At 44.5% G+C, this 144,179-nt stretch overlaps 1 protein-coding gene across 1 annotated transcript; it reads left to right on the top strand.

Annotated features, from left to right (window-relative positions):
- The first annotated feature begins 16,364 nt into the window (after nt 1-16,364).
- trabd2b (TraB domain containing 2B) lies at nt 16,365-75,568 on the top strand. The gene is made up of 7 exons (XM_068707229.1): nt 16,365-16,762; nt 19,371-19,940; nt 50,045-50,191; nt 54,831-55,005; nt 71,958-72,054; nt 74,426-74,704; nt 74,793-75,568. Exons 1-7 carry the CDS (start codon nt 16,649-16,651, stop codon nt 75,016-75,018), a joined length of 1,608 nt encoding a protein of 535 aa, XP_068563330.1. The 5' UTR covers nt 16,365-16,648; the 3' UTR covers nt 75,019-75,568.
- The last annotated feature ends 68,611 nt before the right edge of the window (nt 75,569-144,179 follow it).

Genomic DNA, 144,179 nt, shown 5'->3' on the forward strand with positions numbered 1-144,179 from the left:
GTATCTGCAAGCACTATAACAGTGACTTTTCACGATATATCCCATTTAACCTCTTCATGATGTACATGTTTCTGTTTTTTCTCGTCTTACATGTGATTTTACGTGAATGTTAATGCTTTTCTGCTGCCAGCTTTCAAACATCTTACATCTGCATGATCTTGAACACAACATCAAGAACAATGCAGATTTTCACACAGTGCTGAAACAAACAAACAATGGAAGCTAGGAAATCAATAATTAAAGCTATAGGGAATCAAAGGAACAGTGTGTAGGATTTAGGGGGATTTCTAGGCAGAAATGGAATATAATATTCATAACATGTTTCCATTTGTGTATAATCACCTGAAAATAAAAATGGTAGTGTGTTCATTACCTTAGAATGAGCCTTTTATTACTTGTGGGTACTCAATGTTGCCATGTTGCATTTCTATGTTTCTACAGAAGCCCAAAATGGACAAACCAAACTCTGGCTCTAGAATGGGCCTTTTGCATTTTTATGTTACCTGAAGGCCAATGTCATGGAGGGGTGTTCAGTTGGATGCAATCTGCAATCTCACCACTAGATGCCACTAAATCCTCAACACTGCTTTTCAAAGTAAAAAATTAATTAAGCTGATTGAGGGATAGCGGGTACATTAGATGAGTAAATTAACCCACTTTATTAGTGTTTTAAGTATTGGATGTCACAGAAATAACCTTTGAAATATTAAGATAGTCAAACCTCTGTCAAATATTAAGTCCAGACTTCTTGCCCATGTCAAACCGTAGCTCATCAAACGGTGTCTTATCCTCAGATGAACACTGGCTACATTCTGTCGGCCCCGCGGGCAGTTTTCTTCAGCTTTTCTTCAAGACACTTTGACTTGCTGTGTGACGCTAGTGTGCGAGTGGGAACGGAGGCGGGCATTAATCATGCTGTCATCACTGTCAGACCAGGCCTCTCATAGTCTCTACAGAGTACTGCCCTTGCATCATGGAAGAAGTATCATGTTCAGTCAAAATCCACGATCGTAAGTGTTTAATGATCTAACAGCCTTGTTCCCAGAGTCCTGAACTCAAAGACATGTTGTAATGTAAAAAGTTTAATATGTTTAAACACGCCAGAGAGATTTGCATTTTGTGTTGCAAGATACACAAGGAGGTATTTTTATTCCAGCATGAACCGTACATAGAACATCAACTTGGATCTGATCTGAGACCTTGGTGACGTGTTTGTGTAATTTCCCATCGTCACATGACTTGAAGGGGATTATGTTCATCCTGATATTAAAAATGGTTCTTTCGGCACCATTCACTGTCACAACTGGATGCAATTATGAGTGGACTTGCCAACACTGTCTTATAAGTGGCAAGACATGTTTATAGCTCCGACATATAAAAGCTGTAAACTAGCGGTTAGCTTAAATTTAGATTAGCGGACAACCTCAGCTGTCGAGTGTATTTACTTAAATACAGTCAACACCGAGGCTTTGCAAAGTCCAGAGTAGAAATGTAGAAAACAAAAATATGATGCGGGGAAAGAAATTCTGGCATTCACAGAAAAAATATGCATGTTATCATATGGCTGGGTGAGTAGGGAGGTAAAGGGTTCTCTGACATGTAGTAAAAATGAGAAAACATGAAATGTGAGTGGGGGTCTTTTTTTAAAAGGGTGGCGAATAAAGGGCCGTCTGTGGAAAGCAGAGAGAGTGTAACTCAGGTGACATTTACAGCAGTGAAACAGAGTACGAACGGTCTGGGAGCGCAGTGGGCCATGAGATGGCAGCTAGATCTCAATGGGGGAGGGAAAGGGAGTGAGGCACATATTGGGACATAATGGATACCGGTGATGAGGGAGGCAGGGTGAGGAGAGCAGGGGTTGAAGAGTGTAGTTGCAACAGTTACCCCTGCGTGACACTGAAACCCAACACTTACCTCCTGTCCTGTAAAATGTCTGCGTCCCCTCGGCCACCCCTGGTGGGGACGGAGGAGCTCCACTGTGGGTCACGCCCGGCTGCTGGCGCTGCCCTACCCTGTAAACCCAGCAGTTCACGTCAGCTTTGAACCCATAACTGTCACATACATCTTATAGGTACAGACTCACTCATTAATCAGTACATTTGCTTGTAGATACACATCTATGGAAACGCCAGCTGGAGATTACTCCAGTTGCAAATCAGTCCCGACAATGAGAAAGCACAGCTCCATTAGGCGCAGTAAAACATGGACGGATCAGATTACGGTAACGTCAATACTAATCATGTCCATGTATGTACCGGTGAACTAAACAGGTCACTGCATCTATAAGGACTATACGTAACTACGGATATATTACTCTGAAATGCACACAGTGCTCTAAAGGGAAACAAATGGCATCTGATTTGGAACATCAATATTTAATGCAATGAGTGAATTTGTCACAATTGAAAAAATGTAATATGTACTTATAATTTTTTTACTTTGTGCACATGGAAAAGTAATATCAAGTTATTATTGAAGAGATGCCCATTATTTTCAAAGAATACTATTCTTGCTGCAAGTACAAAAATATTCCCAAAGTGCACAAGGACCGAGTGTTTCGTCATCTAAATCACAAGAACCGTCAACGTTTCTTGACCCAAACAAAGATGGCAGCCGGAGGAGTAATGTCATTCATGCATTGTCAATAAAACAAGAAAAGGAGTGTTCATGCACTTTCACAAGATTACCCACACTGCCAGCCTTGGAGTCACATCACAAGATACTGGAAGCAATGGTGGCTTTGAGACTTCTCTAGTTTTTTCCCCAAGAGGGAAATATTGTTGCTGTCAGTAATTGATATCTCCAAGTCTGACGTAGACAGTTTTTCCAACTCGGTTGCCCGTAATAGAAGTATAAACAATATGACGTGAACCCGGCATTAGCACCTGTCATTTACGGTATTCATCTTTGTTTGTGATGGGATTCTTTGAGGATGATGCACAAAAACTGCTTCAAAAACAAAGTGAGTGCAATGTCGTGACTGCATTAGACAGCGCTCCAACGAAGACTGGAAAATATGTTGAACATGCTTCATTTCTATTTGTTTATTTGTTTGTCAGCTGGCAGAAGTGAGACCAGAAGGTTACTGCAAAATCTAAACATTATGCAAAGAAAAAGTCGTCTGAACTGGAAAGAGTTGGCGTGTCCATCGTTACTGGCCAAACAAGCACATGCAAATACACAAAGGTGAGCCGGTAAGCCTACAGAGCCTGGTAAGAGGGCAGTGAAATAGAGTGTGTCTGTGTGAGAGTTCAGATGAATGTGTTTTTAACAGCAAAGGAAAAGTGACAACTTCAACACCTCCGTAATTACTTCCACACAGAGAGAAGTTGAGCTGCAGTGCGGCTCCACTTTTGGGTGTGTTTGTTTTGGCGCTCTGCTGATGCTGGCTGCAGGTATATCACACCTGATTCATGACTAGCTCCTCTGTCCAAGAGGAACTTCTTGTTGTCCTTGGCTCAACACAGAGTGCTCCTTGCTATCTCACACACTCTCTCACACAGCAGTAGGTATATGAATACACACACACACACACACACACACACACACACACACACACACAAACCCAACAAACTCGTAAATACTATTTGTGGATTTGCTATTCATGCTCTCTTGGGTTCAGTCAACACAATCGCAAAAACAGACGTGCACATACACAACAACAACTTAACACAAATAGCTTCAGCTTACCCACCCGTACAACCATACGTGTGCATGTGTATGTTCCACATGCACACAAATCAACCCAAACATATGCATGCCAAGGGTTTAGTATCACACACACACACACACAGATGCAAAACACATGCACACACATAAACATATAAATGCTATTTATGAGTTTGGTTTCTGTCTCTCTTTCCATCTCTCTCTCTCTCTCACAGACACACACACATGCAAAGCCAAGACAACTATGGTCTTCTTGGGTTTGGTTGACACAAAGCATATCTGTGCGAGCATCACTGCCTTCTCTGTGTGCTTGCTGATCCTTAACCAAGTGAACTTGAGGTCTCCGCTTTTATGGGTTAAATGGAGTCAGCTCCCAAGGGGGGACGCTATGGGAGGTTCTCAAGACAACTTCAAAACACTTCATCTCCGATTCCTCCGCTGCACGTCTTTGTCTCATCTCCCTTACATCTCCTGCCAAGTCTCTCAGCTGGACCTCCATGCTCAACACGGAAAAACAGGGAGAAAGAGAGCATGGTGCATATTATCTAGATCCCGATAACAGCACAGAACAAACTAGCTGGGGTTATGAGAGAGATTTATAAGACAGTAAGCTCCTTCTGTATGCTGGCCTTCAGTGTCAAGGAGATAGATGGTTTCATTACGCTGCTTCATTGTGTCCATGTGTGGGTACAGTATGCCAGAGAGGTGCAGTCTGTGATCTGTTCGGGGGGGAAAGCATTCTTGTGATCGATGGAACTCTTTGAGAAAATTAAACCCTTCTTGTGATTGTTAGGTACATTGGTTTGGACCAGCGGAGGATTGGACCAAGTCTTTCACAGGGGTTTAAACTGTGTTATGGATGGGAATTCGACACTAAGGTGGAGGTTGCTCAGAGTCAGACTTGGATCTCAGTTGCTGCCCAGCATTGTTTGTACGGCAGCAGCTCTTGGCTCAGCCTAGGTGGCAAGACTGAGTCTTGGACCAGGGGTCAGACAGTGAGCAGAGTGGCTCTGGGACTGGGCCAATTGGGAACATGGCTGTGATCCAAATCCCCCGCCTCTGTAGCAGCAACAGCATGGATCATTATAAGATTTGTTTTAAAGAGTAATGGTTAACCGCATTATGGCCCTGTTGCCTGAGAGCTGAATGGCCTCCTGGGTTTATACAAGCTCGTGGAGGTTTGTTGAGGGCTGGGAAGCCCTGCGAGGAACAGATCAGGACGGGCCGGTTGATAAATCAAAGGGGCTGCAGGGGGAGCCAGAAAGGCCGGGCTTTTTAGTCCAACCTCCAGCAGGCCTGCTATGGAAAACACTGGAGAACTTTGTATAGAACCACACACCCACGAACAGTAACATACACACACATATGGGGGTCTATACTTGTATTGTAATGAGTTTAATGGCAAAACACACGTATGCACACACACACACACCCCTTTCAGCCCTGCAACTCCAATTGGGTTTTACAGTAATTTCATTAGCAGGTGTCCACTTTCCAGCACCTCAGCTCTGGCGTGTTTGACAGAACATCCATTTAAACTGGACCGAGAGGATTCAGGTTTTCAGCGCTGAAGGACACATTTTAGCAGCTCGCTCCAAGCTTTCGAGTCTGAGGAGACATTTTTCTAATCATTACTTCCCCAGTACTTTCTGTGACACCCTGTTCCCACTGAACCCATTAAGATGCATCATAAGCCCTTGTCTGAGCTCTGGCCTCGTTCACCGCTGTGTGATGATGGAGCTGAAGTTACTTCTTTGCATAAAAAGGATTTAGTGTGTAGTAATTTAAAACCACTGCACTGCTTTCATCAAGACGATGACTTCTTCATCTTTGTAATCTTGCAACTTCTGTCATTCCTGTTCCGTTTATCTATAAAGGCAGCAGAGTCGTTTGCAGAAAGTTCTCTCTGGGGATATACCGCAATCAGAAAAAGTTCTTCAAATTTTATCTTAAAATCTCACTTCCTTTAAAAGTGGGTAACTGCCCGTGGACTAAATCAATAGCATTTGCTCCTAACACGACTTAATTGCTTTTGAAAATGTCCTTTAGTCTAGTGGAATTACTTTAAACGAGGATTAATTATTTGAAATGAAATAGAGCATAAACCTTTTCACATGACATTATTCGCACAAAAAAGCATTATTCTTTCCTATTTGCAAAATTGTAATTTTTGGTGGAAATCAAAATATGTGCTTTTATAGTTATGGTTATCCTTATCAACTGTTCTATTAAAAAAGATAGAATGGTTCACACACATTGTGCTGTATTTTACATTTTACATCAGTTTTTCATCAAAACTCATGTTCTCAGAGACGGAACGCTTGTGATTTTTTTTTAAACACCAATTTTCTTTCCTCCTCACACCAGAAATGTGCTCTCTCTCTCTCTCTCTCTCTCTCTCTCTCTCTCTCGCTCTCGCTCTCGCTCTCGCTCTCGCTCTCTCTCTCTCTCTCTCTCTCACACACACCATTGTCACATAGCAACTAACAAGGCCAAGACAAACAGGAACTCCAGGATTATTCAGTCATTTTAATCAACATCTTCTTCACTTTCCTTCCCCGAATGATGTCTGGCTTCGGAAATGTTTCCACTAAACAGCTGAGTCTCCGTCAGGGCTTACGGCAGGATTAGAGCTCAAATTACTGACTCTGTGGCTCATTTACTCTCTGAATCCACAGACCTCGAAACAAAAGTTGCATGCGGACATGTCCAGTGATATGATAATAGCATGAAATGAGAAACACATTTCAAGAGACTCTTTCCAGTGCCGCAGTGAGGCTTTTATGTGTACCGTTTGATGTTGCAACACATAGAGGATGTGAAGACACGGCCGCAGACAAAAGTAGAGATGTTCTGCACGTTCGACTGAACGATCAGCGAGAGCAAGAGAAGCAGTGGCAACAGTATAAAATACAGAAGGAAGAAACAATTCCTCTGAGAAAACTGGGCAGAATAGTTGGCAGTAGTAACAGCATGACAATTATAGTGAGCCAGCTGGTTGTCAGAAGCTACACCATTAGCATGTTTATGACCAAACAGAACAAAACAATAAAACAAATGTTAAATGAATATCATTTCGGACTGTGACGTGATTAATGATAGTGATTATAAAATGTTTTATTATTAGTGACGTACTTATTGTTAATCCAAATTAGTTTTCCCTAAAACTGAGAATATTTTTCACTGTACAAACAGCCGTCTTTGATCCAGTTCTAATTTAGGATTTTTTTTAAGCAACAAATAAGAAAAATAAGGCAAAGCTGTGGAACTGAATCAAACAATATTGTCACAAAATGGCCAGTGTGATTTTACTGAAGATAAAATATCTGTTCAACACAGTCATGAGGCTCTAACCACCAGCTGCACAATAGGAGGCTGATTTTGGTCACTGCGGTGCTGCAAAATATTAAAATATTTAGTTTGGAATCGCTCTGTTTGCAGTGTGAGCGGTTTGCTGAAGCTGCATCACCCATCTATTGTTATCTCCCTCTTCTGTCTACAAAACCATGTGGTTAACAACGCGCCATGCAAGATACCATCTTCTGAGAGATTATCACTGTATGCTGCCAGATAGCTGCCTGAGACATTTCTGGCTGACTCCAGTTGTGACCTGTTCCCACAACATCCAAACATAATGTTTCACAAGTTCACTCCAGAAATGAGGGTTACCATCAAGATATGTTATGCTGATCAGGAGCAGTGTGATCCAGGAGTTCCACATCGACAGCTGAAGAGCATTGCATTCATGTGGGACTTTGTCAATAAATTAAACTACTACTCTGTACTGAGTACTATGTCGAGCGTACTGTGTGCAGTGGCTACAATACTACCAGTTAAAGCAAGAGACTAAGTGGCCAGTTCACAAAAGCTTTGTTGGTTTTTGCGGTCGCTAAACAAACCGTGTAGTTCTCAAAGCCCTAACTGCACCGCCAGGCAATAGCCAGCTATTAAATAAGTATATATATTTAATACATGCATAAAGCATATAGCAATAGCAATAGCAATAGAGACAGAGCGCAACGCATCATAGTTTAAAAACCACGCCCACCAGAGGGGAAAACAATCGCCGCCACAAGATGCAACCAAGGGCTGAAATAACAAAGTGCCTGTTGCTTGCTAAAAACATTAGATTCCAGACTGTCAAAATATTTTTTAGCACCCTATGTCTATCAGAGGTGCAGTTTGCCATCCCATATCATCTGATTTACTAGCTTGTTGCACTTATTGTATTCGTATTACTTATAGCACTAACTGTTTTTCTTGTTTCTGTACTTTGGCTCTGAGTTATGCTCTGCTTCATGCTCTTAGATGCTTGTTTGGAAAAGGAGATGTACTTATGACTTCTGGTGACTAGTAGTTCTTTTGACTACCAATGTTGAATGCACTTATTGTAAGTCGCTTTGGATAAAAGCATCTGCTAAATGACTGTAATGTAATGTAATGTAATGATTTTGAATGGTAGTACAAAAAGTATGAAATGAAAATATATTTAGTATATCTAGCTGTATGACTGCAACAGAAACTAATGAGGGACAAAAATTGAACGCCACCAAACACTACACTCTGTATCCCGTGTGCTCAAATGACTTTGTAAGTGCTATGCCGTCAACTTCCTTTGAGACCCTACAATATCAAAACAGTACACAGTTATCTCTGGGCATGTGCCGTGTGGTGAGTGAGCGGCCGGTACATTGGCTTGGATGCGACTTTCAATCATGGTGGCGTGCCTCGACCCAGTAGACTTCGCTAGGTTCAGCTCCGGCTCATAAATCAACCGACTGTCTCACTGAGTTGGCTGCAGAGTTCGGAACTCCCCAGTGTGTAATGTATGATTTAACCCTCTGCAGTGAGAGTACGCTGTTCTCATCAGTAGCTCCGTATAGCTACAGTGGTCAGCAGGGTCACTGCTAGAGTCTCCCTTTGCAATACACCAAAGGGACTGTACTGTTTGACTGGTGTTTGTCAGCAGGGCAAGTTCAGAACACAGCAAGAGTGCAGAAGTTCAACACGCTGTGCTACTCTGTTTACATGACTTTCTTTTCACAAATGATGGTTATGAAAAATCGTAATTACGTTTTGCAAAAGATAAAAAAAGTAGAGATCTTTTCTTACAGCTCCATCATCAGTACTGAATTTTAATTCCGACCAATAGGACATACCCCCAAAATACCAACATTCCCTCAGCTGTACTTTGTGTTTTGCACTAATTAGTAAATGTCAGCATGTTAAATACTCTAAACTAAGATCGTGAAACATACTAGGCCAACCTGCTTGTCATTGTGAGCATGTTAGCATGCTGACGATAGCATTTAGCTGAAAGCAGCACTGTGGCTACATACAGAATAGCTGGCAACTTTTAGTCCTGTGGAAAATACAGAAAATGTGATGAAGTGCCCTCTAGGGTGGCCTTACAATTGGAAGATGCTATGCAGTGGCATAACGGCTGCTCTACATGCTGGTGTGCCCCATCGCATGCAGCCCTTTTTAATTGCTCCTCAAACAGTCGCAGACCACCACAATTCTATCACAAATGTTAAGGTACTTTATATACACAATAAGTGAAAAAAGCTTCCAGGTTGCAGTATATATATATATATGTGTGTGTGTGTGTCTACTGATACAGTTTGTATGCCTCTGTATTGCTCCTACTGTATTATTGGCCTGCCTGGTGGGGCATAAGGCTCCCAGAATGCCCTCCGCTGGGAGCTGAGCATCAGAGCTCAGTCAGACTCGGGCTGTAATTCATCTTCTATGAGGCCAGGTGGAGACTGGAGGCTGTCATCGTGATGTTATTGATGGGCTGCACTTGAGCCACAAGGAACTGAGCTGTGCTCTGAGCTTGGTTTGCTAAGAGAGATTAGTCTGGGGGAAATCTTGACTCAATAAGATGATAATATTTTGGGATCCAATCTAAGGCTATGTTTAATGATGCAGTGAAGTAGTTAATACCAAGCTAAGGCATAGTAAGTGGGTAATGATATGATCATCGTACTGTACACACACATGGCAGCACAACACGTATGTCCATTGGCAGCCCAAACAGAGCTCGGGCAAGACCATAAATAAATCTAGAAAGGAAAGAGATGAAAAGTTATTTTCTTTTCTCAGTCTCTAACAGTAGATTACAGTATAAACTTTGGCACATGTTCCGGATCAGCTGAAGCAGCAGAAAATTACCTCTCAAGACCTTTCATGGACTGTTTGTGTATTTGTCTCTGTGTGTGCGTTTGTGTATTCAATCATAAGAGTCATGCTTGTTTGATGTGTTTCTGTTCTTTGTGTGTGTCTGTGTGTGTGTGTGTGTGTGTGTGTGTGTGTGTGTTAAAGTTCAGCCGTGCTGTTAAATGTGCGTCGCTTGACCTACCACACATGTGGGTTTGTGTGTATTTTGTCATAGAAGCCATGCTGTTTGACATGTTTCGACTGTGTGTGCATATATGGATCTGTGTTTATATCAGTGTGTGTGTGTGTGTGTGTGTGTGTGTGTAGCGTGGTAGTTGACAGGCTCTGGGCCTGTTGACAGCTCCTCTGCTCCCTGTCAAGCACGAGAACAGCTCTATGTGTGAGTGAAGAGTAGCTGTAGGAACGATGCCCAGAGAGCAGAAAGAGGTCTGGAGTGTGTGTATGTGCATCTGTATGTATGTATGTATGTATGTATGTATGTGTGTGTGTGTGTGTGTGTGTGTGTGTGTGTGTGTGTGTGTGTGTGTGTGTGTGTGTGTGTGTGTGTGTGTGTGTGTGTGTGTGTGTACTTACATCGCTGCCTATGTGTGTCTGTGTGTGTATCTGACTCCACAGCCAGGTTGTTTTTATGGGGACAGATCTTGAAAGCTACTGCCTCCTCTTTCTACAAACCATTAACTTTCAACACTTGAAATATGCCTTTTAAGGCACTATATTATGTCTGCCTTGTATCAATACAGAGTCATTAATCAGACCTAATCATCTCCCTCTCTGGCATCCCTGCGTCTCTTCACATCGATTGCTTTCTATCACCACCTTTCTTTCCTTTTGTGATTTAACTCTCGTAATTTCCCTCTTCTCGCTGCTCCCTATCTCTCTTTCCTCTCGTCACGTCTCATATTCAGAAGACTGTATATCCACGCTGACACATGAACTTAAGTCTTCGCGTTTGACGGAGCAGACCAGCCAAGTGTTACAGAACCGCGCACTGATGTTGAAAATAAACAGAGCTGAAAAGCCAAGGAGACGGGGGGGGGGGGGGGGGGGGGGGGGGTGGGAGAAGGACAGAAAAAGAGACTCAGAAAAGAGCAGATGATGGAGAGGAAGCATGAAATGTCATATTGTGTTACCAAAACAACATTACATGTATAGTGGGGGGAAAAGGGGGCTTTCACATCATTCTGGCCTCTCTCCAACGGCCTTACACTGGCTCTGACCTCACCGCCGAAGTCCAGTGTATTAATCACAGAGATCAAAAAGCTTGTGAAGGCATCATATGGTTCTCTTTGAGGGGCAGCTGAGTCAAGGTGTGTGCCCTTGTGTGCCAATGCTTCTGTCAGTTTTACCACAGGAGACCACATTGACACAAAGGATGCCAACGCACAGGTCAGACATTTGAAGAGTTTTTACACACATATTTAAGCCACATGTCGCTCATAAACAGTTGAGTTAAATCATGAGACAGTGGCTATTTTTCTGCCGCGTACACACTTTGTGGGGTTTGTTGGACACCTGGCTTCACAGATGTGGGTAAACAAAGCTCAAGTCAGCCTGTGACTAAGACTTCCCCCTCAAACACAATTACATCCAACAGAGGCCACAGCGGCCGAGGTACAATACCGCCACAGACACAAGTGCTAAACATACACCGAAAAACCTGAATAAATGCAGGAAAAACACGGTTAGAGTTTCACTGCCAGCAAACGGAACTCTTTATATCCGAGCAGATGGAGCCTGCACTGACTCAGACGCAGTGCCAGGCTTCCCTTTCTCCAGTCAGCCCTGTAAACTCACATTACAAAAGCAAGGAAGAGCACCATGTATGAAAACAATGTGGGCAGACGGTGGCTAAATCTCTGTTGATCTTTAAGCATGATATCTTTATACAGAGACGAGCTTTGATGCCACGAATTTACTCTACATGTTACATAAAAGCTGTTTGGGCAATAAGTTAATCTTCAAAGAACCTCATTAGAACAAATGGCCATCTTCAAAAGAAGATCACGTCCAAATCCAGATTCTCCTCGACTTAAGGAAGAGCTCATCTGATCCTTCAGGCTGGAATTCATGTGTGGTTCCTTCACATCAGTGCAGACCAGAGGCTTTGATTTAATGGTATCATAACACATGCTGTTTATACTGTGTTCCCCATCACAGCCAAGTGCCTTATTTTTGCACTGGTCGCCTCTGTTGATCCCCTGCTTGGATAAACCGCAAACAGGACATTGACAATGAACACCAAAAGTATTATACGGACCGACATTAGCTATATATATATATATATCATATTTCCATAATATTATGATATGAATACATCTATTGTCCAGTGCTGAGATTTGCCGCAGCATCCCAATGGCTGTTGAAATGACAAGAGGGGAAACATCATTATTTCTCCATATCTTATTCTTTCACCATTCAAGTAGCCAAAAGGTAGATGTGCTTAGCAGCAGGAGGGGTCTTTTCACTCCTCCACCTCTCCTGCTTTGGCTCTCAGGGCTAAATGGGGCAAAATGAGAGAGAAGATAACAGGGGGTTCCCGATATGGATAATACAGTTACTCACAATGCCGATGATCAGTGGGAGAGAACACAGTGCATCATTGGGTGACTTTGATGTGAGAGCATTATAAGCTCTCGAAAATAAATATAAGATATGGCTCTCTGCCAGGAGAGTCAGTAGGAATGTGTGTATTTGTGCAAAAAGAGAAAGCAAGTGAATAATATGATCGAAAGTGTATGTTGGACTAAAATCTGCAGGACAAACAATACCTGTGATCTGTCTGTGTATCTACAGCTCTGCAACACATATAATGTGTTTGCTCCCAACACTGCTGAATTACAGACATACATCCTGTTGATACAAAAAATATATCATTTTTACACTTACGTTTGAGTAAGCTACATGCACGGCTTCGGGAAACACTGGTTTGAGACTCATTATGGCAGTCCCACACACTTCATCATCATCATCATCATCATCACTATAACTGTTATGTCATGCATGCAGTCCACAGTAAGGAGGTGATGGGGAAATAAAGTAAACAACAAGACCTGCTGTTGTTGTAAATGAAAAGTCACGGCGCTGCAAGATGAAGCTGTGCTCATTGGTTTATTGTTTAAGTTGCCATTTCACACTAAAATGATAAAGTGTCCCAACAAACCTGAATTCAAAACCGCCTCTGATCTAAACTACTTTCATCACTCACTGTGAATAATAACCGGTGTAACTCTGATTCATGTTCCACTTTCCTTACATCACCCTAAAACAATGACAGAAAAAAAACATACGAGACATTGCTTCCAGAAAAACAGCCCTGACCATGACCTGTGTCACGTTATCTCCTCCTCTCATCTTTCCCCTCCTGCTTTTGCTCATTCTGGATGATGAAGATCGACAGATAGCCATCCACTGCGTGTGTTGACACGCCACAGGGGGACGTCACTGCAGAGAAAATAACTTAATGCAGACCTGCAGACCTGTTGCCACTAAACACCGTCTAAATCAGTGTGTACTTCTTCCACAAACGCTCGGTGAAAGCCTCACACACAAACCAATCATCGGGGGAAGAGATTCAGACTCTGGGTGATTTAGCTTTTCTCCGACTTATCTCTACCTGTCTCATGTGACCGGGCTTAAACAGACTCATATTAGACCCCCTTCTGACATTCTTTGACATATCCCAACCCCTAACATTACCCTTCTCCCTCTCAACCACCTCCTGTCCCGCCCGTTTCCCCGGGACGTCCGGAAGGGGAAACCATAATAACATTTCACCGGAGACTCAGTCAATATTATTACTAGACATCTTCAAAGCGTGACAGAGGATATTGGACCCCGAGCGAGAGACGGGTGGAGATAGCGAGGGAGTGTGTGTCTGTAGTCCATCTGAGAGCAGAGACAACAGACAGAGACAGAGAGAGCGTTCAGTGTGGACAGCCAGTCTCTGAGGTATGGCTGCCTAAAGCAACGAGCCACTCCTTCATATCCATTAAATCCACATTTTCTTTGAAGCGCTATCTTTCTGCCCTGGGGTTATCCATCTCTCTTGTGTCCTTACCTTTGTCCACACTGTGCATGATGTTCATTCTTCCTCACACCACTAGGGGTCCCTGTGTACATAATAAACAAAAGAGTTTTGCACACACTTCCAGCCTCAGTTACCGCTATCTCTGTAGTCGTTTCACATTTCCTCTTCATGTGGTGTAGTAGTAGTGTAGCAGTGGTAGTAATAGAAGTAGCACCTCTATCATTACATACCAATAGACAAGTAATGATGCTGAGGCAGGGCGTTAATGTTGGGGTTTTGTGGCAGGACTTCTGCACAACATCAGACAGAGAGACGCGGAGCCGCAAGGACAAGTAGACACAGGATCCTGAGTGCTGCAGGGCCACAAACATTAACAAGGTCTCTTCACTCTCTCTTTTCCTACTCCCTATCCTACCTCCCATCTGGGGTCCAATAATGGACACACTCTGGAAAAAATATACCCAAAAATCAATAAAAGTGTTGGAAAGCACAAGTATCGTCAGGGTTCAGTTGCAGAGATACTTTAACATTTTGGAAATACCTTTAGATCGGAATGGGGCTCTCTTTCTCTCAACTTCTCCCTATAACGCCTCCCCAGATGTGCGTTACTGCGGTCCGCTAACAGAACATTAACTTTAAAGTCTTCTTTCGTCCCCGGCTATACGTGCACTATGCTGTAAGCGCTGGCCCCCGGCCAGGAATCTCCTGCAGCCAGCCGCTCATAAGCCCACTTCTAACCGGCCAAGAATGTGGAAAAGCTCCTTCAAAGAGAAGCCCAATGCAAGGTGTGGTTAAAGCAAGTACCTGAGTCCACAGGTGGCCATATTATAGCAGACGAAACCGCTAACTGAAATCCCACACCTGTCTCGGTGCAAGGAGAAGAAACAGAGTAGCGAGGATGAAAAGATGTGATTAGATCCACGTGGCTGTGTCGTGTTATTCCTGTTATGCCGCTTTCACGCATCTAAAAACCTCTGAAGTTGCATTCAAGCAGTCCATTGTGCAGATGTGTAAAACAAAGAAATATTGACTCTTCAGCCTTTCAGATTCGCAGCGCTTGATGAATGGCGCCCAATAAAAGAAGTCCAACGGTCAGAGGGCAGAAGTGTCAAAGTTTTACAACGTGAAACTGTGTTAAAAGACTAGCTGATCAAAGACACTTAGCAGAAACGCCCAATCCCTCATCTGAACGGAAAATACAATGAGCGCGGAGGGACGGTCGGCCACTAACAAAGCTGCCCAGTAACACAAGTGAGCGCGGAGTGGTGAGAAGAGGAGTGGAGAACACGGCCGAGGACAAAGAGCTGCTTGTCCGAGGTCTGTCTGCCATCGGCCTGCAGGGAGGGGCCCGGTGCCACTTGTTTGAGGGGTCTCCATCATAAATCTCCCACTACTTGACTCTGTCACACTGTCTGCCACTTGGACAATAACTGAGGTCACAGTAGAGTAGTGGAGCGTTGACATCGCGGCCTGCACAGAGGGGGGAGGGGTTTATTTCAAATCCAGCTAAACATCATGACTGATACATCTGAAGAAGAGCGCTGGACTGAAAATAAATAAAACACTTCTCACAGTTGTCTTTATTTGGTCCTGTTTATTTGTGACCATTAATCACAACTATAAGGTCCGGATTTCTCTGCCACAGTAAGACCCTCATACACATGTACGGCTGCAGGGTTGTCAAATAGAGAAGGACAGAGATAAATGTAATCCTCCTGGAGAGGAAGCACATGACAACATGTGAAATATTGCTTATTTACCTCTTTGGAATGACTCTGTTGAAAACCAAATAAAACAAAACCATGGGCTACCAGCACTGTGTTTCCCACCTGACCTCCTGGCTCTGCGTTATCGGTGCTTTCTTCAAAGAGCTGCAGAAATCCAGTTCAACTTTGAAAGAGATCAGGCTGAAAATGATCTAATTATAAATATAATTGTAAACTGCAAGAGTTCAATGAATAACACCACAGGAAACTCTGCAGTATAGAAAATACATTTCATAACTAAACAAATTGTTACTAAACAAGTTTAGTAACAATTTGTTTCTTAATTAGTTTAAATAAAACTGAGAAAAATTTAAAAAAAAATACTAAGAAACTATATAAACTCCCCATTGAGTATCAGACGTATAGCCTTATATATGAAATAATATAGTGATACCATAAGACAGGAAAACGACCAAGGTGAATAAGGCAATGTCCACACTCTCAGTGCAGGACGTTAGACGAACATTCATCCACTCTGCGCTCTTTTCGGGTCTGTTTTGTGGATTTTTACACACGCAAACCTGTCATCCCTCTCTGAACCTGCGCTCCCTCCTCTTAAAAGAAGCAGGGGAGTGTGTGTGTGTGTGTGTGTGTGTGTGTGTGTGTGTGTGTGTGTGTGTGTGTGTGTGTGTGTGTGTTGAGATGGAGTAGGGGGGTACTCGAGTCGTCCCACCTCCCTCTCTTCCAGTCAAGACGCTCCTAACTTGCAGAGCGCACTGCGGAAACTCTCCAAAGAGTTTTCAGCAGCTCCTGCTTCAGCTCTGCACCGAGTTTAAAAAAAAAGAGGAGTCAGAAAAGGTTTCAGACAGGAACAACTCAACTCAGCCGCGGAGAGCGTCGGGAATGGTCCTCCAGCGGCGCGGCACATGTGAGCCGAGAGGCCACCGGTAACGTTTTTTTTTTTTTTTATTTCAGAGGAGACGGGGAAACGGGCAGTGAGAAGAGAGCGTAAAGGAGACATCTGAGGGCTGACTTGTCAAGAGTGTCATAAAACCTTGACACGATGGTCTGTCTGCCGGGATTCAGCTTGGTCTTCCTGAGCGCTCTGCTGCACACTGTGGCACCCTGGGGCGCGCACCGACCGGAGAGACCGCGGCAGTGCGACGCACCAAAGTCGGTGAGTCGTGTTGTTGGGGGGACTTTATCGTTTCATTTGATCATCCTACCTCTCTGCTCTCCAGAAAGTTAAGATACTCACTTGTTGTCGACATCCTAAAGTGTTGTTTCTTGAAAACTTGCAGTTGTAGAAATAATAGTTAAACGCACTTTAAGTATGTGTTTATTTTGTTGAGGAACTTTACGACAGGATGGCACAATCTCATATCATTTTTCATAATTATGCTCCACAATGAGGCCAAAGGTTACGACCTTTTACACGTTTGAATATACCTTTTATTATAAGTTAGGATGAAATTAGAACTTTTAGTTGCATTATTAGTGAAAATGGTTGTATAGAATGTATAGCCTATAATAATATTAATAATAATAATAATAATAATAATAATGGATTTTCTGTACTAATATTATTATTATGTGCACTGATCAAACACTGCAGCCTTGTCTTCAGACGTGAAGAAATTCATGTATTTCAGAACTGGCTCATAAAATCACTTCTAAGAAGAGACGCGGGCCTCAGAATTGAAAGCAGTTGCCAAGAGAAATTGTTAAAGCTCGCCAACTTTATGGCTGTTTATGTGACAAACGCAAGAGGGGAACACCCACCGCTGACTTTACTTCATTTGGAAGAGTTTCACTGACCTTACAGGAGTGATCGTGTTTCAGCGCAACGCACGAGGCCTTATTAAAACACGTATCGGCGCGTATTGGTAAAATTCTGGATGTGGCTTGAACTCTTACCGCGAGGAAGTGCAGCAGCGCGGAGCAGCCGGCCTTACTCCAGCTCAGTTCATGTGTCCGCCTGCCTCCCACCGCGAATGCATCCTCTCCATGAAGGGGGAAAAGTTTATTAAAATCATGACATCCAACACGTTTGCCTTCTGTGGTTAAAAAAATATGACCTCAGCAACAGGCACGTTTTTAAATATGACACTTGTGCGCACGGGGTATTTTCAAGATCACAGGCTGTTGATTCATTAGTGCGTTATATCCTACAGGCGGACACTGGATCTGTTGTCAGAGATCACGGAAGACTTCGTGCTCCTTCGCTTCATGTGATTTGCGATGCGTCAGTGCAGTGGTCTCTGTTTTCTGTTAAGAGTAATTACCCCCATAAAAAGGAGCCCTTGCGCGTCAAAGCTCTCCAGAAACGTCCACGCAGCTTTAGCAGAAGTGGGGATCTCGCCTTTCCTCAGGACACGACCACACTTTCCACGTCGAGAGGTCTTATTTTCTGGGGTAGGCCTCTGCGCACACGTGCAAGTTCACGGATGACCAAATGCTGCACACACACACACACACACACACACACACACACACACACACACACACACACACACACACACACACACACACACACACACACACACACACATAAAATAGGCTCTGCTCTTTAAGTTTCCGCGTCTCAGAAATACGACGGAGAATTCACTAATGCGTGTTATGCCATCCAGCAGCGTGGACTGCTCCCTGCCAATGTGGGAATTAAATTAGAAAGAAACTGTTCAAACATTTAAGTGTGTCTGCAAAGAAGAAACGCTGCTCTGAAATTAAATATAGCACTTTTGATTTGTTTTATGTAGAGAGAGATTGCGCCAGAAATTACTGTACGTTCATTGTAGTTAATTATAAAGATAGCAGAACATCCCGCATGAGGACTCCACCGGCTTTTGGCAGCAATTTGAAACGTTGTATTTGACAAAGGCAACGTTGGCGGCGTGCAGTATAATTGGAACCCATGTTGAAGGAAATCTTGATTAAATTTGAGAAGTAAACATTTTCTAAGAATAACTTTATTTTACACTAATGGGTTTCATCCCTCAAATGCCTGATTACACTGTGTCTCAGAAGCCAGGAGTTTGATATTGTTTATAGAAGTTAATTCTTTTTTCATATTTGAATAATGCCAACATCAAAGTCATAACACATGCACAGCACATCTGCAGAGCACTTAACAAGAAACATATTTTAAACGCAAAGCGGCCCTCACGCTCATTTACAATGGCTGTGATTATCTAATTTCCATTGTGACATTGTTCTGTATTAAGATAACCGCACCAGACAAACACTTCCTGTAATATAAAACGTAGAGGACAAAAACAGTGCCATACTTAAGGCTGTCAGCACCAGGTCTCACTGCCCGGTGTAAAACATTTCACAAACAAAAGTAACACAGTGGGGTCAGAACGGAGAGCAGGTTTCTTTCAGCTTTTGGGCTTTTATGAGCTCCAGTGCAGTGTATTTGCACTGCAGCCTTCAAAATGCTTCCCAGCCCGAAAGAAGCTTTGGCAACCGAGGTATGCACCTAAACAATACACAGGGGTCTGTTCACAGCCCAGAAGGCCCCTCTATAAACCCCCGGCCCGCACCACGGCAGCAAACCCCGAGCTGACTCGACTTCATACGTCCCCTGGCTGCCGTCATCTCAAAACTGTATTTCAATCTTTAACTTGTTGACCCGAGCCTGTGAGCCAGTAAACCACAACAGAGGAAAAATGTGTCCGCTTTAGTTGAATTTCTCTAAATGATGGTTCTGGTATTTCTTGTTTCCTTTTGCTCTCAAAAATCGTTACCTCCTTTTATTTTTTCTCTCCTTGCCTCCTCCACAGCAAAGTGACATGAACTCGTTCCTGTGGAGAGTGAACCGTGCGCCTCCTCACCCACCTTCTTACTTATTTGGTACCATCCACGTGCCCTACACACGAGTCTGGGACTTCATCCCCGACAGGTCCAAACAGGCTTTCTACAACAGCCGCAATGTGTTCTTTGAGCTGGACCTGACCGACCCTCTGACCATCTCCAAGCTGACCAGCTGCCAGCTGCTGCCCCACGGGGAGAACCTGCAGACGCTGCTACCTCGAGACCTGTACCGCCGCCTCAAACGCCACCTGGACTACGTCAAACACATGATGCCTTACTGGATGACTGCTGACCAGCGCGGCCGCGGCCTGTATGCTGACTACCTGTTCAACGCCATTGCGGGGAACTGGGAGAGGAAAAGACCGGTTTGGGTGATGCTGATGGTGAACTCGTTGACGGAGTGGGACGTTCGGTCCAGGGGGACGCCTGTGCTGGATCTGTTCTTGGCTCAAGAGGCTGAGAGGATGGGAAAGGCGACGGGGGCGGTGGAGCGGGTGGAGGAGCAGTGTCACCCCCTCAACGGGCTGAACTTCTCTCAGGTAAGAGGAGGAATGAACGCTTGGTGATATTCTCCTTTTTGCGTTTCATTCCCTGAGGAATAGCTGGAGAAATTGCAAGAAAAAGCCCGGCCTAGACGGGGCATATGAGTAGATGTAACATTCATTCTGCTTGTAGGAAAGCAGAGCTCTAGAAAATGTGAGAATGTGGGAGAAAACAATATAAGGACAAAAAAAAGTGATCAAAACCTTTCTGCTGGAGACAGCTTTACGGTTATGGATGTCCATCCACCTCACTAAACAAACACTCAACTGCTGCATGTGCAGAGAGGGTGTCAGGGTGAGCAATGCACATGCAGAACGGATTAGAGAAGGTGAGAAGAGCAGAGAGCTCTCTCTTTCATTAATGCAGACTGTCTGTCTGGCTCTCTGCGGCATTGTGGGGCTCGTGCTGTAATCGGAGACTGGAAGATGAACAAAATAACCGTATTACTTGATGAGCAAAACAGCCAACCTTAATATCTTGTCTGATGATAAATATTACTTGATGAGCAAAACAGCCAACCTTAATATCTTGTCTGATGATAAATACATGAAGGGAACATGCATCTATTTATATAATTAGTCAGTTGGAGGTCACCTAAGTTGGAGACCGTTTTTCCAACTGTGGGAGGTCCCACAAAAATCTGTGATGAGCCTCAACAGCACCCAGAGGATGCTCCGTTCTAATTCATGTCCTGATGCAACATTTGATCTAAATCAAAGAGGAAAAAAACCCATCTTGGTATGTGTATTCATGCAGCACTGCCAATCACACACATGTGCAGTGCATGCGCGGCACACCGCACACGAAGGCCCACTGTACGCATGCAAAGCTCCATACATGCTCATTGGCGGTGGCTTAGCCTCCATGTGACAGGTCTGAGGGCTCCGGGGCTAATTTGAGAGGCAGTGGGCTCCCAGCCTCTCCTCTTTCATCAGCAACTCCTAACTACGCTGTCAAAGTCCCGCTGCATGCTCCGCACATGCCTGGGAGCTTTACTGCCCCTAGAAATAAGCTCAGCAAGGCACACTGTGCCTCACAGTAATAAAGAGGAGACATGCTAGCCGTTAGGAGGGCTTTGCAATCTGTAGTCTGTTATGTCCTGTAGACATGTTTTCCTGTTATCTTAAAGGGATTCATGCCGCCTGTCTTTTTTCCTCTATAGAGAAGTCTCAGTCCCTGACACTGATCTGTATTTAGTGTGGCACGGCACGGCAGTTGCCCCTAAAAACAACACAGTTTTAAATAACATCCTAACAGGGTTGAGTAGCAGAACAGTGTCCAACTTTAGAAAGCTGTGTTTATGTTCCCTGAGAACTTCCATTCAACGATAAGAAGCGTAATCTATTGATCTTCAGGGAAAAGAACAGGCACTGCATTTACAAGGGATGGTAACAGTTTTACAAGACAGGTGTTCAAATTCAGACAAGAGTTTTATTGCCATGGAAATCCAGTCAAAATTGGCTCATGGATAACACCAGAGCACGAGGGCCGTTGGATTTCCGAGCTTCCAACCCCCTCGTCTCCAGATATGTATGAGAACAATTCGGAGCTGAACTGAAGCTGACATGGCAACCATTATTCTCAATTATAATAATTTGTGATTTAATCTGAACACTATGGTTGATTGATTCCCTCTACGCTTGACTGTAACAAGGATGAGGTCAGAAGGATGAATAGAGGAAGGGTCGAAGAGAAAATGTGTGGGTGGGAGACAGAAGAAAGAGAAGTGAGACGCAGAGAGAGAAAGGCAGAGATAGAGACTGTAAGGGGGAAAGAAAAAAGTGTAAAGGCAGCGGAGACTGATTGTGCATCATCTCACCGCTAACGCTAATATGAAACATGAGCAATGCTCAAAGGGAGATCTGAGTTGGGAAACTTTCCAAACCCTGACAGCCCACATATTATTTGTTCCCAATAAAAGTAGTTGCTTACAATATCCTGTAACTTTGACTCCGACGAGGGGCTCTTAGAAACATAAGCGCTGGTGATTCATCATCTGACACATTGCAGGTTTCTCATAGGCACCTGGTCCAGCGCAGTGAGGCAAGCGCCACCGGTAGACGGGTGGTCTTGAGGCACTGGTCCAGGTCTACAGGTTAGCTGTTGCCGGGGGGACCTGTGACCTCATTTTCTGGAGGAGGCGGCGGAGCGGGCATTTTAATGCAGCGATCCTCCAGTTAGTAACGGTGATGTTGGTGCTAGCGTGGGAGGGGACGGAGTGACGTTGAGTGTGCCAGAGCTTTCTTTAGACCATTGTGGTCTAAGAAGAGCTCTGTCTGCCTGAGACCTTTCTATGGTCTCCATAGATCACAGAGAGGTGCGGGCGACTCTGTGCGAGGCAGTTTAGAGTTTGTGGAAACAAAGGCAGGTCGCGGTGCATGGTTCTTCTCCAGTTCTTTGGAGGCCGACGCAGGTTGACAGCTGGGCCGACCGGCCGGCACCGATGTCTTTGTGAATGCTTTGAGCAGCGAGTGGGAACAGCTGGAGAAAGCATAGTCGGCTCAGAGGGTGCGAGCTGCGCAATCACAGCAGCAGGAGGTGACTCCGCTTCACTCAATGAAGATCAATGAATTACCATCGTGGCTTATTAGGTATCTATATAAATAATACATATAATAATGAATCAGAAGATGCAAAGTGCATTTACATCTTCTGACATTGAGTACCTCAACAGTCTCAATGGCACAGTGCACGGTACCAAACCACAAAGTATTATTTGTATGTTATTGGTGTTAAGATGTGGAACAGAAACTGCTCTGGTGCAAAGCTGCTTTTGGGAAACTCGAGGGCGGCTCCAGCCTGCGGGCCTCTCTCACTCCCACCAAATAAACACCCGTATTTATTTTCCCTGGGTCGCGTTGCAGCCGAGGCCACTGGCCCATGTCGTAGAGAAATTACATCATATCAGTGGCGCCTGTCTCCTGGGCAGGGGTCAAGGGTCACGGCGGGAGGTGGTGGTGGAGCCGCGGAGCAGCAGAGCGGGAAGGAGACTGGCAGTCTGCTGGGGGTCAGTCTGGGCACTGCTGAGCAGGCAGGCAGCGCCCAATCTCATCGAATACCTGGCTCAACCTCTCACCAGGGTGACTTTCCATCAGCTCAGGCTATTTTGTGCCATGATTTGTGCAACTGTGTGTGTGAGTAAGAGAGAGAGAGAGAGATGGCTGACAACGGTCACCCCACGGCTGGAGAGGGGAGCGGGTCAAGGTTTTAAGGGATGGGAGGATGGATGGTGACAGAATCCAGTTCCCTCTCAGCAGGAGGGCGTCCTCCTCTGTTTACAGCCTTAGCGACAACCTGACATGTCTATTTCAATCAGTTAACCTCTGCTGTCAAGCTGAGGCTTTCTGTTGTGCTGACACTGCAGCCTCACCACACATGCTTTGGTCACAGTGGGGCACTCTCAGGCCTGGAGATGTGGCTAAAACATCACAACAGTGTATTTCTTTGTGGTAAATTAATATAAAATGTGATTAAATTGAGTTTTTCCAAGATATGTCTAATGAAAAGAGCATGATGCTAGGATAACAACCACTGAATTTACACACAGTGGTCATAAAGTGAAAGTTCTGTCTGTCTGTGCCAGAGACATTCCCTTAAACTACATGTGTTCAGACCCACACGGTCTGTGTTTCCCATAAGTCACGATTACTTTATATGATATTCAATTTGATTTGCATTGGTGTTTGGTTTTCCAATTCAGATTGGACCTCACAAAGTATGTGGCCTTAGGATACAAATCATATTTGAAAATGATTTAATAACAGCAAAAGTAAAACACAGCACATATCCAGGAGAACTGTCTTTCTCCGTACACATCCAGAGGTTTCTGGCTGTACATGCCACTTATTTGATGAGCATTTATGGTAAGCGGTGAGTTTAATATTGTGAGCCCTGTGTAGGGAATGTCTCCCGGCCGGGCGAGGGTTGCTAAGAGTAACAGCAGTGCTGAAATCAAAATATGATTCTCATGTGTCGCATCAAATCATGCAGAATACTTTGCGCTGTGTTCTTTGGACCGTGTTCACCTAAACAGGACATCTTTAAAGCGAGGAATTAAGTAACATCCAACCTTACCCATATCTAAATATTTACATTCCGTGACGGGTGTGCAAGTTTGGGTTTTGAAGCGATGTGTTGGCCTCAGAGGTTGAACTGATGGAAAAAGCAACTCTTTGTCTGCTCTCTGCTCTTCTTTTCTCTGACCTTCCCACTCCTTCTCACTCCCTATCTTTCCCTCTGACATGTCCCGAGGCTCTGGTTGTCCCATTGCTCATCTGCACACACGGCAACTGGAAAAAGAGGAGGAGGAGGAGGAGGAGATTACCTTTAAAGTGTGCTGGCGACATGTATCCCCTCTTTAAGCATGACATCTGAGGGTGTTTCACATCTAAGCTATAATTACCTGCGCAAATATGTGGAAAACTGCGAGGCAACACGTATCAGGCCGATCATCTGGTCCTGTCGGCAGGCGGACGGCAGTCTCACTGTTGCACTAATGACTTAATAGGCCCCTTAATGACCAAATAGCCCGCTGCCATCCAGAAGCACTTAGACAATTATGTGCTGGCCAGAACACTGCAGGCTGATGGCGAGATGGAGGGAGGTAGAGAGGCTGGATGTTATGGACGCTGAGAAAACAGGGGCACTGTGCACTTGACAACTGAACAAATCACAATTTCTTTTACTGGTTTCATATTTTGTGCGTAAAAATAAGAGAGAAAAAAAATAGTTAAAGCTATGATTGAGTTAGAGAGCAGGCAGCAGACAAGAGCTGACAGGAACCTGGTACAGGGCGGCTACAAGAAATGTTCCACTTAAACAAAGTGCCACAATTTTAGCATTTCCTTAACTGGAAAACTCGAGTCAACACGGCTATCACGATAACTCTCTCCACTCACTCCTTTAACGAAAGTTGAAAGTGGCAAGTTCAACAGCAGTGAAGCGTGCAGGGAAAGTGGGAACATGAAAAAAAAATGGTTTCTTTATTCTGAAGAATTCTTCTGAGAACTATTAACTCGACTGTGATCCCCGCGGTCCTCCATAAACCCGCCGCTGTGTCTCCATTCAGTGAATCCAACAGAGGTCACATCCCTCCGTCACGCTGAGTTCTGTACCTGAGAGACCTGAAGTAATGACTCCACCACATTGTCACTGAGCTGAGTGCCTCTGAGGTTGTGAGTTAGTGAGCGTGGCGGGTCGAAGTGCTCTTCCATACTTTAGCGTTCAATGTGCCAAATCCTTCGCCCACATTCTCCCTTTGTTGGAGAGAATGAGCGTTCCTTTCTGCTCAAGTGGCCTCGCGTCACACTGTGGATCCATCTTCACTCCGCAGTCATCATCCCGTCAAATGAGGACCAAAGCACACGCCTACACACACACACACACACACACACACACACACACACACACACTCAAACTGTACTCTGTTTCTGTATAATTATATTGTCATCCTAGCAGTGGAAATTGCAATAAAGTGAATGGTGTTTGAGCGTGTTTTCCTGCAGGCAGGTAGTCTCAAAGACACACACACACACACACACACACACACACACATAACACACATTATATTTCCACAATACATATTTGCTCATCACAACAAGGGGAACTGCAGTAAATTGTATGGAGCTGGAGGTTATTTTCTATGGGAAGGGCAGGTAGTTTCCAAGCAGGCTGAGGTTAATCTCAGGTTGTCTGGGCCAGAGGCTGATTGATCACAGACAGGAATGTGACTGACTGATTTCCTCAGAGACCCACTTGGCCCCTCTGGAATGTTGTTGTCTTTTGGGACGTCGTTGTTTTGTAACCTTTGTTTAACCAGGTTAGCCCCCTAGAACCTGGGGTCATTGTATGTGTGATTAAGTGTGATGTGTGCGCTGCTTAAGTCTGTGCTTCTCTTTAGATTCTATCACTTATAATTACATTATACCTTGATATATTTTATCTAATTTTGACTTTGGGATGAGGCTTAAATTAAAGTAACCAGCTCTTGATTACGAGGAAACACTTTTTTTTAGCATATTGGTATCAGGTTTTTTAGGCTTTATATATTTTTCAACAATACTCGCATAACTGTGAGGTTGATGCCCAATAAAACACACCGTCCAAAACAAACAGTTTTTACCCACCGTGTCTCTAGCCGAAAGCGATCTCAGCTGTGTGATCACTTGTGGTCCCAACCGGCTGGGGGACGGTTAAGGGTAGTGAGTGAGGTGTCAGCTTTTAATCAATGGCAGCATCAAACAGGCGTTTTGAGAATGTGTCAGTCAGTGCAACCACCAGAGGTCCTTGAGCATGCAGCCATAAATGAGCACCCAAGATATTATGCAGTTTAGGACAGCAGTATGCAAGATTAGCCGTGGACAGACACAGAGATGCACACACACACACACACAAACGCACACATACACCCCTGGCAGAGATAACATTGCTATTGTTGAGGTTTGGTTAGGCGCAGGCATAAAAACGACTTGGTTAGGGTTAGGGAAAGATCATGGTCAGGGTTAAGATATATTATAGTGGTCATGGTTAAAAGAAATCAATTTTGATTGTTTGCAGGTAACAGGAAGTAAACAGTCAAAGTCTACCCCGACCCACGTCCTGCTGTAGATTTTGTAGCTCTATAGATTGTGGCGCTGTTTCCTCCGTTGCTCCTGACAGACAGCAGTGATAATTCCTACATCCTCCAGAGCTTTGTCGCTTGAATTCAAACAAAAGTCACTTTTGGTCATTTTTTTTCTTTGAGGGACAGTGAATAATCTGCTTCCAAACATGTACCGCTTTGGTGGTTTATGATCGTGTAATCCTCAGTTCCTCTTCCTCAGGAGTGCAGTAGCAAGAATTTTACACATAAACAGACACAGACAATTGGGGCTAAATGAGACGAAGTAGTGTGAGTACCGTGCGCAGATTTCTATCCACATCATCTACCTTTAAAAGCATTGAAGAACCAATTATTTGCACAAAACAGCCTTCAAAATACAGCATATTGATGCTAAGAAACATAAAGAGTGTAAGAGCAGCATCAGACAAGTAACCAAACAACGTGGTGTATCAATATCACCCAGTGTGGGCGAACATGGAAAAATGATTGCCAGTATGCCATGGCATGCAACTTTCCATGTCAGATGTTTGGTGGTCTGAGATGAACTCAGCGTCCCAGCCTGGCTGTGACATCAGTCACACATACTACCACACCTCACACACCGGCCAACGGTCATAAATAAGGCCCAGTAGAGAACAAATGCGTGAATGTGTGTGTGTGTTGTGTGAGCCAGGCTTGTCGGGGATTAGGTAGCATTAGCAGAGCCCTCTCACTGAACCCGGTTTTAATGTGACCCATGCGTCTTCTCTGCCCCCTCTGCCGTGTCCCCATTATACACAACCCAGTGGAGCACTTCAGCTCTCCTTTCTATAACACCCCCCCCCCCCCTCCCCCTCCAAAAACCTTCACTTTCTCACTTACTTGCACGATCCTGCAAGTCAAATGATAATGTTTCAGATTTTCATGTTTATTTATCCAGTCAGGCTTGTGGGGAACATGTACGTCATTTTTTGGGCTAATTGTGCGTGTCACACATTCACTGAGCTGTGCACATTCACACTTGGATCAGTCCTGTATAAACAACCTGTGAAAACACTCTGATTCGACTTTAGTCTGCTGATTTGGGCCAAATGTAGGTTTTTCATGATTAAACAATCTGGCGTTGAGAAGCACCGCTTATGCCGTGTCAAGATTGTTTCAATCTAACTCTGTCGGAGAAGAGAGCTGAGAAGCAACAAAAAGCATAGATGTGTGTTATGTCTTGGTCTGAAAAGCAGTATTCCCACAATTAGTATTCCGAGCAATCATAAAGCCTTCAACCACCGACACAACTGTCCTGAAGTCAAATGTTATAAATCTCTCTGAAAGCCTTACGTGTGAAACAGGTGAGCCGTAATTACATTATACTTTGTCTCAGGCAGCAGTTGATGCTCCTGCTTGGCCCTGTAAACTATTGATTTCATAGCCAGTGGTCGAAGAAGTACTAATATATTTTACTGAAGTAAAAGTAGCAATACCAGTGTAGAAATACTCTGTTACAAGTAAAAGTCCTGTGCTCAAAATCTAAGGTGCAGTTGGTAAAGGTAATTTGAATTATTTTATATACTTCCGGGTAGCTTGTGAATTTACCCCCGGGGATCAATAAAGTCTGAGTTGTTAGTGAGCACATAAATCCTGTCATCCGTTCTACCCCCTCCCCCCCGTCATGCAATTGGGGCGACGCCCATCACACTTCTCTCCATGTAAGAGAAGCTCCCAGTTGAAGGAGGCAGACAGACGAAACAGCAGGCGAAGGCACGAAAAGACCGCAGGTAGAGAGACGGGGAGGCAGGAGACAGGCTCCAGAGCCATTAACAAGTCTTCAGACGCAGATGTTCTCGTACAACCACAAACAGTTTTGCAGGGGATAGATTACTGCACAGATAAGTGAAAGCACTAACACAGAACCTCACAGGTCAAACAGAGCTGAGTCATGAGAAATGTTACCGTCTGTGGACACTTTCATCCTCCCGTTGCAAAAATGTTCTCGATCACAACCCTTTGTAGTTCCTCCCTGTAACACATAACAGGACGGGTGCATGTATGAGTCCGTCTTCATCAGGTCTAGACGTGGGTGCACACCTAGACCTGGTTGGTGTAGGTTAAAAACAGCAAAGTGACTATTTAAAAACTGATCCCAAAGCAGCGGCTGACCACCTGGACGGGCAGTAGCTGTCACGTTGCTGCGGCCTTCATCAAAAAACCCTTGAGCCCCCGGTCAATACATTAGTTTTACCCCAGTGTGCCCTCAGTAGCTCAGAGGATTTAAAGCGTTTGTGCATTCAGGCCTCTGTTTCACCTTTCAAATTAGGGCTCCCAGAACTTTCCCTGAGCCGGATTGACAGAAGGAGCCGATTGCCCTCGTCCTCGCCCTCTGGACGACCCCATCTCTTTGGCTGAAGCCCCAGAAGCCCCCCCCCCTCCCCTCCTCCCCTCCTCACCAACCCCCCTCAGCACTGCTGTTGAACATGACTTTCTCAGTTCCTTGAAACGACACAGGCCTGAGTCAATTAGTTTTGGAAAATTTGGCCTTTACAAGATAAGCGGTTTAGCGAATACGGATGAAGGGATGGAGATTATTTCTAGGTTGTTTTTTTTGCACTGTAAGATGAGTTCATTATGTCAGGACAGTGACGAAGAGTACGCTAACGTAACATCCAAACACTTTACTGAGCTCTTTGGCACTCTTTGTGTAGAAAACTCCGATCCATCTGTCACGTAAAAAGAAATAAATGATGAAATTGGCTGCCCTGCTTTTGACATGTGACCAGGTCAATCCCTACCACGGGAGAAAGGACCCAAAGAAACATAAAAAGGGATTATGAGAAAGAGAAGTGGAGGAACAGCAGCAGGGAGCGAGGAGAAGCAGAGTAACCCCCACGCCGCTCAGGCAAAACGGGAAAGAGAGGAGAGGAAAATAAAATTGTTCAATTTGGTGGTACTGGGAGAAAGCAATAGCAACAATAACAGAGGAAACCTTTCACTTTCTCCACTCAGCAGTTCCCTCTGTGCCAAAATAAAAAAGACAACAATGAAAAAAAATAAAATAAAGGATGCTGCTGTGAAGTTTCTCTCTCTTCTCTTCTCTTCTCTTTTGAGCTTTTTCTCCCTCACATCACGGCCAATTTCACCCGTCATTCACCAGCGCAGTTTTTCCAACACAGTTCTTTTACCTTTCCCAAGGCGTACGCTCTCTTAGCGTCTACTGGAACAGTTTAAATATAATATCCAACATATGGCAGAGTTTACGCGACGTAAATGAGATGAGAAATCAAATTTACTTCGAGAGTCGCAGCGGGACCGTGGATTTCTGAGGGGCGCCGTTGTTTAGGGAGAGCCTAACTGATCGGCAGCTGTAATTGCAGTCACAATCTGAGTGGGAGAGCTGGAGATGGAGGGATAGAAGCGAGAGAACCAGGAGGAGAGGGAGGATGGAGGAGGAACGATGGGTGAGATGGGGGGAAGTTAAGAAAGAGGGGGCTCCCGGCGGATGGCTCTTTTCTGCTTCGCTCTCTCTCGTCGGCGTGCGCATCATGTGACGACGTGTAATTGGCCTGTGGTCACACCAGAGTTGTGCAAACAGATTAGCGGGGAAATATGTCAGCCTGAAGGGGCTGCGGAGGTGAATGTGTGTGTTGTGTGGCTCACAGATGTGGGCCTGTGTGGGAAATGCTTTGATGGAGTAAAACCTTTATTAATGATGAACAGGTGGGGGCGGTTGACTTTGTCGCAGACAAATTTGTTGTCGTGGGCACGCGGGGCATGTCTGGAGCTCAAGTCTTTATGCGCAGCTACACATGCATATTGAATATATGCATGTATATATTTTCATTCATGCACCGATTTTCAACGCTTCATTTGCATTCACTAAATTAAATTATGTTTGCACTACTCATATATTCCAGAGGTCCTGTGCGGTTTTATGACACTTGAGGATACAAATCCTTGTTTCTGCCATAATGCCTGGCGATACTGCAACACTGCACACACTGAACAGAAGTTAGTAGTGTGATCCTGGTTTTCCTAAAACCTCTTACATGTTTGTATAGCTCACACACCGTAGCCCAATTTACACCTTTTTTTTAAATCATGAGGGGTGTTGCTCGTTTTAAAGCAGTAGCTTGACAGTTTGGGAAATGCACTTATTCAGTTTTAAGCTTAAAGACTGAAAATGTGGGAAACAGCTTCCCTGGCTCTGTCCAAAGGTTCAAAAAATCTGCCTACCAGCACCTCTAGACATCACTAATCAACACATTATATCTATAAAAACAGAGCGTAAAAATACAATTTGCCGTTTTACGAGGGGTGATGTGCCGACCCGTTTTCTTGGCTGGGAGAAGTGACTTTCTGAAGTCTTGCCATCGCTGCAAAGTCGCCAGGCAACCAGCGGAGGGGAAAAAAACGAAGATATAGCGTGTTAATCATCGGGCCTCAAGAGATGCTGGTCCTAAGGGTCTTAAGATTCCCATGAGGATTTTTTCGAGGTATTCAGAGAACAGAAGAGAAAGAAACTGTCCATTAGTGTTCTCAGCTAAAGTTGACTCTAGGAACAGACAGATACGTGAGTTTAACTTGGCAGAAGAAAGTCGGTGTGTAAGCAGACGCAGTTATTGGTTTCTGATGCCCCTGTCAGCTCTGTGCCAGACCACCTGCCTTGGGGTAATAATAGCATCCCATAATATACCACCCAATGTGGCTGGCAACTCTGAAATACTTCAACCCCTTTATGTCTTTCACTGTTAAAAAAGAGACTTTTATTTTCAGCATGTGTTGTTTGAGTTATTTTCTAGCGCAGGATATAAATATTTACACTTTTCATAATGTATTTTTGTTCGTTTTCTGGTACCACTTTCTAACAACATTAAAATATGCCCGGATCGGCCCAAATACTGACCCTCTTCTTATCCTCTAACACATATCATAGATTCAGTGTGACACTTTCAGAGGATAATATTATCGCCGTAAGAAAATGTAAATGTTTATAATATTTAATAAAAACATGTGTGGCCAGAATTTTATAGAGTTTTTAAATTACTTTTTAAGAAGGCCCTTTTCCACTGGTTTCGTCTGGCTGCATCCTCATAGTTCACAGTGGGATTTGGTTCTGCCATGCATGGCATCCGTCCCTGTTAAGTATGATGAGTGTCCGCCAGTGGTGAGGAGCTCCACAAAGATATTTCCTTGCCATTTGTCTCTTGCGGATGTGGCCCTCAGCGTCTTAAGTCACGCTACAACTTTACAGCATCTGATAATATGAAAAATATGGACTGGGCACTTCGTGAGCCAAGCAATGTTCTGGATTGGCAAGAACAAATCCCATGTTTTTGATAGGTTTTTCTGCTGTTGATTCTCTCAGGTAGTGGTGTCAACGCCCCGGGCGGCCGACAGAAGCCTGACGGACAGATGGTGAAGGCGTGCGTGCCATTGTTGACAGCCAAAAGCTGGATCTTTGTGAAAAGCTCACAGAGAGCGAGCGAGTATTGGAATGGAAACACAAGTCTATTTTATCAGCTTGCCAAAATGCGAAAGGGAGAGTGCATGAGAGAGGCAGAGAGGGAGAGACGGAGAGAGGGAGGCCAGGCCTCCTCAAAGCCTCTTTAGTCAGCTCTGGTGACGGCCAACCCAAGCACATGAGAGCAGTGTGAATGGCTTTTTAATGCCCGCTAACAGCCGGGGTATTTAGTGGGATGGTGGGGGATTGATGAGGGGATACGGTGAAGGATGGGAGAAAGGATGAGAGTGATGACAGTGTTTGGACAACAGTGCAACACCGCTGCCCTCGCTATATGCTCTACTGCTGCAGGACCGAGCGCAGTCTGGGTTCCACGGCGTTATTGATCAGTTTTTAAAGCTGTGGTCTTTTCTCTGACTCCGACCTCATTTATCTTGGTCGTGTCTCAGTGTTTTTCTTGACGTCTTTCTTGAGACTGACACAAATGAAGTCTAAATTACATGGAAATCACAGGCGTAATTGCCTTTATAGCTCTGCTGTCTGTAGATGAATGTCCAGCTGGCTGCTGATTATACACTCACTTACATTGGTTTTATATGCTGTTGAGAAATCCTCTCCAATACAAGTATAATACAAAGCCCAATATACAATCCTGACACATTTGCACCCTATTGTGGCAATGGTCTGAAGAAAGGCACCGGCTTGTCTTTGAATCAACTTGGACTTTTGTTCGGTCTTGGCCTTGACGAAGTCGATCGCGACCGCAGCGCTGATTTACATTTTCCTACAACTGCTCAGAGACAAAAGGCTTCCAGCACAATAGCTGTGCCTGAAACCTAATACGCCTGTAAATGTGTCTGTTTGTTGAAGGAAGGCGTAGGAGTGTAATGATCACGAAATTACTTCCATTATTTATTTTTTTGTGTCTAGAGAATTCAGTACATATGAAAGGACTATATATTTAGACTAAAGACAATGGTGTGCGTGTGCGTGTGTGTGTGTGTGTGTGTGTGTCTGTTAGGCTTTTCGTGCTTGTAAGTATACGGATGTTGAATCTCCCTGCAAGAAAAATAAATTGTATAGACATTCACTTATAGGTTTATATAATTAAAAAATGGTGTGCTAGCTCTACAAAACAGTACAGTATGTAATTCGTGAGTTGGGTCACGCGCTGCATGTAACGGATTAGCTTTGCGCTGCATTGCCAAGGAAGCAAGTTGAGCCAAATAAAGGGAGTCAATTGCTGCTGTTGGAGAAAGCAAACTTGCGTGTCCAAAAGGTTTCAATAAATGAGTACTTACGCTTTGACTGAACTACAAAGGATTTTTAAATCACTTCATTGGCCTCGGTGTCATAAAACTCAGCATATGTAAATAATAGTTATGTCTTGTATCAGTACAAATGTAAAAAAAGAAAACTACAGAGAGCCATGAATGGATTGCTTTCATGTTTATCAGAGGAGGAATACTAATGTAAGAAACTGCTCAGGTTGTATAAACCGCATATACTTCACTATCTTACCTAAACCCGGCTGCTGTTTACACAAAACGGCCCCCTGACTCAAACAAAAGCTGGAAGGCTCCACGGAAACTATGGGAAGAGAAGATGAGAATGATGAGGACAGGAAAGAGAGAGAAAGGAGGTGGTGAAGGAAGAGAAAGAAAACAAACTGAGAAATTAAAAAGTGCTTTTTCTTTTCGAGTTCATATTTTTCAAAAAGAGGCTTCTTTTTACTGCCTGCTGACTTTGAGATCCGGATGTCTGGTAAACTGTAAAGAATCCCTTTCTTGAGTCTTTCTTTGTGTGAGTAATTATACTTTTAAAATCTTTCAAAGAAACTTCTATTCATTGTTTTTGAAGTATTTACTTTCTCTGTTACTTGTGTATGAACCAACCCCAAAGCTTGGCAAGAGAATGATCATCATAATGTATCATGTATAGGCCAACACATTTAAACCTGTAGTGGTCTGCCTGAACAGAGAAACCAAACCCTGAATCGCTGAACCCCCCCCAAGGCCCCCAAACCGCTGAACCCTGTGCCATCAAATATGGCATTTAAGCTGCTCCTCCTCACACCTCACCTACACCCACAACCCCAACCAACCACAGGCCGATTGTTTCTCAAAACCATCAGCAGGTTCTCTGAATGAAAAAAAAAAAGAATTCAGAAAGTGTGAAGTCTGGTTTAAGTCTATAAGATGTTCCGGGAATTCCATCCGTCTTCACTCGGGCTAACCTGGCATGGCGCGGACTGTGGAGACGGGAGTTTTTTGGGTGGGAGTGCGCCAAGTTTTGGGGAAGTTTTCAGGGAAGTCTGTAGGAATGGTGGAAGTTCCCCCTCACTATAAGCAATTTTCGAGCTTTTCTTTAAAAAAACAAAAAATGAAATGCTTTTCTTGGATTGGTTGCAGTCGTCAGTGCCCCAGTGATTGTGGATGAAATCATTTTGAAGGATGCCTGGTTTGGGTTCAGCTTTTCTGGGGCAGCACTGCCCACCCAGGAGGGCCTGCTGATCTGGCTCTTGTAAAAAAACAACTCTATTCCACTTTCTCTCCCTGAGAAACACAAATAAATTAATTTGAATCAGCCGTGGGTTCTTCGGGGGCTCATTTGGAAGGAATGTAATTGAAACTTAAGGTAAAGTTGTCCGTAAGGTAAATGTGGTACGCTTGATTTCTCTGTCCCACAGCTGGCCTTTATACCTGAGAATGATCTCCAGCAGTTTAGATGAAGACACGATTATTAGAGGCGGCGTGGAGCAGGGCTTTGAAAGCGCTGCGCTCTCCGTGAATAGTATAACGTACGCAGCACGGGAGGTATTTCAACAAATGCTTAAATACAAACTCTCCGATATCATGAGTGGTCCTTGGCTCTCACTTCCTGTCTGTCTTCTTTCCTTCTTGTCCGCTGCTCTCTGGAATGCTGAAGGGGGAAAAGGTCCTGAGTTCAGCTCCTCTGAAAGAGGATCCAAACCGCGTGCTAACGAGAATGCCAAGCCTAACAGGGACTGACAGCTCATCGCGCTGAGAACTGCTGTGTGTAAATGTGTCTGTGAGGGTTTGGGGGGGGGGGGGGTGTCGGAGCGTGCCAAATATCTGTGTGCATTTATTATGAGAAGGCAAACATCCCTGGTAAAGCTTAATAACTCACTCATTTTTTTTTTTCTCACACGCATGCATGCAGGAATGCACCCGCATAAACACACGTGACGACGGGTGTTGAATTGCGCACAATCGCACGGACACACTGTTCACACGCATCAATCAGTCAGTCAGTCTCCGACCATCCCCGTCAGCTAACTCCATCCTGGCCACAACCACCAGCTCTCTCTCCGCTCCGTCTATCGGCGCTCAGATGAAAAGCAGATGGGGTCCGAAGGGTAGCGAAAGAGAGACAGGAAGAAAGACATGAAGAGGAATACAATGGGCGTAAAAGTCAGATGAAGGCTAAGGGGTCGGAGTCAGGAGAGACGAGAAAGTGCCTCAGAGAAATTGTCCAGGGAGAGAGAAAGTGAGAGGTGAGAGGGAGATAAAGGCAGCTGAGGGGTCAGGCTGGGAGCGAGGGAACAGTCAGCCATTTTCACATGAAAGGAATCCCACCAATCCCCTCAATGATAAACATGTGTCTGTGTCAACCGTCCCCGGACTCTGCTCTATTTATGTGTGCGTCTGCGTTGTTCACCGCTACACTCTGACTCCCCAACACCGGCAGTGTCGAGGATGATACACACTCTCAAATACACACCGACACCTCGTCCGCCATTGTGGAAAACATCAGGGGAAAGTGTTAACTGACACAAGCCATCACGCCCTCGACACAACACCAGAGCCAGACAGCGGAGCGCTGCATCTCCTCCCGTCTCTACTCCACTTTTATCCTGCAGTGCTGTCCTCACTTGCCATCCAACTTGCTGCTCACTTACACCCTCAGAGAGGAGACAAAATAACTTCAACACCTTGTGAAATGGGAACCAGAAATGACGGAGTCTAAATTGCAAACAGAAATGGGTGGTGCAGCAGGTTTGGTGACATAGTTACAGCTTGCACGACACTGCTTGTATGATCACATCCTTCCATTTTGGACATTACACAGACGAGATGGTTTATAGGTGGTCAATGGTGCAAATCTGCAATGCATCATGGCGGCCTTCTGGTTTATACAAAAACCAAAACTGCATCATCCCTGGTTGGAATCTGGCTGGGGTTCTTTGCTGCATGTGCGTGGAACCCTAGTACTCTATGTGTCCCTTTGTTTGTTTGGCATATTAAGTCATAATTTTTGATAATAGTTCTATTGACTTAATAATTAAATTTGCACGTGCATAAATGACGTGGTCTCTTCCGAGCTTTCTCATTTGGCTCACAGTTCTTTAGAAGGTCAGCCAACATGAGCCAACATTACAATCTGGATTTCCAGGCTTCGTTTATAGCACAACTGCTACTGGCACTCACTACACACACTAAAATGACTCACATTTGAAGGGGGGTTTGCTGAGTTAATTATCTTCTCTCCTAAGCGTTGACAGTATTTTGTCTTCTGGATGCTTCTTCCTATTTCCTCTCCTCAGCAGTCCTCTTCATCTCCTCTCATACAGTCATTCTGGGATCTTTGCAGTAAAAGTTGACGTCCCCTCGCTGCCAGAGACGGAGGTTGAGAGAAGGGCCTCTGTGGCTCGCTGTTGACTAAACCACCTTTTTGGGAGTGTTGCCATAGCCACTGCCAGCCTGGCCCGAAATGAACCACGTCGGGGTGGGGGGGTGCGGACACAGAGAGCAGGGGGTCAGTGAGGGAGAGGAAATGAGGTGGAGAGAAAGGGACGGTGGCCTGAGGAAACGAAAGAAGAGAAACTGGGAGAGGGAGCATTTTGTTTTGGCGGGGTAAACATTCTTGAGCTTGTTCCTGTTATTTGAAAGATAGTGGCCCTGGCCTGCAAACGTCAGTGTGCGTCTGAGGGATTTTGTTTAATCTTTCAGGTCCGTGATGTGTTTGTATGTGCATGTAAGTTTATACCAGTGTGTATTTAATTGTGCGTTACTTCCTTTATGGTATTTTCACAACAATGGCTGTGGTGGACAGGGTATTTATTTGTGGGAGCTACAGAGTACAATCATTCCTTTCCATTCTTCTGTTGTAACCCTGAACTGTTCAAGGCATCTGTCAGCAAGCTCTGACAGTGTGTGTGTGTGTGTGTGTGTGTGTGTGTGTGTGTGTGTGTGTGTGTGTGTGTGTGTGTGTGTGTGTGTGTGTGTGTGTGTGTGTGTGTGTGTGTGTAGCCATTGAAACCACGGCTACTCACCCGTAACCACACGCTGCCGATTGGGTCACTGGCACACACTCATGCATGCAGGCGAACACATAAACACTCACAGAGACACACACACACACACACAGACTGTGGCACTGCTTGATGTGGCTCCATTTCTACTCAATTGCCTTTGACAGATATTGTTTTCAGTGACCCGCAAGTCGATAACATGATGTCTGTCTGTCTGGGTGTGTGTGTGTGTATGACACACACAACGTTCTCATTTTAACACACTGGAGCCTCAGCCTCAACTTCAGCACTTAATTACTGTCACAGTCGATGTGAAGCTGTTACTAAACCAACAGTGATCTAGTAAAATCCCGGTGTTAATTAAGATAGGCTTTGGCCCAGCAGGGAGTGTGGTGAGATGGAAACTGAAAGCTTGGTGTGGGAAAAAAAAGCCCTCGTATGTTTAGACAACACCACCAGTGATACACATAGAAATAGACAAGGACATAGTGAAGCGATTATTGTTCTTAGTACAGGTTAATGCACCGAGATTAGGTTCAGTTTTGGTGAATTAGGGTTCTATTTTATAGCACGGTACAAAGAGGGCATCTCTTACAATAAACAAAATAGATAAACAGCTCTGGAAACGCACAGCAGCTTTGATAGGAAACAGTTTCCTCTGTGGCGAGAGCATTAAGCTGAGGTGTGTGAATGCGTGTGTGGGTGTGAGACAGTGGAAATTTGTTTGTGTTTGTTTGTGTGTCTGTGGCTCCGGAGCCAGTTCAGTTCAGACAGTTTGTTTGACGTCTCAGGGAGTGTTATCAAGAGAGAGAGATAACACTAAGGTTAGGCCAGGGTCACAAAGAAGTAGTTTGTGCACATATGGGCACTGTGCTCACATGAAGTGGGCTGTAGCTGCACATCCGCACCTTCGGTTTTAACCTCGTCTGACGGAGTACGAACTGTTCCACAAAAGAGAAACTGTTTGCAGACAGTTCTTAGACAAGAGTTGATGGCACAAACATGTCTTTGATTAGCAAACAAGCTAATTTAACAAGCTAATGGGTTTGCTAACTCAGAGCTTTATTTTCGCTTCTCAATAACATTTTATTGAACAAAATGTTGTACAAAAGTGAACAAAATGCCAGAGGGAGTAAATAAGTGGAGATAAAACAGAGACAATCTACTGCATTGGACTAGCGCTAGCCAGCTAGAGCGTTAGCAGTTAGCTTGATACAGCAGTTCACCAACTGTGTCGTTGTTCCACTTTCTGTTGTGGCCAGATATTAAGATTGAGGTAACTTAAAAAACTTTACTTAAAGGTTTAGAAACACTTTAAAAGTGATCTTTTGAAGAAAAAGCTTAAAATGTCTGAGTTAAGGTAAGAAAAGCATTTATTTATTGAATTCCATGTTACAGAATTTTTTTCCGGCTATAGACATATTACATTATACAACACTCAGCATTGTGCTGACCTCTGCTACCTCCTTCACTAGCTGTTTTTCCAAAAGGTTTTATTCTTTGCCTTTCAGTGAAGACAGACTGCAGAAGTTGTAATCTTATTTATCCAGCGCTCCACCCGTCTGCTTCAGCATCCCCCTCAATCCGTGTGACCTGTTTGATGATTTGCGGCCCATTGAAAGCCACAATCCTGTGATCTGTTGACCACAAACCCTCAGTATGGCTGACCAAGTCTGCCCTTGAGCAGTGTGGGTTGCACAAGCGCGCGCACACGCACACACACACACACACACACACACACACACACACACACATACCATACGTCTCACTGACAGTCACAGGAAAAGCACAGAAACACACACATACAAAGACAGACATATGTGTCCATATATGTACACCTCACACCTACTGTACACACACACACACACACACACACACACACACACACACACACACACACACAGAAACACTGAATTATGGGTCTTTCCCATAGGCTGATCCCCTCTGTCAGAAGCCTGTGCTGAGCTGCGGTCCAAACCCAATGTTTTCCTTAATAGAGGGTATGGGTGCTAAAACTATTAGAGGCAGCAATCATAGTCTTAATCATATTGGATTTCTTCATACCAAGCACTTTCCCTGGGAGGCTACAGGGCTGAGAGCTCTGGGCGGTTGGAGGTTGCATGAATATGGAAGTGTGTGTACGTCGCAAGCAAGCCGGCAAGAAAGACAGAGAGAGAAACAAAGACAGTATAGTTAGATGTTTGCCATAGACATCTGATTATGTATATGCATGCTTTTGAGTATGGTAGTTGGTGGCGTTTAGCAAGCTGTGGTTCAGTTGTGTGTTTCCAGACATACAGAGGCTTCAGGTTAGACCTAAAGCATGCAGTAACATCACCAGAGTCCTGATAACAAAGACAATACAGAGATAAAAGGAAGAGCCAAGAATGTGACAGAGAAAAAAATGAAAGTAGAAATATGTGTCTCTGATTCATGAAGGAATATATTCACGTGTGCACCAGAGATTGTATTCAGTGCTTGCGCTGTGCTACAATTCAGCTCCTGTTGGTAGGCGGATGCAGACGCACATAATATGTATGCAGCAGCCACGCAAACAGCAAGGGAACAGAGAATAAGACTACTGCTGTTTGTGTCCGGCGTAAATCCAAAAGTCAACATTAACTTAGTTTTGTAACTTCAACCCCCCAAAAAGTGACCAAGCATCCCGACGTGTTGGGAATGAGAACGGGTCGCTCTCTCGAACACACGTGCGTACGCACACAAACATGAATCAAGGTTGTAAATAAATTAAAGCGATTGTAAAAACATTCTTTAAGCCTTGGCGTGGGCTCAAATCAACAGAGCCGAGTGCCTAAACTGCAGATTTATGAAATAATGAGAGTCTTATGAAGGAAGTAAAAAGCCCCCGTCTCTGATGTGACAGCCAGCACTGCTCATAGTCAAGGCCAGCTAGAGGAAGAGCTAATAATCTACGGCCAGCATTACTGTATCCCCTCCACCACAGGCCGTCCAAACCACTGGCAGCAGAGTGGAGTTATTTCCCATGTCCTATCACTGGGCTCACCGCCTCCCACTCGCTGCTTCTGTGAGTTTTGCTGTCTGTGTGTTTGTCTGTTTTGCTCTGTCTCTATGTTGGCTTGGCTGCCTCTTTTTCTGGTATCCATCTTCCTCAAACACAGACACAAATACCGTCTCTATTTCCTCTCTCCCTCACACTCACAAACACAAGCAAACACACTCATGCACTTACACAAACCGCTGTTTTTCTCCAACTCTCCCTCGTCCAAAATTGATTTGCTCTGGTGATGCAGGCAGAATCATTTATGGGCTTCTCGTAAAAATGATTAATTCCTTTTCAGTTTGGTTTTCAGCACAGGCCTGATGTCTGCTTTATGGTTGTCAGAATGAACAGGTTCAGTTAATTAATTGCAGCATAGCGAGGCCAAAACTTCTGAACCTCAGTAATTAAGAGAAGCACATTGGAAGCCTGGCTGATGTCCATTATTCTTTTCAGTTCATACATGTATCTTTTGTTGTTCTAGTCTTTTTATCCCAAAGCTCTTGAAGTAGGGCTGGGTATCATTTTAAAAATAACTATGGTGGTACCAGTACCAGTGCTTGTGGCGACCGGCTGTGAGCAAAACCATACGAATAGTACGGCAAGTGAGCAATAATGAGCAGTGACAAATTGCTCACTGCTCGCTCCAAAAAAGAGACAAACTGCTTTGTGTTTTAATCAGGGCTGGTAGCTACCGCATTCAAAGCTTCTATTGAAGTTTTCGGATGACGCTTCAAATGTCCTTGAACTAAATTCTCAATTTGATTAAAGTGTTCCATTGGATTAAATGATCCTTTCTTTAATGAAAGTGAATCGTTAAGTTTTATTCGATTGCTGCTGGACAGTCCTGTTAATACAGGTGTGTCCTTTGTGTGCGGCGAGAGCAAAGAGTTTTTCATAGCAGTGAAAATGTTGTTCGTCAAGGCTTAACGCCAAGAAATATGTATCAAATCAGAATATATATAATTTTTTTTTTTAAGAATTTGATTTGAGCTAAGACAAATCTCCTCTGGGCTCCGTACAAAGTCCTTTTAGTGTTCAGGAGTATCACGATTCCTCTAGTCAGTCCAGCACAGTATCCTTATAGACTGTGAGTCTGCTATTCATCTGCTTCTCATTCACACGGAAAGAGAGAGAAACAGAGGAGAGAAAGAAATGTGTGTTTGCATGAGACGCACCGGGTTTTCAAGTATCTCTTTGTTATTGACAGGCCGCTACTATGGCGTCCAGTCTGGGGGTTGTCTGTTCATATTAGAACTTTTACCCTTTCACAGTGTATTTTTAGTTCATGAGAGCTAATTGTCGTATTTTGTTTTATTAAGCATTCAGTTGAACTTGACTCCACCCTCTCGTGTCACTTCTGGTTGCAAAAAACAAAATGGCAATGGCAAAAATGCTGAACTCAAGGCTTCAAAACTGTAGTCCACAACCCAATGGGTGACCACCACAGTCTATGGTTCACACACACACACACACACACACACACACACACACACACACACACACAGACACACACACACACACACACACTCCATCCCTGAACAAAACCCAGCCTGTTCCTGAGCGTGAGCTCACCAGTAGCAGTATACAGAATGTGGCATGGCAGGGGGTTAATCTCCCACTCATTACTGTAAGAAAGGATGCAGCCATTAAACATTTTCCAACACTAAAATTACTTTTTATATCTGTCAAACACATCAGAAGTCTCTCTGGTGGTCCCACAGTTAAGTGCTGGCAATAGTTGGGGAGGTTGTATACATTTGGATGTGTGTGTGTTTGGGTGTTCTTTTCCACACTTCGTCTGAGGCAGCTTGTTCTTATCAGGGAGACAATTTGGACTCTGCTTCCTCGTGGATGTGCTGACAAAAGCTTTTGAAATGACAGAGCAGCGTGACCCTCGCTTATAGTGTGACCCCCCCCCCCCACCCCAAAACTCGTATTACACTCACTCCCACACGTATACTACTTGTTCACAGGCTGTATCTCGAGGTACACGTTTGCTCCGTCTCTGTCTGTTTTTCTGCAGGCTGAATGCGCTTGCGTGAAATTGAACATTTCTCCCTCTGATTTGCCGTGAAATGGTGTGCTTGTGTGGGATTACGCCGCTTTAGCTTCAGTATTGAGTCTTTAAGAGGAGAGGAGAGGAGAGGAGAGGAGAGGAGGAAGTTTGGTCCACTTACTCCTCCTTCTGCAGCTCCATAGACAGAGCACTGTGCAACTTGGACAAACTCCTTAGTGAAGACAGACACATATGGAAACACAAACACAGTGTCCACATGCATGCGTACGGGCAGTGAGTTACAAGTTTGTCTGTGTGAGTGTGTACCAAGTGGAGCACAGGAAGGAGGCAGGACATGAAAGCTAAATAAACAGAGATCAGTGGCAGTGGTGGAAGGAGAGCCGAATGAAAGAAAAGAGAACGAGGGACGGGTGGGAGAGGGATGAAGGGCTCGCTGCTGAACGGCACACTCTGGAGATTCGTCCTTGAGAGCGCATTAACCCGGGTGGGGAAAGGGAGGAAGGCTGGTGATTGAGGGTTTGAGAATTGATGGAAGATGAGTTGTTTTTTTGGAGGGATGGGGACAGGGCTGAGGATGGAGGGGCTTCAGGAGGATGAAGAGGGGAGGTGGTGGAGGGCAAAACTGCCCAGCTGTGTTCCAGACCTGTTAGACAGAAGAGGAGGAGGAGGAGGAGGAGGAGGAGGAGGGCAATAGGTCTGCTTGCTCCCTCCTCCCTTCTTTCTACCTCTCCTGGTTAACTGTAAACATCTGGCCTTTTTTTTTTATCTTTTGGACTGTTATGATACTTTTACATTACACCCCCCCCCCACCACCACCACCACCACCACCACCACCCCGCTGTGTCTCTTTCATTTTTTTACTTTTCTTCTCATGCTGTCTCTCATTTTATTCCATCTCTCTCACTTAATCTTTTCTCTCCTCCTCCATTTATCTCCTCCTCTACTGAAACACACGTGCGCAACATGCAGATGTTAACTCATACATAAACCTTTCAATCGTTTGACAGACATTACATCATTTGAACATCGTTACGATGATGTGTGATGATTGAAGGCTGCATGAGTGCTTGACACGCACACACAGAAACCTCAGCAAGGATTCCTCTCTTAAAAAGAAATGAATTCAATCACCTGGACCAGCTCCTACTAACACTTTGGACAGTTGCTGTTTCTCAATCTGGACCCGGTTTTTACCCCATTACACTATTTATGTTCATGCAGGAGATTATGTGCTGCTCTCATGTTTCAGCCGGACCTAAAAACAAAAGGACAAATCGTTCTTTGGGAATTATTCTGTCTAAAGCCATTAGTCCAACCAAAACAGACTGTGGGAGATAAGAGAGAGTGGTCGGACCCTGGTTAGGGGCCGGGGAGGCATATTTTAAACATACACGGCTGTTTCTGCTCGCTCCTTTCTCATGCTGCGGAGAAGACCCAGCTCATCTGGTTTGGATAGCATCACACATCATAATGGGAGCCGGATAAATCCGATGGAATTCAATGAGAGTTTTTCCTCAGAAAAGAAACAGAGCAGACTGTGAAATGTGTTAGGATTAGAGGAGGCCATGATGTGGACTACGAGCTTTGAGGGAGATACGGTTAGAGTGACCTGATCTAGTGTAGATCCTTGCAAGTTCTTTAATCTTCTTTGCCATAAACCAGCTGAATAAATCGGATGGATCTGAGGGCGGGTGAGATCATTTCATTTGTTTCAAGTGCCGTTTATTTACATCCGCGCTCTCTTAGAAAAAAAACCCAAACAGATTTTTGAAATAAAGCAGATTACACATTAAGAATGATGAAAATGACACTTGACATAACACAAGGAGTTTTTCTTTAGTTCTCAGTGATTCTAAAGGGGATACTTACCCTAACACCTAAGTGACTGTTTAACCGTTAATAGCCAAATTCTATTATATTCCCACACAACATAGGTAGTGGAGGAAAAAAAGGAAAAGGCTGACCATTCCCAAACATTTTGTTTAATAGAAAACCAGGACTCTTAAGTCTTGGCCCCCTCTTCAGTCGTTGGGGAATAAGCGAACTACCAGCCCAACTCACTGTGTCCTCTCCTATTGTACTGCAAAAGTTACCTCCTGCTCTGAAACAACAATGTGACGCTAACTTAGTCCAGCCAATGCAACAAGTAAACAACACGGTGGGTTATCACTACAACAAACATCTAATTCCTAAAGCAAAATGTGAATCCTCCTTACAAACAATCACATCATCGCACAAGCTGTGTGCGCACTTCAGCAGAATATGGGTGCATCACGCAAAATGAAGCACAACCTCCTTCTATAGTTGTCCACCACTCTTTCACACCTTCTGCTCGTGGGCTTTCACGGCGCGGGACCAGCTGTGTGCTCTTTGTCCGTCCGGATCAAGTGATACTTTATTATTTTCTCTGTTTTCTGGGGCGGCAGGAAAGCTGGGATGACTGGCGCAGCGGCAGCACTGCCAAGTCAAACAGCGGGGTTTATTTGTGGACAAGTGTAAGGTCGACACCCCCCCCCCCCCCCCCCCTTATTCACTGGAGACTCTCATTAAGAGGAGAGACAGGACGCTCTGGGGACTGGAGGGGCGTATACAGTATGTGGTGTGTATGGGTGCCTATAGGTCTGGTTTTATGGGAGGAAAGAAGATAAACACGCAGAGAAGAGCAAGCAGAGAGAGGGGGGGTGGTAACGGATAGCAGCAAACTTTATTCAGAGGAATGAAGGATAAGGAAAAGACGAGAAGGTGATGGATGTTTAGAAGATTTGTACCATTCCAAGCTTCCCATCATTAGACACTCACCCCCTGCCTCAGAGAGGGAATAAGACAAGACGGAAGGAAGGAGGAGGAGGGTGGTGGGGGGGGGGGGGGGGGGGGGGTGTTTCTGTGGAAGCTGGGAGCAGCAGGCCTCTGCCACTGGGATTGTCCCTCTGGTAATCCCTGGATTTCCTAAACTGAGACAGGGGGTGGACCAGACCCGGTGAGAGACTTAGTGAGACAGAGAAAGAGAGGGAATGAGAGAAGACAGAAAGGAAGTGGGAAGAGAAAGAAAGGCGGAGACAAAGGAGACACAATGTTCACAATGTCTTCTCTTTCATTTTCTGCAATATGTGGTTTGTATACAGGTTATTGCTCAAAGAGGAATGTGGCGTGTACAAGTATTGTTGTGTGTGTATTGTGGTTTATTTACAGGGACACATTTGAAAAAAAGCAAGGCTCAGGCTTGCCATAGCGTAGCTCATGCCAGATGTGATGAGTTGAAAGTGGTGCTACCCTCAAATAAGCAAACGATACGCGCAGAACGGCGCCGAAGGGCTGTAAAACTATTTTGGCAACGCTCGGACGATGGAGGTTGCGTTTGAGGCATTCGAGACGGATTACACGATTCCCTTGGAGAGAAATGAGAAAGAGCGAGTTGTTGATAAAACCGTAGGACACAACAGTGAAGCTATCATGTGAGACTGTCCAGACAACTTTGATGTGGTCTTGTGTGACAACGTCTTTCTAGCCTAATGTATTCAAGGTGCTTTTCAGAGCTAGCGTGAACAGACAACGTCAGGCTTAATACCCCCGCCACTGCTACATGCACATCTAAGTGAAGTCATACTGAGAGAGCACACGTTAAACAAAAATGGACACACGGGTGTTTTTTAATGAAATCTCTCATGACTCTCTGCTGTGGCTGTGGAGGGGAAAGTACACTCACACAAATTGGTATCCACCCTTTTTTTTTGGGGGGGGGGGGGGGGGGCTGCTCTGTGGGGATCGGGGATGAACTATCGCACTTCTCCTATTCTTGGGTTGCCCTGGATGTTATTTCAACTCCCTTTCTCCCTTTCCTTCAGTCACCCCAGGGTGCTGTGAACCCAATCCCCTCTTACCGTCAGTAGCCCAGGTGGGGGAGGCTGACTCGGCCCAGAGGAACCCAGCAGTGCGTGTCCTGGGTCAGGGGTCTAGATCCTCTCTTTTTCAGGCGATGAAACACAAGCGGCTCTCAGGGAGACGAGAGCGCTGGAGGGGAACGCACCAACCTCAAACTGTTTGTACTGTTTTTTTTCATCAGGGGCTGATTGGATGACCAGAGATAAAAGACAGAGAAAGAACGGGATTCACCATTCTGTTCGAATGGATGGATGCCACATCATTTTTTTTCAGAGCATTAATATAGCTTTTAATATAATATGTTGTGGAGTGCTGTCTACCTGAGCAGAGAATGAAGTCTCTCTCGCTCTCTGTGTGTGTGTGTGTGTGTGTGTGTGTGTGTGTGTGTGTTGTTATCCGAGCCTCTCTGTGCTTCGTTGACATAGGCGGGCCGGCCACGGCTGCATTTCAGTGCATGTGAGTCTCTCTGTTGTGCTCCACTGGCTAGGTAATGATTCAAAAGGTCACAGATCAAAAAGGGTGGCAACCATCGCTGTAAGGATTTTCCTATAGTGACAGCCAATGTGACGATTAACCCCTGAGAGGACAAAAAGTTGAGTGAGCAAAACAAGGAGATGGATGGGTCTGCTGAGAGAAATATCTAGGGTAAAGCTGGGAGAAAGAGGGAGATGTGTGAAGGAACCAACCCTCTCAGATCTCCTGCCTGACGCTGGCACGCACCATCCTGCTTTTTAAGCACCTGACTGTCTGGTAATACCCGGTGGCCATGCCAGGCCTACACCCGAACTGTAGAGGAATCACCTCCATCTGTACAGCACATGCTCCTCTCATAGAGAACAAGGCTTTGTTTGTCTTATACCATTCTTTCACACTCTCACCTCACTCTCCTGCTTTTGTTCTCTGCTCCTGCTCTCCTGCTATTGCTGCTCCCTTCCTTTATTCTTCCTTTCTTTCTTCTTTCTCCATCAGTGTGCAGGATTGTGTTTTAGTGTCTCATTGTTTTGCCTCATACAGCTGTAAAAGGTATGGTATTTTCAGTGTTTGGCCTTCACAGTCTGACACTTGCTTCTGTTGTATCGCAGCTCGAAGCCCTTTAGCACTCTCCATCGCTCACATTCTCCGATTCAGATCAAGGAGGTATAATAGGGGGGTGATGGAGTCGACAAGAGGGGGCTCTCTCGGTTCCAGCCCCTTGTCATCGGCTCCTACTCATGCTTCAGACCCGATAAAGCTTCAAACAAGCCAACACTTTTGCAAGCAAACAGATGGGATTTAACGCACTTCAAGGTCAATTGCTGCAATGCACACAGATGTTGATAAATCACATGTTCTGAAACATGAAAGATCTCTCTGATTTCTTCTTCTTCTTCTTTTTTTCTATGTTGCTGCTGCCCTACCCCCTTTTTTTCTGTTTTCTTTCCAAGGCACGCTAATGAATTTTTGGAGTGCTGCGCTCAGATCGCAGGTTTCCAAAACCATCCGAGTGCTCGGCTCCTTCCAGCTTTGTTCTTATAAAGCGTTTCATTTAATTACAATGGGAGTTTCTCACGCATGTATTAGCAAAGAGAGGAGAGAGACCTGCAGTAGTAAACTATGTGGTGAGAGAAGTCAATGTTAGTTACTTTGAAAAGGCCGGGCTGTAAAAGAGTGAGTGGACCGCTTCAGCAAGAGAACACCCACTCCGTCAGCCAACACGTGCGTGCGCACACACACACGCACACACACACACACACACATATCCACACGTATGCGTATAGATGCGAGCACGCACACACGGAGAATGTTTGCATTTTTTCCTCTCTCCCTCCTCAGCCTCTCCCGCAGTGATTGACATGCTCTTTCATTCAGCCCAGCACACACTCAGGCGCCATGGTTACAGCTGCAGAGATGTTCTTTCTCCGGGAGACGGACAATATTGAAATAACAACTCCCCTAACAACACAATCATCCACACACAACCCCTCCGCTCTTACCATGCATCCTCTACTGCGCCCTCTTGTCTGTCATGTCTGGTGCTGTTTGCCGTGTTAAGGGAAACTCCCGGAGCTGGGAGTAGTACAAACAGCTTGGCAGGTGTGTGTGTGTGTGTGTGTGTGTGTGTGTGTGTGTGTGTGTGTGTGTGTGTGTGTGTGTGTGTGTGTGTGTGTGTGTGTGTGTGTGTGTGTGTGTGTGTGTGTGTGTGTGCACACTGCCCGCTCCAGCCCTTCACTCTACCCAGGTCCTGCTCTGGTGTTTTCTTTGGAAAAACCCTACAGCTACTGTAGCTAGTTAGCCGCCGGGCAGAACTAACAGCGTTGGCTTCGCTGGGCCTGGCGTCACACCTCAACCATAATTTTAGAGCTTTAAAAGAATCTCACGTGGGATGGAAATGGAAAATAAAATGAGGTAGAGTGCCATAAGTCACACAGCAGGGGGGCTTCTGGGTTTGGGAAATGGTCACAGGCTTGATCGAGACCTATTCCTGGATTACGCACCTCTGGGCGAGCGACAGCGTGGCGCTGAGCATAACAGAAAGATGTCAAAAAGAATAAATAAGATCAGACTCGGTTTTCGTTTGGACAGGAGGAGGAAGGAGCTGGCAGATGAGAAGAGAATGGGCACTCTTCTGAAGAGAAAGTAGAGAAAGAGAGAAGTAAAGATGAGAGAGGATAATGAGAGTGAAAGAGTTATGTGTGCCGTTAGCTCATCCGTTGTCTCTCTGCATTATGGAGAAAAAAAAGTGACACAAAAGCAAAAACTGAGCCTACAAAGACTGGTTAGCAATGACGTCAGAGAGGGAGTCACATGGTTGAGCTTAGAGCTCGGTTGTGATTATCCCAGCGTGAGGGTTACCTGGAGTTGAAACATTCTATATGCACGATATGGGCATTTATGATTAAGAAAACATAACATAATTGTGTGAATTACGACCCAGAATTTTGACATCGGGCTCAATCAGTTGTGCAGCTGTATCGGCCTTAAGCTGCTCCACAAATCATCTGGGCCGGGATGCTGACGTTCTCCCTGCAGTATTTTCCGAAGCGCTAGTCAGGTTTCGTGGTAATTAGGATCGTAGACATGGATCAGTCGGGTGCCGTTTGAAGACGTGACGAGCTGAGTCACTTGTTCTGATCAAGTCAACGCAAACCGTCTCACTAGGTGCAACGTAGAACTGTGTGAAATCCGTAGTACACACAGAGAGAAGAAACATCTCCTGTAAGAGAGCTTAACAGTGATTGACAACTCGGTCCCGCCTGCTAGGCCAGTCAGAGGTGGCGTGGGATTGTGGAGGGCGGGAGCAGCTAGGTTAACCCCTGGTGTCGAGGACAGCTGCGGAGTTGTTGGGCTGGCTGGCGGCTGCACGCTATAAATTCTCTCTAAAGAGGGTTTACTTTTGATTTTAATGGCTGCTGTAAATTTACAGTACCCTGGCCTGGTGAAAGAGAAAGAAGGGTTGTTTTTAAAGGCTCCCCCTCTCGCTCTCTCTCTCTCTCTCTCTCTCTCTCTCTCTCTCTCTCTCTCTCTCTCTCTCTCTCTCTCTCTAGCCCTCCCTTTCTTCCCCTGTTTTCTCCTTCCTACAGAAGAAAGTCAGTGGAGTTTTGCCATGTCTCTTGTGGTCTGCTTTTACCTGTAGTCAGCCTGTATGGAAAGTGTATGAAAATATCCTGAAAGAAATGAAAACGCTGCAGAACAACTTATATTTCGCAGACACTCAGGAACAACGGCTTCATTGTGTATTAAGGTCACATTATATTTTTTAAAAGAGGAACACTGGCCATGTTTGCACAGTTTATCTCGCTCCATGACAAATTCCTCTTGAGCGCAGAGCAGAAAAAAAAACGGAGTTTGCGGATGCAGAAAGTGACAGCGCCCTTCCTGTCTCTTTCTCCTCACAGGTGCTGTTTGCGTTGAACCAGACGCTGCTGCAGCACGAGGGCGTGCGAGCGGGCATCCTGCAGGGCTCCTACACCACCGAGGACCTCATTACCCACTACAACTGTGGAGACCTCAGCGCCATCATCTTCAACCACGACACCTCACAGGTTGGTCTCCTCCTTTAGATTTGGGATGACAACGGTTCATCCCAAAATAAAAACATAGAATCACTGTCTGTTCGCTTTCCTTTTCAGCTACGTTCGCTTTTGCGGCTTCATTAAAAGAGTCAATTAAAAGAGCCAGTTTCAAAAAGGGCCAACAAGAAGGTCGTAAAATGAGTACGAGCGGCTTGCCAAACATAACACAAATGATCTAACGCCATAATTTCACTTTGCCAAAAAATCCTTAATTTCTCATATTATCTCCCATATTTTCTTACTTATAAAGTTGCATGTGGTCCAACAAACAAATATAAAAATTCTACTTTCCCTTTTTATTTTCACTTTACAGGGACAACCAAGGACAGCGCTTTCGCCTCCCTTAGCTTAAGTGTTGTGAAAGTGACTCTTTGTCACTGTTTTCTTTTGTTTTGTTGGACATAAGGGATGGTGAGGTTTCTGATATTATGAAATAGTCACACAAAATACTTGCAGCTTAAGTCCAAAAAAAACCGTAATGGTATTGAAAAACCCGAATCTGTCAGACCCCTGATTTGAGCTGGCAGCCCTCTCATACCCACTTCTCTGCCATTACGCCATCGTCACCTCAAACGTTTAGGCTTGCACATCAATTCCGCAAAACTGCACATTGCCCTCTTAATCCCTCTCAGGCTCCGGTTACTTGATAGTCTGGCACTTTAATAGCTCTGGACCCAGCTGTAAATACGCCGTCTGACCTCCTCTAACTTCGTGCCTCCTAACATAGCCTCTGCTCCCGCAGCGACGGCCTCCTCATCGGGCTTCACACCCGGCTCTGCTGTAGCTGTCAAAAGGCCACTCGATATATAGCACACACTGACACACACACAGTGGCTCTCACTCCGTCGCCACCCTCGAATGCAGATTTACTGAAAAGCCCTCCTCATAAGTCACTTATGCTGTGTCAACCTCCCTCACTGATCCTCAAGTGTCATTAAACCTAACGCGCCATGTAACCTCAACTTCAGGGAGACACATCTCCCCAATTTTTTTTCTTCCTCGCTGTCCGTGTCTTACCATCGCCGTCTCTCTGCGGGCCGTGACGAGCTTGTTAGCCACAGTTTCACCTGCAGTCACGGCTATATTCGTCTCCTGCGTGAGCGCTTTAAATCATACCAGTTCGCCTCCTGGTCCTCATGTCATGATAACATGTATTAACATTCCCCAGCACATGCTAGAGCAATCAGACGCCTGACTGTGGTGCCATGTAGCCTGGTGATCTATAGCAGGTTTGTGTGTGTGCGTGGGTGTGAACTTCCAAGCGCCATAAAAAAGCAGGTGTTTTTTGATAGATAGGACCGAATCCAGCACCCCTGATGCTCCCCCCCCCCGTTCAATCTCCATCATATTAGAAAGAGGTTGATGATGGGCCTCTGTGCAGGACAGGGTAACGCTTTCCATCACAGAAATAAAGTCAACGGTGGACAGAGAGAAAGAGATGGAGAAGAAATATTAGAGAGAGAACAGAAATAAGGTGAAAGGTAGAAGACAAGTAGGAAAGAAGCAACTTCAAAGAATTGCAAAATGTTGCAATCGAATAGTTCGCTTGGAAATTGCTGCAGTTGTAGCACCGAGATGAAAGTTGATAGAGAAGTAAAGGAGGATGGGAAATGAAGGGACATGAAAAGAAATGGAAAAGAAAGGAAAGATAAGAGAACAGAAGGACTTCAAAGAGCCAAACCATGAAGACAGTAAATTGCTGACAGAGCAGACACAACTGCGAGTGAGTGCGGAGGGATACCGGTGGTGAGGAAGGGAGGAAATATTTCCCCGTCACTCTACATTTCCTGTGTGGGTCGGGATACAGAGCAGCTAATGGCCTTTCCTGTGATAAGTTATCTGCGTTTACCGTTACACTCCCACCTCGACCCGTCTCCGACCGAACACTTTTTGTGCCTCGTCATGAAACACTCACGCTATCCTCACTCGTTTAGAGCAATGATGAAGCTCCGTCTCTCTCTCTCTCTTTAACAATCATGAACCCCTGTCAATATGAATGAACCTGGGTCACGCACCCTGAAAATACACAGACGGACAACACAAGGCTTCAGGCTACAGATATCTGTGTGAATTTCTTTCTTTCTGGCTTTTCCTTCATTGCTGAGTAAGTATATGTAGAGATAAGTGAGCTGTGTGGCTTATGTTACACAGACCATTTGGATTTGCAGGTCTTGAAATGAACAATCTGCCAAATGAGAGTGAAACTGTGGCAGAAAACATTGTGGTAATAGAATTCAAAAGTAATCTGCATACACGGTTTTAGGAATAATAGGACATTTCACAGAACTTGGAGATCTGTGACATTTTTAAAGCAAAACTATGGTAGAGTTTTTCTTTGGCAGCTTGACAGAGCTGCTCTATATTCCAAAATGTCACCATTCTACACGCTGGTATTTACGGACCGCACACATTTAGATAGATATAAACTTTATTCATCCTCAGGGGGAAATTAGTGTGAATGTGTTTACAGAGTACTCCACCAGGGTTGGGCCGGTGAAAATATTTTCTGATCATTGTTCTTGACCGCTATTCCTAATTTTACCACTAGGTGTCACATTTGACACCTCATCACCCAAAATAACTTTATAGAACACAAACATAACTACTGAAATTCCGTCTCCTTCATGTTGCCGGCAGTAAATTGCTCATGGCCCGTCAGACACTAGTGGCTCTGTTAGTCCGTTCATAACGTTGTCATATTTCTCATTACTAACTCAAGGCCAGCTAGCGCTGTGACCCGGTCGGCACAGGTTGGAGGCGTTGTCATCATGACAAATGTCAGTTCTGCCGGTTTGCGTAAAATCAAACCAGTTCACGTTCACAACGGACCAGACTGGCAAAACCCTAAACTGACTCAACTCCATCCTCTACTGATACAGCATTGCAGAATGGATGCAGCAGAACCAGAGATCACGTATCTTTTGAATCCACGGCGCATTCGTCTTCTATGGCATGGTGCCTACAGTACCCACAATGCCACTCGACTGCCAACAACTTCTGAGGGCCGGTGAGCTTCAACGCTGACTCAAGTGACATCACTTGAGGGCAACGCATCAGACGTCCAGGCTTCAAACTCATTTTTCCACATTATGCAGTCGTGCTCCCCCCCAAAAAAACCCGTAAACGGACGTGTAAAATTTGTATCTGTTCTCCTTTGATGCACATCCTGAATGGAATAAATAAACAATGCATTGCAGGTTTGAATTAGAACCTTTCAACCATCATGTGAAACAGACTGAGGGCGGTCGAGGGAGTGAGAGAAAAAGTGTCAGATACAGATTATGAATGGATGCACCTTGTTCACATGTGGTGCAATAAATCCCCCCATGTATTCAGTATTCTCACACACACACACACACACACACACACACACACACACACACACACACACACACACACACACACACACACACACACACACACACACAGATTAATGCATCATTTGCAGCTGTTTTACTGTATGTGTCAATGGTAACTCAGTTTTAATGTTTGCATGTGTGTGTTCTTGTCAGACTCAAATACATTTACAGATCAAACACATCTGCATATGTGCACTCAAACACACAAATCCTTCTTTATACGATCACTTTTGATTCTTTCCAACTTGGGAAGAAAGACTGAAGGCAGTGTAGTCTCACATGTACTCCTGGTTGTACGAGAGAGACCAGAAGCAGACATATTAACGGGGGGGGGGGGGGGGCTTGCTCTGAGTTCAGTTAATACTGCAGTTTTTAAAAAAAAGAGTCCAAAATAGGAATGACAACACATGGAAAACAATTGCAGCACCACCACAGTAAAAACAGTCAAGCCGAGAGAAGAAGTAACAAACCAAATGAAGCATACTCTGGCGTATTGGGATTTCACCTATCTCTAATATTTCATTCTTTATTGCATATATACATCAAGAGAAAGAGCCAGAAAAGTTAAACGCAGGCTCAATGATACCACGACAGGAAGTGAAAGAAGTAAAGACGGACTGTGAGTTGGACAGACCCCGGTTTACCCCCGCCGCCGACCCCCGCTCATCCTCACAGATTAACAGCCTGTTGAATCCACCGATGCAGCCAAGAGTGGCGCAGAGCCAGCGTGGTCCGCCTCCGCCTGCCTGGCTCTTAATAAATCACGCAGCAATTAAACACACATTCACACGCTCACACTGGTGGGCGCTGTGCACGTGCGCCCAGTCTCAGACGCACACATACGTAAACACGTTAGTGAACGGCGTCACATACACAAAAGTGCTGAGACAGCCCGTCCTCCCTCCCTTCCTCTCCTCGTCTATTGATGCTTTCTCATTTTAAAACCGGTAGAGCGCTGCGTTGGTCATTTTCTGTCAAGCTGTCACGTCACAAACACTCCCGGTTGCCAGGTCTCACACTCACACAAGCTTGAACATTTTGCCAGGTTGTCACCAACACCGTCCTCTTCTTTCTTTCCATCTCATTTCTTCTTTTTTTTTTTTTATCCCTCTCAATTTCTTTAACACCAGTTCTTCTTGTGTTTGATGTTTGCTTGAAATGATTCATGTGCGTTTCATTCTCCTGTGGATTTTCATCATAAATGTTTCTAAATTAAAACTTTTCCTTCTTCGCCTGTCTCACTCTCTCAGCTGCCTCACTTCATCAACAGCTCCCTGCCAGCTCATGACCGCACCATCGCCCTGCAGATTGACAGCTACTTCCGCCAGGAGCTCATCTACAAACGCAATGAGCGAATGGCTCGCCGTGTGTCCGCCTTGCTGCAGAGAAATCCCAACCAGACATACTTCTTTGCTTTTGGTGCAGGTAAGGGAGCCTCAGATACTGCGTGGCGGATGTTTAGGATGAAGTATAGCTTTAGTTTCCCGCCCTGAGCCGCTTCAAATGGCTACGTTGGCTGACCTTTTGTCCCGCTGGTTATGTGATGTCTCTTTAAACTGCCATCAAGGCAGCAACTCCATCGTGAATCTCTACTTTGCATTCAATGAGGTCTTTCCAAATACGCTCTGATTGGAGCTGAGAGTGTGTGTTTGCATGTAATTGTGAAGTGTAAGAGAGATCAGGTTTGCTTTGGTCTGGAACACTGATTCTGTCAGCACTAATGGTGTGTTTATGGCCAACAATTTGCTCTATTTTGTGTTTGAAAGCAAAGCTGGAGAAAAAACAGGACAATAATAGTGTTCAATGGTTCCCAGATCTCTGGCACGAAAAACGGGGTGTCTTTGCAAGCACACACACACACACACACACACACACACACACACACACACACATATACACATACAGAGACACAGAAGTCTCAATTACAGCCAGCTCCCACCTCAGAAATGAAGAAACCATGAGCTGTTTGTTTCAATTAGCATTCCTGGCTAATGTTGCTAATGCCTCCTGAATGGTGTAGTGTGTCCTGAGGGAAGTGTGTGTGTTTACATGTAAGTGTGTTTGCCCACAAAAACAGGTGGTGGGTGGGTGTCTGTTTACTGTATGACTGTGTGTGTCTGTGCATCTGAAAATGGTTGGTACCGCCTCTAGGGTGTGTGTGTGTGTGTGTGTGTGTGTGTGTGTGTGTGTGTGTGTGTGTGTGCGTGTGCCACAGTGTGTGATTAATGCTGAATGCCTTGGTCCCTCCTCTGAGCAGTTCTTGCTCCCTCTGCTCTTTGTACTGTTTGGACAAGGCTGTTGTTGCACCATCCAGCTGCTACGTGTGTGTGTGTGTGTGTGTGTGTGTGTGTGTGTGTGTGTGTGTGTGTGTGTGTGTGTGTGTGTGTGTGTGTGTGTGTGTGTGCATGCTCATGGACTGAACACTGTAAGCTAGCATATGAACTATGACTGTGATGGAGGAGTGAAATTGTTAAAGTGTTCCTCTGAAGTGTGCGTAGATGATACGTCCCTCTCCTGTTCAAACTGTGAAACAATGAAAGTCATGTGAACCTCAGAAAGCAAAAAAAAAACAATCCAACTCCTTAGGCTAGAAAAAGCAGTTGGAGTGGAGAGTAGCAGGAAAGTAAAAAAAAAACATAACAAACATATTTCCTATGACAAGTTATTAGCAATGCTTAATACATGCACAGATAAGATATGACAGTATTTTTGAAAGGCAATAAACTGGGAGATATTCTTTTGGCTTTTGTCAAAAGCAAACTGAAAACACAGAGCATCACTTTTAAGATTAAGAAGGGGTTACATTATTGATTTATGCTTTATTATTTGCAGGATAGCATCCATATGATTTCTATACTAATAAGGCAAAGTTGCTTTGATGCAGCACTGCACTGCAGAAAGGTGGAAGCTTGAATGCTCTTATCTAAAGCCAGTGTTTGGTTTGTCCGTTCTGGGCTACTGTAGAAACATGGCGGCCGGCTCCGTGATGACGACCTGCTCTAGATATAAACGGCTCATTATAGGGTCACGAGAACACAACTAGTCTTTTTTTCAGGTGACTATAGAAAAGATAATGGTCAACATTACATTGCATAGATCCCCGTAATACTACACACTGTTCCTTTAACTACAAATGAACACGCCACAACTCGCGAACTCAGGATTTTGTCTCAGGATGTGTTTTCCTCTCATTTCTCTTTCAAATTAGTAAAAAAAAAAAAAAAAAAAAAAAAAAAAGGATTGTGTCCCGCCAATAAAAGAATCTTCTGTGGATAAATATGTGACTGTGTATGTGCCTGAGCGTCAGACACTGTCAGCTTACAGATACACCCGAGGGTCCCCCATTTGGACGCAGAGTACATCAAAACTTAGAGAGTTTTGTGTTAAAAGTAACTGGCAGAGAACCCACGAAGAACGAATATAGTGATGTTATAGTTCTGCAGAAACCTCAGCGTCCTGGGAACAACATGAACTAGGTCACTTCTACATGAGACAAACACATCTCCCATCAGCCAAGCAAACAAATAACAAAATATCATAAATCATACTCGATATGACTGGGACAGACCGGAGAAAAAGGCTGCTACACTCCGTTAGCAACGTGCTACCTACGAACATGCAGCATGAAAAAGCACGAGCGCCTGACGGAGATTACGGACATAGTTTCCATTTCTCTCCCCGGTAAACCATCGCAGAGATATTCAGCTTCGAACACAAAAAGTCACACAGCTTTCATCGAATATGGTACTTACTTTTGGTCGAATCTCAGCGAAAAAATGGAATATCTCCGTACTTCCAACGCATGTTTGTCCAGCTGCTGGTGCTCCATGTGAATCCGTTCGATTCGTGTCTCTCCGACACTCCTCGGATTCTTGGGAGGGTTGGAAGCTCAGCAAATCAGATTTCAGAGCTGGACCTTTTTGAGCTTTATTGGCTAATAGTGCTGTCAATCATCTAGCTTTCAATTCCAGGCAATTCTATTGGCTCCTACGGTTCGAAGGATGTCTCAATGGTGAAAATCGGAGAAGGGGGGCTGAGATACAGCCCTGAACAGAGAGTCTGAAGCAGGATTTGACCTTAAACTAAATAACTAAAAAGGGCTTAGAAAGAGCTTAAAACACTCAAAAAAGGTCCAATCTTCGGTCTATTGATTCAATGAACATCATGAGTGATACATAGAAGTGATATAGAGTGTTTTTGAATTTTAAAAATACTTTTTTATTCAAATATTGGAGTATTTGATCAGTTTTCTAATTTGAAATGCTCTATATTTCATAAATGTTTCACTGTATCTATGTATAGCTGTGTATATAGAGCCTATATCAGTTGTTCTAAGAGCCCAGCATATTAAAAGTCTTGGATACCCATACTTTCCAAAAAACAATACCCTAAAAGTGCTGTTTTTCAAGATCGAGCTTTTGAGTTTTCCAAGTTCTGCTGTGTTCCATCCTTATCTTATGTGAACCAGTAACATGTATTCTGATAGTTCCATGATTTTTCTCATCTCAAAAATATATAAAAAAAGTTTTTTTTTTTTTTTTTTTTAAATTTTTTTTTTTTTTTTTATACAATTAATTAGGTATTTCTTATCTTTATTCGAGCTGAGGCCTGCAAATAGGCCTCGTTTTTAAAAGGTTTTAAGCAGACTATTAGCAGCTCCTTGCAAAGCATTTTAACTTGGAACAGATAGGGGAGTGATTGTATGCAACAGCACTCACAATCCATGTAAATAAAACTGAATGTACATTGGTCACCTGTTCTGCCTCATAAGAATTTACCATTAAAATCTGTTTTAATGCAGCCTTGTGTTTTCCAGATTGCCAGTCAGTACGGCAGCTATGTGTTTCCAGTGTGTTCTACCTGGTCTGGAGAGACCGCAGGGTGAACATGTGTGTGTGGGGTCACCTCCAGGCTGCAGCGCTGTGTGTAACACAGCTGACAGCTAGTGTGAGGTGATGGGAACCACTACAGTTATAGCCTGCCATGTGCACGCACGCACACACACACACACACACACACACACACACACACAGATACTTACATACAGTACTCGTACATACTTTATAACGTGAACAAAACTATCACACACACACACACACACACACACACACACAAACACACACACACACACACAAACACCCAGAGTTAACACAGAAGTCTCAGTAAAAGCCTCAGGAAGGCAACGAGGGCCAGATTCACGAATATAAAAAGAGAAGAGAAAGAATTTGTGCAGCACGTTCTCTCAATTTTGCGCTCACAATCTGCATGTGATTAGTGTCTGATTTATTACGACTGAGGCTAATTACGCAACTGGGGCTGCCCTCTAGGTTCATTCAAGGAGAACTTTGAAGTTATAAAAAGAAATAAAAAAATATAAAAAAAAAAAAAAATGCATATCAAATTACTTACAGGCATTTAAAAACACTTTTAATAACTGAAATCAAAGTATTACTTTCATTATTTACTGATCAAATGATAATTTTTAGAGGTATCTAAAAAATGAAATTATTGAAACCAATAACTGTAAGCCACACATTCAAGACACTGATGTCTTCAATGCTTTCGCCAATGCCACGTTAAGTTCAAATTTTATGACCCCACACTTAAAACTTGTCACTAATTCATCGCAGATTTAGAACACAGGTTATTAAAACTAAAGCTTTTCCACCACGTTTCCTTAATAAACCAGCACAAATGTTCTCCCACTCCTACAGTGAATCCAGCTGAACGTGTGTCTCCTCCTGCACCAGTAGTTTCAGTCTGTTTGTAAATGCACAGATTCAGTTTGCTGATTAGACAAAAGTTGAGTCTCTGGTGACGAACTGGGCCTCCAAGGCGTTTTGTCAGCTGACACACACGTCTCTAGATGCAGATGTACCGAAAAACAAGACGAAAAAAAGGGCCTCATAAATGAGGCATTAAAAGCCTCTCCCATGCTTTAATCACAAAGCTTCCTTTCTCTCATCTCTTATTTCTGTCTTTAAGACGCTGACTCATGTCTTTACAGACCTGTAACTGTCCCTGCCGGTCCCAGTATCCCATTGGCCGTAACCAGCCATGAAATTTTATCATCCAATGATGCCAAGACGTATTAAGTGACGGCCCGGCCCTCCCAGAAACCTGACTGCGCTTTTGGATATTTCAAGAAGAAGCTCTGGAAGTGGTCAGGCTTCGCTCTGTGAAAGGAGTTCTGCTTATAGTCTGATAACCATCTGACCGCGATGCATATTTTAGAGTGATGAAGAGAAATAAAGAGGATCGGAGGTGTGAGGGTTAAGATTGTCCAGACATATTTTTTTTAAATAAATACAGCCTGGGGAGACGTATAACAGCCATTTTCAGGCCAAATGTGGGCGTACATTAATGTGATCACATAAAATCAAATCTTTATGGTCAGATCTCAAAAATCACGTTAATATGACGAGTGTAACTGCAGGCAGCACATGGCTGATTCCTGTGGACCATAAAACAGACCCGTCGTAACTTTTGATCTCTCTGTTACTATAATTGTGTCTATTTATGTCCGTGTCAAGTTTTGTATTTATCGGGTTACATTTCTGCCGTACATCAGATAAATATTAATGGCCCCTCTAGCTGCCTCTTTCCTTGGACCCGTCACTTCCAGCCTGAACCATGTCCAGAGCGCAGAAGGAAAACAGGGCTGTCGGGAAAGAACCGGGGCGGCGCTCAGGTCAAGGCCCTGTAGAGTTACCGATGTCAAAGTCCGTCCAGGAGTTTTTTCACAGGGTAATTAAACATTACGACGTGTGTATAAAGTGGTTCAGGCAGGAAATCCATCTCCGCGCAGCTCAGCACCTTACTTCCCGACCTCCCCCTTTCCTCTCGCCGTACACCTACACCTTCCTGCAGCAGAAGAACCTTTATGTGCAAAATGTATGCTTTTCTACTTGCTAAAGCAGTTTCTTTCTCTTTTTCCCTCCATTCTGCACACACATGTTGTAACAGACATTCTTTATTTTCTTCACTTTCACCAAACAGGCTATTAATGCAAATTACAGACGTGAAAGAGGTCCAGCAGGCATAATTGAATTACCCCAGGCAGTATAGAAGAGACTGACTGAGCAGTATTACTCGCTCTCTGGAGCTAAGACGAAGAAGTAACTCAGTCAACTTGAGTCTCTCTCTGTGTCATGTGTTACAGTTATATTTCAGATACTAAAGCACAATATATTTGGAATAGCTGAATTCTTATGCAGTGAGAGAACATTACCATGAACCTAAGATACATCATTTAAACTCCACCAGTCAGTATTTTTTATTGCCATTGTATCAAGTGACTACATGTTAAAGATGTTGCTTGCAGTCATGAACCTTGTCACTTAATCCAGCAGCTCCAGGCGGCTATTTAACCTCATTCACAGTCAGTGACAACGGACCTTCTCGATTATTTCTTCCTACTGGAGAAGGCATGACCATCGCCTCTTATTATTGTTGCCTTCGTTGGTTTGGTTGGTCAGGTTTAGGCCCAGAGTAGTGACATTAGTCAAGTTTAGGTTAAGATTATCCAGGCAAGCCAACCAGAAACATTGTAGGGCAGGTCATGCCTTTGCCATGGTAGGAAAAAAATGGTGTGACCGGGAATGTCTGGTGACTTAATTTTGCATAATAATTAGCTACAATATGTTCCTGTTTGTTGCACTGAGAATTCGTTTTTTGGCAGCAGTGGACCTTCAGAACAACGGTAGTTTGTTTTCGGGACAACTGACCATCTGACAAATGGGCTTTAAGAGCTTTTGGTAAAAAGGGGATATTTTTCGGACATTCGGGGTTTCGATATAATGGGCCATCACAACATTGGCATGACACTACTATGTGCTAATGTCTTAGCCGAAACAACTTTATACGATGATATTAGTGCTGCTATCTGACAGCTTGTTTGACATTTGGCTAAATAAACTTATTGTCTTTCTTGCTGAGAGTTTGATGAGAATATTGATACCACTCTCGTAGCTGTCCGTTAAATATGAAGCTAGCAGCCGGTAAGCTAGCAGCCGGTAAGCTAGCTTAGCGTAAAGACTGGAAATGGGTGTAAAATGTCAAATTGTCTGTCTCCTCACAGTCTCCCATCCTTTTCCTTTAACACCACTGTGGTCACTACAGTATGATGTAACAGGGACCAATCAAACGCACCCACCATAGCATGACGTTGGTGTTCTTTGTGAGGCTAAGTGAGCGCATCACTGTTTCCCATTGGACAGAATGACACAGCAGCACCAGATGACAGCGGTAAATGGAAAGCATGCTTCCAGACACGTTGTACACACATTGGACACTTGTTTTGTTGCTATTGTAAACAGATACAAGCCTCAATTTGTGATGTTTTCCATCACTCCCGCAGCTAAATATCCATTTTCAATTGCCCTCCCTCCCTCTCTCTCTCAGTCACGAGCAAACAGCAAACTACAAACGTACACTGTCATCTTCATACACGAACACATATCATTGCTGAAGAGTGGAGGATTGCTGCGAGGGTACAGCCGTGTGTTGTTGGAGCTCTGTGGTGTGCTTCAGCAGGTTTTCATTTGCCAGTTCCTTGGCTGCCGCTGCCCGGCCTTATTGAAAACATCCCATGGAATTTCCTGAGGCTGACGCGGCCTAGACACACACACACACACACACACACACACACACACACACACACACACACGTGTGTCTGTGGCATGTTTTGCGACACAAAGTCATATGATCTTCAGGGATTTCTATCACCAAAAAGAGTAGTTACTGTCAAAAATACACGTGTAGAATTGCTTGTTTTGAAGTCTGAGCCACTTTGGTTCTGAAAGTTGTTGCATGGGCCCCATAATAGCCCATTGTGCAGGCGGAGTGGGCCCATGTGTTTTGCAGTCGCTTGCGGTGCTGTGGTGTTGAAGTGATGACTGAGGGAGAGAGCCGGCTTGGCGTGCATGTCACTTTGTCTCTGTGGCTCTTCCCCAGTTTCTGCATATCTGCATTTTTTTCTGCTGCCGGCTCTAATTCCATCTTTCCACCTGTCTCTCTGCCAGTTTATTTGTCTTAAGCTGCTATCTCTCTGGTCCTTTTCCCCCGCCGCCGTCTCGTCTTCATTAAAGTGACGCCACACCTCACTGCTGTCTAGCCGCGTCTCGTCTGCCTCACTCCGTCTTCTGCTCTGCATGGCGCGGAGACATTTTATGAAGTGACGGAGATGCCGTATATGCGCGTCATGTGTTGTCTTCTGCTCGGCGGAGAAGACGGATAGAGAGGGAGAGATAGAGAGATACTATTAGTGCTTTCCTACTGACGGTTTGGACTTAGCACACATTTAAATGTATTTTTAAATGGAGTGTGATTTGGCCTAAAGGCCAGGGTTATCAGCAGCAAGGTGATCGTGTATATGTCACTGCATAGTGTGCAGTTTTTTGGTCCAATACAGGGCTGCTTCTGTCCACTGGGGTGAAAATGTCCCTCCCAGCAGTACGACAAGCGTCTCACCTAATGTCACAACAACTGTTTTGTAAGTACCACTTACCTCCAAGAACTCAAACTTTATTGTTGTATTCATTTATGGATGAAAACATACAAATATGCGCTGTACTTCTCTTCTTCTCTGGCTTCTGCTTCTACAGTATGTCTACAGTGCAACAGAGTACACTTTAAACTATACCTTGCTGAATTTTGCACATACCTTTACAATTATTTACTGTATTTCTTTTTTGTAAATCATTTTAGCAATGTATTTCAAATGAAATTGGTAAAAGAGCAAATTTTAACATTGGTTTCATTACATGTGCAAAGAAACATGTTCACTTTTGAATGTCTAATGTAAATACAGTTCAGTATGCATGCAATCGGAACCACTTGGGTCGTGACTATAATGAAGTGCATTACCTGACACAAACACATTGTGCTGTTTTTAAATATTTAACAAATGTATAAAGTGTCAGAAAATAAAAAAAACAACAACTTAAATTGTGATATATTTATTTTTGTTATTAATTTAAGTGCCATTTAATAGTGTGTTTACGGGATACATGAGATTTTCTTCTCTAAGTTAGCTGGTGTCCTTTTAAATTGTATAAAGATCAGATCTTTCAATGTTATGTACTCTCACTATTTGGAAAAATATTTGGATAATATTCAAAGCATAGTTGACTTGAGATGAAAGCACACATACCTTATAACTTTTGTAGCAACAGTTGGCTCTCTCCATGTAAGGTTATCATCTTGTAAACATTCAGGTGAGTTTTCCTGAAAACATCTTCTGGTAACTCTTAGCTACGCTGGTTGGATTCCTGCCTCTAATGAAATCAACACAGCTCATTAGCTTGTTCAAAGATTACACACTTCGTTAGCAACTGAAAGAACATCTCATATACTTTTTAGAGCCAATAAGCTTCATGCTCCATTTCATAAACACGTGGATGCTTCGGTCTCGCTTGCTTTGATCTTTTGAGCATCAACATTGCCCTACATGCACACAGCAAGGAATACAACAACACAAAAGGTTCACTTCTTGGGACCTATAGCGCTGCGGGTTCACCGACTCGGTAGGTAATTGCATTCACCTGGTGTCCCAGGTGTAAATCAGACCCTGATTAAATGTATGAATGAAAACCAGCCGGCCTCTCGTCCTGAGAAACAAACCCGATGTGAAACATTGGTTTCTGCCAGAGCAGACACGGACTCACGCTCACGTTTACAAAAAAAAGCGTGCGCACACATACAGCAACATACACAGTCACATGCCTACGCACTTACTTTTATCTCTGAGCTCATGCCTGCTGGGCAGCATGTCTGGGTAATGTATGCCAGCAACACACACACACACACACACACACACACACACACACACACACACACACACACACCACGTCATCGACACATGCACACATAAACAAGATGATGTGTGTGTAAGCGTTTTTGTATTTTGTAAAGAAAAGTGAATATGTGATCATTTTCTACACCTCACATGAAAACTCAATGCGTCTCCTTTAACTTTAACTGAAGGGTGGAGGAGAGGAAATGAATGCAAGAATGAGATGAGAAAGATAAAGGCCGCCATGAGACAGAGCTCCCGTGAGGACACCACGTCTTCCATCACACGTGTGTGTGTGTGTGTGTGTGTGTGTGTGTGTGTGTGTGTCTTTCTCCACTATTGACCAGCTGCTCCCGATACTCCTCTTGTCCAAGCAGGGAGACAAGCAGCTGACAGGAACAAAAACAAAGGGTGGGGACAATTTTCACTAACTTTTGTTAGCTCCACTCAGCTCAGCTCCCTTCCTCTCTCTATTTTTGTTCCTCCTTTGTATTCCTCCTCCACTTTCCCCCTTTGCTTCCTTCTGTTTTTCCCCTCACCCCCTTTCTCTCTGCCCACCATGATGAGCGCTCTGCAGACTGCAACGGCAAGCTCTCACAGTCTAAATATTTTCCACGTGGGGAATCACTTTAAAGCTTCTAACACTGAACCGCTGAGCGCTTTTCTGACATGGACCGGTGTCAGGCCCGCCGCATGCAGCAGTCGGCCTCTGGATCGGACCCCCCCCCCGTCCAGCTCTGTTGATCTCCGAATTTGACCAGAGCAAGGACCAGAACTTGGGACGGGAACAGCCCCGCCAACAGCCGTCACTCGTAACGCCTCGGCGTGGTGCAGGGAGACAGACGGACGTCGTGCCGCATGCATAGGAAGTGAAGTCATTATGGAGATGAGGAATGAGTGAGAGATGTGGGAGGATGAGGGGGAGGAATCCAGATTGCCATTATTCCCCTTCTATAAACCTACGAGCCGAGCCGAGAGATGGAATTTAACATCCTGAGTTGTTAGATTTACACATCGAGTGAAAGCGGTGCTTCATTTTCAAGGCAATGGTTCAAGTATTTCCGAAGTGCCGTGGGTAGTTGTTTCTCCAGCTCCGCACTGTTAATCCAAAGGCTGCGGTGTGATTTATAGAGGGATCCTAGTACTGTAAAACCTGGAAATGGAAATGCACAGCGAGGAGCGGGGATGCTGGGCCTATTAAAATCTTTGTTGCATTACTCATATGTTGTTTTAGGAAAGAGTGGTAGTGCTAGGCAGGATAGGACAGAGAGAGTCTTACCACATCAAACAGCATCCGATAATACAAGTAGACAACAACACAGGCTGGCAAATTGACAGGTGAGAAACTAAAAGAAAACCTGAATAGATTCATGAGTATGAAAATGACCTCACCATCGGATCTCAACCCAACTGACCCTTAGCAGAGCTTAGCTCTTTGTTCTTTCATGGCACATGCATACGACTACAACTGAGGCAAATTTAACACTCGAAATTTGCAATATTTACGGTATGTAAACAGTGGTTCTTTGATTTCCCACAGAAGTACAACAAATTTTTTTTTTTTATTTCTAGCCAGCAGCAAGCATGGATTTTGTTGGCTGAAACGACAACTGTCCATGGCAAATTTTATCAGCTGTAGCGAGTTAGCGTAGGCTAATGCTAACTTCAGAGCTGGTTGAAAATTCAATCTCCAGCTGATCGGGACGATTTCTTTTAAAATGAGAACCACGTAAAATGGTTCTTTAAAACAAAGTGCGACCCCACATTTTGATGGTGATGGCAAGAATTGCGCACATGCTGACATATTAATATAAAATGTAATTAGTGATTTAGTGATTTAGTGAATTAGCGCCCCGGGCACCTGTCATGGGCAGCCCACTGCTCCCTATATATAGGGTTAGGGTCAAATGCAGAGAAAAATGTCCCCTTCCGAGATGAATATAGTGTATAAAATAAAAAATAAAATAATAACCCCTGTAGATCCATGATGATGAAGATAGAGAAAAATAGCAAACTGCGGCAGCGAAATGCGGTTGCTAACCAATGATTGGACAGTCTCAGTTTGGGGGCGGGACTTTAGAAAATGGTCAACTAAACAACTATGGGAGATCTCGGACTGAGCTTGTAGGCGGCTTTCTCCACCATCGCCATCAAAACACCAAATGAGGGGATATTCTATGAATGGTGATCATCTAGACTAGACTCACGGTGGCCCAACACCTTACATGGTAGTTTTTCCTTTCATTTGTCACCTACACACACAACCACATGGAGATGAGGGGAATTTTCCATCATCTCAGCCTGCGCACACGCTAACAATGGAACACCTTTCCTAACAAATCTAAAGAGGAACACACCCTTTGTCAACTATAAAGCCGATTTTATTTTTCCGCTGTTTACCGGGGTTCTCTCTTCACTGTATCCTCGCTCTTTCATCTGCCGTTCAAATGGCTGCAAGGCAACAGCTTGTGTTTGTTTGGACCATAATGTGGCAACAGCACCCAGCATGCACTCTGGCCGGTGGAGGATGTACGTCAATGCAGTCCCTCTCCATCTATCCCGCACCTCCATTCACTCCCTCAAGCTATTCTCCATATCCATCTATCTTGTCGCCGTCTTTCCTCATTTTACACACTCGATCCATCAGCGAACTCTCCTCCCTCGTGTTTTCTTACCGTTTGTGCTCTGATTGCAATTTTCATATGAGGTGGTCCGCTTGCGAGCCACGTGGGATGTTTTTAAACCGCAAGCGTGCATCAATTGATCCATTGTTTACACAGTGTAATTGCAAACACATTTGTTTGTGCAAAACTGAAAAAGAACATAATTCTCTTCCTGTGCGTTTTGGACCAATCTCCAACGCTTAACATGCTCCCTGTTTCCATTACCTTTGTCTTTGCACTTTGGAGGCTGTCCAGAGGGATGAAGAAAGGTGAATAGACATAAAAGGAGGCATGAGGAGACTAAGCCTGTGGAGGAGAGAGGGGGAAAGAAAGGGGGCTAGAGAGATAGAAGGAGAGCAGGCACAGGCTGGGTGTTAGTAAAGAGAGAGACATGCTACAAACACGACTGCATTCATACACAAACTGACATGGAGAGAGAGAAGAGAGGAAAAACTGACAGACAAACAAATAGAGGATGGAAGACAATGGACAATCGGACGTGCGCGGGCGCTTTAAAAAGACACGATTGAGTCTGGAAAGCCAGACAGATAAAGAGATAGGCCTGAGACAAGAGGTGGCTACAGTAAACACAGACAGAGCGGAGTACATTAAGTCGCTACTGTAGGTGGAAATCAGGATGAGAGGTTATTAAACAAGAGGAGTAACTGGGTCTTTAACTCTGCTCTCAGGAGCCGCAGGAGGGGAAACACCCTGTAAGGTAAACACACACACACACTGCAAGAAGTCACCGGCGCTCCGGAATCTTCTTACTTTTAGCAAAGTCAAAATATTGAAGGCATATCTGCTTCATTAAGAGTGACGACAGCAGAGCGGCGAGAAAGAAGTTGGGTGATATGGGGAAGTGGTTTAAAGCCACTTTACCACAAGTTACTTAAATGAAACCACACGGCACTCTGCAGATGAAACACTGTGATGCAGATGATGATGATGAAGACCGACGCCTGGTCCCAACTGAGTATTACATATTAAAGTGTCAAGTAACGCAATGGTGACTGAGCCTATGGCCCACTGAGGAAGGTATTGCAATATTTATATATTCGCAGTACTACAAACAGGGTGCATGTGGCAATATCCAAGGAAAAAACAATGCTGTATTACGGTTTTCCTCCATTGTACACGTAACATGGAACTATGCACACAATTCTGAAAAATAGGGGCTCAGCCCAAGACTCAAACTTAACTAAAGAATCTAAACTCAAAAAACTACAAAAACAACATTTATTTCATAGTTTTTAAATCAACATCACACAAATATTTGTTTCACCGGGGAACGGAAGTTAAAGGCTCTGTTTCCCTGGGAGGCATGAATTCTAAGCGGGCTGTTGATGTCCCCACATACACATTGACATCAGAGCAGCCAGGTCCAGCGTGTGCTTAGGTTTAGGCAACACGCTCTCTTTGGTTAAGGTTCGGGGAAAGGTTGTGGTTTCCATCAAACGTTAGGAAGTAACTGAACACGTCCTGTCTCGTGCTTCAAGTCACTTTTGACTTTGTCAATATTTAACCAAGACCGCGATGTTTCAAACCTAAACTCAACCAAAGGCCCTTAGTGAGCGCCTAAGCAAAAGCATAACGACGTTAATCATGGAAATAGAGGAGCTTCTCACAGCTGCTAAACATTAAAACAATGAGCTTATGATGGTGACACAACATGAGGAAAAAATAAGTATTATGTCTTTTGAATAATATTTTGCCTTCTCATTGTTAAATTTAATTGGTAGAGGCCTTCCAAAGTCATGTGGTCAATGTTCTGTTAAAGTCTGTGAACAGAAAATAGAAAATGATGACTCCTCTTTTACGCTCTTTGGAAAAACTGATTTTCTGTCAAGTTAAAGGGACAATTCACCCCAAAATCAAAAACAAATACACGTTTTCCATTTTGAAAAAGTCAACAGCAATGTGTCTTTGCAGAAATCATGATCGGGTTACTGGAGATAACTCACAGACCTTGTTGTGAGTTCCTACATATGGAAGATTTTGAAATGCGTCTCCATCACGTGATATTTAAACCGTAAAATACCAAATCAATAGACAGTAATTTGTGTAATTTTCAGTACACACACACACACACACACACACACACACACACACACACACACACAGCAGCATGTTTTGTAGTGTACTACCAGTGCAACACACAGCAGGGGAGCAATTAAGAGTCAGCTGACCTCTCATTACCTCTGTGCTAATGGAGCTGTTTGTTGGGCCGGCTCTCTGGTTACTGTCTGGATACTCCAAAAACAAAACACACAAGCCCAGCATCCAACACACACACACACACACACACACACATCTGTATGGAAAGAGCTATTAGACCAGTCACTGCCCCCCCCCCCCCACACACACACAGGGACAAACCATAAAAAACACACAGCTACAAACAAACACATGCCAGTGTTGTCAGATGAAAAGCTTGTGAATAAACTTTTTTCCAAAAGTCAAAATTATCAGGAAGTCATATAAACAATTTTGTTAGTTTGACAAATTGTGCCAACTCATGGGGAACCGAGCAATCCCTCAATTTGAGTTCAAACATCAAGTTACCGAAATTTGACAAGTGGTGGTTTTCACCTTGATTAGGACAGTGTGTGTGTGTGTGTGTGTGTGTGTGTGTGTGTGTGTGTGTAGCTGTGGTTTATTCGCGTCTTGCAGACATAAGTGTTTGCATTGCTGCCGTGTTTGTTTGTGGATACAGCATGTTGTTTAAGAAGTGGCTGCATGTTTACAGCATCCTGGAAACAAAGAATGGGATTTACTGACAGAGATACTCAGCAGATCGAACGCTTTAAAGAACACATTTACAGCAGGTGTGTCTGGGAAACATGTGCTCCGCTGGCTGTGACAAAAACAAACAAAAAAAAAAACTACAATTTCATCACACAAATAAACACAAACGCACTGCTCTGTCTGAGTGTGCTGTTGCATGAGCGGAGGAAATCTAGTCAGCACATCAAACAGTCAGCTTGACCTCACACCCGGCTGCACACACAGGAGGTGTTCTTCTCTGAATTAATGAAATAGCTGCTTGACACAGATATGAGGGTGGTTGAATCTGTCAGCATGCGGCCACTGAATGAGCCGACTCTGGCCCCAGACTCTTTTTAGGAGAAAGGGATGAAGGAAAAGAGAGAAGAATGAGAAGTAATTAAGGTATTTGTGCAGGGGACTTTTTTCAGGTATCATTACGTTTTAACTGTAGTATTATAGGCTACTGCTTACTGTATGTTATGTCAACCATAGAGTATATTGTTTGCAGTTTTCGGCGTCACACGCTGGCGACCATATATGGCAAATGTGGTGTTTGTCAGTATAACAAGATTAAGAGCAGACATGCTGGTGGTTCTGGGAAGCTGTACTAAGGCACTGCAATGCTTTGAGCTAACATGCTAACAAGCTCACATGCTAACATGCTAAAGTCAATCAAATATAATGTGTTCCAGTATTGGACAAATGTAATCTTTGACCTGATGGTGGCACCAGAGAAAAGGTTAAAGGGACAATTTGATTATTTTTTTTTTGAAGTGGAGTTGTATGAGGAACTTATCCATAGTCAGTGTAGAACCTACAGAAGATGGCGGTCAGTGCGCCTGCAGTTTGGAGAAAAGGACAGGAGTACGGTCACACAACATCAAATATAAACTGATTGAGGACCAGCAACTCCCGTTTTATGCAAAGGAAAACGAGACTTCAAAGGAGTCTGGCAGCTTTAACGAGAACATGGATGGAGGCTTTAGTTCCCTGTCGGAAAATAAATATAGCGTATATTTTTGATGGTCTGCAGACGTGAACAGGTTTACCAAATTATGGTAAACAACACGTCTTCACGTTGTGGTTATTGAAAGGATGTAATTTGAACTGCATTGACAAGATCACTTTTAACTGTCGTACGTTTCAGTTTAAGTACCTGAAAAAGTTCTGAGAAGGATGAGAAATGCATCCTCAATCTGCAATTGCGAACATATTTTGTCTACACATGTATAGCAACACAAGAACACACACACACAAACACAAACTCACACCCCTCCCTCTGTGTAATCCCATCTGATCCCATCTCGCCGACACTCTGTTGTCAGAAGCCTCGGCTCACTCCGCCTATCCCAGCGCTGCCTTTGAACTCGGCTGCCAAGAAAGTGTATCACCGCGTGCCTCTTTCTCTGACTCTCAGGAATGATCAGGAACATCGTAATGATAAAATTGGCAGAGGGGGGTGAGGAGCTGAGTGGGAGCAGAAGGCCCTGACAAAAAAAAAAAAAAAGCCAACGAGAGGCTTGAATATTGTCAACGTGTCGTTAATAAGCTGCGGAGGAGAGCTGAGGTGTGTGTGAGTGTGTGAATTCCTGCGTGTTTGCAACATTTTTGGATGCGAATTCTTCTGTTAGGGTGTGTGTGTGTAGCGTGTGTGTAGCCGGGTTGCGTGACACGCAGGATTATCGGCTGATGGGAGACTTTTTTTTTTTTTTTTTTTTAAAAGAAGCAGCTTCTATCAGTGTGGGGCTGGGGCATGTTTGATGTCGGTCTGAAGGAATCGTATGCAAGGAGACGGGACAAGAGGTTGAGTGCTGACAATATGGGGTCATTACAGAGTGGGCTCCAGAGGATCCGAATGGTCCCTGTCATCTCACAGATCCTCCACAATCCGGTTTCTTGCTTCTGACAGGACCAGAACTGCCACATTATATAAGTATCCCTACACCTTGGATGGATGAACATCGTCTTTGGTGGGGGGTCCAATGTTTGAAGACGCTGAAGTCGCTGTTAAAAGCATCAAAATGTTTTTTTTTCTCCAGGTTATATTCAGTCATTCAGACAAAATGCGTGCTCAGCTGAAAACTGGCTTTAACTCCGTCTCGCTTCTCTTGGATCTGTCGTGACTTTTTGGCCTCTTGTCTTCTTGTTAGGTCACTTCCTGGGGAACCACAGCGTGCTGGACATCCTGAGGCAGGAGGGCTACGAGATTGTCCAGGTGCCCCCCGATCACCAAGAGCCGGTCCCAGAGTGAGTGTGCAGAGAAGAGCGGAACGGACCACAGAGCATGTCATTTGATTAAAGTGCTGTGGTTACAAAGATGCAAACCGAAAAAAGCTGTTGTTGAAACACAAGAGAAGTAGATGATTGCTTGGGTTAGTAAATGACAAAATACAGTGATTGTTTGACATCCCCGAATCTGATGAGGTTCATAATAGTTTAGCATTTTATTTTGCAGGCTAAATAATACAAACATAATCTAATCACGAGCAACGGATGATTCCAATTTTGCGCGTCCAATCAAATGCCGGTTACACTTTAGATCCTAAAAAGATGATGAATGGAAAAAGACAAAGAGGGTTGTGATTGTGTGCTAGCATCACACAGTGTACGGGAACATGGACTGTGAAACAAAACATTTGTGCACTCTTAAGTTTTTGGCAGGCGAGCAGATAAACGTGGACATCAGCTCAGCCAGGCAACATCCGTCTCATTCTCTCCAGAGTCGAGCTATTTAACCTCGGCAGATTTATTGAAGCGCAGCGCCGATACGGTCCAAATTGTGCTCTGCAACAAATAAAACTAAGCTGCGCAGGAATCCTTTGATATTGTACTTCATCAACTCCCTCACCTTCCTCCCCTCTGGCCCCCCCCTCCCCCCTCCCTCCCTCTCTTTCCCCTGCTTGCCAAAGGCGAGCTGCCAGTGGGGGGGGTTCTGCCTGTTCTCAGCAGCCACTGGTACCGCGGTCAACACAAACACACACTCACCCATGTGTGAGCCGGGTGAGTGGAGGGATGCACCGTGCCAAGGAGGGTTGTGCACACACTTAAAACTCACGGAGGCTTGGCGTCCTGCAGCAGTACTTCACAACAACCTTCCACAATCCCTCTTAATGCCTCAGTGTGCGTGCGTGTGTGTGCGTGTGCGTGTGCGTGTGTGTGTGTGTGTGTGTGTGTGTGTGTGTGTGCAACCCCATTCCTTGGCACAGAGCAGCTCCCCTCTCACCTAAGAGATTGATCCATGGTCCCATGATGAACTAAAGTAAAGAAAGTCACTTGAATTAGGGGGCGAAAATTGGAAACAACTAGGGACACTCCTTTAAAAAACAGTGAATACATCCATCCATCCATCCATCCATCCATCCATCCATCCATCCATCCATCCATCCAAGGCTTTTACTAACTTCTCTGTGCAAACTACAGCTGTAAACGCAGGCTCCCTATCTCCCCACGCCCTGTTTGCAGAGTTCTGGGCTTTAGCCAGTGGTTCTGGCTTCAAAGCTGACAAGTGGACTGACTTACTGTGGTCACGAAACACTTGCGTACACTGCACACACACACACACACACACACACACACACACACACACACACACACACACACACACACACACACGACCACAGGACCGCACACTTCTACGTGTGCGCAGACACGTTTAGATCCCTGATAGAAGGTGACAAGACAGGCCAAGGAAAAACACCACAAGATGGCTGAATGAGAGGTGTTTAGGAAAGCTGTTAGCCTCAGAGCTGTGAGTGTTACGGCCCGTCTGGCAAAAGGTCTTAAAGGGTGTATTATTATATGACTGACAGACGGAGTGGGCTGGAGGTGGGTTTGGCTCCACAGTAGCTTGACCGCAGGCCTGGAGCTATCATCACCCTGACCGAGGGGGGGGGGGGGGGGGGGGGGGGTTCATGTCTGTAGAAGTAGAAGAGCAGACCATCAAATTTATGATGACCGGAGGGACTAGACCAATCATGAGCGAGTTGTAGAAATCATGACTAAAAGCCATCCCCATGATCATGTTTGAGAATGATTTAGGAACATCAACGTTTGACACGCGCATAACAAATCCTGTATTTTGGACTTTTTACGGCTCGTTTCACTGCGACTGCCTTAGATGATGTGTGCGATGGGCTTTTATGATGTTCTAGCTTGAAACACAAGGTCACATGCGAGCCATATTGACAGTTAAAGAAGGAGACGAGAGGAGAGAGTATGAGTAATGGCTGGAAGAAAGAGGAGCGAGGCAAAAGTTTTTCGAAGGGAGGTTGGCAATTCTGGGTGGTCTGCTTTGGGGCAGATGTCAGTTTTGATGCAACAGCACGGTCACTTCCTCTGATGTCGCCTGCTGGATATTTCTGCCTCTCAGGGCAGCGTTTATAGAGCGAGGCGTCCACGTCATTTGATTGAAGTAGAGACATGATGAGTGGAAAGCAGTAGAAGTCAGAAACCACAAACGATAACATTCAAAAAGTTTCCTTATTTTCCATCTATGAGTCAAAGGTTTTATTGATACCTTTGCATATAATTCATGTGGTCTAAAAAAAAAAAATCCTGAGTGGGCTTTCCATGAGTATAAACTGACTCCATATCCTCTCCATCTGTTATTTTCCTGCAGGAGCAAACCGGCTAAAGAGCCTTCGGCGCGGTCCGGCGAGGAGGGCGCCGACAGCAGCACGTCGTCTCCGGACAGCTGGCTGACCAGTCCGTCAGAGCCGGAGCTGGACTACGCAGAGAGCGCGCCTGGCCTCGGGGACGACGAGCTGCCTCACATTCTGCTCCCCGACAGCCTGAGCCAGCTGGAGGAATTCGGGCGACACAAGCGGCCTCGCAAGGCTCACCGCGGCCACGGGAGGCCCCGCCTCTTCAGCGACCTGTGGGTTCGCATCGGGGACAGGTGAGATATGTTGTTGATCAGTTTACTGCAGGGATTTGTCACTTAACTCCACCAGAACGACCCTGATTTCTTGCCCTCTCCCCTCCAGCACTACTACGCCACCTAACGTGAGGATAATCAATGGCTACGTGACGGTGGAGCCTCCGATGACCCATCAGGAGCAGCACAGACGGGTGGAGATCTCTGCCACAGAGCGACAACCAAGCCCGGCTCCCTCCACCCTGGCCGGCCCCAGCTCGGCCTCGGTCCACCGCGCACTCACGCCGTCTTGCATTCTAGCCTGGCTGTTAACACACATGCTGTTCACCTCCTGACCCCAGGACAGCGTTATCTCACAGACAAAACACTGCAGACACTACTGCCTCCACACCAGATTAGCGGACCGTGATAAACAAGGAATGACCATCAACACATTGCGGAAAGGAGACGGAGGAGCTGCCTCCATCTACGGGGAGGGATCGGCTCCAGCCCGCCGGAGTCTTCGCGAACTCGTCGAGTCTCAGAATGTGTGAGATAAAGCGATCAGCCGCAACGCAGGAGGAGGGACCGTGTTCTTCAAGCCCCGTGAAAGTATTATGGTAGAATAACAAACACATAGCACAATGAAGACAATGTAATGAGTTTGAGCGAATAACAACTGTAATACTGTATAGAAAAGCAAGACGTTAACAATGAGAGTAGGATGTACTAATAGCAGTTATAACTCGGTGATAAATGAGTTGAATGCATACAGTCACACAGTACTGTAGGAGGTGGAGCACTCTGTTGCCACCGTTTTTTGTAAATTGTGCATTTTGTTCATAAAAAAAAATATTGTATATTTATTATTTGTGGAAGAAAAGAGTATATTTTCTTGCTTTTTTTTTGAAGATAAATGAAAAGAAATAAACTTTTGAAAACTTGAAAAAAGTGTTTCAAGATTTCTTTCCTTCCAGCAGACAGAGCCTTTGGGTTGCACCATCAATGGCCAAATGTTAGAATACAATATTTTGAATATTGATTAATCACTGCATCAATATTCATCATGCATCAATGCACATTCAGGAAGCCACTGTGTTAACAATCAGTGTGTGTCATGCTTTGTTTAACATACTAATGCTTTTATTGACTGCATTAAGAGTGAACATTATGTCAGACTGTGATTTAAACAACTCTTTTACACAGTTAATCCCCATTAATGATGCACTAAAAACATAACTTACAAGTTAGAAGCACATGTGGTTGAAAGTGAGTGCAGAAGGGGGGGAAACGTGTGCAACAGGTGATCTCAATCTGCCACCTGCTGGATAAAACTAGGAAAACACCATTCGCCTTGAGCCTCTACTACAAGTACTACAGTAGCATTAGACAAGTGCCAGTCAGAGTAATGCAGCGTACAATAGAAACCATCAGACCGCAGGAGGAAACCGGCGGGTAAGTCAGAGAGAGGGTCGCATCTTTTCCTTCAGAGAAGATATTACCGCAGTCAGGACACTCTGATGATATGAACTGTATGAATTATAGTGACTGGCTTTTCACGTCGCTCTGAAGAACATCTTCACTTTCTAATGAAGAGCTTTGGTGCTTCAGTCTGTAACACCTCCGTGGTCAAAACCAAATTGAACTGAAGGCATAGTGAGGTTATTGATGATGTCAGCTGATTGTACTGTTATACATTACAATATGTCAGGGTGAAATATGTGTGACAGGTAGAGGTTAGCTCGGAGGAATCTTCTTCTGATAATGAATATCCATGCGATGTGATTTATAACAATGTCTATAAATTCTCCACATGTCTCATGGGAAGCTGAAAGTTCATTAACAGAAGAAAAAAAAAGCATTACTTAACTTTCCGGATTTTAGGATAGTAGTCTTTATTGGTCTGAACGCCCCCTTTAGGTGCTCCAGGTGAACTACATAGTGGTTAAAAGCAGAATGTTCTCTTTGTATAGAATTATTATTATTATTATTATTATTATGTGTTTAACACAAAATATAATGTCAACATAGTGACCACTCAAGAGAATTTAAATGAAACAAACTAAATGTGTCACACTGCTGTAGTTGGCACTTTTACCACTAAGTGGCGCTAGCGTCACACGATAACTTCAGCAGCAGCACAGAGCCAGCCTGGTTAAAGGCCTCGTCACCAGAGCATGAGAACCAGAGCAAGGTGTTGCTTTATGGATACCATATCTGAATAAAAAATATGTATATTAAAAACTAAAAATTATACAATAAAATATGACTTGATATTTAATCCAATAAATCATTTTTTCATTGTACAGTTTAGATAAGCCAATTAAAACTGGACCTACTGATCTGATTTCAACTTTGTATTCCTCATAGTTCACAGCTTGTGTTTATATTGTATTTTAAAGTCATTACAAAATATTGAGATATGAATATATTCACAAATATTCCAAAATGTATGTAGAAAATATTTCTTTTAAATTATTCAAGCATCTTTTGCAATGTGTATCACAATATACTGATCTCTGTCACAAAATATCAGAGACACAAAAATACTATTTGCTTTTAGGTTGTATTTTTACAAGAAATTTTTAATTATCTAAAAGAATATCTAATTTATATTGTATTTTATGCCGACTCAGTTCAAATTTCTGAGCACTTTTAAAACAAGGACATTTATGTCTGATTGCGTAATAACTCGTAATGAAAATGGAAGGAACATTATGGCTTGTTTTATGATATGGGGTAAAGAGTTTTTATCATTTCTGTTGGCCTGAGTCACTGAAATGTATCAGCTGAATGCCGTATGCTGGAGGTCAGCCTTGACTCATTTTACATTACATTTTACTCACTAAATAAACTAGTAAAAATAAAGTGAAATAAGCAAAATATGTAGTTTAACTATGTTTAAAGTACAGCGAGTTTAATTTTGACATATAGCTTTAAACTGATGCTATCAAAACCTCTTAAGATGTTTTAATTAAATGCTTCTAATCAATATTAGAGAGCTGATTTTGCTTTGATTTGAACTTTCCACGTATTTTTAAAGAGAGCATCCCCCTCTTTAAATAGTTTCCTCCTTAACAGTGAAAAAAGGGAGCGAGGGCAAGTTTTTTAGAACAAACAGCCTTCTCGCCCCCTTAAGCCAAGACGGGACAATATTTGCCTTCGCTAGAATACCATTTTCCCTGGACTTTGGGGTGTTGTTTGAAGGAGTGGGGGCCTTGACAGGGCGCTCTGAGGGCTGACCCTCACTCTGCCAGGGACACGCCGCCCGCCGCATATAAATAAAAGATTACAGTGGAAAATCAATTTCTGAGCAAACTCATTAAAAATGCCCCTCGCCTTAAATGATTCCCATTTCCTTCCATTCAACCTGTTCATGCCGGGCTGTCCCTGAGACCGACCACCACCAGCTCGTCCCCGTCCCACCCTTCCCTCCCACCCCTCCATTCTTCCTTTACCCTGTTGCTCTCCCCCGGTGGTAATTACTTGCACAAGTCGTTTTTTGCCCTTTGATTTGCACCGTTTCACAAATGAAGGTTAAGTTTGTTTAACCGTGCTGGATTTGCCAGTCATGTTAAAGCATATAATGTGGCAGGTCCTTGGTTTCTCCACACACACCTCCGACACCCCCTGGCCTGCCTCCTCCCCCCCTCCCTCCCTGTTGGCTTGGGCCTCTTGGGGAGGGGGGGGGGCTCCAAGGTTAAGGCTTACTGAGCCTGAGGAGGCCTGCAGTGGATCAGGCTTCAGACCCATTGACTTGACTGAAAGGGGACCAGGAAGTTGTAAAAATCACCTCTGGTAACAGGATTAAGAATCAAACTGCTGTGTTTGCCCTGAGAGGATGTTACGCTGCTGTCACTAAGTCTCTGGGATGATGGAGAGCAAGAAATAGGAGCAAGACGAGGGATCTCTCCAAGGTCTTGGACCTAGAAGCTATTGTCTTATACTCCTTTACAATTACTGAACAAACAAGAAATGCACAATAGTGAAAGACACACAAGTGCAGGAGTGTTTTCACATTTCAGCGCCTCTGCCTCGTCGTTGATCAATACCTGACAAGAGAGTGAAAGTCACCGGAGCCAAGGTGAACATTGATCCCAGGCAGCTGGAGCCGTTCATAGCATTTTAAGTGTGAGAGTGTGTGTGTGTGTGTGTGTGTGTGTGTGTGTGTGTGTGTGTGTGTGTGTGTGTGTGTGTGTGTGTGTGTCGCTTTGATTGCCGAGCTGCAGCTCGCACACCGATCACAGCAATAACACGCTGAGGAGTTTGTCATCACGCCAACACAATACAGGACTCGCATTCACCGCGACCCATTGTCTCTCGGCTAATCAGGTCTATTGTGGCAAGACATGCATGCACTGGAGGAGCGTGGGCTCTGTCTGGTTTGTTGCTGAGGGATGTTTACCAAATGTCTTCTTTTCTTTTTTTTAACACTGGATCTGTAATTATGAATGACTGGGAACGTCTGTCTACCCTCACCGTGTCCTGTGTGGTGGATGTCACCCCACGTTCCACTGAGAGCTTTGATTCCCCGTCTAGCCGAGGGAAGCCATAAAGCTTTGGGAAAACAAAAGTGTGTTTAGCAGATAGCGCTTCTTCCCTTTTAGATGATCCCGCTGATAGCGGAGAGAGGCCAAGCGTAAGGTGTTTGGTGAGCTTCGCTAACTCGCAGCTCATCCGTGTTTGTGCTGGTTGAGACATTATTCGCTCCCCATTGTCCGAGTCCCCTTGAAGATGTGTGGCTTTGAGCCGTGGGATTGAGCTGTGGCCTTGTGGTGCTTCAGCACCGGTCAGGTGCAAGTCTCCAAGGCGAGACGGCATCTGGTGAAGGTCTATCAAAAGATATATTGCTTGTTAATGAAAACGTATGTCAAAAATGAACAAGGGACAGTAATTAAAGGACGAAGCTGCTATTTTATTTGTCATGTATCAATTCCGTTAGGAAAACCAACGATTATATATTGTAGCAAAATGATTGCCTGTTTAGCTACAGACTTATAGCTTATTAATGCTAATGTTAAGAACAAACGGGTCACACTGGTGCACCGGGTGACTTATTCTGGTTACAATGAACCTGACCAGCATTGTTTGTTCTGAAGCAACTCAGCCACCGCATTTGCAATCTCTGGAGGACGTCACTGAGCATGCTCGCCATGTTTACACTGCCTTAGTTTAGCAGGTCATTGTCTTTGTACTAAAGGAATATGTCAACCAATGAGACAGTACGGCTCTTTTATGTGCTTTTAGTAGTTTGTAGATAACGAGATAGAGGAGTAAGCTGTATCAGGCGGTGGATATGTGACTTATCTTTACCATTTATGGTTAGTTTGGATCTTTTTCTAATGGGATTCCAATAATAAAGACAATCGTAATCCTATCGTCCCCAAAGATTGAATGTATTGCATTTTATGTGCTGGAGCAAACACAAACGACGTGCATATATTGTGTCGGAAATAAACTTAAAGTACGAGAATAACAAAATACAGATATGCTGCACCACTGGTTCTATATTTCAACATGCAGTGAGGCAAAATAGTTTGTTTTGAGTGCAGAGGTAGAAGGAGCGAGTGTGTACCAAGGAGAGCAAAGTAGGCACAAAGGAGAGAGGAATACCGCGCGTGCTTGCGTGTACATGTGTGTGTGTGTGTGTGTGTGTGTGTGTCTTTGCGTGTGCATTGAAGGATGGTGGTGAGAGTGTTGTGTTTCACAGTTTTTTGCCATGATGCACTGCTTTATTATTCTGCACAAGGGGCACTTCACATGCGGAATGGGTTCTCTTTGATATCGACAGCAGCTTGAGGGAGAGAGTGCACTCAAAAACAGGCGCGGGCGAATTTATTCTGGGAAAAAAACAGATAGTTGTGTACTTCCCTGGCAGTGGTTGCCGCACATGCGAAGAGCCAACCGCTTTGATGCTCCAGCGGTGACACTCCACGCGCTAATGAAATATGGTAATTACAGCCACATGAAAGCCCTCGCACACGGAACTGGAGAAAGGGTATAAAAAAACAACAAATATGACTTTATCCAAAGATACCCACTGTGATTAATTCTCCTTTTCGTAAACATATATTTTATGCCGTTCACTTGCGACAAAGCAGTGTGGGCCATCAGTTGACCCAGGAACTGGCGATGGGGGGAAAGGTCCGCTGATTAAGAACCCTATTGTTCCCTTTCAATAGTCGACCCTGTCTGCTGGATAGCACAGTGGGGGGGGGGGGAAAGGACCTCCAAAGCACTGCCGCTCTAATTTAGGCCCATTTCTCTACAGCAGCAGATACTTTTCCCCGATTTGAAATTTACCTAATCTGGACGGCAAAACCGACTCTCCAGCCCAAACGTCTGGCTCCGTCGAACGCCTCAGAAGTCCCGTTTGTGGAAAAACTGGTAACTTGAATGTGGGAGGTAGGAGATTTAAAAGGAACGTATTATGTTTAAAGTTTACACAATGGAAATTGGAGCAATATGCTTGCATTTTCCAGTCCAGCTCCAACAGTCCCAGATATCACCCAGAGAAACAAATCACAAGGGAAAGGACCACAACTTGATATGCCGTCAGCTACTTTTTTGGGGGGGGAAAACGGAAATGGTCGTATGATTGTGCTGGAAGCTGGTGAGTGGAGCAGATTTGGATGGATGGTAAATTTGGCGGTAGTTTTGTTGGAGATGAATGAGGAACAATTTGGCTTTGGAGTCCTAAGACAAAGACGGAGACGTCCCATCAGAGGGACCTGGAGGAGAAGCAGAGGTGGCTGTCACTATAAATTACATCTTTTTGTTGTTATTAGAACTACATTTTATACAACCGTGAAGAATGAATAATAAAGCTAGAACACTATAAAACAGTTTTAGTTGCCAGGTTTTGTCGGACAGTATGAATGAAATCTGTTGCTAAAACAAAAAATAATGTATTCTTAGAAGAAGCTATATATGGATTTTACCTACAGTAGGTACAATAAAGAATGACTTCATGAAGCTGTAGCCAAAGTCCACCTAACATATATTTAATTAACAATAAAAACTGAAATGTTCCTTGTATACTTGACACGTAAAAACAGGTGGAGTGACACGACGCACTGCTCGTCTCTGAGGAGCAGGACGGAGAGAGAATACAAGGAGGTGGAGGAGGCTGTGTGTGTTTGACCATCAGTGTTTGCTTTCAGTCAGACGCCAGAGCAGTCCCCCATCCTGTCACACACACACACACACACACACACACACACACACACACACACACACACTTTCGCCTCGCTGACCCGCTCTCCCGAGGGATGCAGACCTCCACCCTCTGGAGGTCAGGGAGAAGGTGGAGGTCAAATGGGCTCTGATAAGTCCTGCTAATAGGACGGTGTACGTGTGTACGTGTGTGTGTGTGTGTGTGCGTGTGTGCGTGTGTCTGAATAGGACATTGGGGGTCTGACCAGCTAACTTGGGCTAAGTGGACAAACACACAGCGATGCAATGCGCTGATCCACATGAAGACAAAATACACACACACACACACACACACACACACACACACACAAACCCACGCACGGCGTATGCATGCATGCACACTCTTTAAGGTCAGAGCACAGGGTGAGAATGTTAAATGGCCAAGCTGGGGACATCAAATATTTTCCTACCCATCACTATCAGCAAACTGCCTGCCTGAAATCTTCAAGTGTGTGTGTGTGTGTGTGTGTGTGTGTGTGTGTGTGTGTGTGTGTGTGTGTGTGTGTGTGTATGGAGGAGAGCGTGGCTGAGAAACATATATAGGCTTAGCTGACTGTTAGAGCACACACTGAGTCAGGCAGACAGGCGGGCAGACAGACAGATAGGCAGTGTGTGTGTGTGTGTGTGTGTGTGTGTGTGTGTGTGTGTGTGTGTGTGTGTGTGTGTGTGTGTGTGGGCGCCAGCAGACAGACAGACAGATGGGAGTTTTTGGGGGCGGACCGCGGCCGCTCAGATAGGGAGATCATTCCCCACCCTGCGTTTGTAATACCCCCGGGCCTTTTTATCGCTCTCCTCCAGGTGTATCCAGGTAACTCCAAGGCCACGGCGCTCTTAAAACCCACGACAGTCAAGGTAACGGGTAATTGCGGAATGGTACTCGTAAAAACAGCCTGTTTGCCTACAGCTGAACTCCGCCCTGCTCACTTTAGACGCCAAAAATGGAGAGGCAGGAAGCGCCGGATCACGGGACGAGGTGACATGAGCGTGGTGTTGCTCTCTTTTTTAAATCGTGCTCCATCCAATCTACTTTCTTCCTCTTTTTGCCTGCAGACCAATCCTCACTCGTCCTCCTCTGCTTCCCTTACTTGCACTCTTCAGCCTTTTGATAGCAGTTCCCTTATTTTTATTCTAGTTAATTCCCCCTCTCTGCTTCTCACCCTCTTTATCTCTCCCTCTCCCCCTCCAGCGCCCATATTTCTCTGACTTTACGAGTGACTCTGGCTCCCTCCCTCTTTTAATGTTTGATTCCAGGTGATAAGAGGAGACCGGGAGATGAGTCTGACTGCGCCGGTTAATGTGGTCAAAGGGCAGAGGCTGTGCTGGGGGGCGAGAGGCCGGCTGCAGTCAGTCAGTCAGTCAGTCAGTCAGTCAGTCCAGACTGGACCGCGCTCGCCTTTTGGACCGCGAGCTGTGGATGGTGGAGCTTAGCCAAGCCGCCTTGCGCACAGACCAGGAAAACATACATATTGAAGCAATTGTCCATAGCTGCCCGATGAGTCACTATCTGACAATCTATCAAGATATTGATCAAGAGTTTGTATATCTCTACTGTCACATGTACTTACCCTCTGAACAGCGATAAGATTACTGCTTCTCTTTGCACACGGGCCAATAAACACATACGTGCACGCAGAAATGCATGCGTGCTGCAAATATGCCGTGTGTATATTTGTACACATAAACGAAACCCGTTGTATACAGGCAAACATGTACGGCACACATGAATGGATGTAGCCTCACACACACACACACACACACACACACACACACACACACACACACACACACACACACACACACACACACACACACACACACACATGTACTGTACAGTTCACTGTCAAACACAGTCACAGTCCATCTCCTCACTTTCAACAATCACTTGTTTGTTTCAGACCACAAACAAACAACTCACTCCCCCACATAGTGGTCATTGACATGGACTCTCCTCCGGCTCCTCCATCTTTTGCTCTCTTGTCCTCCCTCACCCCTCTCCCTCTTTGTCCCTCTCTCTCTCTCTCTCTCTCTCTCTCTCTCTCTCTCTCCGTCTCTCTGATTTCATCCCTCGCCCCGACTCCGGCCATTAGAAATTCATTGTATGCTGTCGTGGCTGATTGAAGTGATGGGCTGATTCCTCAGAGCTTCCTGCCTGATGGAGGGTGCTATAGCAAATAGCCCAATGGGTCTGTTTAGATAACACTGACCTCTCGCAAACCACCGCCACGTCTGCTGTGAGTGAGCTCTGCGGGACTCACTGTCATCCATGAGTGGAAGGACGAAAAAAAAAAAAAAAAAGGAGGGTAAAGAGACATATAAATAAAGAAAGAGAAATTGATTATTTACAAATGGGAAGATAGAAAGAAGGAATGAAGAGAAGAGAGAAGGAAAGATAAAGATGGGGGGGGTTAAAGAGGGAGAGTAAAGGGGAGATCTCGGGTGGGCAATGATTTGAAGCGTATTGTAACTCCCACCTGCCCTCTCCATGAACAAAAGTGTTAGTCATCATCAGGGTGAATTGTGAGGGGAGACAAGAGGCCGCGGCGTTGGTCCCCCTGATCTGCATTCTGCCCATGGGGTTACCAGGGTAACGAGTACAGTACACCGAGGGCCGAGGGGGGGTGAGGGGGGCATGGAGAGGGCACTCACCCTTTTCCTTGGAAATGGATATTCACGCCTTTGTTCTGCAGGAGGTTACGATCACGTTGATTATGAAAAAAAAAAAAAAAAAAGAGACAAATCTTGTTTAAGCGGCGCGGCCTCAGACATCGTGTGGCCGACAGATCAGCACCGATACACCATCACCGACAACACGGAGACAACGCAAAGCAAATAAATAACAATGCAAATGCATTGACCTTGTCTGTCTGTTTGTCAACCCTCTGTGTTAACATCTGTCTGTTGCTACAGCTACAGTATATGTTGCACAAAAATGCTCCAAATATGTATTGCGTCTGGATAATATCTCTCTCTCTCTCGTCTATATATAAATTCACATGTGTTTGCTGGTAGTGTATTCAGACCCATGGGTGCAGCATTGTATCCCAGTCCATATCTGCGGCCTTGTGTTTAAGTACCCACTTTACGATACGCATCAGAACACACATGCTCCGTCTTGAAGTGTGCATTTAAAAAATAATGGTCCTTGGCATTAAGCAACGCTTTTGCACACACTGGGCCTCGTTTTAAAACGTTGTACGAAGGGGGGGAGGGGGGGGGGGGCTGTAAAACATCATTGAAACTCCCTCATGTGACGAGATGTTTTGCAATCGCGACCATTACAAGCTATTGACAGAGCACGGGCCATATAGAACAGAGGAGGGTAGAGCCAGCAGTGAGTGAAGGTGGCACGCTCTCCTGACGCAGCACTGAAAACAAGGCATTCCTCACCGCGAGGAGTGCAGCTGCCCTAAGATAATGTTGTTCTTTAATTAAACTATCTCTGCTGTGCTGTGGAAAAAAAGAGAGCGGGGGAGAAGGCACAGAGGTACGCTAACCTTGGGCAAAACAATGCATAATGAATTCTGAGTATTGTAGGTTCTTTGTGTGGTGTGTGTGTGTGTGTGTGTGTGTGTGTGTGTGTGTGTGTGTGTGTGTGTGTGTGTGTGTGTGTGTAATTGGAAGTAGAAGTGTGTGCAGTAATAATGTGTGTGTGTACACTTTCCGGACTGATCGCCAATTAAAACAAGCCTCCGCCCAGCGAAAACATGGAACTGACTCTTTCAATCACAGTTTTGAATCAGCCATCAGGGCTCATTACAGGAATCAGGTGATCGGCCTCTGAAGCAGCTTCACTTTACAAGATTCAAAAAACGATTAAAACACCGTGCATGACCCGGCACTGTGGTCTCACCAGAAATAACAGACCATCAGCATCACTGAAACAAATACGCATGTGATTTTTTAGATATTTAAAATGATATTTTTTTTTCCCATACAGTATAGGCCTTCTGCTTGTTTTCAATAATCTGCTGTATGCAAATGTAGATATCTGAGTAGCCCACTAAACCCACAAAAAGGCTGAATTACATTTGGTCTACAATAATCTAATAGGCTTGAAGGAGCTGATAAAGTTGCCTTTTTCCCCCCCATACATTTATTGCTTATAATTAGTAATACTATTATTGTAGATAAAACCTATACGTGCAGGCTAAAGTGTCACACTTATGGAATTTAACTTTCATAAATCCCTTTATGAATAAGTCTCATGTTGATCCACGAAGCCTGAAATAGTCAAATATTCAAATCGCTTGGTTTTATGGCGGAATTCATCACGACTGCAGTCTTTGTCGCGGGTGTTCGCTTGGATGCAGTGAAGTAACTTGACCCGGCAGCTGCTGCCGTGTGTGATATCTCTCGGCCCTGAGTGGCGGTGGGTCAGAGCGACTGCCGCTGAGATTTGAGAGGAACAATTCCGCTATCTCTGCGTCCATCCGCGTCCTGCGGTTTCGTCCACGCGGCCTCGGACTGACAGAAAGTTGGCGCGCGCTGAGCAGTCCGATTTAACCCGAGGAGACCCGAGACAAAACGGGGCCGATGGTCCGGCGTGGTCCCGTGAACACATAACAGAGAATGAACCGCGCTACTGTTCCGTTCAGACGGGCTGAACTGCAGGAGGCTGCCGTCCTCCTGCAGTTCAGCCCGCCGTCGCTAGGGGGAGGTGTGCATGAAGACAGAGAGGACTGAGAACTGCAAACTCAGCTTCGGTGAAAACCATTATACGGGTGCACACTGCACAGGGAACCGAAAGTGAAAAGTGACCCTATAAATAAGTGAATAAAGAAATGAATAACATGTAGGGACAAGAAAAGAAAAAAAAGAAGAAAAGTAGGGATAAGAAAATGTACATCTATATGTCTATAAATATTTAATCTCACCTTTGGTCTCTTCGTGGTGTGCAGTGAGAAAAATAATGATATTATGGAAAGAGGATTTTAGAAAAAGGGCCGCGAGAAGAAAAAAAAATGTAATTTAGGATTCAAGATTTCCATTTGGCCGCCTGAAAGAGACTTAACGCCAATTGTCCCTGCTGGTCATCTCGATAGAATGCAAATGCGGAGGTCTATAGGGCCCGGTGCGGGGACGGCCATTGATTTGGGATGAATACAGTGGCTACTCTCAGGCCCTTCACAGTTATTAGGACTAATAGAGAAACATAAAATAGTGAGAGAGAGGAGCACGGACCCGCACAAACGCCCTAAATAGCCGGCTACTCCACAGGCCTCTCGGAGAGTTTGGCTTGCAATTTGCATTCCTTTGTGTGACAACTTGTAATCCTCCCCTCAGCATGCCAAGAAACACACAACAGATTTATTGTCCCGGTCAACAAATCGTTTAAGTCATCCCAAACCTATTACTGCCTAATGCAGTGGGAGCCTGCCCCCCCCACCCCTCCACCCCTCCAGCTCCATGCACCGCCTCGTTTCAACCACCGGAGGCTGGCGAACACAGACCCATGGCCGCGCAGGCCCGGGGGGGGGGGGCCTTTGATGGCCCCTCGCGGTCTATTCAGACTCGATGCACTTCTGGAGCTTTATATCATGTCGGAGCAGCTTGGGAGGTTGTTGAGCGGGACAGAGACTCGGTGGCTGAGGCTCACACGGTTCTCGGTGTCGGGACGTGAGGTTGTCGACCGCTGCGTGCGTGCGGGGGGGGGGGGGGGGGGGGGGGACTTCACACGTTATGAGTGCAAGTTTGAGAACAACGCATGTTCGTCACAGCTCACCCAGAGCTAGATTTATTTTTTTTAATACCCTGAAACGTGCCCTCAAATGTAAATATAAATCACACAAGACAGAAATTAGTATTCATGCAGCCCGGGTAGTCATTGGGATTTATTTCCCCTTATAATTAGTCCTATCTTGTCGATGTTGGTGTTTATGTTTCTTTCTCGCTACCCGTTTTCTAACATGAGGCACAGCCTAAGTAAATCATCACGCGTCATATTGTTTTTGGACAATGACCTAAGCATGACAGTTGTTTGGTCCTGTTATTATATTTGATGGAGCGCGACCACATCCTCACGTGTCTGCAGGAAAGCCAAAACAACTCTGTATTTTTGCTCGTCTGGGACATCAGGCGTGGACTGACTGCTGTTTGTTTGTTGTGGGAGGGAGGGAGGCAGACAGGAAGATGCTTTTGTGCACTTTTGTCTTTTCTGCTTTATTACAGAGATATTTTTAGTTCACTTTAAAAAAAAAATAATCACACCAGCATTTGAGGCAGCAACCATCGAAGCGAACTGAATCGAGTCGAATTAAAGTGAATTCACATGAATCGATGTGGGAGTAAAAGACAGATAATGAAAGAGGGAGAGCAGCGACAGAAAGAGAGACTGCAGCCCATCTGTGTGTCTCGGCCTCGCACCGCAGGACTCAAACGTGGGGTCAGAGAGAGAGAGAGAGAGAGAGAGAGAGAGAGAGAGAGAGAGAGAGAGAGAGAGAGAGAGAGAGAGAGAGAGAGAATCTCTCCCCCACCAGTCATCTTCCCACAAACACAAGCGGGCCTTTGATTCGTTTGTTTGGACACACACATTCATGTCTAATTGTTGTTTTTCTATTTTTTTTCTACTCATACCCCACAAGGCGCACATGCATCATGCAGGACAGGCCGCGCATGTGGCCTCGGTGCTCCTCTGAAACCACAATAAACGGCTCTGCGCAGCACCGGCGCTTCCCATCGCATGCAGAGCGGCCGGCTCGGGCTTGTGGCCCGACGAGCGTCATTGTTCCTCTCTATGGAGATCAACACAGCCATAATTATAACGGAAGTCAATGTCCGTTTTAGCATCAATGAAGAACAACCCGGCCGAATAGATCCCGCATCCATAACGAGTCACTTAGACACGCATTCGCTCTCAAAATTGGCCTTTTTGTAAAATATGTAAATTGTGGCAAAGGGGGCGGATTTCGTTTCTATGAACGCAAATATATTTCTGCGCAAAATCGGCCAGTTTTCTTGACCCTAATGAGGTGATCTGACATCTGTAAAGCAAGTTCAGTCAAGGAAAGTTTAAGGCAAAACACAGAGTCCTGATAGACACTCCGAGCCTACAGAGCATTAGTAGTCTGATACACTAATGACACGCGAGGACCTGTGAGGTAAATTACAGCCTCTAACTGTCTGCTTGTTGCCAGGCAGAGCCCCCCCCCCTCATTTGTCATAACTCCACTCCGGCATCCAGCATTTCTCCTGCCAACAAAGGCTGATCTGCTATTTAACACCCATTTTCAAGGTCCAGCAGAAGCCGGATTTAACTCTTTTTTTTTCCTGCACTAATCCGCCTTTAACCTAATTTAAACACATTCATTATACTATAAAAGAAGAAAAACATTACAGGTGAATGAAGGGGTTAACAACATAATTCTCCATTGTATTAAGAGCGCACAACTGCACGAGAGCTGAAACACATGTTCTCCATTTCCATACAGTCACTGACGCGGACTGTGATTCATGGACCAACTCCTGAGCCACCAGATAACATCATCCATTACATAATTCTGAAAGACTTAAAACAATACATCGGAATTTTATCAGCCTACTTAGCTTGAGATCGTTGATTTAAGTAATACAGTCTAGATCCAAATAGTCAATTAATTAACAATGAATTTATCTAAATAATACATTTATTATTTAATTACATAAATAAGCAGAAACAAAATTAAATGCTGATAATAAACAACAAAGGTTTAGCTTATAGTAGAATACAAATACAAAACAATTATTTATCTTTATCATAATCACTATTATTGTTATAATTATTATTAGTAGTATTATATAAATCAGAATCAGAACTGTTTATTCACATACAAATAATTTTGCTGTGAATGGTGCACAACAATAAACAATAGTATGAGACAATTAAAAAATAGAAAATATAAAAATGTACAATCAAATATGGTAAACAAAAAAAATAAGAGTACGTTTAAACAGGTATATTATTAGTGTCATGTGTATATTAATAGAGAGATGTGCAAGGGTGTGTAAGAAAGTGTAAAATTATTATTATTATCATCATCGCTATAATTAATGTTGTTAAGTTGTTAATCAGTCCCTCTATACCAAAGAGGGAAAAGGCAGCTTATAGCCAACATATTCTACAAATGTTTCCTTCCAGAATGAGCTACCTGACATGAGTAACTGACGGAGGTTGAAGTGCGTATACTGCATTCATTTATTCAGTCACATTTAATTCATCACTCAGTGTGTCGAGCCACCGAGGTCTGGATTTGGGGGGATGTTTGTAGTTGAGCTTGGCACGGAGAGCTGGCTTGTTTTCAACACAACCTTGTGTTTCAAAAACTACACTTCTATGAGTTTATTCCATTTTTAATTTCTCAGCTCCAGAGCTTGGCAGAATTTCCAGTGGAGCGAAACACCCTCTAGGCCAATATTCATTACAACAAAATATTCAAATTCCCAGCAGTGTGAGGCAGTGTCTCCGTTAATTTCCGTGACGTTTCCATTAGCAATAAATATGCCTTTAATGTAAAAAAAAACAATTAAAGCAAAAACATTTTGAACACAAGTCATCCTCAGCTCAATATGATCAGGAAGGCCAGAGAGCTCAGAAGGAAAGCGTGTTATTTTGGAAGAAGCGAGGGCCTAAATTAAATACGCCTCCCTCAAGGCAAACGTGAAGCCAGAATGACCTAAGCGACGTGAGTTTGGTCTGAATACATTTGTCTGGCCACATGGCTCCTTGCACACATGCCCTTGGTTAGGTCGTCTCCTTTTTGCGAGACTTCCCACAGATTTCCCCGCGTAACTCAATCTGTCGCCAATCAATACGCTGCCCAGAGCCATATTGAATAAATACATTATTCAATCACTTGGAAAACGCCGCAGCATGCGTCCTCTATTTTTTTTTTTTTCTTCTTCATCTCACCAGAGGAGGAAATCTGAATCAGAGATGGAGTCAGATCTGGCATGCTCCCAGTGCTGCAAATGGTAAGAAAATTCACTTTTAGTAGACCTTTGGCACTATTTTGTACAAGTTACAATATCTGAGTATTGCCAGAGGAGTATTGCGTGTAGTCCAGCGTGTGAGGTGGCAGCAGAGAAGCAGGTGTTTCTCCTTGCTGGTTGGGAGGGTCCCACCGCCGTCATCCCCGGTCCTCCATTCTGCAGCCCTGCTTCACCTCTCCTCTCTTCTGGACGGCCTGCTGCTCTCCCTCCCTCCCTCCCCTTCTTCTTCTTCTTCTTCTTCTTGGGCCTTTGATCAAAGCTGGCCTCTTTGCCACAGCTGCCCATCAGGGGGCTCCTCACCCTCACCTACAACAACACGGCCTGCTGGGCGTCCCTCTCTGATGCACACACACATGGGTGCAAACACACAGGGGCTAAAAGCAGGAACCCACACACAGATCAACCACCCCCCCCCGCGAGTCCCAGAAAACTATTGTTAATTTCTATGAAAACAGCGAGCAGGACGAGAGACAAGTTTTAAAAACTTGAATTACTTTTGCATATGTGCGAGCGAGCTACAGAGAACAAACAGCAAGCCTTTGTGTTTCTGTTTGTGTGTCGGTGTCCTGAGGTTTGCACACGGATTCACACATTCACACAGCGTTCATATGTGTCTTTGCCGAGCGAAAGAGACAGGGAATGCTATCCAGAGTACATGCTCTGCTTCGACTGAGCAAACACATTATGCGCTGGGAGCTGCGTTTTCCACATACAAACAGACACCAGAACAAACAAGCAGCACAGCTTGCTTACACATGACCGTCCTCAGTTCCACCTGTAAGCTTTTATCCAAAGGCCCGGTGCCCGAGTTACTTCCTCTTCTGTACTTGACCTCAAAACTCCTCTCATTTAGCATGTGCACCCTCAATTATAGACAAAAGAAATACTTTGGTCTGCCTTCCAGCACAGCATTTTTTATGAACTCTTGTGTTTTACTCGTCACAGCGGCAAATGTTTGTTGACTTCTTCTTCTTAGTCGTTCTCGCTGTTGGTTTCTCTTTGAAAAAGTCCACTGTTCTTCTCCAGAACTGGAAGTAATCCTGTTAAAACATCTGGTGATGACTCAGGCTGCATATCAGATACACATCACATGTGATTCATTATCCTGAGGTTGGCCTGTCCCGGGCAAATTGGACTTTGTATATTTTCAGACAGTCCCATACATATACATGGGACCCGGCTGTGATGACACATCGGCCCCGATGAAAGTGTTTCCAGTGTTTGTGTCCCGGTTCAAAGGGGTTGATGGGTACCTCCACTGGTGATGTGACACAGGAAGCACCTTGGGCCAATCCTCTCCACGCTCACCTGCGGCCCCAAATCGCCCCGTTACTCCCCCGACTCCCAACAACACCGGGGTCAATTAACTAATTAAGTGCCAATTAAAGCATTAACTGCTTCCCGGAGGTTGTGAGGTAGCAGTGCGGTGGGAAGTGGAGCCAACGGGACTGAACCAGAACAAGTTCAAAAGGGTTTGATGTCTTGAAAACACGACGACGACAAAGAAGAAGGTCGGCCAGTGTGGGGAGAGCGGATGACTTCAGCATATTTAGCTATCATTGCCTGGTAACAGGTCTCAGAAAATAAAACACAGATTCTCTCCAACCATTTAATTAGGCTTTCTTAACGATGACTCAAAAATGACATGCTCAATCTATAAATAAACTAATTAGGTTTTACACCGGCATTTCTTTACTCACCTGCCACATATGGGTAAAAATAAACACTGGACTTTGTAGACATGTCTACGTGGATCGATGGTTTGGGTGGAGGTTACCGCTGACAACAAGTTCAGACAAACATATGGAAGTGTGTGAAAGTCATTTAAGTAGACTTATCTTGCCGATACCATCGGAGTCATTCTGGCAGCAACCAGCCTACCCGACACCTCACGCAGGTTAGAATACGCACTAAGAATTATTTCTGAATATGTGACCCGAGTCTCGCATAGACACAACTACTGTTAACGCCTCTAGCTCTGTGCTGAATACAGTGTTCTCCCTGTGTGTGTGTGTGATTTTTTTCTTCTTTCTCCCACGATCCCCTGCTGCTGGCCTGGACTGTGATTAAACCTTAAAACGGTCAGAGTTGAAGGGGGAACGGAGAGTCAGTGAGGTGAAAAGCATGACGGGCGATATCCATACCGCTGCGGAGGGGTGAACGTACAGGACGAAGGGCGGATACATAAGTAGCAGTGCATGTCCATGTGGAGCTCAAATGTCTCCCTTGTAGAGTTGGGGTCAATTTGCTCTCAGTTTAACATGTAATGTAAAACTGCAATTCATTAAATGATAACACACACCTGATCCTAAATCACTTCCTTATAGGTTATTGTAGCAATTTTATGGTTATTTTCAAATTTCATTTTCAAGAAGATCTACTTGGTAGGTTGACTTAGGAGTGAATTAAACTCTGCTGAGCCGCAAAATGGGATACTGCCAAACTGGAAAGTGATTTCCTGTTTGCAAGAACCAGGTCCAAATCCCGTCTGTTACCTATACGTCCCTCGGAGCAGCTGCGATCCAACTTCACTCCTAACGCCTGCTCCCTGCGAGCCTGTGTGAGGGTTAGCCTTGGCCCCGCTCACTTCCCCACAGGACCAGTTATTGCACATTTTCCCTCCACGTTTAGGACCAACTAGGCTGTGTCCCTGGCTCCCCCTCCGCACTGTGTTTACCCAGGCCGGACGCCACCTCCCTTTCAGCAGGTTCACATGGAGTTCTGGGGGTTTTCAACTGGCCGAGTGACGCCCGAGTCAAGGAATCGCATCATTATGACACGGCAGAGAGGGTGGCGAGAGGCAACACTGCTGCCGTCGTAAAGAGCGAGGCAGCTAGATGCAAAAAAAAAAACACACAAAAAAAAAACGTTTAACTTTACATTCAGCGGGCAAACGGGCGGCTTCACAGGAGACGGGTGGGAGCAAGGAAGGCCAGGAGATGATTGATCGGAGTAAAAATATTGTCCGAGATTGTGATGACTAAATGATGTAATTCTCGCTGAGTGAGTTAAGCTTCAAGATGCAATCGATCTCACCTTTTAGGCATTTTGTTAAGACAGCGGATAACTAATGTGAGGCAAAAGTTTTCATAAGCTCCGTGGCTTGCGTGGCATTCGTACAAGTGTTATATGAGACAGGAGGAGAGGGGAAAGAGACACCATGGGAGTGGAGGAGCGACACGGGACTGAGGAAGAGTTGGGGTGGAATGTCCAGGAAAACAACAACGCAACACAAGCGACTGCAACTGTTCGGCATTATCGTCCTTTTGCATGGCCAGAAATCCCTGCAATGCACAGGGACATGCATGCAAAGACACACACACACACACACACACACACATTGACAATCCAAGGAATGCTGACAGCAACTGTTCCTTTATGCGCATTCAGTGTTGAGAGGGAATCTGAGGAATGGTGCCGCGAGGAATTTCAGATATCTAAAGCAATCTTTCACTTTCCTCCTAGAGGAGAATTTTAAGCTCTTACTGTTTCGCGAAAGCACTGAACATCTGAGACTCATTCATCATCTAACTCTGCCCCGAATCAATGCTCCGACTAAACCCGAAAACAAGGACAAACGCTTCTGCTCCATATGCAGGAATACTGCAGGCCGCAGGTTAACGCTCAAACCAGCAGCCTTCTCTGAAATATTACCCTCCTCCCTCCGACTCCGTTCTCTCTATCTCTCTCTATCTCTCATCTCTCCTCTGCTGGATGTTTCTTCTGGCACTCGGCTCCCCTGTCTGTGTGCATCAACAAACACACGAGGAGGAACTAGCAACTGTATTAACAGATGGCCAGAGTCAATAAAACACACACAAATCAAGCGTCGGACACATCTGTTGTGCGTGGAGTCCGACTAATCTTTCTGTGTGGTTTTTCGACGGGAGTGATGGAATCGCAGCAGCTCGGCCAGATTAGAGGGGACGGGGCGGATCACCCAAGGGGGGCAGCAGGCGGCTTTGTAATGGATCGTAGAATGGAGATAAAGCCCGACAGAGGCCAGGGGGGACGTGTTTCAGTCTGATAGAGTCAGTAGCATGGATAACAGCCAGGAATAAATGTCCTATCGTGTGTCCATTAGCTCGCTGTTGAGAAACCTCTCTTTAAAGTGTTTATTGAGCTATTATCTAAGTCACATGGCATTATTTACGAGACAGCAGCAACACAGAACGTTACAGACGTCCTTGACCACATAATAAAAAAAGAGAGGGTAGGTGGATACGATCTATCACAGTAAATTATATTTTATTGTGCGATATATTTAGAAATAGAGAGTTTTCTGGAAAATGATTTAAGAAACCGTTTGAGAAGACAAACCCAGAGGTTAGTGAGGCTGTTTATTGACAAGGATCTGTGGATGCAATACATATCATGAGACAGGTGTTATATTGCGATACTGTAAGGAAAGTGATAAATTGCAATTTTTTCAATATAATTTTGGTAAAACTGTCATAGTTTAATCAACCATATGCATAAAATCTGGATAACTTTTTTTTTTAATTTTCTGTGAAATCTGAGCCTCTTGCTACTAATAATCTATTAATTAAAAATCACAAAACATATCGTGTTTCTCAAGGGTATCGATATTTTCTTACACCCCTGCAGGTTAAATGTCTGTTCATGGCTACTCCAACAAACTACGTTCTTCCTAATAAAGCTATTTCATCACTTTGATGCAAGACTCATGTAAAGCCAATATTGCCATAAAGCAGTCACGCTAACAGAGTTGCCCTATCCGCCCTTCCAAACCGGGAGATATTAAAACAAACGACGTGGCACAATGTCCGATAGTATAACAACTATAACCTAAACACATGGAAATATGCAGCCACTCTGGTGCTTAACGGACTCAGTGAGGATTAAGGATTTCTTGCGCAGCTAATGCTTAAAAACCCCAATAAACCCAAAGTGGCAGAGCAATTAGGCCCCTAATGGCCGTGTCAAGTTTGTTGAACTATTTGGGACAACTAACTCACTAACTGTGTGAAATAGTGAAGTACTCTAGCTGCTGGTTACAGCTAATAAAATATACATGAAAGACAGTGATTAAGAGAGAGAGAGAGAGAGAGAGAGAGAGAGAGAGAGAGAGAAACACGGGGGAAGAGGGAAGAAAGGAAACGGGGAGGAAATACTTTACAGGAAATCATCATCAGAGAGTCATCATGAGTCACCAATTTCCTGCATATTTTGTGATCAATTGTGATATTTCATTCGTTATGTTGTATGCATTTTATGTAAATTCTCTTAACATCATCAGGGTGTAGATTATTCTTATATTAATACTGATATTAATCAGCCACTGTCTCCTTTTAATGCAACGCACAACCACTCCAGCAGCCTCTCGTGTCACTGGAAAGTCAAACATTACCAGTGAGATTTAATTGGGAATGAGCCATTATGGAAAGGCCAGCACTGCTGTGACTGGAGGAGATGTGTGACAGTTCATGGAGGGTCTGCTGCTGCCGGTGATTAGAGGAAAGGTTAATGCTGTACAATGTTAATCCTCCATTTGTCTGAAAACACATCAAACAGAAACCTACAGCACAACTGTGAGCCGGCTGCAGAATAATGCTGAGAAAAAGGAAAAAAACACACAGCACCCAAACATCAAACAGATGTAATCAGATGGGGTCGATAAGCATTCGGGCTCGGTTAATTCCCAACAAATTATCTAATCCAGATGTTGCACTCTTAGTGTAAACACAGTGCCCTGCCGAATCATAAAACAAATAAGCATGAAAAAGGTTTAAAGTTTCAAACAGAGCCTAACCCCGGACCGAGACCTTTCCACTAAAAAAAAAAAAAAAGAAAAGAAAAGAAAAATCCACACCACACACTCCCCCTTTGCTGCCTTCTTGAAACAGGAAAATGTAAATATGGTAATATTTAGCACGTGTTTTAAAACAGATCGGTTTTCTCAAGCAGGGAGAAGCACAGACAGACAGAGAGAGAGAGAGAGAGAGAGAGAGAGAGAGAGAGAGAGAGAGAAACAGACAGAGAGAGAGAGAGAGAGAGAGAGAGAGAGAGAGAGAGAGAGAGACAGAGAGAGACAGAGAGAGAGAGAGAGAGAGAGAGAGAGAGAGAGAGAGAGAGAGACGGGGAGGAGAAGAAATGAGAAGAAAAAAAAAGCGGGCCACACACGATAGAAGGCCTCCCCAGACTTGTGTGTGTGTTCCAGCCCATGCGATGTGGACAGACTGCGGCTCCTCTGTTTGCACACAGCTCCACCAAGAGCTCAGGCCCGGCGCTGATGGCCTTGACACACTCCAAAAACACCAAACTGGATCTGTCACACTGTGAGTCTAGAGAGTCAACAACAACTTAACAATAGGAAAACACCACTCCAACGGGTCACATCATCCATCTGTGCGCGCAGCCATTTTTCATGGAAGGAAAATAGGAGGAAGGTGGAAGATAGAGGGGAGGAGGGGGAGAGAGAGATGAGAGAGAGAGAGAGAGAGAGAGATGAGAGAATGGGAGAGACGAGAGAGAGAAGAGCAGAGGCGAGAAGCAGAAATGGCAACATAGGGATGTGTTTAAGGGACCACCAGGGAAGGGAAACTTGTGCATTTTCGCATAAACCCCGATAAAACTCCAAATATGTAATACACGGGGTTTAGGGAGCTTGTCTGTTGCCGATTCATTCAGGAATTTCTGGTTACGTCTCTCTGAGAGTTCGGGTGTAACAGGGCTCTTTATCGTTCTCAAGTGGCGGATCTGCTGAGCTTTAGTGCGGCCAAGACCTTCTACACACACACACACCACACACACACACACACACAACACACACACAACCACACACACACACACACACACACACCACACACACACACACCACTCTCAGCCTGGACCCGCTCAGTGTGAGAGTGCCATTGTCCCCCCCCCCCACACACACACCACCACCACCACCTATTTAACAAGGCGCTGTGTTAAAGAAGAAAGCAGTCAAAGAAAATACCTCCAACTGCATAAAAGGCAAAAGGAGTGGCAACATCGTAAAATACCTGCAGCACGTTTAAAAGATTTCATCACGTCGCAATATTTATAGTTCTTCAATTCCTTGTCAGTGTTTGTAGCCAATTTGTTGAGCTCCAATAAATAGACTGCCTATTTATCAGCAGACCACATGGCAGCCATTTATGGCGCCTAAACAAGAGGCAGATGTGTTTTGTATATGTTTTCACATGCAGGTTTTGACGCGCTGACAGGCCGAGACAGATAGCCGAGATGTCAACCTCTGTCCTGACTGCAGTGTCGGCTGTAAACATCGCCTCTGATTAGAACGGGGTAACACACAAACATGCCTGTACGGCCGTCCCCGAGCCTTATTTGTCTTCGCATGACAACGGTCTTTGATTCACGCACTGGCTGAGTCACTTCGACTTGCAAGACAGACAGTTGCACTGAGGGAGTGCACACCTTCTCTGCTGCCTGTGAGGCCTGTGTGTGTGTGTGATGTCTATCCCTGAGTGTAAACACAAACTCTGCCTTACGTGTGTACGTTTAAAAGTGTCTATTTCTTTGTACTTACTTGTATGTGTGTGTGTGTGTGTGTGTGTGTGTGTGTGTGTGTGTGTGTGTGTGTGTGTGTGTGTGTGTGTTGCCAATTACCCCAGCCTATAAATACAAGATCCCCATCCGTCACTGAGTTTCTGGGTGGCTGCAGCGCCGCCATAATTGGTTTCAGATGGGTCACCCAGATCTTTCTCTCTCTCTCTGCTGCAGCGCCATCACCGCCCATGTGTGTGTGTTGTGTGTGTGTGTGTGTGTGTGTGTGTGTGTGTGTGTGTGTGGTGTGAGAGAGAAAGCCGCAGGGGAAGAGCGAGTCTGAGAGAGGAAAAAAAAAAAAAAGATGAGTGACAGGCGTGAATAAATACAGAGCGAGCACAGGAATAAACAAGCAGACACTAAATGTTTCTTTTGTCCTGAAATTCTCCTCAGCCCGAGCGTGGGGAGCGTGGAGGGAATGAAGAATGTTACTTGTTAAACTCAATAAAAGCTCATGTTTTGGAACTGGTGTTCTCATTTTGGACGTGATTAATTAAAATCAGATGAGGTTTGGGAGACAGGATGTGATATAAATGTTGACATATTTGTTATCCATAACGAATGCATGTGGAAATACAAAATCATATATTTTCTGCTCATGTCAGTTTGACATTAACACAAAAAAAATGTAATAAAGCTTCATTGTTATATATTTTGGTAGCTTTTTAACTTTAAATGGTATTAAATTATACCACTATAACACAATAATATTTAGTGGTAACATATAGTTTTTAATGAGGCTGTAATTTATTCATTCAGCTATAATGCCTTGGCTCAGCATGGTAATTTCACTTGATGGAATTTATTTGATGTGTTACTTAAAGATTTAGCTGAACTCTGTGTGTGTGTGTGTGTGTGTGTGTGTGTGTGTGTGTGTGTGTGTGTGTGTGTGTGTGTGTGTGTGCTGATTCTCTATCTGGTCCCAGAGGACACTTGATCAATGGACATGTTAACAATGAATAGCCGACTAGGCCTATCGATTGCCTAAGCAGAGGACACAGCGACTCAGTGGACAGCTGGTGAGTGGCTCAGTCTCAAAAGGTTGTCTCAAAGAGGAATCACAAGCAACCAAAGACAGAAATAAAATTCAAAGCCCTACTGGCAGAAATATAGGCTAAAAAAAAAAAAAGCATTCACCAATATAAAGCAAATTAATTTCCCATAAGGCCTGTCTGCATTATTTCATATGCAACTTAAAGATGATCTATATCATCAAATGTTACACTCAGCTGGATGTTATAAATAATACATAATACATACATGCTTATTTATTAGGGCTGCACAACTAATCAAAATCTTATTAAAGTCGCATATGGCCTTCTGCAACTTCAATCCCTCTGATTATTGCAAATCATACTGCAATATCAGTCATAATATTTGCATTCGATATTTTAAACTAAATCATTTATTAGGACAAATATGAACAGAGGATGTTAGTTTGCTCACTATAACACACCCGACTACTGGTTCCCCTCGTAAATTTTGATAGCTGCAGAACTCCTATGGAAAACAACTACCTTCATTATGAACCATCACGTGTAACACATTTTCACATGCAAGTGTTCACACTATACTCCCACAATCCTCTTCGCACTGCCCAGGCATCTGTGTTGGCCTCGGCTACCTGTTTTCATCACGGCCGTGGGAAAGCAGTCGAGAGGAGATGCAGTTTTGTTCTCTCCCTCTCTGCTTCGTGTTAATGTGGAGGCGGCTCACCAATTATTACAGACCTTCCTAGTCGGCGCAGCCAAGAGCATGCGGACACGCAGGAATCCTCTGCTGTAAATCCATTAAATCCCTCTCATTAGAGCGCGAGCCTCGTCGCTGCAGAACAGGGCCCCGCCTGCTGTTTCTCACACCGGTGTCGCCCTGCCCTCGTGCTCCCTCCACACCGCACTCATTACTGGCTCGCTGTGGCTCTAACTGTCTCACTTTGCTGACAACAACAACTACAACAACAACAACAACAACAACAACACACACAACGCTCATCTCAACGCCATTCCAACAGAGGTCGTCAGAGACTGGTGCTGGAAGGATTTAGGTAAAAGAAGCCAACACACCACAGGCAAAGTTACAAAATAAAGTTCTGCCTTAAAAGGTAAAGTAAGTCTGATCAGCAGTTGATTACAAACGACCAACCTCTCCCCGTCATTAGATTGTTACAAGAAGAAATCATTCTTCTGTTGTAGTTTATAGAGATGCTACTTTTTTATTTCTTTTTACACCGTTGAATAGTTTAATCTATGGAAACACATCATAAATTATAAGTTTTACATAGATTTTCTGTTTAAAGTCTTAATTTGCAAAGATGAATACCACAACTATAGCTGTCAAATGAATGTAATGAGTAAAAAGTCATATTTCCCCTCAGTGCAAGTACAGTGGCATGAAATGGAAACACTCAAGTCGAGGTACAAGTTCCACAAAAGTTGCTCTGAAGTTACTCAGATGTTCTTAGTCACATTCTTCCACGAGCCACAGAAAGAGAAGCAGTGTTTAATGAAAGGATCGGGTAAACTATGACACTGTCAAACATTCAACCATCCATTTCTGTACCGCTACATCCCAGCATGCATTGGAGTAGGGGCAGAGAACACCCTGGACAGGTCAGCAGCCCATAACAGGGTCTAACGTCTACAGATATAAACGAAAAAGTGTTTTATTTTAAGATAAACATCGCAGTTATTATTGTTAATTTGATAAATACTGCAGCTATCCAACTGTGGGCTAGAAGACGCATTCAGGGGAGCTATAAATGAGGGTATTTCTTTACAAGCAGCAATCTCAGTAAGGTCCAATGCAGTGGAACGCTATTTTACTATATTATTCAATTTCCTATAATATAGTATGACACGCTCTTATTTTTTATTGTTCGACTGGAAAGCGAGTGAAAAAGGAAGCTAAAATAACAAGCCCCATATTTTTTCTGGGGCAAATTTATTGCAATCCAACACATCCAGCAGGATCGGTGCTCCACTTTAAATAGGAAAAGTGAGTTGCTTCTATAATACAGTACAAGCGCCAAACTTGATTTACACCCGGGTCCATAAATCACTGTGACACTTTCAACTGTGTCAGCTGAATCCTGTTTTTCACGGTGTGCTCTACGCCGTCTGTCAACGACTGATACATCTGTGTCAGAGGGGATTAAGACGTCGGGAGCCACGCAAGTTGGTCTTCAGAATCAACGTTTGGATGTTTGCGTTCAACAACTGGAGGAGTTGAGAGTGTGGACAGTGGGAGTTAAAAGTGGCGGAGAGTGCGAGAGGAGAAATACCGAGAAAAGACTCCGCTGGAAGATGGAGAGGTGGTGAGGAAAGTGAGAGAGAGAGAGAGAGAGAGAGACGGGGAGGTGAAGGAGAGGACAGCAGGCTCTCATCAGGAGGAGAGCCGAGACGGGAGCGGAGGCCACGGCGTGGAGAGCGGGGCCCTTGTGTAAATGGAGATGTACTAAACCTTTGCTAACCTGGATCGCCCAAGATAAAATATTTATATATGCTATTGTGTGACGGAGCGCCGGGGCTGAGGAGAGCCTTAATTTGTTTTTCTCCCGGGTAAATTAATTCCCTCCCCATCGTCAGCGGAGTGAACCCGGAGTGATTACCGCCCGGTCTCCCTCTGGCCCCTCCTGCAACAAGCACTTGAGAGATTTTAACGGTCAGAGTCCACCTTACAATTATACTTCATCTGCTCCACATACATTTCCATAGATTAAAGGTGAAGCAGGAACACTTAAGGGGGGGATGAACGCTGATCCCTCACTGCCTTGTCTCCTCTCCTTTCACGTTTCATGTCGCCCCCCCCCCCCCCCCCCCCCATCGCTCCTTTCTTTTCGCCACCCTTATCTCATCGTTGGTGTCGATGGCGAAAACAATTCAAAACAAAAGTGCTCACCAATGAAACATAACTTGATTTGACGAGTGCAGACGGTCAAATGTTTACCCTTTAGATGTAGGCTACAATATTGCATCAAGTGGGTACGTATATACGTACAAAACGTGGATCATTATTAACAGTGTATATGTGCGCACTGTACACCATCTGAATGGATGTGTAAACAAGCTCGACAGGCGACATCCGTGTATGCTAACCATATGTAAAACACACAGGCAAAGCACATGCAGTGCGAGCAACGTCTGGAGTCCCGGCACAGATCGACACTGATTGTCATGCTATTACAGGCAAATAGCAACACTTGCTCGCCGGTCGACAGGGCGTAATCATGTGTGACTAACCGTGATGGAGAGAGCGCTACAAAGGGAAGGCGAGATGGTGGAGGTGCGGGCTCTTTGTCTGCCCTGCCATCTTCCTCGTCTCTGAGTAGCCTGGAGGGGGGCGAGAGAGAAAAAAAAAGAACCGGGAGAAGATAAAAAGATGGAAGCCACTCAAAGTTCAAGGCAGAGATGAACCCTTTCATCTATTTCAAGACAATCACGTTGGGTTCTACATGTACATTACCGCAAACTACCAATCTTTGTGACTTACAGAGAGAGAGCGAGAGGCAGGGAAAGAAGTGAAGAGGTGGGTGGCGCAACTAACTCCTGCTTAATACTTTTCACTTGATGCTGAGGTGGTTCTGTCTGTGGAAAAACAAGTCAAATACAAGTCAAAGGGAACTTTTGCAGCTGTGTCATTTCAACCTTGTCCGGTGTTTATACACTGAAACGGTATCGACAGAAACATAATGCCACAGGAGTTATGTTTTCGAAAAAAAATTTTTTTAAATCTACCAAGTCCCAAAATGCTCTTTTGAGAAGGTACATCTGCATGCTACTGGTAACATCATTTCATTTGATTTTCCTTACAATATCCACTTGGAGCCAAAGCATTATTACACTTTGTTGTTGTTATGTTTAGGCACAACTTTTGGCCTTCAGAGGCTGTTCCACACAGTGTGTAGACATGGTATCATATGAAGTACTTCTGTCACACGCCCCTCATGTACATATCACATAACTCAGGTCGAGCGCTGTGAAGTAATCCCCATTCTGGCTCCGTCGTACCTCACAAGCAGCGACAAAAAGAAGCCGTGGTGAATCATTGACATGGATTAGTCAGGCTGACCCGCCGCTCAGTCAGAACATCGGGTTGGTCAGGGAGCCAGCGACTCCACCGCATGTAGTCATTGTCTTGTCCTGCAGCATTTCCTCAGCAGCAGTGGCCCCCGCCGCAGCAAGAAAATTACCAGCGCTAAGCCCAATTTCCTCTCCTGCAGCAAGTAAGTACAAGGGCCGACGGTAAGAGCTGTTTTGATGCTGCTGCATGCAACCAGAACCGCAACTGGAGCCGATGGACAATTAACCTTAACTGTAATTAGCCCTGAGCCAGCGCTGCTGCTGCTGCCGGAACGAACTGGAGAAGCATTGTTGTCCTGCGTTACTCATGATGATGAAGGCCTATTTTAAAACCCAGAGAAGATTTTAGTTTTGCTCTGAGTGAGATTCATATCCCATCTTTTGATCTTTCGGTCGGCCACCCCGGCTCATCAGATAATCAGTCATCCGGCAAAGCAAGGAGTCAGCCGGTGCACCGGGCAGGAAGTGGGACTGGACGCGGGGTTTAAGTGCAGAACTGCTCCTGCCACGCAGACCGATAACGTGTGCATTACACGGTCACAGTGGAGCAGCAGCCCGCGGTTTAATGAAGGTAACCAGAGCTCCCCGTTAAACAAACAGGCCCAACCTGTGAAGAAAACCTCCACATCGCCCGCTCTTCATCTCTCATTAAAATCGCCTGGACCTACAGAACCAGCCAGATTCGATGGCCGCCTTCCATTTCTTTAATCTTTCAATTGCGGTTACTGTTACTGTTCTGCATATTTTCATAAGGAAACGCGAGAAGACGCTGCTGATGGGTTTTCCCCCTCTTTTGTGAGAACGAGGGTGAATGACCTAACTGATCCATCGTGACACCAATACGGAAGGGAAAGACTGATAGAAAGATTACAGAAAAAAAACTTCACTTTGAGTCTGTCTGCCTCGTTCTTTGACCCTTCTCTATTCTACCCTCAATGGCCCCCTTCGAGTTCAACCTGTTTCCCCAGTCGGCGTCATCGCAGTGTTTTGGGGAGAGTAGCGTACTTTTCCTGGCTCCACACACACAGCCTTAAAACTACAGTGAAACATCTGAATTGCAGCTTCAGTATGACAGCCAAAAAATTGTTTTGCCGCTCCAGTCTTCACTCAAGTAGAGGGAAAACATTTGCTCACTATTTGACAGTCAAGCTGGAAATCCAAAACACATCTCCAAAAAGTGGATTTTCACCTTCCTAACACCCTGACAGCTTACAGAGGAGCTTATGCTAGTTACTGCAGGAACAAAGGAGGGTCGCGTGAATATCTAGAGGTTGAGGAAAAGTCCCACAGATAGAAAATGTTAAATGTTTAGTGAAGAGAGGGAAAGAGGCCTGTAATGGGAAGAAAAAATAGGACCCCCCGCCCCCTTACTGTGTGCTTTGCCCCAGCTGCCCATCAAAAACTAATATCCTCAAATTTGATGCTGGTGTTGTCCTTTGAAATTAGAAAGAATCTGTGTTCTAATGCAATAAGCCAAACCAGGCTGCTGTGAACTCTAACCTCCTTCCCCCTGATTTCCATCTCCCTCCTTCATCCTCCCTCCTCTCCAGCAACTCCCTGTCCACTAAGGTCCGAGAGGGAGACCCAGGATTTAGGGACCTGCAGTGCAAACCCCCGTCTCCTTCAAACGGCAAAAATCCCCTCTACCCAGCCTCCATTTCTCTCTCTCTCTCCCCTCCCTCCCTCCCTCCCTCCCTCCATCCATCCATCCATCTTTCCTCCCCCTCTGTGTGCCCCCCCCCCCCCCCCCCCCCCCAATCCCACCCTCCTGCTTCGATCTCCAGTCATTTTTAAATACAGTAACACAATCTTAGGGAAAGCTGATATAATCTTTTCTAAACTATAAAAGTCAGTCACCCAGAGAAACATCTGCACGGTCAAATTTTAAACAAACTGTCAGGGAGTCCGGTGTCCCCATAAAGAGGGAGCCGAGCGGGAGGAGAAGGTGGGAAGAAGGGGAGAGAGGGGAGAACGGTGGAAAATAGGGGGGGGGTGGGTTTAGGATGGCGTTTTAGTGCTTTCCACTTGGCCTTAACTTAAACACAAAGCTCCCTCAAGCCATCCGGATGCTTGCAGGCTAAAGCTAACTCACGAGCAATGCTAGCAGTCTTCATGGCTGTTAGAATTACAAAGTGATTGTTACTGTTTTACTGTCTGTTGACACCTGAAACAGACAAATATGTTCAAGTCTTCATGTTTGACATGTTAACAGGCTGCTGCACATCTCCTGAGCAAATGTGCCGTATAAACTGGCCAAAGTCATTTAAGAGACAGGAGGTGTACAAAACACAATAACGACGAAGACTACACAGTTTGATCTTAGCTTACATTTTAACTATGCAAAAAAATAACAGAATCACCTCTTAGATAAACTTAAAAAACTTAAAAACAAGTCCCCCTTTCTGTGGCAGGTGTTTGGTACAGTCCAGGCTCTCAGCAAGCTTCCTGTTGGCATTGCTACTGAGTAGAACTTGAAGGCATCATAATGCAAGTAAATGCAATCTCCGTTAACAGCATGCATAGGAATTAATTACAATATATAAAGTGTCTGATTAAGTTAGTTGTGCTAAATGCTTTTAAGGTTTTTCTTCCACGGGGTATTTTAGACTTGTAGTTATGATAAATGACATGTCTGCTTCCCTCATGCTAAAGAACTTCCACACCAATGACGTGTGTGTGTGTGTGTGTGTGTGTGTGTTGTGTGTGTGCGTGCGTGGTGTGGCGTTACTGTCTGTGCCGCTGTGTGTCGACGTAAAACTATCAAGCAGCACATGAGTGTAAATGTGACCGGCAAAAAAAAGGACAAAATGTTATATTTTGATTAAAATATGTGTACATCAGTGCGTCCAGTTCAGCAGATTGATACTTTAAACCAGATAGTAAGAGACTGAGATCGGTCATTCACGATCCAAATAATCTGGATCGACCATACAACTGTAAAAAAGAAATCAGAATGGACATATTGATATTCATCTCAAGGTCTCAAATGTAAGCGCGCCTCTACAGAAGGCATTATCCTGGAGTGAGTATAGCTAAACAATCCAACACACTTCAGTCCAATTCCCATGGGTTTTAGGTTAGAATGCCACTGAAGTACACGTTGAACAGGGGGGCGACAGTGCCTGCTCCGCTCTGCCCCGTCTGTTTGGAGCTGAGTGTTGGATTGCTTTATATTGATTTAATGGGAGAGCATGGAGTCACAGTGGGAGATGGGGAACACAGGATGCTTTAGAGGGTGTCAAGTGTGTCGCGCTACCTCAACTCGATCTTAGACCACCTGTGTCAGCTGGCAGACACAGCCGGCGGCGATGATACATGTAGGCAAAACACGACACACACCGGCCGCGAATCTCTCTCTCTCGCATGTAAAACGCACACAAATTCACACACACTTGTTTCCCAGCCGAGAACACAGCGCGCTCACTGCTAATGGTTTGAATAACACCCAGAGTGGCGTGATGAAGCCTTAGCGAGATGCATGTGTGTGTGTGTGTGTGTGTATTCACACACAGTGCGAGGGACACGGTGGCAGCAGGCCGTGCTAATGCCACCCTGAATGGTGTTCTAATTACTTGGCCCAGAGATAGCTTTTAGCTAAATCACCCCCCGCCTTCTGAAGAGCCTGTATCAACAGTGACAAGGCCTGGACAATTACATTAGCCCTCTCCCCATCCACCGGGTCCAGCACCAACAATCAGTGTGATTTGCAGCCGCTTCATTGTTGTCATCCCTCTCTCCATGACAATGATGTTTTCCCTGCTAGAGAGACAGAGAGAGAGAGAGAGAGAGAGAGAGAGAGAGGAGAGAGAGAGAGAGAGAGAGAGAGAGGAGAGAGGAGAGAGAGAGAGAGAGAACAAGGGAGAGATTGCAAAAAAGAAAAAAAGGCTAAAAAGAGAAAATGTGGAGAAGAGGCCAATGTGAGAAGAGAGAGAAATAGAGAGGGAGAGAGTTGTCAGTAGAGGGCTTACTTATGTTAATGTTTAGCCTGCTGCTGTGTTGGCTGCAGTGGAGAGCTGGGTAAACCTGGGTGACAGCAGCAAAGTGGAGAGAGCTGGTGACTTTAATTGATACTGGAGAGGGGTCTTCTGGTTGGATCGCTCAACAGCCCACAGTGCCAAACACACACACACACACACACACACACACACACACACACACACACACACACACACACACACACACCACACACACACACACACACACACACACACAAAGCCCCATTACACCGAGTACAGTAGCCACCCACAGAATGCACATACAAGCCAAAGCTTTAGTCACATTAGCGTCAAAGCAGAGATTTCATTCAGCTCTACTTAGTGGCTCTTACATTTTGCCAACTATAATGTAAGTAAATGCAGAATAAGGGCTCCTAAAGTGGCCCTTTACCTCAGGTTTTCTGAACATTCCTCCTTTTTTTTTTTCCCCCATTTTTCTCACCGCCAGTGCTTCTCGCTTACACACGACGCTGCGCGCACATGAAGTGCACACAAACCCACAAAATAAAGTGAACCCAACAGTCGCCGGGGAGCAACTTCACGGTGTCTGAAGAAGAGATCTTGTGGAGCACAGGAAGACACAGAGTCAGAGGACCTGGGGTCACCTGATGACCTGTGAACTCCGGAGCCATGTCTCAAGTACCAGAGGTTGTGGGGAATGCCGCAATACCTCTGAGAGACACTAAACATCGGCAGGAAGTTTAAAGCAACGAGAAGAGAAGAGAGGCAGGGAGTTACTGTTACTGGAGGGGGAGGCAGAAGACCGAAAGGATGTAATCATTAGGATTTAGACAGGCTGGTCCTTCTTGTTCTACTACCCTCTGAATATTTAATGTCATATAATATATACTGTATATATTAAATACTATTTCAAACTGCCTGGATTATATGCTACATTGTTTCCTGTGAATCCCCTGTGTGTGTGTGTGTGTGTGTGTGTGTGTGTGTGTGTGTGTGTGTGTGTGTGTGTGTGTGTGTGTGTGTGAAGGCAATCTGAACACTGGACTCTGCCACTAACAATTAAAACGTATAGAGATAATTACTGAATGTAAGTAAACTGAATGGCTATTGCTGGAAAATGTAAAAATTTAAAAACATTTTAAAATTAATATCAAAACATATATAGATATGACTGGCATTACGACTGAGACAGCGAGCCTGATGAAGCTATAATTGTGTCTGAATGCAGGAGTGGCATTTGAGTGAGATTTCACTTTCCAATAGTTTATAATAGGTGTAGAAAAGTTGCGGTTAGTAATCTATACCTCCTTGTCGGTTATATCATAGGTAATTGTGCGGAAGTGATGAAGAAACCCCGAGACACAGCGGAACAAAATGGGAGAGATGTTATAATGATCTCATGCTGATAAAACTTCTTGAATAGAATTGAAAGTGAATTGAGAAGCAGCGTCGGAGGAATGAGAAGAACCCTGAGTGGGAAACGGACACTATGGGGAGCAGAGTGGTGCCAAGTGGGGTTGGATCACTCGACAACAGCCTGTCCCACCCTATTACCCTCCGAGCTCCCCCACCTCTACCCTCTCCAAACCCCCCCCCCACCACCACCACCACCACCGCCGCCGCCGCCTCCCCCTGCTCTGTGGGGTAACACCACCAGTCACACCACAATGACACCATCACTGGCCCTTACTGGTTGAATGGAGAGCGAGAGACAGGGAGGGAGAGAGAGAGAGAGAGAGAGAGAGAGAGAGAGAGAGAGAGAGAGAGAGAGAGAGAGAGAGAGAGAGAGAGAGAGAGAGAGAGAGAGAGAGAGAGGGTGGTGGGGTGCTCTTCACATGGAGGGCTTTGCAATCACTGTGCATATTTTATGGGTGCACGGTGTCATTGTAGCAGACGTCTATGGGTGTCTATCACTAATGGGATTACGGAGAAAAAAAATCAAACAGGAGATAGAATATGGTTATTAGATACTGCATGGCCATTTCTTGCACCACTTCTACTTTTTCTCCTCGCTGAGGATAATTGGCAACAGGTAACATCACCAGCACAGGAGAAGTGGAGTTTGTAGAGAAGGGACTTTTTTTTAACACTCTAAAAATCACGTGCAAACATTAGGATGCAGTGTCTGGCCATGAGCATCAGAAAGTGAGTCTAGAGAGTCTATTTCAAACCAACATTCAACAATCATGCTGTACTGGGAGACAACCGTTTGTAGACGAGTCAGAAACACCAATCTCAGTGCCTGTAGGAGCCTCAATATACCAGGATGCAAAGCAATGTGTAAGACATGTAGGAAATCACAACCTGAAGTCATTGTGAATGAGACACGGACAGAGTTTCAGGACCAAATCACCAAATATCTCCAGGAAGGAGTCAGTGATATAGGTTGGGGTGCAAAGAGGAGGAGAGAGGAGTGAAAAGTGGAGACACCCCAGCTCTCCTGATGTTAAGGGCTGCTCCCAGAGGTCAAAGACAACCAGTCAACAACAGGAGCTGGTCTCTCTCTCTCTCTCTCTCTCTCTCTCTCTCTCTCTCTCTCTCTCTCTCTCTCGGCATCAGTGCCTCTTCTCTGTGCCACACAAAAGGCTTGTTGGGGGGGGTTACACCGGTCGAGAGAGCGGCATGGCATTTTAATGGTGGTGGAGAGAGTGAGAGAGGAGAGGAGGTGGTGGGGTTGGAAGGTGGTAGAAGCACAGAGTTGCCCCCCCTTCTCACACACACACACACACACACACACACGTACGTACACACACACACACACACACACACACACACACACACACACACACACACGTACGTACACACAAACACACATACGCGCGAGCACAGCAGCGTCATTGTCGGGGGCTTTTTATCTGAATGATTGCCCTCAATTAGATCCCTGCTCAGAGTAGGTGAGAACAGACAGCTATCTGGAGAGGGGAGGGCTGGGGGGGTTCAAACCAGTGGAAGGGAGAGAGGGGGAGTCAGAGGAGGACTCTTCCTCCACACGATGAGAGGAGAGAAAAAGGAGAGTGAGCTGAAACGGGGAGCGGGAGCGGGAACGTCAGCGATCGCGATGCGTCCGAAGACACAATGACAAAATAAAAAATGTGAAAAAATCAAATACATCGTTTGTTCTTAAAATATGATTCTTGCAGCATTACAGTAGAGAAGCACTGGACAGATTGACCAGGAAGAAAAAGTGACGAGTGAACACATGAAAAGGTAAGAACAACCTCAAGCTGTCATGATGATGTCCAAATACATTCGACCATGTGTCCTAAAAATAATGTTTGTATCCAACTAGTAAGCGTTTGCAAGTACGCTTTGTCTGAAAACTAGCTGCAACTCGGTACCTGGACTAAAGTGTTACTACACAAAGAACTGTGATTGTTCAGCTTTGTTTTCTCAAACAAGTTTCAGGTGCTGGTGGAGGTTGTTGACATTGTAACCACAGCAATAACCTCTCGCTTGGACTATAAATGCAGCTTAATTCGAACAATGCTTACTATATTTTAGCCATTGTCCCTAAACTGCCTCGTGTACTTCAGCTTCAATTAACAGCTTCCTGTGCGTCTCAAAAGCTCGGACTACCCTCATCGTTTTCAATCAAAGTAAGAACAGCAATACCACACTGTAGAAATACTCAAACATTTTACTTCAGTAAAAGTACAAAAGCATCAAAACATAATTAGGGTACCATTCAGGGCAATAATTACATTTCCCTAAAATGTACTGTACACTGTACTACTACCACTCAGAGGACTTTCAGCTAAATGACATAAACAATGAAAATTACCAGTTGGAAAGTGTTTAGGGTGGTCTTTTTCTTTCAATCGGTGGCTAACTCAGTGTCACTTTCTGCTTTTTACAAAAGTGTATTTTCAGTGGACTTCTAGGATTAATAACTCGGCTGAAAAAAGTGAAAGCAGATTAAAATAATAGCCTGCTTAAAGGTCCGTTGTAGCAACTTCAGTATGTGAGCTGGCTGCCTGTGTGCAGGCTATTTTCATCTGAGTCTGCAGCACACCATCACACACACACACACACACACACACACACACACACACACACACACACACACACACACAGGATACACGCCATCCAGCCGTTCCCACTGCTGCCCACTAAAGCCCAGTGTTTACTCTGTTTTGTTTTTAATCACAGCAAGCCTAAACTCTAGATCTAATTTTCCACTCTGCATACACCTAAACACAAACACAGACACATAGAAAGACTCACATACACATCCACACACACTCACAAATACAGTACGGTACACTCGGCTCTACAATTACCCCTCAATTAGAGATAATAACATGACCACTTCCTGACCAATCACCTGCAGCCTTGCTATGACTCACGCAGCGTCGCTCTACAATCACACACACACACACACACACACACACACACACACACACACACACACACACACACACACACACTCACACATGTGGGGTCAGATGGTTTATAAAGTTAGTGGTGGCTGTAGAAATGGTCGGTTGTTCCGTCTGACCGCGGTGCTTTGTGATTTTCTCTGTATCAGGCAGGTGGAGCAAAAGCTTTCCCTCATTTTATGGAGATAAATGTTAGCTTTCCGTGGTTTCCTGTATATGCCGACTGCTGTCAAGACACTCTCACACACTAACACACAATACAGACAGATTTCCTGGAAACACTGAAATAACCGTTTCTGTCTCCTTGTCTCGTTCACGGACGAGTGGGAGAACACAGCCTTCTCCCACTCTATGGCTGCAGTCACAGCAGGCGTAACGTACACTCGGGTCCTTCCCTTTCCTGCAGTTCGCCCTCTCCTGCTTCTCATTTTCCCAAGCAAGGACATCAGCCTTCCTCAGACCACTGAATATAGAGGCTGCTACCTGGAGGACATAAATTGGTATTTAATAGCTAACCTTATTCCCACTGCAGCCATTTTCAACTTAAGTCATGCTCAGGCTCGGAAACCTGAGCCACAAGTGAAACCGACGTTACAGCTGAAAATCTCACATAGATTTAACACTTGTTAAATTATCTCCCAATGCTTGGAGCAGTAAACCATCTGTGTCAACAGTAATAATTTGATATTGTCAGAGGGGAATTTGTAAACATGATAGATATTTTTCTAATTCATGATGTATTGTAAAGCATACATTTTGGTTCAAAAGTTGGACTTTCTGGCGGTGGGGACGTGAACCACGGAGCCACAATGTCCCTGGTTCGGTTCTTGCCAGAGACGTTTGTTGCATGCGATGCGTATGATTCCTGTCGGTTTCTACACCGTCTAATAAAATACACATTTTCAAAGAATTTCTTAATTTTTAAAAATAGAATAAGAATTTGGACATCTGCCAAGTAACATTCATGTCAGTATCTCAAGTCAAAACGTTTCAGAAGAGAATACAAAGAGATCACTGAAGCCACATTTTACAACATCACCATCTTGCTTGATAATCAGTGAAAAATATGTGATTGGGAGTTCAGCTAACGTTGTTTGAGGTTGCATTGAGTTGCATTATGATGCGTTCAAGCTCTGTTTAGCAAAAATCATAACGTTAGCATAATATGTTCAAACTGAATCTTGTAAAAAATGGTGTTTTCCTTAACAATACAGCAATAAATACAGTTGTTTAAAGTAGATGTTTTCCTAGCAATATTAAATAAATATTAGAGAGTGATATTTAACTTCCTCATACCAGCTCTAAGCAGCTTATGAAACATAATTAAAAGTAAGAATGCCAAGCTTCTGTAGAAAGCAACCAGAGTTGGTGATTGTTTGATCGTTGGAAAGACTAACCGTGACTTTGATCTTGTTTCTGTCGAGTGTGAGTGAAGTGCATTTTACAACGATCAGTGAGGTTGTCACGATTCCCACCTCTTCGTTTGTTTTGATCCGGTTCTGCTTCTTCAATAACTCTCCTGTCGTTTCAGGTCGTCGTCTTCCAGAGACCGCGCAATCAGCTAATTCCCCTCACCTGGTCTCCTCCCGTCTCCTCACCTGCAGCTCATTCTCTCGTTAGTGCTTCAGTACTAGTAAACCAGTCCACCCACAAGGGTCTATTTCTTGAGTCTTCATGCGCTCACAAAACCACCTGTTCACCAAAGAGTATAAAACTATTAAATCTAATTACAGATTTAATTCAACCACCGTCATTTGTGATATAGGCCAATGTAATTTGTGCCAGTAGGCTAATTGTCTTGTTCGTAATTCATTAATTGTGTGTAAATTAATCCTTTGGGCTCTAATTGTATCTATTTATCACAGCAATTGGTGAATAAAAGGAAGATCCTCCATTTTAATCCAGTTGGCGTACAGATATGAATGCATGTACTATATGCAGACTGTGCACATTTATATTTAAATGTAAAAAAGAGCCTGATTGACAGTAGGAAAATTGTTAATATAAAGTTTTTTTTATTTATTTTTATTGCAAGACAAGAGACATAGACATAACATAACATAAAGTTGTGGAATCTGACGGTGTTTTAGTCTGTAGCCTACATTACATTCTAAATATTATTACAAATATTTGTTCAGCTTTAATCTGACGGGACAAAACCCAAGCGCCAGCAATTGAAGATGGAAAATAAAGAAATATATATAGATCAAAGACACAAGACACAATCTGATCCAGTGATAATGTGTTCGGTGATTTGCACTTGAAAAGGCATCACGGTTAAAATACATTAGATTTTAAATGATATATTATCTATTTGGATCTTGGCTCACCAGCTTTCAATGGCTTTATTTCAGCTACTTCAAACAAATGCAGTAGATTGAAACATCGTCACTGAAACATGTTCAGACTGTACACAGCCTATTTAAAAGAACTCTCTTTCTAACTATACTCTGCAGCTGCACCACGATCCCCATTCAGAAATACAAACACACAATCTCCAATTATTCATTGATCCTACGTGTCTAAGCTTCATATTGATTTTTACAATTTAAACTGATTACAAATTACGTGGAATAAAGATTTTAGTGGAACGGCTGTAACAAAGTAACAGCTGTAATGTGTGCACAGAGTCACAGTGGTTGTATTCTGAGCAGAGGGTGACTTGATGCTGTGTGATATTTGAATGTGAGGGTTTTAAAGAAATGACTGACAGAGAATACAAGTGGTAACTTTAGACTGTCCTGAGAAACAAACTAATATCCAAGCAGTGCAGACAGTAAACCTCGCTAATTAATGCGCTTTACATGCTTTGATATGGACTCAATGAATGAATGAAAACGGTCTGACTCTGTAAGAGGGAGGAAAGAGAGGAACAAGCTGCACAGAGAGTCAGTTACCATGGTAACTTTAAATTACCCCTCTTTCTGGAATTGAAAACCCAGTTTCCCTGATTTCAGGGTTAACTTTTCACTAAATCTGCTTTCTGAAACAGAGCTCTGGAAATCAAGTTTAAATCAGTTTAAGGTGACTACAGGTGACTCGACTTTAAACAATGGAAACAGTAGAAACTATTTATACAAGACGCATCTTAGTTAGCCAATACCTGGCGCAGCACCACACCTCGCCACTGTCCCAGCACCGCAGGTAGTCCAGCTGATCCTCACGCAGAATAATCTTAGAGAGAAAGGTTGTGTACAGGCAAAAAAAAAAAAAGGAAACCAAGGCACATACATCTGATAATAATACACACACACACACACACACACACACACACACACACACACACACCCACAATAACCCACAAACTAAACACATGTAAATGCCTGCCGTGTGACACAATACTGAGACAAATGCTCAAAGAGCCCCCCCCTCGTGCTCATAGGATCATATAGTCCCCCCCCATAGAAAACATTAGCGGATTGACACCATCACATCAGCTATCCGGCAGAGCCCCTTTCACACTTAATTACAGGCTCTCATTTCCCCCGCCAAGGGAACAGGTGCAGGGGGAGAGGGAGAATAGTTCAGGCCCACTGTCTCCTTGGGCTTAGGGCCTTTTCCTGGCTCTGAGAGGCCTGTATTGACGGAGACGGAGACGGAGACGGGACGCCAGCGCCGATAAATCACTGCGAACGTGTAAATGCCACCGCACCGCATTCCGCTAAAGAACAGGAGGCCAAACGGCTACAAGTTCCTTTCTCTTTCTGTTTCTGTTGTTTTAAGGCCTTCCCCCTCCTTCCACCACACAAACTATCCTCGCCTGTTGTTTTTTTCTCTCTCTCCTTCCCTCCATCTCTTTCCCCCCCGTCTGTCTCCCTCTCCTCACTCCCCCAAGCAGCTAATAGCATAATTTGAGGAAGAATGTTCCCGGAGTTTCCTGTGAATTCAACCATTAGTCATCCGAATGACCTCTCTGTTCCTCCCCTTTCCCTTCCGTGTCACCAGCACAGCGCTGCTATGGAGCAATGGCTGCCTGGGGAAGAGGGAGGTAAATAGGAACCAGAGCTGAACTGAGTGTGCGTGTGCGTGTGCGTGTGCGTGTGTGTGTGTGTCTGTGTGAGAAAAAAACATATCTGTGTACTGTATGTGCAAGCATTTTGTGTTTTCTGTGTTTATTATTGCACGTCTGCAGTCCTGCCTACATATATGTGTGTGGATGAAAATGTGAATATAAGTGAGCGCATGTGTGTGTGTATATGTGTGTGTGTGTGTGTGTGTGTGTGTGTGTGTGTGTGTGTGTGTGTGTGTGTGTGTGTGTGTGTGGTGGAAGAAGTGGAAGCTCCCCCACTCAGTGGGGTGCAGAGGTAGGGCCCCACTACTTACCCCCTGACACTGAGCTGTTAACTGGGAAAAGTAGAAAAGGAGATGTGCTGGGTGGAGTGAGTGGAGGGTGTGTGTGTGTGTGTGTGTGTGTGTGTGTGTGTGTGTGTGTGTGTGTGCGTCATGTCGGGTGTGGAAGTAGAGACTTTTGTGTCACCACCACCACGACAGTTGAAATGACTTGTTTATGTTCCGTTCAGCTCTAATAACCAAAGCAATTATTTGCTTTCACAGCGCGGTTACTACTTTGGCTGTGTGTCCATAATAGATTTATTTGGGTTGATTAGACAACAAGACAGACGGAGAATGGGGCTGCTATGCTGCGCTGTTAGGACAATTACACATGCATAAACATCGCTGTCTGGGATAAGTCGGCCTTTGCTGTGGGGAGCGTGCAATTAGCTTCGGGGGGAGGGAAAGCGAGGGTTCTATTGAAAAAGAAAACAGACGTCGATAAATTTAACTCCAGATGATGCAATATTAGTTGGATCTGGAAATAGATTTGGGAATCTGAAAGCAATTATTTACAAAAAGGAGATTTGGAGAGATTGAGAGTTAGCTTTATAACAGATGTTTTGTGACTGGTGATTGACTCTGGATTGGATTATTATTAGCAGCTCCACTCAGGTACTTGCAGCGTAATCCTCTGAGGAACAGGTAATTGGCAGACCTTGTTCCATTTCTCCAAAACATTTATGTTAAAATCATCAGTTCATTGGCTTCATCGGGTACCCGACTGTAAAGAACCCATGTTCATATCAACCCAACACAGGGGAGTTGACTGATATGAATGAGGATTCTTCGTTAGCAGATGCTAAGCTAATATCTTATACATGTAAAGCAGTGAAATCACAACCGTAGCAACCATGTACCTAACACCAGAACCACTGGGCCCCTCAGTGGCCCTAAACTGGGTCTACCTATTCATACAGTCCTCCTGTCCTCCATCCCAACACCCTGAGCCTCTGCACCCCCCACCCCCCCCCCCCCCACATCAAAGGCCATCAATCTCCCACAGTACAGGGGGAAAGGCAAATATTTAGAGAAGGACTGAGCCCCCATAAATCTGTTGTAGGAGAGAGAAAGAGAGAGAACATGATACCCACCCTACTCCTCCAAACCTCCACCCCCACCACCATCGTCCCGGTCCCTCAGCAGTCCTATGTCTTGACGGCTGGAGGAAGCCTTGGGAGGCCACAGGAACCGGAGAGGAAGAGAGAAGGAGGTCTGTGGAAACACCAGCGAGGAAGACGACAGAGATTAAGGAAAAAAAAAAAAAAAGAGAAAGAGAAAACACCCTCCCACACTCGGTAGATACATGCACAGTCAGTCAGTCAAACAAAAACACACTCTCATACACAGAAAAGTCTCAAAAACACACACACACACACACACACACACACACACACACAGCATGGAAACATGGACACAGAGGTGGGACTCCTCTTCTCGGCCTTTGATTTACTACAACTCTAAGTACGACTCGAGTGAGACTAGAATATTAGGAGTATTTATGTCCTTTTTCATTAGAAAACAATATGGCTTTCAGTAATAAAGAAAGGAACGCTGCACTGACAGGTCAGGGTTGGGAGGTCACCGGGATGCTAAATTGGGGGCAGATGAGATCCTGAACAAAGCTAGGCTCGCTCCTACAAAAACTGCCCGGCTAGAGAATGGAGGCTGTTGCTCCTGAACAGCTTGAAGGGAGGCCATGCATACAAAAAGAGACAAAGGCATTAGAGATAAGGTTTTCATGCTAAAATCCAGCACAAAGCCCAATGTTTCCACTGGGGAATAAACAACAATAAACAAGTTCAAGCATTAGAAGCACTTATCTCTCTTTTTTTCTGAAAGCCTTTGGTTCTAAGGTTAGCCCAAACCCTGTTCTGTAAACTCATTTACGATGTAAACACATGTGATGTGGTAATAAACATTAGGAAGTACAGAAGCACAGCCTGAACACATACACACATACACACATACCTACACACATGCAGTCTCTCTCTCTCTCACACACACACACACACACACACACACACACACTGCATTTACTCACATAAATGCAAACAAGACAACGGTAAATGGGAAAAATCTTTGTAACAGTGACTCTATGTCATGTATTTTGCTTCACAAGTGCAAAAGGACACCTGTACACACACACACACACACACACACACACACACACACACACACACACACACACACACACACACACACACACACACACACACACACACACACACACACACACACAAAAAGGTGTCCCCTGCAGTCAGCTGTCAGAGCAGTACGAGGGATTTAAGGAGCTTTGCGGGGGGTGCTCTGGATGCCCCCACTGACTAAGCACGAGTCCCAGGGGTGAAGGGCATTGATCCCTGGCTAGTGTGCGTCCTGCTCCCCTGACAGACTAGTTGATTGACTTTTTAGCCCCAATGGGAGGCAGCACAGGCAGATAGAGACGCCCGCATGCCTCAACACCAGAGGGCTTGATATAGTAATACATGCACGTGTCAGTGAGGAGAGCGCACGTGTGAGGACGTGCATAATTCGTAAGTCAAGTCATACGGGCGCACAAGCAAACACATGCTTTAAGATACAGTATATGCATGCATCTCTCACACACACACACACACACACACACACACACACACACACACACACACACACACACACACACACACACACACACACACACACACACAGCCGCAGTAGCGCCGTCACCGCTGTCACCACCACAGCTGCCATATTCATGAGTGGGATCTGCACCGAGCTGCATCACCGAGGCCCAGAGCCCGCCTTTGTTCCGGCCTTTGTTGGCTCTCCTGCCCGCCTCTGCCTCCGACAAATGTCACGTCCCCGCAGACTCTGTGTTTTGAGCATCAATATCAATAATTAGACGTAAAACATCATGGGAGCATGTAGACCCTTTGCTCAAGACACGGTGATCATTTTCTTATGCATGTGGTTTTTCCCACTTTCTACATAACTTGTTCAGCTGTGCTAAAAACAAATAGGTTAAGTAATGTAATGCAAAGTAATGCACCAACATGTTGGCATTTATTTATTTATCCATTTATTTTTTTAACTTGGTGACAAAAGGATTGATTTGACGGCCACACAGCTGTATATTATTACAACAATGCAACATTTCTTTGACATGTAATTCCGCTTTAAAGCAATCAAGTCTGGTCACGTCACGTGTCTATTTATTATTTAATTTCTGCTCTCATGACGGCACTCTGCCATTGCCTTTCCCTTTTCTTTTTTCTATTCGTCCTTCAAAACACACACACACACACACACACACACACACACACACACTAGATGGGCCTGGGGGAGTATACGGTTTTGGGATGTGCTGGGAATGGGCACCTAATTGCTTCTTACTGATCCAAATAGCACATCAGAGGCAACGGCACTTCAGTGGACCTCCGAAGAGACCCGCGAGGTTGGGCCTGTTCATTACCCCACTGACCCCCCAGCTCGACCCCTCATACGCACACATATTACGCACACACCTCCACCCCTTCACCTAGCCCGGCTCATTGTCTCTGGGGTTTAATTGGAGCGATGTTCTCCATTGTGAGCGGGCTCAATGGCAGTGGAGGGCTCCATTGTGGGGCTGAATGAGGGCAGGAGTGTTCATTAGGTGAGTCTCTGAATAAGGTCTTCTGGAGGTAGGGTACCGAGAGCCGGGGGCTGCCCGAGACCTCCAGGGTGGGTGAAACTGCATGCTCTTCTCTTCTCTCCTCTCCTCTCCTCTGTGTCCTCCCAGCTCCCCTGCTCCTCTCCTGTTGTCTCCTTTCCTCAACAGCCTGACGCTTGGCCCTGAAAGGCAGCGGCTGCGTTTGTTGGAGGGGCCGTCTTTGTCTGCGCCCGGAGGATGAATCGTAGGGAAAGAAGAGAGACGGGGATCAAAGACGGACCACAGAAAAAGCAAAGGACCACCTCCTCTGATGGAGGGAGAAAGAGAAGTTTCATCATTCCTCGGTGTGCTTTTGGAACGCCCGTCCCTCACTGGTGGTCCCGAGGAAAATACTTAATGGAACACTACTGTAAAAGTGATACTTCATTGATGCCAGTTGGGAATATTCTCTACATTTGTCCTCACCCGTGGAGGTCTGAGCCCTGGTTCAGCTGCGGAGCAACACCTCCGGGGGCCGATATGGGTTCTACCTCCGACTACTGCTGCGAATGCTTAAGAAGCAGGCAGCTTGTGCAGAAACTTGGCAGTGAAGCAAAAGAGATGACCGTCCGGGCTGTGATTTAAATGACAGGTTATAGAAAGGGCACATTTTTATTCCCCAAAAATGGATACGCGTGCAAAATGAGCACTCATCGCATCAGCGTCTGGTGTTAATAAATATCAAAACTGAAGGAAAGGAAACAGGTGGGCATTTCTGCGCGTCTCACTGCTGGAATTGGCAGCGCCTGCACTTGCCTGGCTCACTGCCACATGTATGCTGCTGCTCTGCAGACAGAACTGCGTTGCAGATTACAGGGATTTACCACTAAGCTATATTTCTGTTGTTTCCTTCAGGGAGCGGGGTCGTTTTCAAAATCACACTCATTCAAAATCTACTTAAAAAGAAAGAAAATATCCAATCAACTCCATTCTAATTGAGCTTAAAATGTTCAATTTACCGTAGAAAAGTACACACCGTTTACTTTCAGTTTGGCCATGAGGCTGAGATGGAAACCGTTTAATGTAGAAATCCAACGCCAACATTTGCCGTGACTGTTACTTTTCTCTTTCCAGACCGCTGCGCTGAAACGTTTAAGCTGCCACGGAGCTGACAGGCTCTGGCAGACCACCGTCAGCCGGTCCTCAGGCCGGTGCCAGTCACTGAGTGCTCTGTTGTGAGCGTGCCGTGCAGTCGGACGGCGTCTGTGTGACAGACTCGACGTTCACACTGACCAGAGCCCCTTCACCCGCTCCCTGCCCAGCCTCTGATGTCATCGTGCCACCGCCACACACACACACACACACACACACACACACACACACACACACACACACACACACACACACACACACACACACACACACACACACACACACACACACACACACACACGGAACGTCTCCGCTCTTCCACTCCCGCCTCAGCCACCGCCTTCCGCTGTTTACATTTCTCTTACTGCCCAAAAAACAATACCAGACATCTTGTTCGACACATGGGATACACACACATTCACACACGAGTAAACACAGGCCCGGCCTCACGCTTAATGCTAATCTGACATCATCGGAGAGGTGTGTAGGGTTACACAGGCTTATGTGTAGACACGGAGCCAAGTCTTGGAACCGTGTTATTGCTGCCACACACAAACACGTATTACCGCTCCTTAACAAGGCTGCGTTCAGGTTTCTGAAACAGGATGGCTCATCTGTCTCTCAGCTCCACTCTGCAGCTCCATGACTTCAAACAGACTCGCTTTCCTCTCCTCCTCTCGACGGTATTTATTTTTCCGTCTGAACCGCTCGCATAAAGCCCTGCATGGACAGTGTAGCGTCTGCCTTTCTGCTTTTGGTTGTCACGAGTATTACTGCACTGCACGTTCGGACACACACACACACACACACACACACACACACACACACACACACACACACACACACACACACACACACACACACACACACACACACACACACACACACACACACACACACACGCACACACGAGCACAGATTGAAGCATACACATACTGCAGGTGTGAACACATGTTCATTCACAGCGGCGCATTGGCGTGCACATTTGCCACCCACAGTGCTCTGGCCTACATGCGGTCACTTATAGGTGTTTGGCCAACGGTAATGTTTGTGATTTTCATTTAAACGAGAAATGGCTAACTTGATCCACACTGAGAGGGCCTGTTGATGTGGGTCTGCATTCTGAGTCCCCAGTGACGGTCTCCTGTCCCTTCCTGTTTAGCCTGGGCGTCTGCCGCACATAAACACTCTGGGGCCTCCTCTGCTGCAGGATATGTGGACGTATGGGGGGGGGGGGGGGGGCACGCATCATGGTTTCAATCCCCCTGGAAAACCACCTCAGAGAAGGCCAGTGTACAGACTGAATGGAAAGGGCATCGTGGAGGGATGATCGTTGACCTAAACTCACCCCAAAACTAAACTCGCCTTTTCCTCTGTGCTTTAAGATACCCGAAGGAATTTCCTTATAAACAAACACAGTTACAGTATGTTTACATTCAGTGTTTCTCACCAAACACAATGTGTGCATCCTTGAGACACAAAAGATGAGTCTTCTCCCCCAAAAAAACACCATCCTTCTGCCTTAAATATTCACCAGCTAACCAATTCTGTACCTGAGAATAGTCCCCAACAAATACTCAATACTCCTGTTTGAGTGACATTTTCTCAAAAAAATAAAGTGCATAGCTGTTTTTACTGTTATTATTTAGCCTTTTTGTAAATAAAAGTATAAATCTGTTTTTTAAAGTTCATGTCTTCAGTATGGGAACGAATGGTCTTGGGACTTAAGGCCGCAGAGTGAAAAAATGATGAACAAAGAGATTATTGGTTTTAGTCTTTTCACAGTATTTAATGACAGTAAGAAAATGTATCAAATATCACCATACGTGTCCTTTTAAAAAATATGGCGAATGCATTTTTTTTTCTCTTCTTAACAGGTATCAATTAAGCATTTGCATGTGTGGGGCACCACAGATTGTAGTTTAAACGGATGAACAGGAAGAGCGACTTCCATCCTGACTCCCGCTCTGATCACAGGGAGGGATTTGGTCAGAGATAATGAATTCAAGAGCACAAACCCAGCGTCGCCGCACCCAACTCCCTCTCATCCCCGACATGGAGGGGAGCTGCTATGACACCATCTGCAGGGGACGGAGAGGGACCACACAGAGCCGGAGCTCAACCAGTCATCAGTGTGAACATCTAGTTTTGGTCTGAGAATGATAAGACGTTACTGTAGACTGCGCTCTATGAAAGTCCCACTCTTGCTGCACAAGCTGCTGTCCTATCAGGATTTGAATCCAGCCACATAAACATTACGTCCCTGTCATCGCCGTTTTCGCTTTCTGTGAAGTTTTAAAATATTTACCGTTAGGGACTCTATAAAAAAACAAAAAGGCAACCATGGGCGCTTTGGTACTACCGCAGTGATTAAATGATGCATCACAAGAGACTTCTATCATTAACTGCTTTGTATGGCTGTCATGTCACATGTTCTGCAAGGAACACAGGCTGTGTGTGTGTGTGTGTGTGTGTGTGTGTGTGTGTGTGTGTGTGTGTGTGTGTGTGTGTGTGTGTGTGTGTGTGTGTGTGTGTGTGCGTGTGTGCGCGTGTGTGCGTGTGAATTCATGCACATTTACTTTCATGTCTGCACGCTTCCATGTGTGTGTGCTTGAATTACAGCTGAGAGGACTTGGCGACACTTGTCGCCTGTAGCACTGTGAGAATGTTTAGCAGGCTGTTGCGTAAAATTCTCCAGTTTGTTTGTTTGCTCTGCCTCGGTACCATAAAAAACTCGGGGACGGGCCATTGGCACCGCCCTGTTTACATGCCGAGGCTGTGACTCCAGAGAGATGAAGCAGAGTAGGTCTGGAGAACAAATGTTTCCCCACGCTACCCCACCGCAGTGGAGCACTGATTAGGGCAGCCGTGGGCAGTCTGACGTGTGAACCGCTGGCTGTGGTGGGACTGGGGACGGGTAACAGAGAGTCTCGGGATCCCAGAGCATCAGCGAGGGTCTGCTGCATGACTAGACAGCTCCATCACTTATCTCTTCTCCTCCTCGCTTTGCCCCACTTTGTCCTTGGGAAGCTGAATCCTGACTGTAGCCACACAAACATGACCGCCACGCATTCTGACGAGAGAAGTGAGAAAGACGGGGAGAAAAGGAAGGAATAAAAAAAAGGAAAGGGATACTAAACACATCCTCCAGCAGTGAATGTCCTGCCTGAAGGAGTGCCATCTGGGGCTGAACGTTGAAAAGGAGAGAGGAGAACAGAGCAAGGAGAGCTGGGGTTGGGGTCCGTAAGCGAGGGAAGGTGGGAGTCCAGCTGGGTCCCATTAGGGCCGGACCACATGTGCCTGCAGGGGGGGGGGGGGGGGTGTGTAGTGGCGGACTGAGGGGGCAGGAGGGAGCAGAGAGGGCAGCGGGGAGGAAGTGCTGAGAGCGATGGGCCTAGACCCTGTGAAGCTTTATTAGGCCCGTCGTCTGCTCTTCTCGACGGGGCTGCTCACACCCATCACCCTACCTCAGCCCCCCCCCTGCCCTCGGGCACCGCCAGGGCAGAACAGTATAAAACTATTAGAAGGAGGGAGACGGGACTAGACCACCCAGACACATACACATTACGCACACACACATACACACACACAAACACACCCATAATGGCTACCAGGAGGAGGCCCCAGCATGAGAGCTGCAGCTGGAAAGGGAGAGGGACATCCCCACACACACACACACACACACACACACACACACACACACACACACACACACATGCACGCAAATAAGAGTGACACAAACTACACACACTGAAGTGGGGCGCATGTGCAACCGGGACCGTTCAGTCTTCCATTCAAATGTCAGACGCACGTGTGGCCGCTTTTTTCCTTAATTTCATCTGATTTATTAAGACAGTTTGAAATAAAGTCTGAGGGACATAAGTGTGGTATTTGCATCTGTATTAATGTTTGGGCGAAAATGTGTTCCTGCAATGACCACCTGTGGCTCTTCCTCCCCTAGTGGGCGAGGTTGGTGAATATACAGCTGAGGTTGCGTGTGTGTGTGTGTGTGTGTGTGTGTGTGTGTGTGTGTGTGTGTGTGTGTGTGTGTGTGTGTGTGTGTGTGTGTGTGTGTGTGAGAGAGAGAGAGCGACAAGGACAGTCAGAGATTGTTCTCATGCATACTCTGTGCATGCCATTATTTGTGTATGTGCTTACATTTCACAGTCCTGGCATATCCGACATGCCTGTAGGCTCATCTGCCTCCTGCCCTCCTACCACCCATCCCTCCATCCCTCCATCCCTCCATCCATCCCTCCGTTAACCCCCGGGGGACGCGTGAGAAAAGCCCGCCTGGAATCTGAGCCCCCTTCCTGAAATGTTGACCAGCACTGTGAATGGATGGGCCTGCTTTGTTGGGAGTAATGACGGTGATCACCCTACAGGGCAGCAGACGGATAATGAGCCTCATGACGGAGGGCTGACGGTCTGGTATGTCAACATTAGCATACCGAGTTCAAAGTGTCTGAGTGCTGGAGGAAATCTCAGGTTTGACTGGATGTGTGTGGGATCAGAGTACCTGTTGGTGCCCCACAGTGGCTGTGCCTCAAAGCTCCTCTTATTTATGGATACATGAGAACGGCAGAAAGATAATATACTTTAAGAAATGATTAGTTGCCATGCAGATTAAAAAAATAAAATGAAATCCCTTAAAGCTTCCCCAATGTGCACTAAATATAATCCTTTTTTGAAAGTGGCAGATGTCTGAAAATGCGAGATTGGTACGGTATTGAAATGAAAAAGCAAAGCAAAATAAAAAGGGTCAAAAGGTGTTTGAATAGCCAAAATGAAAATAAAGAGAGGCTTTTTTCTCCTGAACATAGTGTGTTGTGTTTAAAGGGATTCAAGAGTGTTCATTCAGAACTAATTATTAAACTGCGTAATCCACTCCAACATAAAGATTTACGGAGGCAACTCCTCTGCCAAGGTAAGTGTAAGGGTCGTGTGTCACTATAATTTGCTTGTTGATGTGTGTGCGTGCGTCTCAAAGTGTGTGTGCACAAGTAGATTTTACCCTATCAAACTGCTCTGCCGCCCCACCCCCCCGCCCCCCCATCCAGGTCAGGACCCCACAGCCACAGTTACATGGTTTAATACTTCAGCCATTCAATCATTAAGGCGTTTTATACAGCCTGTCCCCGGACTTCTCTCGCTTGTAAAAAAAATAATATTTGTCTTTCCAACTGCACTGTGAACCACAAAGTCCTCGTGTTTTATTTTAGTCAGAGCAGTAAAACCCTGTTCTTCCTCCTGCCAACCTACTTCCACCATAAGCTGTTGTTCTTGTTCTGTAACTGTACGAGTGTGTGTGTGTGTGTGTGTGTGTGTGTGTGTGTGTGTGTGTGTGTGTGTGTGTGTGTGTGTGTGTGTGTGTGTGTGTGTGTAGCTACAAGGGGAAGCACAGAATTCCAAGGTGGAGGTCAAGGCTGCTTGAGATTTTGACAGTGGCTTTTTTAAAGTTCTGTATTTCTCAAAAAGGCTAAAGCCCGGGAGTAGAGGGGGAATCTTACTGAAAGAGAACTTCTTCATGCGTTTCTATCGTTTCTTCTTAACACACACTACCACACTAATGGTTTGGCTCAAATCACGGATCAGATCAACACAAAAGAAAAAAGGGAGCAAATATAACTTTTAGAGATCCCAGATCACGTTGTTTTGCCACCGATAGTAATTGATCATTGATGATAGTAATTGATCATTGATGATTCATATTGGCAGATAGATCCCTTTGTGGTTTGATTATACAGCTGGTCTACAAGGCTCCATTCCATTTTTTCTTATTGTTAACGTCCCAAAAAAAGTCAGTGTAAACCAGTAAAAATTCTTAATGTTATCCTTTTACTATAGCAGGTTTTTTCTTTATAAAAACACCCAATTTAAATAATAAGGAAATAAAAGACCATTTTTATGGACTAAAACTAATCTTGTCATTCGTAGTTGTAATGATGTATTGTAAGCTGCTTAGAGGTATTGCAAACAGGTCATATACATCGTCTCTAATATCTGTTTATGTTGTTGTGAAAACATCTCCTTCAATCAACATCATTGTAAGATGTAACAGAACGAAACCTTTGGCCATTAGCTACAATGTAACATTATCAGAGATCGGTGACTAGAAAAGCATTAATGTCTTGATCGCATATTTTACTGAATATTGGCGGAAAACGATCGTCAGTGAAACTTTATTTCACACTGTGATGGTTAACGTTAAACCGTGTGATTAATCCGCGGTTCACAGGCGTACCGAACCGAGAGGGATCGACAGTGGTCCCTTACACCACTAATATATACTGTTTGTGTTGACAGCAGGGCTGGGCAATACTTTTAAATGATAATTTATTGTCTTTTAATGGAATATCATAATGAAATCATATTGCGATATCATGATGATACACAATTACATGGTTGAAATTGATAACAAAGAGCACATACCGACTCAGATTTCTCAGGAAATGTGATCAAACGCAGTTAAATCAAACTATTTTCTTCAACTGATTACTTTGTATTTGTGTGCATGACCTAAATGTATAGCTGGAAAAAAAATGTCCTCTTTAATTTTCAAATTAAACTGTTAAGTTCATTTCGCACTAAAGTTCTTAATCAAATGAGAAAATACTCTTTTCAGTTGCCATGTATTTAATTCACACCGGAGCATACAACAATAGGTGATTACCATGTGATTATTTCATAAACAGATTCATATTGTGGGCGCTACGCTTTCGCGCTAACACTGTAACCGCTGTGTGAGAGCAGTGCAGAGCGGCGGCCATGAGCCAGCTGATGGGGCATGCTTACATGCACGAACATGCACTAAAAAGACACACATGGCAGAGAAGCTCGTATTTACTCGTATTGCTCCACTACATCTTCACAGAGTTGTGGAACAGAGAACCTTTAAGGAGAACAGGGGGGAACGTCGTTGAACCTGTTGTGAATGGAGTCTCCTGTCTGCTCTCAGCAGAACCCACAGCTGAGATTAACAGTGCGATAGAGAGAAACGGGCCTCCTACTATCACAGGTAATCACTGCTGTGAGCACGACGTCGCCGAGGTCAATGACCCCACTGCTAAAGCCTTGTTATTTCCCCGTCACTCACACCTGACTGTGTAGGTATAGTGGGGATATCTTTCACTGTAGCGCAGTTTAATGCCACAAAATGGGTTACAAGCAGTACAATAATGGTTACTCAACATTATGGCTCAAGAATTTGAATTCCTTATATCATATTTAGACAGATAATCTTTTTTAATTCCAAATGTTTTATCAATTTAATGTCTCCTTCCTTGCTTTCTTATGCAGTTTCTTCACACAAAATCACTAAATAAACTGAATTCACAAAAAAAGCAATCTAGCTTTTCCTCAGCTGCATCTGAGTATTTATGCACGACATCACATCATTAGACACAAGTGCACGTGTAACGCCGCCTCGTTAGCTAATCAAACCAGAGTCTCAGACGTGTGAGGAGAGACGCCTCGTTAAGCACAAGAGGAGACGGTGAGATGATCTCGGGGATTATCTTAAACTGTGCAGTTATGTGGGTTTTCGCTCCATGCCGCAACTCAAGCTTAATGAGTGATCAGGATTCTCATGAACAAAATCACCCACGGTCACATTTCTGATTTAAAAGAGATTTTCAGAAGCGTGAATGTCTAATTCACTGGTTTGCATTAATTGTTCCCAACACTTACATACAGAACATTGTTGACCTTGTTTTAAATTGATTCAAAATCACAGGCGATCACAGCAACCCCACACTATATTTTGTACATTTTAATTAATGTGGTGATGACTTTGAATGAAACTGAATAATACTGAAGCGTATCGTAACACAAATGAAAACTGGAAAAGCAGGGACATGTTGATGGAGTACGTCAGGGGTTGGGCTTTGTTATGGGTTTGCTGTTGAGAGGGCTGCTGCACATTAATGACCAATGTTTTATCCACTTGTGTGCTAAAGCATAAAAGTAAGGTCATATAATGGGGAGCTCAAGTGTTTGTATCAGGGTTTTAAATATTACACGAGTCATAAGAGTACCCGCACATTAGGAGAATGTTTTTTATTTTTGGAGTGCAGCTTACAGTATTGATTATAGCATCACTTAGACTGGAAGAGCAGAGTTACAGCTCATTGTGAGAAAGGTAAATGTTATGCAGCGTGTTTGTGCTGTGTCTGGTGCTGTAATGATGGGGAGATCTAGAAGAAAAGTCTCCAGCTATTTTCAAATTACACATTAACTCATGTGTTTGCTTTTACCACCCAGCTTTAAAAGCACTAAATTCCTTTTGTCTGCCTTTTCCTGTTCTGTCCTTCCCTCTATCCTCCTCATACATCCTCCCTCCTTCTGACCTCTTAAGCTTAGTTTATTCTCGCCGTAGAGAAGCCGGAGCGAGGCGCGCGTCAGAAAATGACATAATCAGGGCCAGCAATTTACATGTCATGGGATTATACAATGAAGGCCAATTAATCTTTAGATGCTTTAGAAACAGGAGGCGTTAAAACCTTCATTTGAGTAAATATTTTGCAAGCCAAGTCAAATTGTTTACAGGATTCGTTTATAATAAAACTATAAAAAATGAACTTTTGTTTCTTTACAGGGCTTGTACAAAGGCAATACGGTAGTCCATGAGATATGAGTTTACAGATAATTACACTCCCTCCTCTGCCTTGTGGAGGATGGTTCACGGCGTTCTGCCGGTTACATCTGCAGTCTACACACACATCTATGGGTTATAGTTGTTGTCTTTTTGATTCCTCACAGTTCATTTTGTTTGTACAGCCTTTGGTGTTTTGGAGAATAATGCAGCGCACAGTGCACAGAGTATAAACGCCCCCGTTCATGCTCGGAGCTCGTGTTACTACGGTAGTAGTATAAACTATATACTCTCCTCCTCTGTCCCGATCCCCAACTTCACTTCACAAAACATGTAGAATTCAGTGGACACACACACACACACACACACACACACACACCATTCAACCACGATATGAAGTGTTATATTTCACACCTTATCAGATTTTGATGCTGCAAACAGTGATCTGCAGCTACTGCAGAATAAGATGCAAAGCCTGGCTGCCTCTTATCAGCCGTTTACAGTGCCAGTAAACATAAATCGTTGCCACCATTTACACCTTCACGACCCTCATCAGCCATCAAAACACATCGCTATATAAAAACAGTGTGAAGGTGGCAGAACAGGGAGGTCCGAGCTGAGTGTCGGTGACAGAACAGCGCCCACTGCAGCTGGTTAGGATGCACTGACGTCTTCAGTGTCTTCCATTTAAAAAGGGTAACACTTTGTGTCTCAACTTCATTCTGCCGCCTTGGCACTACGCACTGATCTGATAGCATGCTCACTATGTGAAGCTCTGTGGCAATGTGCACACCTGTCTCCATTCCCTCTGAGGGACAATAACTCTGTGTGGACAGGAATGAGGAGCATCTGAGGGGATGGCTGTGGAGTCATCTTTCCCTTTCCAGTCATAGCGGAATGCCACATCCATCTGTTTGTCTGTCCGTCTACCTATTCATCCATCCATCCATCTATCCTGCATAATGGGCATGTTCATCTTCTAATTTCAAATGCGTTGCAGTTTTATGATTTCAGTGATTAAAGGTTAGACAGCATTTGTTTTATGATGGTGCAAACTGCTGAATAAAGTGACAGACAGTAACAGAGAGAGAGAGAGAGAGAGAGAGAGAGAGAGAGAGAGAGAGAGAGAGAGAGAGAGAGAGACCATCACAGAGGAAGGAAAGGCGTGAGAGTAGTCAGTAAACAAGAAATCACGCAAGCAAAACAGACTTTTGTACTTGGGGAATTTACAGTGAACTCTGATGTTTCTTTTCCTCCAACTGAACACAACATTATCAATAAAAAACTGTGAGACAAAAAGACAGACAAAGAGCGAGAGGGCAAGACAGACAGCTACGGGGGGGAGGGGGGGGGGGGGGGTTTGATGTTTGCAAAGGGGAACATGAAGTGGCGGACTGAGTATTCAGTGTCAGGGTTGGGTTAGGTTTCCAGCTTCAGCGTTGTCAACACTTTCACTCCTTTTCGACTGGCTGCGTTGCTCTGCGGCCCACCATGCATTGGGGCAGGATGGGGTTCGCCCTCAGAACAGGAGCCGGCGTCGCCCCCCTGTGCCAAAACCACTCCAACTTTACAACACATGGAACCTGCGAATATGACACCGGCGCTCGGTGGAAAGCAGCATGCAGGACCAATTCTGTCACGGCCCGGGCCATCTGAAATGAATGTTCTCGCCCCACATCGCTTGATCTTGTTGATCCATCCCCTTTACTCCTGCCAGGTTTAGATTTCCGCCCTCACAAACACATTTTGTCACACATGAGCCGTCTGGATCAAAGCCTGATAAATTTACAATGCTTCACTTTTGGCTGTGTTTAACTTATGCAGTCCTACATACCATGTGTGCGTTTGACAGAGATATCCGCTTGAGAGACAGCAAAGTAAAAGGAAATCAGAAGATCAAAGACGTGGGGTGTGGACAGCATAAGAGAAAGAACTGGCTGTGACGATATGAAGAAATATTTCTGAGAGTAAATACCGAAGGAGCAAGAACATGTGTGCTTGTTGAATGTTGGTGTGGGAAGTCGAAGTGCAGCAACAGTGTACGAGGGAATAGGGTCTGTGGCTGCCAGTGTTTAGGTTTAGCAGCGTTTGATGACAGCTAACTGTTCTTGAATGTGGCTTGAAGCCGCCCACACTGCTGCTACAGCCTGACTGACAGCTGACTTGATGGATGATGAGTTGAGCATGCAGTGTTTCCAATGGTAACGTGTGGCTAACCACAGAAAAATCTAAAATAAATCACAAATGAATAATGGTAGTTACTGCATGTAACATCACTTCTATGAGTACGAAAAATAAAAGGAGAGAAATGACCCGGTTGGCGAAATGGTTCATAAATCTACTTACTTTAAGTACATTTTTATTTATTATTTTATTTTACATTTTTACCCCAATACAAACTGTTTTCTCTATTAGCGGTTAACAAATAACAACAAATACTTGACTTCATCTGTTAAGTAATCGAGACAGAACAAGGATACAGTAGCTGTGTTTCCATTCAAGTGAATTTTAAGCAATCTTTTGAAATGTCACAAAAAAAGGAATGGGAATTAGGCCAGTCTAGAGGGAAAACACTCGGCTGCAGCGTAATTGAGTCAGAAGTGGGCACTATAGGCTACACATGCCTGTAATTCTCCGGTACACAGAGAAGAAGATGTAGGGGTTGTGAACCCAAAACAAAACAGTTTGGCTATCTAACCAATCTGTAAGAGAAAAACGGAGAGAGGTCTTCACCAATTCGTTTCAATTGTTCTTTCATGTCAGCCGGTATTGGCCAAGTTTCAGGCTGTCCGGAGATATAAGATAGTGAGTGGTGTCAAGCTTCTCATCTCTGCAACAAAGTGAAGAAGCACATTTCCAAAAAACGTTAAAGCGCATTCCTTTAGTGGCATCATCCCACATCTCGACTGAACATACAGTAGTTCTCTGCTTGCTGCGTTTTTCTTAGCGCGAGTCCGTGTGAAGTGAAAACACTTAAGCTTTCAATGCTCGATGCCATTTTTTATTAAGCCTGGATATTTTATGGTCGAGAGGAGTGAGTTCTTATTGGCTAAACGCAGTCTGTTGTTTTAGGACCCGTGCTGCTACTCGATTAGAGCAGTCATTTTGGTCTACACCTCATTCTGCAGCCCATAAAGAGCGAAACCTCAGAGAATGTGCATGTGTAAGCTCCGCGTGGAATAACAATGACACAAGAATAGAAGCAGTAGTCTGAGGGAGGGAAAAGTGATTGAAAAACAAGAATAGAAAAACAGGATCAAACAGCCTTGAGGGAACTATCAGATGCTTTTCATTATTCCCACAGTTGGATACTTAGCATACGGAACTCCTTTCTCTTTCTGTCTTTCCGCTATCAACACACACATAAGCACACACAGTTCGCCGATCATGCTGACCACCCAGCCGGTGCCCCCTGGCCCCCACCTCTCACCTCGCTCAGGGGTGCTATAGTTGAGAAAAACTACACCATTCACTTCCTTCCCTCCGTCCCTCCCCTCCCCTGCTTTTCCTCCCTCCGTACCTAGTTCCTCCGTCCTTCCTTCGCTCAGTGCTCCCATTCATGTTGTAACAAGTCGTAAAGGAAGGAGACTTTGACCCCCTCAGTAAAAAAAAAGTTCCCAATCTCTGGCGTTCATCTGCTGTGTGTAGGAGGGATAGGCAAATGACGGCTGTGTACAACTTCCTGTTCAAAGTTCCATTGTAAAAAGTCCAAGCTGCTAAAAGTGGTTTTGGTAAAAAATAAACTACCAACTTGTTTCATAACCCTTTGCAATTTTTTTGAAAAAGGGCTCATCCTTTTCAAGCAAAGTAAATCTTTATCGTACCGTAAGGCTAAATACCACAATCCTTACAAACCAAAATTGCCATACGACAATCATTACTCTGAAATTACTGTGGGAAAGCAATAGCTCATTTTCTGTGCCTAGATGCTTTGACACAATAATTGTATAAGTACAATTATCTTCAATTGAGCCAATGACGCATTGAATCCTGGCGATCAAAATTAGTTTTACTGCTCTTCTATTGAAACATTTATCAACATGCTTGTTCTGTAAATTCGTACCCGCAATATTACATCACACTGATTCAATTTCCCATGTTTCACTAATCTGCTCATGTCACAATATTAAAAGAATTAGTAATAAGGTAATTCTCAAGTTTTGGTTCAACATGATCACAGACCGTGATGGATTCTGCATCACACCGTTTAGTATTGTTGATGTACACAAAAATACCTCTGCTGTGACATCCAAACTGGATTTCATTCAACTGAGGTATTGGAGGTTTGTTTTCAGTGTGGCACTGTGGTGTGGTGATTTCATTCTTCAAGCCTGCATTGAATGAAGTTCCAAACCCCAAAGTGTCTGCCGTCGGCTGTACGTGAACGCAGACGATTTGATGAAGCACATCCGACTTAAGCCACAACCGTCTGTCAAAATTCTTCATTTTAAGAGATGTACAGTACCGTCAGACATGCGGGGGAGCAACCCAACCCGGTTGGGAGAAATATAAAAAAAGACATACACATAGCAGTGTTTCCCAGACATAGAATTTACTTGGGCGGGCCGCCCAGGTTTATTAATGGCCGCCAAGTATGTTTGGCAACATATTTTAGACTTTTTTTTTTTATCCGTCCAAGAGAATGACGTCATTCACAGTCGTTTAACTAGTGGACAATCTCCTCTTGCTCTACCTGAACCCTGCCATCGCGAGAAGAGTCTCCTGACAATCACACATACCTACTGTACATATTTCTTCAGAAATAAGGTCCCATGGAGGTCCACCGGAAGAGGAGGGGCTTCACCTCTCTATAGAATCTAATTCAGTGGGAAACGCTGCACACACACAATTATTGAAGGGTAATAAACAACCATTAGCACGTTAAAATAAAGCACTAACGGTCAATGTTGCTGATGTATGAGAACTGAGTGCCTGTACTCAAGTAGAAGTAGTTCTTATTTTCAGTATCAACTCTTAACCAGTAAGTACATGTTGGATGTAAAACACTGAAGACATGCACACAGAGCCATCAATAGGGATGATGGGAAAATCTATTATTTTCTTCTAAGATTCTGAATCTAATAACAACTTCCAAAAATAGATTTAAAAAAAAAAGAAAAAGAAAAGATATTGCATTCGAAAATGAAAATATATTTGATTGTGAAAAAAAGAAGCACTACCGCGGCTGTCTGCCTCGCAGGCACAAAATGCACTGCGTAACGGGAGTCAGTTTCATTCACTGAAAAGGAAAGGTAATAATTCAGCAACACCATAAAGATGGCAGAGAACTCGGCCACAGAGACTGACACTGTGTCCTGTAAACAAACCGCGTACAGATCAGCTGTGCACTCAAGACCAGACTGGAGTGGAGACGTAACCAGTTCAGGTGTTCTTTTTAAACAGGAAACATGTTTCATATTGTGATATTTACTGGAAATGAGATACAATACAGCAACAGCAAGTAAGACATTTTCAGGCGAGCTCCTCGGGTTCTCCCTCTCGCCAGCTGCCACCTTATTTTGTTTTTTGTAGTTATCATATAGATCCTCATTTCAACTTCACCAATCAGCCATCTCTCGTCCATTGCAACGCTTTTGTAAGAGAGCGACAGGAATAAATAGAAGCAGGGCGTCAAACAAAAGGTCTGAAATGGTCAAACAAACTCTGTTCATTTCAACTTTGGAAGGCGAGTGAAAAAGGCCGACAGACAGACAGGTCAGGCAGTCGATCAGTCAGTCAGACAGACAGACAGACAGACAGACAGACAGACAGACAGACAGACAGACAGACAGACAGACAGACAGACAGACAGAGATAAACAAAAAACATGCATGAAGAGAGTGAGCCAGACAAGACAAGTCAGGCAGTCATTTAGTAAGGTCTGCGAGAGCCATGTGTGGGAGCAGTAGCAGGGGAACCAAACCGAGGTCAGAGGTCATGGGATTTGGGTTTCCGGCTTCTAGACCCCAGTGGAACTCAAACATGTTTCCCTCGCCTCAGGAAACCATCCTCTCTGTCTGGCTCTCTTCTGCTCCATGTGGTCGACTACTAACACACCTGTGTTCCTCTGTTTAGACTTAAATATCATCCAGAGCTGCTACTGCACCTGAAAGATTTCTACATCACTTTGTTTTTTGGAGGAAAACTGCCTAAATGCTGTGACTGAACTCAGTGAACACACGGCTCAGCCAGAGTAATGGTTTGTAATGAGGATACATATCTTAGGCTATTGTTCCTGATGTTGTCCCTCTTCTTCTTGTCCATTTTCATATTTGTATTCCTTGCTTGGTGATCATGTTACAGGGTAACAAAACGGTAATTCAATTTCTCGCTCTCTTAACAATAATCAATAATCAATAACCTTTGGTTATTCATTATTAGCCCACCCACTGTAAGGTAATCCAAACTAATCTACAACACTACCCAACTTCACAAGCGCAACAAAATATGAAAAGCATGTTAAATGTGACATAGTGAGCAGTTTGCATTAGGGGTGTTAACTTAGAATGTTTTTCTGACCGATAGCCGACCCTCGTTAACGGCTCATTAACCGACAAGATTAGTGCTTTGCATGCAGGGGTGCTGTGGGTGGAGTGATAAAAAAATACCTGGCCCAAGGCTAACAGATCAAATCCATCATTTACCGCCAACTCTCTGCAGTTCACTCGTATGTGAGAGTCAGCAGCCACAATTTTGCGTGCATTGTCATGGACGCAGCCACTTTCCCAGTAAGTCTCCAACACATCAATTAGTTTAGCTGCGAGGTAGTCAGCTGCATCTGCCTGGTATATATGTGGGTGACCGTGGCTAAGTGGAGAGCAGGGCTGCCTTTCAATCAGAGGGTCAGCGGTTCGATTACTGACATGAGACTACTGCTCTACTAGTCTCATGTCAATGTGTCCTTGAGCAAGACACTTAACCCCAAAATTGCTCCCGTAGCTGCATCTACGGTGTGTAGATAGATACTGAATTGTAAGTCGCTTTGGATAAAAGCGTCTGCTAAATGATCGTAATGTAATGTATACTCTGTCAGGTTTTACACCAGCTGCTGTAACGTCTCTAACCCAGTGTCCAGTTAAAAAAAAAAAAGAGAGAGATTGTGTGATGATTATGAAGTTAAAGCTATGAGAGTAGCATAGCAGTGTGTGTAATGTTACAGTTTATTTGTCGGTGAATAAATGCTAAAACTCCTCAAAACACACAGGGGGTTAGCCCGGAAGCTAGCAACAAATTCGTTATTTGCAACCTAGTTGCAAATAACATTTCTGTGCAAAGACACTTCAAACCATGTGTTTTTCATGCATGCCATTGTTTGCATTACTCAAGTCTATATGTACACGTGTGTTTCTGTGTATACTATGTTTTGTACATGTGTGCATGTGTTTACATGGGGGCAGCTCCCAGGGCAGCACTCTTTATAAACACATCAGTTGGGCTGACAGTGCACAGCGGGGGGGGGGAGAGAGCCTCGAGACAGCCTGGGACAGAGGCCTCATAAAAAATCACTTCTAATTTATTTCCCTGCAAATTGGAAAGTGCACGCTCACACCTGACTAAATCATCACGCGTCAACTGGAGACGGCCCCCCACTGCACGCTGACGAAACCCGATCCCAGTTTCGCTGCGCAGGCCCAAAACCGGGCCTGGCAGAGAAAACACGGCGTCACGCCGAATACATAGACACTCCTTGATGGCTTTTGCAGATGTGCTGCTCCCGATAGCCCCTCTAAAGCCCTATCCCCAAGCCCTCCCTCCCGCCTCCATGCTCAATCCGGTCAGCGCAAGCCAGCAGGGCTTCATCAAGTTTTTCATTTTAACCCGTTTTTTTGTGGTTCGCGTGGCCTCCACATGCCCTCTTGCTCTTTCCCACCAAATCACCCTCTTCTTTCCACCCTTTCGTTGTCATTTCCACCACTTTATTTTCACTTCTTGATCTACTTTTCCCCTCCCTTGTCTCCTCCGTCACTCTGCTACAAGGCCTGAGCTCAGCAAACGTTTGGAAACACCTCCTTTTCTCACTCGTTCTAGCTTTCCTTCTTTCTCTCTCTCTTTCTGTCCATTTTCACAATATAAGCCCCAATCTCTCTCCAATTCTCCAAGGTGGATTCACTTTTTCTATAATGTGAAACACACCGCGCATTAGACATGGCAATAAAAAACTTTGACAAACACTAAACAAACAGCAGGGGAGGCCAGTTGGACTGGAAGACGCCAACAAACGGCGTGTGTGTGCGTGTGCGTGCGTGCGTGCGTGCGTGCGTGCATGCGTGCATGCGACATAAGATACGTTTGCGCATAATGCAAGAGCTACTGAGGTCACCACAGTACACAGGTGGCTAAAGAGTAAACGCTAAGATACCATGAAATATTACACCACACAACAGGTTAGTAAGGCGCACTGATACTAACCAAGCGACTGGATTTGACATTAGGACATATTGATTTCAACTTTTTACACTTGGCTAAGTTGAAAAAGTTAGCATACGAAAAAAGAAAAGATAAGGTGAAGGTTGATGCAAACACATTTTTTGACATTGGTACCTCTTATGGAGAAAGCATTCATGTCATGCTGCTGCCACTTAACGTTAGATGCCTCGACTCAACCAGAAAGCCCAAAATGCAAATAATAACTAGGGACCATCTAGCAATGGGATCACACCGGCCACAATACCAAATCTGGACAGGGGCGTAAAAAGGCAGCGCCAATGGCTTAATAATTTACAATGAATCAAAAACTAAATAACCCAAATATACAATTTCAACAAAACACAGATAATAACAGTCAATGAACTTGAACATTTAAATAATTAATATAACAATGGGGTCAATTTGCTCCTACAAATTATGAAAAATGTTTAAATTAAACCACAAATAACCAACCTAAAGCACCGGACTGGTTAAGGTACGATAAATATGTCACTATATATCTGAATGCAGAAACTGTGCACACATACACACAAACTAAGAACTATTGCAGGCCGGTACAGCTGAAGCTAGAAGAATCCCTTTCACTCGAACCAATGAAAGGGAATGAAAAACTCACAGTTATGTTTCTGTCCTGCAGAGACTGCTTCTTGTTTGGGTGAGTAGCAGGTGACAGTAGACCAATGGCGCTATCTGACTTTGAAACAACCCACATCCATGGCATCATCTCAACAGTCCCAACAGGCGTCTTCCTCAGTGGACCCACACAGCTTCCTCGTTCACTGTGGGGACTATCTGAACTTGAAGTGTCAGGTCCAAGCTCACGCTCATTCTTGGTTCAAGTTATCTAGTAGCCACACAAGCTAACTTCTAGAAAGTGCTGCTAGCCGATGCTACCAATACACTTTTATTAGCGGCTCATAGCATTCCGCTAGCTTAGCGGCTAACAGCTATGTATTTTTAGTTACTTCCAGACTTAACTAAGTAACTTGCCACTTAATTTACTGACATTAGGGATATAACGGCGAGTGTTACCGTCTTAACCCACTGCTACTATGTTTCCTCTGTTTGTGGACCTTTCTATCTCGCTCGCGCACTCCTTCCCTCCGTGCTCTGCGTGTGTTCCCGCCCTCTCAGTTTAACTTCCTGATTTACGGCCAATCACAAGAGATAATTAAAAAACACAACACAGATTGCACCTTTAGTTTCAACTCTTTTCGTTTTTATTGGTCATTCAGTGGCCAAAGGCGCAATCTGTGTTGTTGTTTTTAGTTATCTCTTAACATTGGCATTTGATTTTATCCATATAACATAATGTCACAAATCACAAATTTCCCACAACCTGTACAACATACAATATCCCCCAATTCAGTCTTACTCACTTACTTTATTCTATACTAAATTATTTTTAGTGCCTCGGATCTTACTTTACTTTATTTGGAAGCAAATTACTTGTATCCCTTATTTCTGCAGATGGTTCTATATGAGGTGTATGTGACCAAAATAGCAACATTGAAATGCAGCGTATGTAACTGATTAGTGCTTGATTAATTATAATCTTGTAATGTCTCCTTCCATCTGTCCACATAAAAGCAGTTGTTGGAAACATTAAATCACACTTTACTTTCCTGAAAAGTCAGAAATAGACTAAAAAAACATTTAATGGAAGCATAATCCAAGATTTTTTTCACCAAGCTTAAATCAAATCTAACACATAACATTATCCCAAAAAAAGCAAAAACTGACATGTAGCTATTTTCTCCTTCAGAAAACATACAGCCGTTGTTTTTGCTGAATCATCGGTCTGCATAGCTCAACACAGCTGACCGATCAGTCATGCGTGTGTATTCCAAACACTGATCCTGACCTTCACCTTCCCACCACAAATACTCAACCCTTTCATTATCTAATGAAGACTGTGGCTGAGGAGTCACAAACCAAACACAAAACAAAAACAACAAAAATCACAGCACGCCATGTAGAAACAAAACGTGGCGAGAGCAAGACAGATGAACCCTGTCATGAGCACTCCCACAAACGTTCACAAGTAAATATGAGGCCGGTAAATGGTGCAAGAACTTGCTGGTATGCTCCCACGTACAGACACAGTGCTGGACCGACACACAAATCTCCCCACAGCATAAATTCAACATAAAAATGTGGAAATTCAAACAGAGGCAGACAAACACAGCATTTGTTTTTGGAAAGGGTTTGTCTCTGCTGGAGCGAACACTGTGATGCCTGCTTGTTGGTCTTTGCTGATGTGTCTGGCTTACGTTTGAGGTGCCTCTGTCTGGATTTTATTGCAGGTACAGGACAGGGTAGTCAGATGTTGAGGTCACTGAGAAACTGTTTACAAACTCACCCCAAGCCCTGGAGTTCAGGAGCAGAGGGCAGCGAGGGGCTGGGAGGACAGAGGCACACTTTTGTTTTTACAACGTCGTCCTGCTGTTCCTCTGCTTTCCATAGCTGGATTTGTCATGGAGGAATTACAACAGTGTGCTCCATCCACAGTATATGGCAATAAATGGAATGTTATTTTGTGTGTTTCTGGTCGCAATGTATTGGGTAAATTATAATGCCAGTTGTTGGCCATGTTATCCTTTGGTCCGAAGACAATAACAGAGATATGCATGTTGTTCATGGGCACAAAATCCTGAACCCAACCGATGGCTTATTGGCTTATATAACTACAAGACTGGGGGCGACATTTAAGGTAAAAATGGTTAAGAGGCATCAAAATAAAATAGAATAAAAAAATCCCCGCTGTAGGTGTTGACTGTGGACAGTAGGGGGTGTAGTTTCACTTTCTCTCTGGGGCGGTGCGCTTGTTGAGAGGTCAAAGAGCGCGAGGGAAATACCGGAAGTGCAACTTAACTTGCTGTTTTGCGCAAACGGGATAAGTATGTGTCAGAGCTTTCTGCAAGCCAGCGCCTATTTAATCCAATCCACGATCTTTAACTAAACGTTACTAACTTTAACTTTAGGTGTGTTGACTAAACCTAAACAGGTTTCTGACAAAAAGGCCTCTGAAGGCAAACTTCGGCCAATGTGCCTATTTTGTTGTGAAAAGCAGGAAGTGCAACTTAACGTGCTGTTTTGCTGGGGATGCCCAGTTGCACACGGTGAGAAAGCATAGAGTAATCCTATGTTGTTTCAAAAATGAACTAGCTCAATGCAATGTTTCTGACATGCTGCTATTAGTAGTACTGGTTTTACTTTTATTTTATTTAAACAGTACTGTCTTTTTGTAAGTTGGAAAACGTGGCACCTGTGGTAGCCACGTTTTATTTTACATTTATTCCATGGATAAGAAACATAAACCTGAGGAGAAAGGAAAGCCCCCACTGAATATCATTTGTAGGTTGATATTACAGATGGCTGGGGTGAAAGTTGAATGCACATCTTATAGCAAAGTTGCAGTAACCAATTTTATGAGGCAAACTTCCATCCCATGGAATTCCTCTCACTCACCGATGGTCACAGTGAAATACTCACCTTCAGCTATTTTAGTGCTGATTTGGCAGAACAATTCATAATAGAAATATTTGGCTCCTTGGTGTGCAAGATGTTCTGAAGTTGACTGTCAGTGGGATTGACAATAGCAGCCTTAGGCCACAGACTGTTGGACATCCTTTTTAACACACATGAATAATTTGTACAGAAAAACCCCTCATCTCTTACTCTCTCACATGCTCCTCTGTTGCTGTCAGGGATGAGTAACGCAATCCTTGCTGTCTTTGTGACCAGATGTTCAACTCTGTATAACCCATGGCTGGATGATCCAGGCAGATCACAGCCTCCTCGACTCTCTATTGGCAGTCACATCCTCGTTCAGGTAAAGTCAATACACTTTTAAATCAAATCACTTCTGCATAAAGTTCCAAATGGAGCTTTCGTCCCATTGTTACAGGATATCCAGTTTGTGATATAAGTCATGTAATGCCAGACTCGATCCTTTTTAAAGGCCTTCACACCTATGGTCCACCCACAAAGGTGTTTTTAATGTTAATGTGCTTTTCATATAATGACGAATCTAAACGTCTGCTGCAAACAAGCCCTTTTTACTGTGATGTGACAATAGAAATAAGTAACAGTAATCGAAATTGTGGTTGTGTGTTACGCTGCATTTAGCCATAATCATAGTATACTAATAAATAATAAAATAGTATACAATCAAAATTATTTATGTTTGTATTTTAGTATGAATATTTTCAGATTTCTTTAGCCGTGTGCTGAGTCTTAAATCAACTACAGCAGACCACTGTGTGTACATTTGACACTATCAAGGCTTTTAACACACAGTACGGGTTTGACTGGTTGGCCTATCCAGTGCAACTGTATTAATAAATCACTAATTTACATTACATTACATTACATTACAGTCATTTAATGTATTTTCCAAAGCGACTTACAATTCAGTATCTATATACCGTGGGCACAGCTACGGGAGCAATTATTGGGGTTAAGTGTGTTGCTCAAGGACACATTGACATGAGACTAGTGGAGCAGGAGCCAGGGGATCGAACCTCTGACTGAAAGACAACCCTGCTCTCCACTTAGCCACGGTCACCAATTTAAAGTCTGAGATCTGAGAGCTTGCAAGTGCACTGTTATTCTCATGTTGTTATAGCAGGAAAAGTACACGTGTAACTAATAACATTGGCTTTGTTTCATTGTGGTGAACCAGTAATCTATTATTGTGTGCCAGCATGCACCATACTGTGGCCCTGACTGTATATCCCTCAGTTTCTAAAATGTAGGTGTTTTCACTGGTGTGAAATAGACTTGGCAAAAGTATTTTCCCGGTGATCAGTAACTGTATCAACGGAACACGCCCGATATCATGCAGTACGCCTTTTACTGCAGAGGCCATACAAATCAAATGAAATCTTTATTGACGTATTATACATGTGAACACCCCCAAAACCCCTCCCCTCCCCTCCCCCCCTTTCCCCCAACTGGTATTGATGTAGCTCCCCAGAGTAGTGACCCAGCAACCTACAGACCAATTCCCTGTTCTCTCATATCCTGGTGTGAGCGCAGAGGCCACCGGCCCGGCCGGGGCAGGTGAAGACCTGAACTCCATTACATAACGACGGAGGAAGTCATCCGTCAGTGTGGAGAGGGGTGGGGTGGTGGGGTGGCACTCAACTGTGTCCATTTTTTTTTTTTTTTTTTTTCCTCTCTCTGTGGGAGCTGCAGCTTCCAATGTGCGAGGGTGACAGCGCAGTGAGCCTGGAGTGTTTGTGTAAACCTAAATCAGTTTGAGAGGAGTGGAAACAATCTAGCGGACTCAAAAGTGTGTGTGTGTGTGTGTGTGTGTGTGTGTGTGTGTGTGTGTGTGTGTGTGTGTCCCTCCCTAATGATTTATTGTGACAAATGATCAGCCATAAACAAACAACAAGCAAGCCACCCGTCTGTCCACATAAACAAACAAACAAACGGAGGAGACAGACAAACAGGCCGTCACGCAGAGCCAAGTTTGCGATGATTAATCACAGTTTGTCAGAGATCAATGCAGGTTTATTTAGTTGTGATCAACAATCAAGGGTGTATTGTCGTGTGTATCTGTGCATATCGGTGCTGGCACGCACGTCTGCATGTCCACCTGTGTCTGTGTGGACACATGTCTTTGGTATGCCTTTTGTGTGCATGTGTATGCGGTTGCCAGTCTGCCCGTCATATGTGTGTGTGTGTGTGTTTCTGAGTGAAGAAGTGTGTGTGTGTGTGTGTGTGTGTGTGTGTGTGTGTGTGTGTGTGTGTGTGTGGGATGTAACCCAAACCAGAGCGGCACAACACAGCAGCCTGTTCAAAGGCGCGTTTGTATTATTTCAGCTTGTCCAGCTGCTCAGGACAGACAAACAAGACTTAGAGCTCTGAGCTGCAAAACACAGACCTCCCACCCCATCGCAGAAACCCCTGTGGCCCGGGCCCGGCACCGCGGCTCTGAAATGGACAAACAAACGCCTACAAATAGACAAACTGCCGGGTGTGAGTGGAAGTTTTGTCCTGACACGATGAGGGATGAATGCAAATTCAAATCATTATCAAAAGAAGTGTGTTTCCCTGTTTTTGTTCTTCCACTAACTGCCAAAAATTGTCCACCTGGGACGTTTCTGCAGAATTTCTTCCAAATCCTGCACAATCGGCCTCCCTTACTAATATTTGTTATAGTTGAATGAATAGGGGAGTTTCCAAATTGATAATGTTCATTTATTTAAAACAGATATGGTATACTTGTGTCAACATTTGTATAG

This window comes from Cebidichthys violaceus, unplaced genomic scaffold, assembly GCF_023349555.1.
Source record: "Cebidichthys violaceus isolate CVI_PGR_0920_01 unplaced genomic scaffold, fCebVio1.0.p SCAF_13, whole genome shotgun sequence".
NCBI lineage: Eukaryota > Metazoa > Chordata > Actinopteri > Perciformes > Stichaeidae > Cebidichthys > Cebidichthys violaceus.

Excerpts from the sequence above, each read along its gene's own strand:
- trabd2b (XM_068707229.1), top strand. The coding sequence starts at position 16,649 with ATGGTCTGTCTGCCGGGATTCAGCTTGGTCTTCCTGAGCGCTCTGCTG. Across the intron at positions 50,192-54,830 it reads TCAACCACGACACCTCACAG|CTGCCTCACTTCATCAACAG; the intron begins GTTGGTCTCCTC and ends TCACTCTCTCAG. Across the intron at positions 74,705-74,792 it reads TGGGTTCGCATCGGGGACAG|CACTACTACGCCACCTAACG; the intron begins GTGAGATATGTT and ends TCTCCCCTCCAG.